Source organism: Denticeps clupeoides, chromosome 16 (genome assembly GCF_900700375.1).
Source record: "Denticeps clupeoides chromosome 16, fDenClu1.1, whole genome shotgun sequence".
NCBI classification, from domain to species: Eukaryota; Metazoa; Chordata; class Actinopteri; order Clupeiformes; family Denticipitidae; genus Denticeps; species Denticeps clupeoides.
This window is the reverse complement of record NC_041722.1, coordinates 13415079-13559257: the sequence shown is the minus strand read 5'-3', so window position 1 is coordinate 13559257 and position 144179 is coordinate 13415079. Positions and strand designations below refer to the sequence as shown.

At 43.0% G+C, this 144179-nt stretch overlaps 4 protein-coding genes across 7 annotated transcripts in view; 1 reads left to right on the top strand and 3 right to left on the bottom strand.

Annotated features, from left to right (window-relative positions):
- The window catches only part of zfand6 (zinc finger, AN1-type domain 6), a 6443-nt gene extending 1776 nt beyond the window's left edge, over window positions 1–4667 (bottom strand). The window contains exons 1-5 of one of the 4 annotated variants that reach the window (XM_028956352.1): window positions 4544–4663; window positions 4205–4455; window positions 2149–2306; window positions 1780–1897; window positions 855–958 (exon numbers count right to left, since the gene is read on the bottom strand). In XM_028956352.1, the coding sequence (XP_028812185.1) occupies window positions 855–958; window positions 1780–1897; window positions 2149–2299 (373 nt within the window). In that variant the 5' untranslated portion in view covers window positions 2300–2306; window positions 4205–4455; window positions 4544–4663. The other 3 variants (XM_028956351.1, XM_028956354.1, XM_028956353.1) reach the window with 3 other exon arrangements.
- Window positions 4668–4769: 102 nt separating this feature from the next.
- Window positions 4770–10075, top strand: mthfs (5,10-methenyltetrahydrofolate synthetase (5-formyltetrahydrofolate cyclo-ligase)). Its single transcript, XM_028956745.1, has 3 exons — window positions 4770–5358; window positions 6542–6806; window positions 9788–10075. The coding sequence occupies exons 1-3, from the start codon at window positions 5248–5250 to the stop codon at window positions 10021–10023; spliced, it is 612 nt and encodes a 203-aa protein (XP_028812578.1). The 5' UTR covers window positions 4770–5247; the 3' UTR covers window positions 10024–10075.
- A 26991-nt stretch (window positions 10076–37066) lies between these two features.
- Window positions 37067–47133, bottom strand: minar1 (membrane integral NOTCH2 associated receptor 1). Its single transcript, XM_028955663.1, has 4 exons — window positions 46883–47133; window positions 44311–46567; window positions 41037–41291; window positions 37067–38260 (listed from the first exon to the last, which is right to left on the bottom strand). Exons 2-4 carry the CDS (start codon window positions 46522–46524, stop codon window positions 38063–38065), a joined length of 2667 nt encoding a protein of 888 aa, XP_028811496.1. The 5' UTR covers window positions 46525–46567; window positions 46883–47133; the 3' UTR covers window positions 37067–38062.
- A 21933-nt stretch (window positions 47134–69066) lies between these two features.
- LOC114766187 (A disintegrin and metalloproteinase with thrombospondin motifs 17-like) lies at window positions 69067–139960 on the bottom strand. The gene is given in 24 exon segments (XM_028956836.1): window positions 69067–71798; window positions 71893–72070; window positions 78820–78972; window positions 82464–82668; window positions 83714–83849; window positions 87254–87413; window positions 88771–88928; window positions 90433–90513; window positions 95325–95445; window positions 99545–99672; window positions 101054–101223; window positions 102056–102201; window positions 102565–102666; window positions 104937–105087; window positions 106240–106380; window positions 110182–110287; window positions 121121–121164; window positions 124258–124415; window positions 125636–125719; window positions 127530–127702; window positions 134551–134716; window positions 138645–138917; window positions 138919–139007; window positions 139827–139960. Coding segments are annotated over 24 exon segments (3351 nt in total). The 5' UTR covers window positions 139900–139960; the 3' UTR covers window positions 69067–71643.
- Window positions 139961–144179: the final 4219 nt, after the last annotated feature.

The window sequence follows — 144179 nt, the reverse complement described above, 5'->3', positions numbered from 1 at the left end:
CGAGTGTGTTACCCACTAGGCTACTGCCACCCACCACAAATTACTGCGTGCATCAAATGGTCATAGCCGTCAGGCAGGTGCAAGTACAACGTAGCATACAGGGATGACTAAGGTCACGTGAAATCTTCATCTTTAGCAAAGCCACACATGAATAACGCAAAATAAGAGCCATACAGCCATCCTTGTTCCTCCTCGAACAGCCACCGCAAACTAGCAAGCGGGGCTGCACGGCTGAACGCTGCTCATCGAAGTAGCCTCACACCAGGTTGGGAGTGTGCACATGGTGTGTGCGGAGTTTCCTCTGACCTTACAAGGGCACGCACAACTTGAAATTGTCCACATAGAGCGTGCGTGTGTGCCCTCGGTGAGTCCCCACCCTGCACACAGTGTCATGGGATGGGCTCCTGAGTAACAGGACCAAACGACAATGGAAAGTGAGTGAAGTGAGTGTCCCTGTACGTGTGTAGGGTGGTAGTAGCCTAGTGGGTAACACACTCGCCTATGAACCAGAAGACCCAGGTTCAAACCCCACTTACTACCATTGTGTCCCTGAGCAAGACACTTATCCCTAAATTTCTCCGGGTGACTGTCCCTGTAACTACTCATTGTAAGCCGCTCTGGATAAGGGCGTCTGATAAATACTGTAAATGTAAAATGTGTGTGTGTGTGCGTGCTACATCTTATTTTCTGCAATTCCTCAATCTCCAACTCTTTATCCCAGAGCCACTGCTTGATATAAAAGTGCCCTGGACTCTTCTCAAAGAACACAAGCCTCTGATAAGAAACCAGCGTGAGATCTGCAGCAGTCATTGAATAACGGGGCAGAACGCGCAGCACACGTGCAGAATACGTACCTTGCGGTTCGTCGGGTTTCGGGACTGCTTTGGCTGCAGCTGACTCCCCCGGTTCACAACGTGCTACCTGTGCTTGTGATAGGAGAGCTGGGCTTGATGCAGCGCTAGAAAAAAAGAAGATCAAAAAGTGTCCCCAAAGGACCAGCGTAGGGTCAGTGCCAAGAACACCACGGAGAGGTGTTCATTACATCCAGAGCGTTACATTCATACGAGTGGAAAGCTATTGTTATCGGGGAAATGAACACCGTAGTCACGTTTCCATTACAGAGTTGCACAAACGAATATTTTACACAACACAGTGGCTAAATTGCTGCATTTCTCTTCGTGCGCTAAGACGTGGATGGTCAGAACCATTCCGGATTTTGTCAGGCTTATTTCTAATGGACGCGAGAGCATGGGTGGGAGATTTCTGGATGCGAGCCGTGGAATCAGAACCTTAGGATGACCCCACTGAACCTCTGAAGGGCTGATGCGAGTCCATGCAACTCGAGAACCGTACATGCACGACATTTCAGATCATCATGCCGTTTTACTTGAACATCACGTGACCTATTGATATGAAAGAAAGTGTTTCCATTGCAGTTATGCAAAATAAATAAAAATAATAATAATAATAATAATAAAACCCCACCTGAGATACCACATTTTCGATCTTGGGTGTATTTTCTATTAGCAATTTCAATTAGAGGGTTAATGGAAAAGTGACTTATGACCCTGACTAAGAACACTGTAGCTGCTATGCGATGGTCCTTTTCGTTTTTGTAGTGATGAAAATAAGACATAAAAGCAGCATGAAGTCTACGCGTCACCGGGGTGACTGCGTGGCAACAGTCATCACAGACACAGTCGCGCACACAACACCCTCTCCATGTCAAAGGCTACGCTAAGGCTTTCATCAAGGCTAGTGGTAGGCTTTGTACAGTACCTGCTTTGTCCCACAGACGTGGCTGACTGGATAAATGCTGACGACACCTCAACAGTATGGTTATCGGAGCAGTGCGTGGGAAGAGACTCTCCAAAACTACTGACTCCAGAGGACGCTACTGCAACGACACCAAAAGAAATCAAAAGAAGTCTTAAAATCAACCCCCCCCCCCCTCCTCCCTCCCTCCCTCCCGCGGCCTCTTTCGGCTCCGCAGACACGGGTTGCGATTGACACAAAGCCTGACAACGCCAAGAGGTCCACTGAGGATGATCCGCCATCAGCTATCAAGACAGTTACGAAACATTTCACAGTGGCGGCGTTCATTTACGATACTGCTCTGTTATGAAAAGGGAAGCGTTGCGCGCTCACCTGGCGGACTCGCCCGTCCACTGCTGTTCTGTCGCTGTAAGAAGTCCTTATAACAGACCGAGCACATCCCGTTCGTCCGCGGGTTCCCATAAAAGCCACAGCCAGTGGCACAAAGCATAGGCACTTGGGTCTGGTTTGTCTCTTGAGCCATGTCCCTCCTGTGAAGAAGCAGGGACGGGGGAGGACGAGGAATAAATCAAATAAAAAATAAATAAAAAAAAGATCAGAAACACAACACCCTCCTTAGTCTTCTCTCGGTTCCCGGCCGCGAGGCTTGTAATGTAACGGCAGCCGCAAGTGACAGTGTTTACCGCTTGCCGACTAGGCCGCGCGGCACATCGTTTGGTGTGGAACCTTGGGGCCGAACGTACCGTAACTTGAAGAATCGCTTGGAAGTAAGAGTGGCTGGGGATTTATGAAGGTGTTACGGAAGAGCGGCCTTATCTTACGCGCGCGGTGACGCTGACGCATGGACCAGCGCCACAATCGCCTGTGAGTGCAGCGGGAGAGACAGAACTACTCGTCTCGTCTTCCACTCCCATCCTCCAGAAAAAGGACCGCCTCCCTCTTTCAGAACAGACAACGCGGGACCCCCGGAAGAAACGAGCCTTCAAGCTGGCAAATCATTAGCATGCATTTGGAGGGGCGATTTTCTGCCCGGGTCTGATCTCAATCAGGACGTAACAGGAGAGGGGGGCATCTGGTGTGGTCGTGTCTTCACGGGGCAGAGGCAGCCTGCGGGCCTCCTGCATCTGGACTGTGAGAACGTTCTCACCGACTGAGCTCGTCGTGAATATCTGGGCCATTTCTATCCCCGCTCGTGTAGAATTGTTACAGCCCTCGGGCATTTACAGTAGCCAAGGTGCCACACCGATGCAGAATGTGGCCCATTGGACCCAATCTGCACAATTTCTCTCGTAATACTTCCACAACTTATGACTAATTCAATGTATTAAAAAAAAAAAAATAGAACTAATCTCAGACTTCAGAGACTTTGCAACCAGCAAAACAGGCCCAGCCAGGGCCAACAGGTAGACGGAGCCGAGTTGGGCCTTTAGAACGTCCATATCGCTGTAACTCCGGTGCCAACGTCCACCTCGCCGTTAATCGGAATGAGACTTACATTTACGACATTTATCAGACGCCCTTATCCAGAGCGACTTACAATTAGTAGTGACAGGGACCGTCCCCCCCTGGAGCAACTTAGGTTTAAGTGTCTTGCTCAGGGACACAATGGTAGTAAGTGGGATTTGAACCTGGGTCTTCTGGTCCATAGGCGAGTGTGTTACCCGCTAGGCTACTACCACCCTACTACTTGACGGTGAGTCACGAGAAAGCTGCTCAGCTGTCACTTCGTCACAGACACGCACGGAGGCCGTGCTGCAGCCACCAACCACGACTCGAGATCGAGACGCTCAGCACTAAGAACGTAGACGAGGCCATGAGCTTCAGCGTCTTCATGCGTCTGAAGGAAGGGCCGTCCCGTTATATCACATGCAGATTAAAAAAAAAAAGTGAAGCTTATGCAGTAACCCGGACGTAATGCGCCTCTCCGGTTTACCTGGATGAGCGGTAATCTGAGAGAAAGATGCCACATGAGCTTCGCTTATTCATCAGACACCAGGCCTGCGTGATAAGAGAAGAACTTTTTTCAAATGGAGACGGAATCGCACGCCTGGCTCGGCGTCGAAAAACGTCTCTTATTCCGTCACAGGAGCAGGAACGAGACAACTTCGTGGGCGGTGCGGATGAAACGAAGTGAAATAAAACAACAGAGTCCCCCTTTGCTCGAATATACATATTGATTTCAGAAAAAATCGATTTCGTGCCTTTGGTAAAACTACGGACTTTGCCAACACTGCTGTCATCTTGCGCGGCGCGTCCCCGGTCGAACGGAACTTCATTCCGAAGAGGATGGGGAATGTTCGGAAGAAAAGTTGCTGCTTTTTTTTTTTTATATGTTTTAATGATCTCAGAGCAAGAACAACATCGATCACGGCCGAAATTAAGAGCGTGTGTTGTGTGTGTGTGTATGTTGGGGGGACGACAAACGAACCTGTTGGTCGGGTCACCGTCAGCAGCTGAAACCACCGACCTAGAGCCGATTTAAACAAAACACGACACATGCGGACACCCGAGACGAATCTGCCCCGTCAAAACGACTGCGCGCCGCCGATTCTCGGGGGTTCTCGTGGGCGACGGTGAGTCGGCGGAGCCCCGAAGCCGTCGCATTTCTCCCCGTTTCCTGTTTGAACAATGTCCTTTTGTTCCCCCGCTTGAAGCGGCGTTGCCCGCTGCCGAGCGTGTCTGGAAACAAGGTTAACAATCATTCCGGCGACGGTGGCGGTCCGCGTCGACCTGCCCAACAACAATCGCAACTTTGTAGGCGACGTACCTCGAGGATCGTCCCGAATTCGCCCCTTCTACACTTCTCTTTCTTCGTTTCTATCCCACCAGATAAAAACCCCGACATAACACGCAAAAAATGCCACCGTCTACTATACAAGGCAGGCCCTGCTCGACCGTCATTGGCTGGCCGCACGTAAGACACGCCCACACGCGGGCCACCGTTGGCCAAAAGGAACGTCAATCACACAAGAATGTTCCTGTTAAAAGGACAAGACAAGACAAACAGGAGCATAAGAACGACGTTTGTTTTTGCGCCGTAGGCGTCTCTGTCGGGTTGCATCTCCTCCGGCTGTCGTTCGCAAGTTGTTCGTTTTTGTCACGCAAACATACCAAGCAAAATTAAACCAACTGACACGGGGAGTTCCTTGTTGAGCTTCTCAAAAACTTAAGGCTCACTTAACACCGCATGAGTTTTTATTCATTTAGTAATCGAGTGAATACCATACAGCAGTAGGCTTTGTTAAAAAGGGGGTTGGAATATGCGATTGGTTCATTTCCCAATGTAAAGTAATTTTATTTTATGAACCTTCGTATTTAGTTTTGCGTCAGAGAACGTCTGTTTACGGAAGGCGGAAGTACATTGTTGGAGGCCACGCCCACCCACCCGCCGATCTCACGTGGGTGCGGGCGAAACGCAGGGATCCCGTTCGATAATTAGTCATCGATCGCTCGCCGCTCCCGTCCGACGGCATGTCCGCGCTGCGCGCCGCTAAACGGGCGCTGAGGAAGGAGATGAAGAGTCGCGTCGCGGCTCTGAGTGAACAGGAGAAGCTTCGCCAGTCCCGGGTTGTTTCTCAGAAGGTAAAAAACGTCCAGCTGTTATAAATGCATATGGAAATCAAAATGTAATATGTGTAATAACACTTCTGGTCCGTTGTCTGTATAACTTGTATACTATAATAATTACTGTTATATACTATAATAATTACCGTTACTGTTAATATGAAGCTTGTTGTAATTGCATCATGAGCAATCGGTTGGCTTATACGTCCTTGTCCTCCTGGCCATTTCAGCATGATAAGAACAGGTCCTGGCAGTCGTAGGGAAAGTTGGTAAAGTGAACTCTGTACTACCACAACCAAGGTCGTGGTTTAATTCTAAAAGTTATAAACTATATGAAGGAACCCACTAAAACCAACAGGACAGATAAAACCATGTAAGAGACCAGTGTGGAGAACAGCAGCATGAATGTGGGTGGTAGTAGCCTAGTGGGTAACACACTCTCGCCTATGAACCAGAAGACCCAGGTTCAAACCCCACTTACTACCCTGAGCATGTCCCTGAACATGACACTTAACCCTAAATTGCTCCAGGGAGACTGTCCCTGTAACTACTGACTGTAAGTCGCTCTGGATAAGGACGTCTGATAAATGCTGTAAATGTAAATGTAGGCAATTGCAGCAGTCGGCAGTCATGTTTCTGTAGATCAAGTAGGGAACATTCCCAAACATCCTCCTGCAAATCCTGCATTCCAATAAAGTGCTATTTCAACATATGGCTTTATGAACATTTCACTAAATTGAAGTAGCCTTATAAAGTTAAATGTCAGCAATAATGTCGCAATGTGATGTAGAGCTGCCGATCCTGGAACTCAGCCCAGCCCAATCCTAAAATGCAGCCACTGTAGCATTATTGATATTCTAATACTTTTATAATAAAGTGTGGCCAGTGTTCGCAGCCTTCAGGTTCATTGCCCCTGGACCAATATCGTTGACTATGTTGCCCTGGAGCATAAAGGTGTTATTTGTTGGGGCAGTGGTGGCCTAGCGGTTAAGGAACCGCCCCCGTAAGGGCGATGGTTAAAAGCATTTCGTGTACACCATGTGCTGTGCTGCAGTTTATCACAATGACAATCAGTTTACTTTCACTTCACTTAGTTGTAAGCGAGAGGCTTCACACACATGAGTTTTTGGGTTGGCTGGTTTTACAGTTTGTTACGCCACATTTTGTTGAGTGGCAGAATCTTCTGATTCTGTTCCATCAGCTCCTCGGCCACCCAAAGTACCTCAGCTGTCAGCGGATCGCCGTCTTCCTGAGCATGAGCGACGAGGTCCGCACTGAGGAGATCATCGAGGACATCTTCATGAGGAACAAGGCGTGCTTCATCCCCAGGTACCAGACCCACAGCAACCACATGGATATGCTGAGACTGACCAGCCCTGGTGACATAAACAGCCTTCCGCTGACCACCTGGAACATCCGACAGCCTGGGGACGGTGACAGCGGGAGAGAAGAGGCCTTGACTACAGGTTGGTTTGGCCGTTGCTCCAGCAGATAACTCATCAGTTCCATCAGAGCTTTTAATGATTTATGCATAGTAATTTTGTGGAACTAATGAACTGTGCATTCTGTGAGGATTTTTCCGTTGTCTGGAGTCTTAATTCTGAAACCTGTGTAAACTGAGCTCATGCAGCACAGAGATTTATCTGAAGAAACGTTCTCATATTATAACATTTAATATATAAACACATTGTTTTTTGAGCAGTTAGATAGCCTGAGATAGCCTGTTTATCTCTGTGGATTGAGGAGGTTCTCCCGTTTGACCACAAGATGGCGAGGGTGCATCAGCGTTGTTCCTAATTGCTCCAGAGCTTCATGGGTTTCCATTCCAAGCCTACCTTAGTAACAGCACGTTACAGTAGTTACAGGTTGGTTTGGCTCATTTCTTGAAACAGAAATGACATTCTCAAAATAACATGGACAAATCTCCAAGCCACTTTACAGACTGGAATTTCTCATTGAATTCATCAAATTGCAAATGTCTTAGTACACGTCTCAAGTGTCTCAGTTCATCTTTGCAAATGGTTATGTACAAGTAGGCTACAGTTAGCACAATGAGCCCGCATTTAGCACATTTTCTAAATAAATAGATCTTGCTGATCTAAACGGATTAGTTAATTCTGCCTAATTGTTGTTCTCTCCAAAGCATACCAGCATGGTTTCATTGTGTAAGTAATCATATGCAAAATAGTCTGTTCAATTGTCAAAATTAGTGAAGAGCATAGTCCCGTGAACACCAGAAATGAATTTCTTGGAACATTTGATAAATCCATGATAAATTCAAAACTTTTGCACAGCACCCAGTGCACAAAGTGAAATGTGTCTTCTGCATTTACTGTAAACCCCTAAGGGTGCAGTGGGCAGCCTTGCAAGGCGCCCGGGGAGCAGTGTGTGGGGACTGCATTCGAACCGCCAACCTTCTGATGACGGGTGCACTTTCTTAGCCGCCCGGCCACCATGACCCTTCTTACTGTAAAATTCTTTGTTTTTTTTCTGTTAGCTAGACTTCTTCCACAGTGACAAAACATCTAGCCATGTTGACTAGCAGTGCTTGCACAGTGCCAAAGGGACACTGCATTTTGGGGTGCTGACTATTTACATGAGAAAGGAATTTAGTTTTGGCACATGGGTAAACAGTTTTGGGGCAGATATGAGTTTTTGCAGGTGATCCGTGGTGTTGTGCTGAACCATCCATGATATTTTGGCAAAAAGCACTGAGTGAATACAAATGAGCCAAAGCAATTGAGAAAGATCTTTGAATTTTGGATGGTACTGTCACTTTAGATGGGAAATGTGTGAACAGTTTTGGGAGAGATATGAACTTTTGCTTGTGAGCTCTAATGTTGCGCAGAACTGTAAGATATTTTGGCCCAATGATCTTAGAGTTTTAAGAATGTAATGTCTGTTTCAAGAAATAAGCCAAAACAAAGGAGAAAAACTGTAATGCTGCGGATTGGGATACAACCATTCTGGCATAAAATGGATGCGCAAAAGAATGGCACGCATTAATTGATGCATTAATTAACAGATTCATTATAATCGGTATTGTAAAATACTCAGAAAAGGTATTGAAGTTACTTTTAAGTGATAATTTAATTCTTAATACATTGATATAATTGTAGGTTAGATAGCTTATTTTAAAAAGTCTACTTTACTAGAACAATTAAAATGGTAGAAAAGTAGTCAAGTCAGAGGGAATAACCCTAAACAACCACAAAAAAACCCAATAACATGCATTGTACTGGTTATTCAACTTTCTAATTCTAAACATTATTACTGTTAAAATGATTGTTTCATGAAAACGATTTGTGACTATTAATGACTTGTTTTATTTAAGACCTCTCCACTGCAGCAGTCTGGTTTGGTAGAGAACGTGGATGGGCCCAAATCTGTATTCCCACAGAGACGCACAAGCCAGTGCCGTATCCTCCTGTTGGGACTGTGAACGCTAAAAGATTAAAGCTCTTGTACAGAAAGAGACTCTGAAACACACAAAAGCTAGTTGTCTTTTTTTTTGGACGGTCACTTCAAAGACTCGGGAAAACATGTATCTGTGTTTCTACCTCCACAGAGTGTCTATATTCCCCATGGGTACCAACAGAACTTTAAATCTGCACAGCGGTTTGAGGAGAAGACTGGAAAATGTTGTTGCTTGAGCTGGCAGAGTAAAAGGTCTGGACTGGAGTGTGTGTTGTGGGAAGATAGATTACTGTGACATCGTTGGGACCATGGATCAATGCAGCACTCTTCACCGGCGGCCCTTATGGGACGTTGAGGTGTTTTTGATGTCGAGCAACATTTGAGCTCACTGTTGCAATTCCCGCCTGAAGATGCCTGGAGTGTAAATGATAAAAACCATTAACTGGCCGTTTGTACATGGGATGACTCCGTATTAAGTTTTATATAAAAATATGAAAACTACTAATGGAGTGGTAGTGGTGGTAGGTGCCAAGTGGGTGACACACTCGCCTCACATATGAACGAGAACACCCAGGTTCAAATCCCACTTACTACCATCTTACTTCCCTGAGCAAGACAGGAGTGTCTTGAATTGTATTGATTTTTTAAAAATTATTTATGATGAGGAGATGCATGCAATGACAAGACAATATGCGAGATTGTTGAAATCTAGAGCATAATTTCTAAAAACCTGTAATATACAACAAATAATAATGTTTTGAAAGTAGTCATTAGTCATTTTGTTTCTGCTTGTAATTTGAAAAGGAAGACTGAAGTGTATGGATCAGATAAAAAACATTTTTCACCACAAGGGGGTGATCTTTGCCATCTTTGTTAGCCATGAGTGCAATAAATGAAGTGTGAAGGTCATCCATGCCAGTGATGTTTGTGGATGTATTATTATTGGAAAAAAAATATTTTTTTTTCTTACTGAGACATTGAACATGTTTTGAACAACATTTGTGTTGTATTCTCTGTTTCTCCTGATTAGGTGGTCTTGACCTCATCCTCATGCCTGGACTTGGCTTCGACAGAAGCGGCAACCGGCTGGGCCGTGGGAAAGGTTTCTATGACGCCTACCTGGAACGCTGCATGAAGGACTCTAAGGAGAAGCCGTACACAATTGCTCTAGCCTTCAAAGAGCAGCTTTGCGGAGAGGTTCCTATGGGCGACACTGACATCCGCATAGATGAGGTTCTCTGTGAAGATGAAGAAACTAATCAGTGAGCTAGGCTTCTAACTTGTTTCCTGGAACCATTAAAGTGCTTTTTAAAATTCATTCAACAAAATAATTTTTTTATTATTATGATAGCTGTAGATAAATATTAACAGTTGAATTGTGGTACATGCACAATCATATATTTTGCACTGTTTTTGCAGTGCATCACTACAGATTTTGTGGGAAAATCAAATAAAGTATTTTGCGTCTCGCCTTCAAAATACAACTAACTACCAAGTGATTGTTTCTTATATGTTCCATATAGTTTCCAAATTTTGTGAACGCCAAGTGTACAAGCCTGAGAACAATGCCCCATGTTTTAAGTCAGTGCTGATATAGCACTTCTTCATATGTATCATTGGTTAATTGAAATATTGTAATCTTTAACAGCCATCTTTTGAATAATGCTCCCTCACTGGTTGTAGTTTATTTTCTGCCACACAAGTGCTCGCCCCAGCAGCAATTCCTCTTACTTTATATCAGCTCTGCTTAGATGGCTGCAGGAAGGTGTGTTAACTTGCCATGTTGTGCGGGTTTCACTAATATGACAGTTCAGCTAACATGCAGCCACAGCATTAATTGTGCTCATCTCATATTCTTTCTGTAGCTGCTCCTAAAGGAGAGATGAAGAGAACAGAGGAAAGGGATTAGGGGAGGGCAAATTTAAGGAAAACAATCCCACAATACATTGGCTTTACACACATAGCAGGTTCAAAATCATGCTGGAGACTAGAATCTTGGTTCTCTAACTGTGGTACTCTAGTTGAGATGATTAGATTATTATTCATATTCACATCTGCTGTGTGTATAAATGCAGTTAGTTGTTATTCTTAATATCCAGCTAAAATTCTTACTTACTGTGTAAATAATGTTCATATTAGGAATAAGTTAAATACTGTAGGCCTTTGTTACCAAATGTTAATAGTCGTTGTTAAAATGTTTTGTGGGGTAGTATTTATTGTGAAAATTTGTAGAGCCACTGGAGTAAGCTGAATAAATACTACTGAATGAGACCAGAAAATGTTAATGGCCAATTTGGTCCCATACAATATGAGGCAACAAGTCCTGTATGTTTTTATTCTCCCTCTATTTTGCTTTTCCAAAGCATTATTTATCAGGCGGATCTATCAAGGGCATTGTGCATGGTGTGTTCGAACCCAGCAGTTGGTACTTATCCAGCAAAGACATGCTGCGAACAGCTGAGCCCTCCGTCAGCCCTATATTATTTTATATAGCTGCCAAGCCCGGGATAAGCCGACAAACCACACTGAATCGGCACTCCATCAATGATGAGCCAACCCTGTACAATACTAACAAACAAATATTTGTGTATTTGTGTATTCATTTCAGACTGGAAGCGCGTCATCCCAGTAAAGCTGCTGTTTTCGTCCTGCTTAATACAAAACAGTGGGACCCTGGAAATAATTAATAAAAAAAAAAGATCTGCTGGGATGCCAGCGCTCAGCAGGAGAGCTCATTATAGTGAATTAATAAGCCGATGCGAGGCTCGTCACCGAGCAGGTTCGCATGTGACAGGCTGGGGCTCTGATGACGCATGCTCCCGAGTTTTCTCTGAGCCCCGTGAACAGGAGATTTGGTTTATTGCTCAAGAATCAAGGCGGCATGAATTAAACCTTAACGTCAGGCTATATTTTAACTGCATAAATAATTTTTTTGGTTAATAAAAAAGTATGACTCCACCCACCAAATTATATATTCTGAATGTCCAATATTATCTTATATTTCATATAAAACATATTTTACAAGATTATCCAAGAAGATGAGTACTTTACTGTTAAAGAGCATAAAACACGTAACACCATAATTTTTCAGATTGATTGATGGGTAGCATGTTGGGAATCGCATGTATTTTTAATGACCCGAGTCCCAATTAACATGTACAGTTTGCCTGAACTAGATATTAAGTTTTCCGTGATTGGCCTACTAAATCAATACACCCCCCCACCCCCCACAATTTCCACAAGTAGCTGAATATAGTTTTTGCTGTGCAGCGCATGCTGAGCCAGAAGAGCTGGAAGTGTCACTGAGAGGAAAATGACTAATAGTCCAATAACCGCGCTTCAGAGTGGCATTGTGCTGGTATGGCTGACTAATGACAGGCGCTGCGCATTGTGCTCCGACAGGCAGAGTACGCCTTCAAAGACAGCGTACAGACAGGTACATTTGTTTTCCCTGTTAACTGATTACAATATTCCATGTTTGGTGGAAATCAAAACAACGGAGCACATTTATATTAGTCAAAAACTAGCAGTGGAACACGCAAGTCGGCCAGAAGCTTGTTGTGTTCACCTAAATCACACATCCACGAGCTGGCTTTCGCAGCACAAAGGCACATCACACCTCACAGGATGGCATCCGGTAGGTGCTCTCTGAGCTGATCACAGCTTGGGATTCATGAGAACGGAGTGGTGAAGATTTACGGGGAGGGGGTCAGATGCTCCTCTTTTGTGAACAAAAAACAACCCATTTGCTTAAAATTTGATGTCATTCTCTGGTCCAACCTCTCCTTCCGAAAACAACAATGGCAGATCATTAGATAGCAATTATCACTATTTATGGGCAACACAGAAAGGGATTCATAGCAAGCTCTTTTGGATTCAAAAGGCGACAAATAAAACCCATTGCTTAAATGAGCGTTATGCTGGTGTCAAATTTTTGTCTTTATTAGTTTAACAATTGCGTTTTATCTTATCAACTGCTGCCTCTTTTCTTTTTTCCTTTCTATTTCCCACCAAATGATGAGTGAAGAGACTTTTGGACTCAGATCTTTTCAAACAACATGCAACACAACACAATGGCCTATTGAAAACAGGAGATCTTAGGCCAGGAAACGGTAATGATGGCAGCCGGGACACCTCAGCACAGACGTCGGCCACGGACAAATTATTTTGGTCTTTTTCTAATCGTTTCCTTCCTCAGTAGAAAAATATGGGCACCTCATCATCCCTAAAAAGTCAAAGCACCATAGCTGTAGCGCGTCTGCTGGTTGAACCAGAGGCAGGGTGGCCTGTTTTATGTCACTTCTCATTACTGTCTGTCTTTAAAAGTTCATGCCAGAAGTTTTGTTTCCCCAGAATTTTTTTAAAACATCATTCTACTATTTTGCCAAATCATTGTTACTGGGAATCATGCATTTCTTGGTGCCAGTCCCAAGCCCGGGTAAATGATAAGATAGGATAAGATAATAATACTTTATTAGTCCCACAAGTGGGAAATTTGCATAGTCGTGACAGAAAGTGGACAGTAGGAAATAAGAGCAGCAAAAATAAATAGAATAAAAAAACTATAATAAACGTACAGTATCAAAATGATAAAAACAATTTGAAAAAAAAAAAAAAAAGATGAGAGAGGTCTGTAATTTTCATCATACGTACACTTCAACTGTGACAGAGAGAATGTAAAAAAAAATCCAATTTTATTCACATTGTGTGATTTCTAAAGAATTAATTTGTGTAAAGGAGCAGACAATAAATATTTGGTCAATGGAAAAAGTTCACCTCAATACTGTGTAATGTGAATTGCTCTGCAATTTCAGAGGTCAAACGTTTGTGCTTGCGATCTTCGAGCACAAATTAATAACCTGTTTAGAAAGCATTTGGACTAAAAGAGCTTTTACGTACACTTTCTACATCTTAAAAAATGGTTGGGTTCTGAGTTGTGGAAACGGTATCTACAGATCGTGTCCTAGTGAACCATTATCCTTCAATAAAGGATATTTAAAGCACGTATGTAAGTCACTCTGTATAAGAACATCTGTGAAATACTGTAAATGTAAACGTTTCCTGTTGGTCTTTATCAAGCATTCACACTGTAGCTGGTATTTTTGGCCATTCTTCCATGCAGATCTTCTCAAGAGCTGTGATGTTTTGGGGCTGTCGCTGGACACAGCATCTCTACTGGTCAGTCCAGTCCAGAACCTTGTAATACTTTTTACGTAGCCGGTCCTTCGTTGCTCGAGCGGTGTGTTTGGGATCATTGTCATGCTGGTGTCATTTCCGCGAATGCCTGCTCAATTCTATAGGCCACTCTCCTCTTCGTCCCGCCTCTCTCCTCCTCATTAACATTTCAAGCTACAGACACCAAAATGACGCGTCCAGGGAAATCACATTGTGTCGCTGTAATTCTGAATTTTGGAAAGAGACTTCAGATACAGTATTAGGGGGCCACTAAGACTAATATAAAAGCAAAAATTCAAGGGACCTTTAAAAAGAATACGATGGGATTTCCTGGATTTTACATTCTGTGTCTCAGAGGACGTGTACTTATGATGAAAACGACAGACCTCTCTCATCTTTTTAAGTGTGACAACGTGCAAAATTGGTGTTTTTTCCCCCCAATGTATGAGTGTATATATGTGAATATTATATTAATAAATAAACAAACAACAAAGTACATATATAGATATATTGCACTTAAGAAAACACAATGGTGTATTGCAAGGACTTTTGTTGTAGGGTCTGACATTCTTTGGAAGGGAAGACCTTCTGAATCTGAATCCCACATTGTGGATGCAAGGTCATCCACTGACGGAGCTGCTCAGTGTCTCTACTGCATGGGGTGGGAGACGTTATGCAAGCTTAGCCACCATTTCCCCGTCAAGACTTTTGCCCAATCTTTGTGTGGACAATCAGACTGGTTGGTCCACTGTGGCGACTCTTAATGGAAGCAGCCCAAAAGAGACAACATTCAACTATTTTGTCAAAAGGTTTGGTATTGATTTGATTGACAACCTAAAATTACTCTTATTGTGCACATTTTTGCTTAGTTTCTGTAGTATGGAAGGCAATTGACTCTTGACATTTATGTTCTGTCAATGCACTGTGCACAGAAGTATCATGTGAAAGCCACCAAAAGGCACAGCAGCCTTCCATCTGAAACTATACATTAGCCTTTTACGATGGTAAAACTGCCCTATTGTGTCATAGGCAAGAGAATAGAATGGAGTGTGAAGAATTTAGCGATGGAAAAAATAAATCTACACTGTTCATTGAGGAATGGACTTTGATCCGACGCCTGCAGTGCTTCTGGGACAGGCAGGCAAGTCATGAGAATGTCTGATGAGATTGAAGGTGTGCAAATTGACTGGGATTTTTCCCTCAGACTGTCTCTGAAGACTTGAATCAGTCCCTTTGGGTTACGGTGGTCTATACTTTTTTAATATAAGAAATGTAATTGCATGCATGCACATCCAGGGACCCCTGAAATGTCCATGTAAAAAAATGGGAACCTTTTCTAAGTACTCATGCCTGATTACTTTACCAAAGTAACAGAAACACTGTTTCTGATTGCAAATCATAAAGCTTTATTTACGGACTTAATCAATGCAATTACATTGAAATACATTTATATTTAATTATATAGAAATGCCAAATGCCACATAACTTTGCATATAAATCCTCACAAACACACGTTCTGAAACACTCCCAATCACAGTGCAGCAGGGATCCATAAAAGTCCCATCACACAGGCAGTTAAGGGCTGGGGGAGGATAGGCTGGTTCTGTGTGGGAGCTGCTCTTGTTGCTGCTGCTCCTGTTGTGCCAGGTGGCTGGGAGGAGAGATTAACACTGCAATCCGGGGTGGCAGTGCACACGCGGCCACATCCTGTCTGAGGATGAACGTGCCCTGACTCTGGATATACGGCGGAAGGCCGTGTAACGAGTGGCCTGGATGAATTGTTTTTTATTTCTGCTGAAAGAGTATCAAATTCCAATCAAACTATTCGCCATGCATGATCTTTCTCTTGACATTCTGATTGTTTTACTTAAGATGTCATTTCCTGTCATTTTCTCCCTTCCCCCCTTGTCATATTACATGTGTAACTTCAATTTTGATTTTGCAAATCTTTGCATGAACAGACAAATTCTCAGAGGGCTGAGGCATTGCTGTCACAGTTTAATTAAAATGTATGCTGCATTAGAAGTGCAGGTTTTATTATAAGAATTGGTAATATCTTCTTCACATTTCCTTCTTGGCATGGAAATAACAATAACAATAAGTCATAATAATAGCATATCTGTTCTTCAGTAACCATGATAACACTCAAAGGACTTGTTGTAATTGCAATATTAGTTTTTATTGTAGGTTCTAAAAACAATGGCGCCAGATATCAGATTACAATTACAAGGAAAGCAGTATAATAATCGTGATGCAGTCATTTATTTATAACAATCTGCCTATGCCTATTAACCTGTAGATTCCTTTGACATAATTCAATTTAACATCTTCTTTAATTCAATGTCTAGTCTCAAGGTTGATTAGAACATTAGTCCCCGCACTGACAGGCGAAAGAATAAATTCTGTTTTCATCTCTGCCTGCTCGACTTCAAACAGCAGCCTAAACAGCCTCAACACAACGGAGTGCAGCCCGCAGCTGGATCACTTACAATTTTTGCAGGAAATTGTGAACCAGAGGCAACACTTTACTTTATTTTGCAGATTATTATTTTTGGCACACTAATTCCCTTGTGTCATTTGTGCACATCAAATGTGGCTATATTGCAACCTTTCACAAATGCATTTTATTACTGTCATTTTAACCACTTTAACCACTTGAGGATACATATATTCTGGAGGATACATAGGCATTTTTGCATGTAACTCTAATTGTCACTCTAATGCACTCCATGCTCATCTTAGCTTTAATGCATTTCTATGCAGATCTATGAGAACAGTTTCTGAATGCTAGTGCGAGTGAGATTTTCTATAAGCTCACCCATGGTTATTGGATACTTATTCATAGTTGTGACCTCATGACCCCATGAGCTATAAAATCAAACTCATATCATGGTTTAATCATCAGCCATTCTCACAGTTCCAAGTGATCAGAAACTTTGTGACAGAAATTTTTCAAAACCCTCCAAACCCTCAGAGTTTAAAGTACCAAGACGCACGAAATTAAACTATTATAGACAAATATTGTCACTTGGCATCATCTTAATGGTCATAGACATTTTGAGCTACCATTTTGCCCCCTTATCTACATGAATGAATGGAGAGTCACTTCAAAGACCACCGGAACTTACAATAATGTATAGTATCATGACTCAATAGTCCAAAATTTGCATAGATTTGGCTCTAAATAAGTCTTGAAAAGCTCCACATACATCTCATTGTAGCCCTATGTGAAACTGAGCTCTTGCATCCGATCAACTGCATAAGAGGCTTAACCACTACTTCATATAGTATAAAGCAGATTATTGTCTTTTGTTAGGGTAGGAGCAAATTTATACATATAGCCAGTACTCTTTTCCCATAGATTTCTCTTCAGGGGTATTTAATTGCTTACATGAATCTGAAATGGGTTTAAAGGGGCTGTCTTCAGTCTCAAAATACCTCTGCCAGGAATTAACAGCACACACTGGTGGAACCTGTCAAAAAAAAACAAAAAAAAAAAAACATAAATGCTGACTCACTCATATTTATAAAGTTAATACCAATGCTTAATCTCATATGCTTTATGCTCACAATCAATCAATATGAAAGTAAAAATTAGCAATTACTCTTCTATTATTATCCCATTAGCATATCCATTAGAATGAATGACACTATTATATCTCATGCATTAACATGTCCATTATCCATTAAATGAACATTCATACTTTCACTCTTTAAATTTGCATTCATGTTGAGCGTTTTACATGCAATTTTTACAAATGTTATTTAAATGTGGAGTGGAGCTGTTGTGACATCAGCAAACCAGAAACATCATTTAGGTCTCCCTCATTACAACTAGGATCTGTACAAAGCATATTAAATCCCATAAATCATGGTGTGGAACATCATGATGCTGATGCTATATCTCTACGTCAGGAAAGAACACACTCTCACTCATAAGTGAATGTACCTGGATGCCACTGACAGCCACGGGCACAAATATGAAGTGACACCCCAGCCAAATTCTGTTAGTCATCCATCAGCATGGGGAAGATAAGAAATGCATAAACCAAATGAGGGAGACGTGTGTGACCTTCATAAATGTAAAAAATTGTTATAAACATGAAAGCGACTTTCCTGAAAGTTTCACAGTGAACAACTACGGAGGCTACAAATATGTCTATGTACACTGAGGGAGATCGTAAGAGAAGCTAAATAGACCCAACAACTACTGTCGGTGGCCTAGTGGTTAAGGAAGCGGCCCCATAATCAGAAGGTTGCCGGTTCCCGAGGTCACTGAGGTGCTACTGAACAAAGCACCGTCCCCACACACTGCTCCCCGGGCGCCTGTCATGGCTGCCCAATGCCCCCTCAGGGGATGGGTTAAATGCAGAGACCACATTTCACTGTGCGCACTGGGTGCTGTGTCACATGTGACAACTAATCATTTTCACTTGGTATTGAGAGAAGCCTCATGCCAATTGTAAGACATGGTGTTCCATTTTCAGATCTACGGCCACACATTCAAGGTTATGAGTTCAAACCTCGGCTCTGACCTTATGTGTGTGGAGCTTGCATGCTCTTCCTGTGTTGTTGCGGTTTTCCTTTTGTAAGTGTGTGTGTGTGTATATTTATTTACCTTGGTTTGTTGAACATCATTCCGGTGTAGTCTATGCCTTATGTTTTTGACTGTGAAATATCCTACGAAACATTATATTTTGAAACTACTTGAGTATACGTTTGATGTTGCAGTCCTCATCCCCACAAGCACTTCACAGCAATATGATGAAAGGATTTGCTTCATCCACTGTGATATTTGATCTTCATGCCTCTAAAAGAAGATTTAGCTGTGACTTGAGTCATAAAAATGTTTAACTTGAAGTGCTTGAATGAAGGTGGCACCAACACACATCCATCTGTAGTTCTTCAGGTCTTATGATTTAGCTCTTCTGCATGAAGTGGTGGTTGTCTAAGATGTCTCATTCATTTCTTACCACATAGGCTGCTCAGGTACAAGGTTACTGCAGTTCACTCTTGTCAGGTCTCCTTCTGACCCAGAATTCAGCAGCACTCCCACACCAGCCCATTGCTGCACTGGCTCCAGTGACGTTTTCCTACAAATTCAAAAATGGACCAGCAGCCTCAAAGCACTTCTGACTGCAATGTGCTGCCTCCAATCCTCCAGCATTGCTCCACTGGTTCCAGCATGTATTAAAGTACAAGAATAAAATGCATCCACACACTTCTGTGCTGCTCTCTTGGCTGCTAGTAGATGGAATGAATGGAGGATTCACAGTTTTCAAATTCCACCACTGAGCACAAGCCTCTGAAAGTGAAGTGATTGTCACATGTGATACACATGTGGATGAGCAGCACGTCCATTTTAAAAATCTTATTAAGAATAATATATTTTACTGATAAAAGAGCTTTTTTTTTACACTTATGTTATTTGTATTCACAGATATAGACTTCATAGTTGAAGACTTTACTCTGGATCAGGGCATCTGCCAAATGTAAATTTCTATGCATTTAGATATCAGCCGCTGTGCTGGCGAGGGCAAATCCTGTGCAGAAGCATAGATAGAAGTAAGGAAAACAGACCTGACTTTTGCTCCAGCATCTTTCAAATGTACTGCAGCAATTCACAGCCCAGACAGCCTTGTTCTGAGCCGCTTCATCCTGCGTATTTTTCACTGGAAATGATTTATGGATTTGACAGCTATTTCTCAAAAAAAAAAAAAGAAACACTGCAACAAATAGCAAAAATAAGGATAATCTTAGGTGATACCTCAATAACAAAGTCATAAGCGATGTGGGGCTGAGGTGAAACCAGAAATCCAATGGCATCATTTGGAGAATGACTTTGTGGATGTGCTGTACCTGAAACAGCAGCGATTCAGGGTTTTTGGTCCCGTTCTATTTTTCAAAAAAATGTACGACCCCTGAGAAGACTGGGTCATTTAATCAATGCTCTCCTTCATTCTCCTGATCATGCATTGCAAAATAAACTACAGATGGTGGCTCTATAAGTGGCTTTGTCACCCCCACCCCCCTCCCTGCCCCCAGGTCACTCTCACACCGGGGAGGTAACTCAATATTGTCACAACCGTGATATTGACTCATGTCCAGTGTGATAGGAAACATGTTACTGAGAGTCTAAATATGTGATAATGTGTGCCAGTGATTCCCAAACTGACAGTAGGGGGTGACTGAGATAATATAAAATAATAAAATGATTCAAAGAGCCTGAATGAAATATGTTGAAAGAAATAATAACTTTTAATTTTTGGGTCATAGAATTGAGTCAAAAATCTCTGACAATGATCTGGTTATTGTCTGAAATTTGTTAATTAGTTCTTTAATTAAGGATGCAAGGAATAAAATATTCAAATAAAATATTCATTTAGATCTTTCTGCTATACATCAAGCACATATGCTTTGTATACCACATGTTTCCTAATCTACTGCGAGCGAAATGAAATTTCTATCTAGGCCACAATAATGAATAATTCACAAGGTCTGCTTTTGAAAATCTGGACTGCAATAGCTTCTAATTCATCCTAGAACGTTATTGATGATAAAAAATATAACATGGCTGGGGAGATTTTCTTGCCCGCTGAAGGGCATATATCTCTAGCACTGCCCAAGTCACTGTGGGAATCCAGCTGGGTCTGAGCCTTTTCAGGGCCACCACTGAAGAAGAGATCTGCATGGATTAAGACAACTGGATGGCAGCTTGTTCTCCGCAGGTGGTGCTCCAGAGAAATTAATGTTTCGGCTTCATTAAATATTCAAACCCTTCAAAATATTCAAACAGTGTCCAGTCTCAGTCGCCAGTTTTGTCCACACGTAACTAATTAATCTTGCTTTGTTTTAGTTGAGAGGGTTATTATATTTTAATAATTAATAATAAAGCTACAATAATCATATGCTGGGACAATGTTTGTAGGTAACAGTGGTAGTGGGGCAGTGGTGGCCTAGTGGTTAAGGAAATGGCCCCGTAATCAGAAGGTTGCTGGTTCGAATCCCGATCTGCCAAGTTACTACTGAGGTGCCACTGAGCAAAGCACCGTCCCCACACACTGCTCCCATGGCTGCCCACTGCTCACTCAGGGTGATGGGTTAAATGCAAATTTCACTGTGTGCACTGTGTGCTGTGCTGCTGTGTATCACGTGTGACAATCACTTCAATTTCAATTTCAAACAATGTATTCTGTTTTTATTAGACATTTACTTGTGACTTTATTTTTTCTATTGTCCGTGGAACACATTTACATTTACAGCATTTATCAGACGCCCTTATCCAGAGCGACTTACAATCAGTAGTAACAGGGACAGTCTCCCTGGAGCAACTTAGGGTTAAGTGTCTTGCTCAGGGACACAATGGTAGTAAGTGGGATTTGAACCTGGGTCTTCTGATTCATTGGCGAGTGTGTTAACCACTAGGCTACTACCCCCCTACATTTTCGGGCCCCTGCGGATAGCCAACTAGAGTCAGGAAAACCTGGAAAAACCTGGAAACAAGGCTGAAAAAACATGTTACATTCATGGCTGCTACACTAAGACCTTGCGAGGCACAGAAACAGTGAAAAGGCCTTGCCACAAATTGGGACCAAAGTTGAAAACAGATTTTGGGGGATTTGCACTGGTTGAGCGCACAGACCAGTCGTAGGGCTTTCCTTTCTGCACGTTTTGAAATATGTCTTGATTCGGTATGTGGATTCATTGATTTCAACCACGTTGAATGAAAAAAATGTCAATTGGGGGGGGGTTATTTTTTTTATAAAACCTTATTTGGCGCTTAACATGGGTCATACCGGAACATGCACACCAGCAAGCTGTATATCAAAACGTTTTACTCTATTGTGTGAGGTATGCTATTACTTTTATAAGTGATCCGAGTAGGCGTGGCTAAGCTATTAACGCTCACACAGGATCTCGTCTCCGGGAGACACCCTTGTTGTGTTGTGTCATTGTGGTAAAGAGCTGTTGTAAAGAGAAAGCAGAGTCTCGAAAAAAGTAGATGAAAATGTAGTCCAGTAGGTCTGCAGTGTAACTGCGACATGGTAGTCCAAAAATTACAGAAATATTAAAAGCGTACATAAAGTGCAGTTGCAATGCTGTAGGCGTTAAGCATCCCTGCTCCTGGGATGGCTGGGCCTGGTCTGCAGGCTTCTAGATTGTCTGAAAGAGGGCAGCAGGTCAATAAGACCATTGAACTTGCATGAACCCTCTTGAACTCCTACATAATCATTACAGACTCGTCCTACAGCACAATCACAAACTGGCCACTTTATTAGGGCCACCTGCTCCTTCGGCCAATTTATTAGGACTGCCTGGTGTTGTGGTCACCATGGACAGGCCACAATTCTTTTGGTTTCTAGTTATTTTTATAAGTATGTTACTTCATTAGACAATAGCATTTAATCTGGTCATTTTAATCAAGCCAACATGGTGAAGATTGTGACCTATGTATTTTTAAGTCTTTTTTTTAAATCAGAAATAGTCTTATTTGAAAGAGTTTTACTTGAAAAAAAGTCCCATAAGACATTAAAACACATACACACAAGGGGCCAGGTGAAGTTTGTCATCCACAAAGTGGATTCTTCAAAAGAAACGACTGAGCCAGTAATTTCCATCACGTTTTTGATCCAGTTTCCTCTAAAAATATGTTTACTGTGGAATATTTTTAAAATCTTTAAAAGGTCAACAACACAATCATTTCCAGAGGAAGGACCTTTGAAACAAGATCACTTAAAAAAAAAAACCTGTATTTTATGCAAATCCATAACTAATTGTAGTGACTCTATAACTTATGCAGAGCAGCCTGGAAGCCTTTTTTTCTCAGCTCAGACATAACAGACACCACCATATTTGCATTCTCTTCACAGGCAGACCAGTCCAGTCCTTACTTTATTTCACTGCTATACAAATTAGAGCAGAGCTTATTGTGGGGAGTTATTCAACTCTGTTCATTTACAATCAGTACCATCAGTAATGCCTGAAACCTGGTGTACTCAGAGGTAACAAAAGAATGCATCAACACATGCATTCACCGTCGCTGTATATCAGGTAGTGATACTGAAATACATTTGAATTTTTTTATGTACTTATTACCAGTAAATAAATACTTTTGAAAAACACATGAGCAGAGAATATTGAAAGACACATTCTGCTCTTGCTTTTCTGCGTCTGAAATAGGATCATGTACAGGCAGACGTAAGTTTCAAAAGACACTGGCAGACAGCCAGGGATGAAGAACCAGACAACTTTGCATATTTCCTACATAAAATCCAGACAAGAACATGATGGACAGGCCGCCCATCATAACAAGGTAGACTTGAGTCTGAGAAGACAGCTTAAGGCAAAGATTTGTGGTCAAGTAATGTGAGTTTCTTACGATCAACAGACCAACCTCGATTCTAAGGAACGATCGAACGTGTAAAGTTACCACAGAGAATAGTCATGATGAAAGGGGCCTTTGCCTGGACGACCAACCAGTCTTGACTGCAGGCAGGTTGGTCCTGGTCCTGGAGGACAAGGGGGCACCAATGATATTTTCTGCTGCCCGTACAGTCTGTTGAACAATACACTGCTCAAATTCTTGAGCCACCACTCTAATCTTTGCTTGGACCACCAGGTATTTAGCCGACTTCACATAATGTTACTAAACCCAGAGCTGATCAACTGAAGCAGCACCTGATCATAAAAATACCTCTGCATGATAGTACAGTAGTGATTCTGAATGAAGGATGCATCACGTCATGCTCTTCCCTTCTTATGCCGATGCACCTATCACTCTGAAAAAAAGTAAACTCATCAGACAACGCGACATTTGAAGTGAAAGTGAAGTGATTGTGTTACTGCACAGCACACGGTGAGACAATGAAATGTGTCCTCTGCTTTTAACCATCACCCTTGGTGAGCAGTGGGCAGCCATGACAGGTGCCAAGGGTGCAGTGTGTGGGGACGGTGCTTCACTCAGTGGCACCTCAGTGGCACCTTGCAACCTTCTAATAATGGGGCTGCTTCCTTAACCACTTGGCCACCACCGCCCCATTTTCCCCTTAGTCCAATCTTTGAGCTTTCCAGGAAATAGTTTTTGTCCCCAGAGAACTTTCTGGGCTGTATTTCAAGGCACTAAACTAGACTGTGCATGGGAAATATTTGCCGATGTCACTTCAAGTATGTCTCCTTGATTTTCAGACATTACAAACACAACCACATCCACAGATCTATAGTCATCATGCCAGTTGCTGCGGGGCAGTGGTTGAGTGGTTAAGGAAGCGGCCCCGGAAATCAGAAGGTTGCCGGTTCGAATCCCGATCTGCCAAGGTGCCACTGAGGTGCCACTGAGCAAAGCACCGTCCCCACACACTGCTCCCCGGGCACCTGTCATGGATGCCCACTGCTCACTCAGGGTGATGGTTTAAAAGCAGAGGACATGTTTCATTGTTTCACCGTGTGCTGTATCACAATCACTTCACTTTCACTTCAAATGTCATGTGTGTATATCTGTGTATCACATGTGACAATCACTTCACTTTCACTTTTTTTTTTTACCAAGACTTATTTCATCTTTTTTTATCTTTTTTGGTTTTTATCTGAGTTCATACTAGCATGCATTTTAATTCTATCTGTTGTCTTTCTGTTTTGGCGGATGTCAAAATGAAAATATAATTGGGAGGCAATTAGAAGGCACATTTATGGAACATTATTAAAGAGATAGGGTATTGGTAATAGTAAAATACTGGCCTGCAGTCTTGCCCACGAGTAGAAATTTCTAAATATCTATAAAAAATATAAACTGTGAAGCTGAGACAATTAAAAGAACAGCTTGCTCTACCTTGCTTAATTCTGCATCAAAAACCTATAAAATAACTAAATGGGCTATTAGGCATGAATAACATGGTCAGGCTGCACAAAACCCGCAAGGGACTTTGTGTGTTAATGAAAGGAATTCATGTCTTTTTTAGGTGGTGGGCAACTTGTTATGTAATTGCAGAATGGTTTAATCCATTTGTGCACACATATGAACAAATAACATGTAATATAGAGCAAATGAATCTAGTCACTATCTGCAAGATCACATTTCAGGCACAGCAAAATGCACTGTGGGGCTTTATAACTGATGCAAGCTTAAGTGAAACTCATAAGTGTAACAACTTTTCTCAGATGACCGGATAGCGATAACTACTACATGCAAACATAACTTCCTCTGTTAGGATGAGCTAAAATAGATGGGGAAATAATGATTTGATCCCCTAATGATGTAGGTTAAGAGGATGTTAATTTATAGTCCTGTCTCTTCAGTTTTATACTATAATGTAAAAAATGAATGTCTAATAAATGAGTATGTGTGTCCAAACCTTTGACTGGTAGTGTATATATACTGTTGAATGTATAGATTTATTTATTTAGATTATGAAATTTCATGTGCAGATCCAAAAAGACCGTGCCTCAGATTCTGTTTAATTTCTACATATTAATGCATCTTCAGTTTTTATTGTTCTGTAAAATTACATTAAGTCAATACTTCTAGGCATAAATTGTCTGTGACTAGTATACAATATGGAACAATAAAATTTACTACAGGACCAAATGACTGTATCAGTATTTTTTAAATATTTTGTTTACTGACTAAGTAGCCCAAAGCCTAGAGAATTCCTAATAAAATGTTATCATATCAAAAAAACATAAGTGCAAAACTGCAAGGTTTATTTGTTTCCTTCTGCTGCAGTCAGCAGCTGCTGCACAGTGCTCCATTTAATGCATGGCTGAATACATTCTCAACGACACTGCAGAGAGCACAAGAGAGGAAGTCAATGCTGTGCCTTGACAGGACTATCCGTCACACGTTCAATAACAAAACACGTGCGAGGGGGCACTTCAGCAGTACAGTAATGTCCAAATTGGCAACACGTCAGAAGCCCCCATAGACCCCGCAAAGGCTTGTTCTCTGTAACATGTTAAAATTCACGGTTAGAAGCATAAAAAAATCATTTTCATCATTTGAACAATACTCCTCAGCGAGGATGATGATGACTGAGGGCAAAGTTCACCATCAAGGTAAGGAGGGCATCGCGCCGTTCAACAGACGCACAGAGCAACCCACGTCTACAATAAAAACGGCAGCATGATTTATTGCTATCGAGTTTCGAGTGATTTTCAATCTGTGCCTTAACAACCATCCAATCTTCAGACTGTTTATTTCACAGGCCCTATACCTTTCCCTTCAATTACAGTCCTCAGCATTTGCTGGATGACTCCGGCGGCGAATGCTTCAAGATTTGCCCCATTTGTTACAATTATTTCATAGTCAGGTTACTCACCGGACCACCATGACCCTGATTAATGAAGATTAATGCATCAATGTTTCAATTAAATGCAAACATTATGCTCACACAAATTATTGTCATATTACACATGTTATGAGTGCAGCAATTACAGTGCAACAGGTAGGAAATTACTTATTGGGCCTGGATTATATTGATTTTCTTGGTGGGCCGAGCACTGGGCACATGCACAGTAACAGAAATTGTGTTTAAATATTTATGAAGGATGAGATGTTGGCTGAGCAATTTTTAGGAAGGCATTTCAGACACACCGAACCTTTGTCATTTGTTTATGACACCGGGAGAGTGAGGAAAGGTTAGTCATCGCTCCACATCAGCATCCATGGCTCCTGTAATATGATGTTATGAAACCCACATGAAGCATGGATATGAAAGGTATGAAACCTTTCATCCATTGTCATATTAAATATGGAACTTTAAAAAGTCTAGACACTCATCATGATCATATAATATTTGAACTTTTTTTTACATCCATTATTGTTTGCCATGTGCCCATTAAATAAGCAAAATATTGACCCAAATATCCTAAAAATTCCTTTGGAAGACAGTACAACCAACCCAAACTGTTTCAAGCAGTGACACAACAAACCTCCGAACTGGGGGATCACAGCCACTCTGTTATAACCATGCACCATGTTTTAGAAATGTTTTTTATCAGAAAAAAAAATCTATTAAATCCTCACAGACAGCCGTGCTGAGGGGTCTCGTGCATAAAGATGGCTGTCCATCTTGCAGCAGCAAGAAAAATACGGGTGCGAGCTGCATTTAAATTGCTTTTTTTCGTACAGGAGCCGCGCCGCGGAGGAGATTACGAGGAGGGGAGAAAGACTGTGAAGAACATAAAAATCACAGGCCGGAACGCACATAGCATGGCAACGGCGGCACTTCAAGAACAGGACCTGCGTGATAAATTGCTTCAGCGCCAGTCAAAACCAAAGATTTTCCACAGGGGAGTGAAAAGACTTATCGCGATGCTAAATAGGCTAAAAACGCAGCTCTATGCAACTCCCTCATCTAGCGCGTGGCAACCACCAATCTTCTAAGTGTGAGGGGACTGTGGACATTAGCATGATAAACTGTCCCGTCATGTTAATTCAGAATAAAAGCACTGATCGAAAACAAGGGCCAACAACAAAGCCTCATCCTAATTTCTAGGAACACTAGCCGCTGAGAATATTAAAAAAACAAGACGTTGGGATTATTTGATAAAAGGAACCGTTTCTCTCAAAGTGGAGGGAGCTACTGGAGATCTCATCTTTTCATTTTTATCAAGCTGGGTGGAACAAGGTCTTAATGTCTTCGTGTTCATCATTGTTATGCAGGGAGGGGCTTGCTACTCCAACAAGGAGCAGCATGAGAAACTACCAGAACGTTTGAGGGTGGACATGAAAAGGCTGCCTTTGGCAGGTCTGATGAGAAAGCCTCAACGCCACAGAAGTAGTTCAGCAGAAGCCCCAGTAGACAGAAAAGAAAGGCATTTGATGATCAAAGCATGAATAGAAATGCTAACCCCCAAAACACACAAATACGGACCCGCTGAGGTGAAGGACAGACAGGTATGATGCTTTTTTTTGTGTGAGATTTCAGGCCAGAAAAGGCTACTTGTTTTCTAACCGGTTATAAGCTCACAGACATTTCAGCAGTTTGCTTGAAATTGTTTTCCTTTTTTTGCTCTTGACATATAATGACATATAACATGAACAAGAGAACTAGTTCTAATTTAGTGTGAGACCATTAAAGTGTGAGACCATTTTTCGAGACCATTAAAAATATATATATGAAATACATTAATCATTGCAGTAATTAAACCGAATCAAGGCTCTTTTAAATCCACATGCGTGACCGGTGGCCTGGATGGAGAACATGCTCCTGTGTGGCTCGTGCTCCTGTATTGGTGTTCAGCACACGTACCCAGTTGAGAGTAATGCGACTCAGGATCGTGAACCCGAGATGGATCTCAGTATTCAGTAGTTGCTTTCCTGCAGCTGCAATGTGGGGGTTGTACCATGCGCTCGGTCATACGAGAGCAATAACGCGGCCCTGCTTCACCGCCGCCGTCTGCTTTGGTCTCGTGTGCAACATGGTGTGGGGGAAATGCAGCAAAATAGACACGCAGTGGGACATCACTCTCCTTAACGAGCTTTTGCCGTAATTGTGTCCCTTGTCATTCAGCGTGGCGCTGAAGAAGTCAAGATGGCTGCCAGAGTGCTGCAATTTTCCAAAAGGGATTCTGGGTTTGCGTTGTAGTCAAGCTTGTTATCCTACACCGGGCACATTATGTCGAGCCATTTATTGACTTTAATTAAATCATTTATGCAGACAATAGAATTTTAGCGCCTGCTGCTTGCAGGCAGGCATCAGGGCAGAATAATTTGATAAATGACTATTTTGTAATGTTCTTAACACACAGACATTGATGAGTATGCAGTTGCAACCACTGAGAGCTTAAACGTCCTCTTGACATCTTTTGCATCCTAATAATGAGTCCAGACCTATGGAGTCCTGCAGTATAAAATTATGGTGAAACCTGTCAACATTGCAATTCCTCTGTATTATTCTGTTTTGTTTTGCAGGATTCAGAAGAGAAAAATGTCGATGCATGCATTTAACTTAATAAAGTGTAAATGATGATAAATACACCTCTATACCTTTGCTTGCCACCAGCTTGCTGACTGCAAGTGGAAATGTAGCACAAATGCTTTAGATTCAATCCACACAGAGCAAAAGGACGTTGTAATGGACGCTGTGTAAAATATCGGTAGGTCTAGTGTGATTTAATAGCTGGGTTAGCTTGGCAATGTCTCACTAAATGTTCACATCTCCTTCACAGTCTCTGAATCACTTTATGATGCATGAAAGGTCATATTTTCATTCAAAAACAAATTGCTTGTTCCCTGAGTGAAACTTGATTAACTTGATGGGACAAAACTGACCAAACAGAAATAATGAGAACAGTTGACTGAGCATCAAATTGCATCTCACCGTTTTTGTCCACTGTCATCTGACAGTGTAAATTGATTAAATAAACAATTGATCCAAAATACATGTATTATACTGTTATTGCAATAAAGCTAAACAGCATGCAGATCATGAAATTGTCTAATAATTTCTATATTTGGCAATTCATAGCACAATATTTTAAAGTGGTGCAATGCACAGCTTTATGTGCTAAATGTGGGGATTCTTAGCATGTGTAAGTTCAAAGGCTTCATGAAAGAACTCATTGTAATTATCTGTAGCCTTTTTCTACATGCAACAGGCATGGGTTTAAATCATCAGTGAGGAAGTAGGGTGCATGGAGCAATCATCTGGCCCCTCCCATTTAAAACATCATTTGTCTTCTGAATGGTCAAGCATGGACACAGTGGTAGTAAGTAAGATTTGAACCTGGGTCTTCTGGTCCATAGGCGAGTGTGTTACCCACTAGGCTACTACCACTCCATATATAGGATATTAAGTTGACTAAGGTATTTCATGAAATGCACATGGAATTGCAGCCAAAGAAGTAGTAATGCAGATAATAATGTAAATATAGAGTTGCAACTTTGTTTTATCAGTGCTTGTATATATAGCATCCAACCAAACATTTAATTTAGCAGCATATCTTTGTGTGGTTTGTGATACTGGTCCATCTCACACAAAAAAACATGTATACACAGTCAGACACACAAATCAGGGATAACACGCAAATCAGCCCAGTTCAAGCACTGTTTATGAACCATATTTATAGGTAGACACTTAGCAATAATTATGGCTTGCAAGTTGGATCTCAATTGAGGTGACGTCTTTTACCCTGATAAATGGGTCCCGATCACTCCCAGCTTCCGCCAGTTCAGTCAGAACCCTTTAAATGGTTGCAGGCAGGAACCATTAGTAGCCGTTCCTGCATTAACGTGGCAACATTTCTTTTCTTTTCCTGACGCTTAGTCACATGCCAGACGGTTGCTATGTGTTCATTTCTGTTGGTTTCTGTTGGTTGGTTTTCTGCTATAATAAATACCCTTTGCCTAAGATGTCGAGCTTCCGCGCCTCCTTTCCCTATACCGGGTAGCATGAAATTAATTTTCTAGCTATGTCAAAAACAGAACCCCTATCAGCCATTACTAGATGCTAAGGGTAGTATCTGGAGGTTGGATGTTTTTTCACCAAGGAGGCCGTGTTTACTGCCTTTATTTCGTGTCATTTGCATCTCCCCGACAACCCCTGTGCCGAATAAGGGCCAGAGAACCAATGTGCGAACGAACGTTCAAACATCACTCCACACTTTCATTTTCCACCTCCTAGCCGGGTGAGCTAATCTCACTAAAAGCCTGGATTCCTGTAACCTCCACTTCATTATTCATCAAAGCAGATTCACAACAAAGACAAATGCACCTTCAGCGGCGCTGGAAGCCAAAATTCTTTTGAAATTTTTTTTCTTGCCGTCACTGCACTGGTGGCTACTCAAGATCGCTAGAATGCTGATTTTCCCCCCCACAAGTCTTTATTTCCCAGCTGCTCGCTAATGACAGAGTGAATTTTTGTGCAATTCAAGCTCTTGTCATGCTTGAGAAATCTTCATTACTTCAGCAGAACTTAGATACTTGAGAATTCATCAAATGTGGTTTTTCTGTGGCCTTCCATTCTAAAACTTCCAAGATTGCAAAGAAAGACTGGGCTGGATTTGGGCTGCACCACATTGTATGTGCACTTTACTGACTACTTTCGAAACAGGCGCTAATCCTGCGAAACAAGCGTGGTTGTTGTTCGCTAGTGTAATAAATGGATAAAAAATAATGATAAAAAACAACGCAAGCTTTAATGATGGTAACTCATGTGACATTTGACTTCCAGAATGAGGACGTAGTTTTCCTGAAGCCTCCTCCCATTTAAACAGTTAGCACACAGTTCAAAAAGCTCTGTTCTTCGATTAGGACCCTTGTTTTGTCAGTGGGACGCAATCGATGCTGTAATTACCAGGCCGAACGCAGTTTTAAGGGACATGTATGAGAAATCAGCCACATGACATCGTTCTGATTAAATTAAGGATACAAATGTCACTCTGTCAGGATTGCCTGCAGCTGGCCTCCACACCTGACTTTAATCCTGACGCCCCATAAATGCCGGAAGTTTCCGCCCGTTCGGGGTCGCTGGCATTTTCGTGAACTCTATGCACGAACTTGACCTTGTTTAGTGTTATGTGTTTTGAGTTCTGGCAATCGCCACACGCCTACGGGTTTGTTTATGTTCTTTATTTAAGTTTAAATCGTTTTCGGCCACCGCGCCAGTCTTTATTTGTATTTCTTTGTTTGTTAATAAAAACCCCTTCCCAGTATGTCAGACCTCTGCGCTTCCTTCCCCCGTAAGTCCGTAGTCGTGACAGAATGCCAGCGACCCACCCAAAAGCGCAGAGGTGGAAAGCAGAGGAGAAGAAACGCCGCGAAGGACGCAGCCCGGCGCGGCGAACGCGGACGCCAGGGGAGAGACGCGCCGCCCGTTCTGGTGGAGCGTTTTCTCCCCGAGAAGCCGTGGTACGCGGCGCCACGTGATGACGTCACCCCCGGGAAACTCCGCGAAACCCGGAAGCGACAACGTCGGCGGGTGAGTGGGCGGAGCGAGGACGTTGGCGTCGGCAGCAGCGAGGAAGTGATGTGGGCAGCGAGCGCAGAAGATGCGACCCCCACGATCTTCGCCATGTCGAGCCAAGAACTCTGCGCTCTGCTGGCAAGGCTCCCCGTGGACTGGGACGACACGGACGACGACGAGAGCACGGGAGACGAGAGTTGGGCTCCGCCCATCGCACCAGTCTGCGATCGTCGCAAGGTCCGTGGGGACCCACGTCACTTCCAGGGGGGTGAGAAGCGGCAACAACAACGGCGGCGTTCCTCCAGCGAGGAGGTGGGCAGCCTCCAGCCCGAATGGCCAGAGTACTGCCCATGGGAGCTTATCGCGCCATGGGTCCAGGATGTCCGCAGGGTGGACGACCCTTGGAGTCACCGGTGGGAGGACACGGATGACGAAAGCGATGATGACGTGGATTTTCGGTGGGCGGTCGGTGCCGGGATGGCTCCGCCCAGCGTGCGCGTCCGAGATCATCGCGGCGTCCGTGATGACCCATGTGACTTCCGGGGGTACGAGGTTGACACGGACGACGACCAGGATGACGCCGTTTGGGCAGTCAGTGCCGGGATGGCTCCGCCCATCGCGCCCATCCAGGAGCGTCACGAGGTCCGTGGAGACCCACGTCCCTCCCAGCAGTGTGAGGAAAGCTGGTGGAAGAGGGCGACAGGAGGTCGCCAGCCAGCAACTGCGCTGCCGGGACTGCCTCGCAGGGAATCCTCCATTCCTGCTCCAGTCGCCGACCCGCCTTCCCTCTGCCCGGACGTTCCCCAGCAAAATGGCAGCGCAGCACCAGCGTCCACACCTGCTGGAGAAGACGTCCACCCCCCTCCACACCACACACCTACCACCATCTCCAGCGACGTGCCCAGCCCCGTGTGGGACCGCCCAATTGTCCCGGGACCCTTCAGTGGGGCAGCAGACACAGACGAGATCACTACCATCCTCACGTGTCTGACTGGATCAGCATGGGGCTGGAGCACAACCCTCTGGCAGCAGGGAGAGACAGACAGGAGTTTTCGGGACTTCCAACAGAGACTGAGGGCGGAGTTTGATCGGCCTGAGCCAGGGATCGAACTCTGCCCCTCCACCACATCCAGTGACAGTCAGGATCCGGGGCAAGAAGACCCAGCACTGGTGGGCGACGAGAAGGTCGCTCCTCCCGAGATCCTGGCTGTGCCCCCTGAGGAGGTCCCGGAGAGCCCAGAGAGGGAGCCAGACGACCCTCTCTTCTGTCTGTCTCTGTCTGTGTGTGTGTGCGTGGTTTATGTGTCCGTATGTCGCCCCCACTTCCCCTCTTTGTGTCCACCAGATGGCGACCCAGCCGCGGAGCCGAACCCCAGGGAGGAGGTTCCTGACCCGAATGTGCTGGTCCAAGGCGAGGTGGACAAGCCCCAAGGTACCCCTAAGTCCAGCCGGGGGGGGTGCTCCCCCAAAGAATTTTTTGGGGGGGTGCAGTTCGGGTTGGGGACTCCTCCTGAGGGGAGGGGAGGTGGGGAAGCGATGGAGCTGGGTCCTCCGGTAGCCAGTGAGGAGGGCGGGGCAGGCATGGGCCTGCGTCTGCCTCCAGAGGGGTGGAGCGCCATAGAGCCCCCGGGTAGGCATGAGGACCCAGCTGGGACAGGCAGGAAGAGGGCCTGCTTGTCCCAACGGACGCAGAAGGGGCTAGCCGGATGGTCTGGCAATGCCCCCCCCTTGGCACCAGGGCCGGGCAGCGAGAGGGGCTGCATAGTCCCAGAAGGCACCAGCCTGGGGTGCCTGGAACAGTCGCCGGAGGCTCTGGGACAATCTCCCTGCGCGGTGCAGGGGGTGACACAAGATGTGTCAGAGGGGACATGTGGAGACAGGGCCCACACGTACCCAGATGGATCGGCCCTGATTATTGTGTGCAGATACGGGAGTCCGGGGCCGTCATGCGGGACCACGCCGGGGAGCCAGGCCGAGGGTCCGGGGCCGCCATGCGGGACCACGCCGGGGAGCCAGGCCGAGGGTCCGGGGCCGCCAAGCGGGACCACGCCGGGGAGCCAGGCCGAGGGTCCGGGGCCGCCAAGCGGGACCACGCCGGGGAGCCAGGCCGAGGGTCCCGGGGCCGCCAAGCGGGACCACGCCGGGGAGCCAGGCCGAGGGTCCGGGGCCGCCAAGCGGGACCACGCCGGGGAGCCAGGCCGAGGGTCCGGGGCCGCCAAGCGGGACCACGCCGGGGAGCCAGCCCGAGGGTCCGGGGCCGCCACGCCTGACCACGCCGGGGAGCCAGCCCGAGGGACCGGGGCCGCCACGCCTGACCCACGCCGGGGAGCCAGCCCGAGGGACCGGGGCCGCCACGCCTGACCACGCCGGGGAGCCAGCCCGAGGGACCGGGGCCGCCACGCCTGACCACGCCGGGGAGCCAGCCCGAGGGACCGGGGCCGCCACGCCTGACCACGCCGGGGAGCCAGCCCGAGGGACCGGGTCCTCCAAGGGGAGGATACAGCAGGGCAGGAGCCCTGTGGTTGCCGCCGTCCACCCCGCCGCCTCCACTGATGGTACTGTTGGGGCTCCGAGGACGTAGCCCTTGGAGGGGGGGCTCTGTCAGGATTGCCTGCAGCTGGCCTCCACACCTGACTTTAATCCTGACGCCCCATAAATGCCGGAAGTTTCCGCCCGTTCGGGGTCGCTGGCATTTTCGTGAACTCTATGCACGAACTTGACCTTGTTTAGTGTTATGTGTTTTGAGTTCTGGCAATCGCCACACGCCTACGGGTTTGTTTATGTTCTTTATTTAAGTTTAAATCGTTTTCGGCCACCGCGCCAGTCTTTATTTGTATTTCTTTGTTTGTTAATAAAAACCCCTTCCCAGTATGTCAGACCTCTGCGCTTCCTTCCCCCGTAAGTCCGTAGTCGTGACACACTCCCCCTCACGAACTTTCTTCGACTAATTTTTATTCCAAGCTTGCTGGCCCACTTCTAGTTGCAGGATGTGAAAAACATCCTCCCTATTTCCATCAGCTCGTGGTCATCTAGGACTCGCTGGCATTCAGGAGTCTCCCACATCACTGGTCCCTGGCCTGTTACCACAGTGTAACTGTGTCAACAGCGCCGGGCTCAAAGCTTATCGTTCTCCTTACTGTATTTATGGCGATTGGGTCTCTGAGGCTTCAAACACTTTTTTAAGGAAATCAAAAAGAAGTCATTTCACATTATGTTAAATCAAGGAGCGTAAGAATGAATGGGAGCTTGTTCGAAATGTCAAAAGCGTGTGAAGAAGGAAGTCCGGTTGCTCAGGAAACAGTCAGAACATTTAGCTTTTATTGTAACACATAATGCACTTTTTATCCTGAATGTATTTACAAAGTCCTACAGTGTGCTACGGCTCACAGTTCCTCTGTTGAAGGCAACATTACCAGAGTGGTCGGCAAAACTGTCCAACTGATCCAAATGACCTTTAATACTCATCGTTTACAATGTAAAAATGCAGTGATACCTCAAAATGTCAAGGCAACATGACAGTATTTGTTCATTAATAATTTTTTTCCTGTTCTTTCAAAAATCTCAAGTGTTTGAACCACTTTGCATGAAAGTTTGAAAAAAAAAATGCCTCACATTTGCTTTTTTCTTTAGTACAAGACCTTGACCACTTGGCAAAATACATATGAATGGAATCCAGATTAAGGACTGTTTTTTAAATCTCAACAAACACAAAAATGCTTAAACAGTAGTGATACAGGAATAGAATTAAAACTGGAGTGTTTTAAGACAGCTGGGTTGGGTCATGCAGGGTACAACAACTTTGGATGTACCTTGGATGCTGTGTTGCTTATTAAGTATGTAATATTAAATAATGGTAAATCTACAATTCTTTGCCCCAAAGTATTTCTCAAAGTTATTAGACAGATGGTTTTGTTTTAACACAGTGGTTTTCTTGCGCTACTCAGTCAGCATATATTGCAGGATGTCAGAAAAGCTTGAACACGTCACATATCAGATAAACCCCCTTTTTTCGTAATTCAAATCTTACTTTTATACAGAAATTTGTTTATTTGAAGATAATGGTGATGTGTTTCATTGCTGTTATAAAATATAAATGAGAGCATTAAATTATTCAAATAAAAACTTAAAAAAAAAATGACATGACACCACTTTTTCATTTAAATTTTGAGAGAAAAAAAATCCACCATTCATGGAAATGGATGCTTTGTTTTGTTGTTCTGCTAAGACGTCTGTTCTTTTGCTTACTGGGTACCTAATGACTGCTGGCTAGCTTCCTATGTATGATGCCTAAAACATTATTGTAACACCATAAAAGAGAAATGTCCATTATGACTGTAATGCCTGGCCCCGTCCACGCTGCACCCCGAGCACCTCACTTACACACATGATCAGTACTTCACCGGAGTACTGATCAGAGGACACGCCCCTTTCTTTCACAACACCTGCACACACACTGATCACCTGTCCATATAGCCAGGTGCCACCTGAAAGGAGGTGTCCGAACTTCATCTGAATAGTTGTTGAAAATGTTACAGCGTTTGAGTTTGGTTTGAATAAATTCTGTGAACGACATCCTGCAATTGGGTCCTTCATTTCCGCTCCTCCCCTGGCTGTCCCTTACTGTTATTTGGTGTGGTGCACAAAAAAGGTAATACAGTAACTGGGTCATAATATACAAATCCTTTTCTCGTTTAAAGCAATAAGCCAATATAAATGAAGCAACACGCTAACTCAACTAAATACTAAAATTTTCATATAAATTAGTATACAGTACAGGCCAAAAGTTTGGACACACCTTCTCATTTAATGTGTTTTCTTTATTTTCATGACCATTTACGTTGGTAGATTCTCACTGAAGGCATCAAAACTATGAATGAACACATGTGGAGTTATGTACTTAACAAAAAAAGATGTTTTATATTCTAGCTTCTTCAAAATAGCCGCCCTTTGCTCTGATTACTGCTTTGCACACTCTTGGCATTCTCTCGATGAGCTTCAAGAGGTCGTCACCTGAAATGGTTTCCAACAGTCTTGAAGGAGTTCCCAGAGGTGTTTAGCACTTGTTGGCCCCTTTGCCTTCACTCTGCGGTCCAGCTCACCCCAAACCATCTCGATTGGGTTCAGGTCCGTTGACTGTGGAGGTCAGGTCTCCAATTTTTGTTAAGTACATAACTCCACATGTGTTCATTCATAGTTTTGATGCCTTCAGTGAGAATCTACCAATATAAATGGTCAGGAAAATAAAGAAAACACATTGAATGAGAAGGTGTGTCCAAACTTTTGGCCTGTACTGTACAATAATTATAATTGTTTTCCAGTTTTTTGAGTCTAGCAGGGTGAATTCATGTTTCTGGAATAATGACTGAAATTCAGTCTTCATTCAGCTGTCTTAAGGCTCCTCACTGTGTGTCTGCAAAACTGGACTGAAAAGTCCCAGATTAGCTATGGCAGAAGGTAAGTAGCTAGGAACATTCCCTATCACAGGAACCAGAACTGCTTAACATGAACGAGGACCTTCAAGTATTTATTAACAGTTCTGATTTAACAAGGCAAATCATGATACCACTGAAAAGAAGCAGCATTGTGCTGTCAGCTAACACGATAAAATCACTGAAAATTACAGCACAAATAAAAAAAGCAAAATGTTACCTAGTATATTAAACATAACAATAAAAAGCGAGGAACGTTTTATCCCTCGTATAATACACAGTGGCTTTCCATACATTCAAGTTATCTTAAGAGTGGCCACTTTTGTAATTCATATAATGTACCTGTTATGAACTACAGCATTTCAGCTACAATACTTCAATTTACAGTATGTATATATAGAAAAGTCATTGCACAAACCCAATAAAACTTTCATTGTTTTTTAAAAAGATAAATCCTTGTCCATCACATTCTGTTGGTTCTTCAAAAAAATAACTCTCATCAAAAATGCTCATGATAATATTAAAATAAAAATATCCTACACGCCCTATAAAGTAATTCATTTGCTGTTGTAATGCAATATCGAGTCAAAAAACATGAAACTAAAAAGTTAAGATCTTATTGTAACCTTGACTATAAAAGAAGTGTTCGTAATCTCTAAACCACCATACATGATGGATTGTCTAAGGTAAATACACGTCAATAAGATACAGTGAGCAGTAAAATAAAAAGAGTATTTATACTCCTGGGCTTCATGTCATAGGTAAGACTGGTTGATATCCTCCTTTAATACTAATACAGCCTCAAGACTTCATAGTGCAAATGGGCACGACAATGACCAGAATAACAGTGCAGGCGGCCGCCGCAATGAGGGCCCCGATCTTACACGCCTTGGCCCTCCTGAACTCGGCCTCTTTGCGTTTCAGCAGCGAATCGTACCCCGGCGTGTAGATGTCCTCCATCCAGTACTCCAGGTTGTTTGGATTTAGGGACTCTTGTGTCTGGGAAGAAGAAGCAAAGTAAGGACCGTAAAAGGCAAAGAGAAAAGATGCATTCTGGTCACTGGTGTGGCCAACTGTGGGACATGAGGGGGCAGGAAGATGAATAGAACTTGTCTGGCTCTCCAAAAAAAAAAAAAGAGAAAAAAGCTAAGGGAAATTACTGAAGCAACACATTCTATGGGGAAGAATTTTTCAGCGAGAGTATATACAGTACTTGACATTCACTTAGGTCTGGAGCGGGGGACAGACACAGGGAGAAATTAACGGAGGGAGAACAAAAGAACTGGAGGGATAATCGGTGAGGTGTAGACACCTACGTTTGGATGGTTCCCATTGCGACTGTCTTTTGTTACTCCCAGAGCAGGAGGTGACCTGGCTCGGGCTGGCATGACGGTCCCTGGACGCTCACGGCCAACACAGCAAGTGCCGATCTGACAACTGTTTTCACGCTGGTGCTATCGTCTAAACCCGCCATCTTGAAAATGCAATCGATCTTTACTGTAAGCCATGTCCTTGTGAACGCCTCTCTGCCACAAGACACTACCAATCATTGGTAGTCACAACGGCGAACCGCTACTCAGCCTAAATTTATTACCTCTGCAGGAATTTTTTTCGGTATCGGTCTAAAATCCACTTCTCATGGGGGAAGGGTCACTCTATTGATCGGCCATGCCAGGGCGTCTTTGAACTGAATTCTGTACGCATTCGCATTTGCCCTTGCGTAAGGGCGGCGAACAGCCCCGAAGCATTTAATTAATACGACTTTAATGTGAAGCCGTCAGAAGCGGCACTAATGGGCTTGGGGCGCGATGTTTAAAAATGCATCATGGATAATGAAGTATTATTATTACGTAGTAGTGCGGATTTGAAAAAAAAGGGGGTTCGAATCAACAGAATAGTGTTTGGGTCGCGGACTTGATTTCAGCTTCTGGTCAATCACGTGTTACCGCAGCGTCTTAATGAATTTTACTTTGCAACAGATACTTTGCATCAGGGGTGATGTTTTCCTGTCATGCCTGAAAGGAGCGTAACAGCCTTTTCATGGCTGGAAACGTGAACTGTGCGGATGTTGGTGAGAAGCTCCCTGCTATGATTAGAGTAATTTACGTGTCTGGCACAGCGGTGGAACAAAGGTCAGTGGTATTCTTCCTCCCTTAGAGGAGAGGGAAAAAAATCCATCGCTCATTGTACGGTAATGAGACATCATTATCTTTGGAGAGTGCGTAAAGTGTGTTTCAGATTGGGTGGGACTGCGTCCACTATTAGGCACACACAAAAATTTCAGCTTCAGCCGTATTTTGTAATGTTGTGTTCCTACCGCGCAGCGCATTGTAATGGATCTGCAGAAAATGATTATTGTACCAGCATACTTTAATAAGCAAGAAAGACAGTCCATCTTCCAAGCAGATTCACAAACTTGTAACAAACCGTCCCAAGAAGCATTTCCATTTTATGGGCTTTATTCAGTGGCCTGGTTCCATCCACTGACCCTTTTCTGCTGGGGATTTTGCAATAGACATCAAAGAACTGTCTGTATATCTGGGTCTTGTCTTCTGAAAGCTGGAGGACCGTTCTGTGTGCTAATTAAAGGCTAATTACGAAAACGGGCACCGTTTCTTGATCTGGTGCTGAGCACAGCACTACAAACTAAGCATGGGGCTTGAGTGTAAGTTTAAGGTCAAAGTAAAGAAAGAAAAATACTTTTTAATGTCTGCGCCTGTGATGTGTTCGAACGAGGAAGTGGTGATTGAGAATCATCCTGCTACTATTTAAATAAGCATAATTAAAAGTCATGTTCTGGGTGACAGCAGTGATTGGGTATATTATTTTTCTTCTTCAAAATACAGATAACTACCAAGCAGTTCTTTCTTGTGGTATTTATTAAAGCATAAATCCTGAAGATACCTAAACCTACACTAGCAAACAAGCCCCATCCCTCGTGTGGTCATCATAAGCATTCAGGAACTATGTGTAATGCATCTCTGCATGTTCTCTGCAGAACATTCGAAATATAAATTTGTATCCGTGCAAGAACAATTTGCCATTTCGGGTCGTGTTCCATTAGCCTCACGCCTGATTAAATGAACACAGCGATCTAATGGACTGAAGAGTTAGGAATGCACCAGTGCCTCCCCGGGTGTGGTGATCCAAAAGCGCAGCTCAAAAGGTACGTGTGCATATGTAACTCGCACTCCCTGCAGAAATCCTGACAGACCTCTGTTCCTTAATGACTGACACATCGTCTCTCGTGGGAGAACCCTGGTAAATAGGGCTGCCATCAACCTACAGCCTTGAGTGAGCCAATGCAGCTGATTCAACCCAGATTTTCTCATCCCCTGTTTACACAGTGACTCAAGGCACAGTCCTCGAATAAAGAAGAAAAAAGAGTAGATGAATGTGATTGAATATGCAAACCCTAACATTCTAAATGAAAAGGAACATTGTTTTTGCTCTGATTAAGTGTTCTTGAGGCAAATAAAGGCTTAAAAGCATTGCTCATTTCAGCAACCGCAGAACAAAGGCGCAGTCAAACTGGAGAAAGGAGTCTCAGACTTCGAAATAAAACAACGTGTTCAGCCATTAATGGGTGATGATGAATAACATCATAAAATATTTAACATTACTACCATTCCACCATGCCAAGCACAGCCTGAGGCACTTTTAATGAGGATGTAGATTTGCAATATTCCGATCAGCAAAAGGTGCAATAACATATAAGAATGGCTCTATAGGTGGTCTTAAAACAGAAAACACAGCGGACTGGGCTGACTTTCACCTGCAGGTCCAGGGTTGCCAGCTTGCCCTTCTCCCCTGAGTTGCGCTTGTACTCCTCGATGGTCCAGGAAGGCTGGACGCGCTTCCCGTCAGAGCGGTCGGTCAGCCTCAGGTCCGTGTACAGCGGGCTGCCCTTCACGTGGGACTTGACGGAGGGTGGGAAGTGGTGGGGGCTGAACACCTGCTCTACCAGGTACGAGTCCTTGGGAGGTTTGGACGAACGGTGGGCTGAAGGGATTTCATACTGCCGATCTGCCTGCAGGGGTCAAAAGTGCATATCATGCCGTTTGATCGAATAACCTATCTGCTCTTTTTTCAAAATAATGTGGTAACAGATCCAGTGCCTGGGCCATTCCTTAATCCATAAACACATCCACGTCATGACAGTTCAATCTACAAATACATATGAATTACAAATTTACTTCAAATAAAATACATTTGAGCTTTTGCCTTTAAACTCACTTCACACAGCATGGTTACCATAAACTTGACTCGTACATAAAACAGAAATACTGCAAGTAGAAAAGTCTTTTCCAAGACTATAAACAGTTTCATGGCTGCATAGCTTTGGAAATATTACAATAATATCCATTTACTTCAATATATTAAAAAGTTAAATTAGATTGTGGCAAATACATTAGTGTTGTGTCTATATCTAATTATACTTTTTTGTTAAAATGTAAATGTGTCCCTGCATTTCTTTCAAATTCGTTCACTGTAAAGCACTTTTATATTACTTGAAGAATGTATCTAAATCTAAGTCATTTCCATTTGAATTCAACTATAGCAGTTCAATTCAGATCTCAGAAAGGATGATCAAGCAAAGAGACATTTGGTCTGGTCAGCGAATCCTTCCATTAATTTAATAATTACAGATGTCTAATTCCGTTCTTGAAAGCTTTAATAATGGCTAATAGAGCATGAATCCATAGAATTGACCCTCTGTGAATTGAATTGTGCATTTCTGATGTCGAAGTATCCATGGAAAGGGGATCAACTGGTAAAAAATTCATTTCTAACAGTGACCCTTACTTGTTTCTACTTTGATTTATTAGTTTTGCTTTTTCTTTTCCTGTGTAAAGAAATACAAAACATAGTTAACTCACAGAGGGTCTAAATTATTCTTTAACAATACTGAGGTCATTGCAATTAAAGAATAATATTAATGAGCATCATTGCAATAGACATGCACATGGAGTACACAACAAACCACCAATGCAACCATGTCAGGTGTTTTACTTAAATAATAAAATGATTATTTTGTTTATGCTTTATAATAGTCGTCTAAGTCACTATGTTCATTAACTCTAGATACACTAATAACATGGAGTATCTTAATAAGCCCGTTGTGGACATTTTAGGACTTGTAATGCAGACCATAAAACTGCAGAAAAGTAGTCCTGGCTGCATGCTGCCCCGCATGGTGAACACGATGAAATTTCCCGCTGGGCAGTCGCAATTCACCCCTCTCTGCTTAAATTTTGTGTAAGGTCACGACTGTGTGTAGTGGCCGAAGGTGAAAATGAAAAAGCAGCATGCCTGCGCGATATGGGTGAAAAGCCAGCGTGCCAAGAGGAGCACAAAGCTCCTCGACCTGCAACTCTAGCCGAGCCATGCCTTTTCCTTCACAAGCCTGAGCTGTCCGTCAGGCATCATTTACTGACTCAATCAGTGGCTTCTGAAATACAGCGTTCTGCGGCGCCCAATTGATTTTATTGATTACTTTGCCGGGGAGACGCTGCCCCCAGTTTGGGAGCTTACCAGACCCTCAGCGGGGGCTTACGCCACTAGAGGCCTTAATGATTTTTTTCTAACCCTTTTGCCAGATTCTTTCAAAAGAAACCTCTGGGTGTAATAAAACGTTGTCCTTGAGTTAAACGCTGGTACAGTGGCGCACAGTCCTTTATCCTTGACTGCATATTTCAGCGAGGAGATGGGGAGCAGAACGGATGCACTTGAATTTGTATAAAGGGATGTTGCACTGGGTATTGCTACTTCATTTTGAAATAAATTTAAAAAAAAGCTGACGCCAGTCAAGCCCATCTCTCCGTTTCTATAGTTACGCAGGCGCTGCAGCCGGCGCAGTCTTGGTTGTTGTTTGAGCGACAGTCGTCGTAACGTTTATCTGGCACGGGCAGAATGCCGCTGGGAGAGCCGAGCATGAGGTGACAGCATCCTAATGTCCTCACACCTCACACAGGTCCGAAACGCCACGGCCCTACTGCCTCGCTCACAGTCTCCAGCAAAATAAAAGAACGTGGGGGCTTTCGCTGGACCTCCACAGCCATCTGCACCGCTCCTCTGACCTTCATCTCCGCGGGCTGTTGGCTGTCTAATACACGACAGAGATGCTGCATCGTGCAGCTTCCAAATTGCCCCTGCATATTGCAGCCACTGTGATGATCCATATGTTTTACCTCCGGCTGGATCAGTAAAGCCCAGCGCGACCGGGCAGGCTATTAATATGTTCCTCCTGTTTAGTATTTCCAGTATAGCGGGGGAAATTAAAATCTATTCTCAGCCTCTTGACATTCAGCGGAACTTCTGGCTGTGTGGATGCCGGGGTGTGATTCAGTTCCCCCAGGTGACTTTAAAGCTCGATCAGGAACCTGGCTGCACCCCTCCGCCTGGACAACCGCCACCACATAAACGGGAACAGGGCTGGGGAACAGGAAAAATGCTTCCCAACAACCGAGCATCCAACTGCCTTCTCCTAACATGTCGCACCGGCGGTGATTGAATTTGATTGTGTAATAGCACAACTGAGGGAGTGGAACCCTTCCCAACAACCGTAGCTATTCTCCTATCAGAGAAAGGAATCTTAAAGAGAGTGTGGCCGGGAGGCAAAAACAGACAAAGAACCAATGCCTTTCGTTCGTAATAGACTGCCCAAGTGCACCGTTAACCGATAAACAGCTTTCACCGGACTGCGAGAGGAACTGGCACCCACAAAATCACAGCATCCAGCCTGCTGCATAGTCCTGGCATTTCCGCCACTTTTTCACATGGGAATTGTGTTTAATAGTGTTGTCGGATGTGGGGAATCTTCCTATCGTGCACCTAATTTAATGACGAGAGTGGAGGGTGAGAGGTCGAGAATAATTGCCAGTGACCCAAAATTCCAAACGAGGACCGACGGATACAAAGGTAACGGCTGAAATCCAATGTTGACCGCATGAAAAGATGTCCTCTTTCAAGTTTTGGAAATATACAGTGTACATTATATGCATTTATTAGGCTGGGACGTATCAGCGTTTCAGCGCTTGATTGCTCACCTCTTTGGGTTTTCTATGCCTGTCTTTGTCCTTTCCATCTTCCCCTGGGTGACTCGAGTAAGAGACAGTCCTCCAGTCTCGGGGGGAATTGGTGATGCTGGCCACTTTGGACTCGGTGGCGCTGTTCTCCTCGTTCAGCGACCGCGATGACCTGCGCGTGAACAGGCTCTTCTTCAGCGCCCTCACTCTCAGACTGTCAGTGCCGTTGGCATCGGAGCAGCACCACTCGTTGCTGCCGTCGAGCTTTGCGTTGTGCCCAGTGGTGTGGCACTGGAAGATGTTTGGTGACAGACTGCCGTCGGTTTGGACTTGGTCTGACGTTCCAGACTCGCTCTGCTTGCCGCATGGGTCCGGCTCTTGGATCTTCTCGTCCAGCCTGTTCAGCTTGGTCAGCACCTGGGAGATTTCTCCACGGACGCCAGACAGCGATTCGAGCTTCTTCTCAATCTCCCCAATCCTGAGCACTAGTTTGCAAACGCTGGCCTTAAGTTCATCGTCCGAGTTCTCCAGCGAATGGAAAAGACGGTCCAGCTTTAGGCCCGCCTTGCTGAGTTTCACCGTGTTGTGTTCAGGCGAGCTGTCACCATCTGACTTTGTCACCTGAGAGAGAGAGCCGTTGCTGTTGTAACACGACGACTGAATGACGCCGAGAGAACCGCACACGCTCATGTCGTCCAAAAAGCGGAAGATGTCACTTATGTCATCGCTGATGATCTCCGAGTCCTCGTCCGAGTGCTTGAACGTGTGCCTGTCACCATACTTAACATGTCCAGAGTAGTCTTTCAGCTTCCTCTTTTCTGACTGGTCGGTTTGAGTCCCCACACTGTCAACGTTTACTGCTGGAAAAGATGCACAGTTCATGCTTTTGTCCTTGAACCTCTTGCCACCATCTCGCTTCTCCAAGCTTGGGCTACAAGCCATGGAGGAGGTGTCTTTTGTTTTAGGTCCATTGGATTTCTTTGGAAATCCTGAAGGGGAGGCTGTAGCCTTCTCTTTGGCACACTGATAATGCTTGTCGTTGCCTGTGCAGCCTACATTGTGGCGGTGATTGTCCTTCGTTGCCTTGCCATTCATGAAAGGTCTGTCAAGTTCCGGGCCCTCCTCTGCATTCAGACTCAAACTCTTCACGGCCCATGGCATCGGTTTTCCTGGCTTCCCAGCAGTCCTTTTGTTGCTCACGCACTCTGTAACCATAGTGGGACCGAAATAGGTGGATGCCTGCAGGTCGTCCAGGCTTTCGTGCTTCACCTTCTTCTTCTCCTGCACTGGAGAGCTGACAGGTTCATAGTAGGGGTTGCTGTATGGCAGCTCGAAGCTGTGGTTGAAAAAAGTAGCCGGTTTGTGCAGCTCCCTCCTGTAGTAATCCCCACGGACTTTGGGGGTGGACTTGGACTCTGTGGTTATCACACGGGGAGAAAACGCCACGAAGTTGTGGAAATCCTCTTTGAAGATGTTCCTCTTTTGGATGCAGGAGTGCACAGTGAACGGCTCAGCGTTGGACAAGAATACTTCCTTCATCCCTGAATTCATATGCAAAGAGTCCTGGTCTGTAGTCGACTCGCTATCTATATCCATGGGAAAGTAAGTGCTCTGCATCTCGCAAGGAGGAGGAGTACTGGCGGAGTACTGCGGAAGGTGCTGGAGCTTATCTAGCGAGGCTGCTCTACATTTCAAGTCCTTGTTGACTCCCAGTAGAAAATTAGGGTCAGAGGTTTGTATGAACTGCTGACAGTTACTGCAGTCGGATTTGGGGCAAGGCGCGTTCCGGGCAATTGGATGGCCCCTGACGTCTAGGAAGTCATATGGCCTGTCGCAGTCAGCATACTTGTACACCTCTGTGTCTGAACGGCACGACTCAAATGACTGGTTTTTGTGGAATTTTGGCCGGTGTCCCATTGGCAGCTTGTCTTTGGCGATTCCGCCGTTCATCTGAATGAGATTGAACATGGTGACAATGTCGGCGGCCACCATCAGTTTTTTGGACTGCTGGTCCTCCACGGAGCACCTCATCTTGTCTTTGAATAAGGTGGCGGGGAAACTGGGGTCCAGGCAGGCTGTGTAGAAGAGCAAACTCCGCAGCTTGGCCAGATGGACCAGGTCGAATCTGGCACACAGAGATTTACAGAGGTCCTGATACGACACCGTGCTATACTTGGTGTCCAGCTCCTCCAAGATCCTCACCAGAAAAAGCGAGTACTCGGGCATTGCATCCATAGCTGATCTGCTCGAGCCCTTATCTCAAAAGAAAAACGATGCCCTGGAGGGAGAAGACGTGGGATTAGAGACTTCAAATATTCAGCCCCCGAGACGCAGTTTGCATGGCTTCGGCATCTCCCAGTGCACAAGAATTAATGCAAGTTTTATTTTTATTGCAAATTACATTTTGGTTAGACCTCTAAAACGATGCTCACTGCACTGAGACCCTGCTGCGATAGAGATGGCAGTGATTAAGAAAATATAGGATGCACAGAGGAAAAAAAAAAACAAGAAAAGGAGAGATACCGTTACACACAATCGGAGTGTCTTAAAAAAAAAAAACTGCATGCACACGACAGAGGACGGAGAGACTAACCCGATGCACGGTCCCATTCGGCATTGCACCGCAAACTACGGGAAGGCAACGCCAAAGTTAACGCACAGGTTCCTCGCCGAAGCGCGTTCGCGACGCATTCCGTCCCTCCTCGGCGATTTATTAATATTATTATTATTATTATAATAATGATTATTATTTGGATGAAGTGCTCCCTGGCGGTGCTCTCCTGACTCACGGCCGCCCCGGATCTCCGCGCTCCGCCGTCTGAAGCGCGTGAGCCGCCGCCGGCTTTGTTTCCGCCCGAGAGTGACGTAACGGCACGTTAACGCCGAGCGCAGGGACGGACGCGGGAGGACGCAGGACGCCGTCCCCACGCGTCTCGCCCTCACCCTGCGTTCAACCCACGGAGAGGGGAGGGGCCACAAGTTTGCAAAAATATGCGCACCCGTTATTTCCTATTCCAAACCAAGTGAACGAGTGTCGAGTTTGTGGGGACAGTTTTAGTCTGTTTATTATAATCCTGCAGCACGTTTACGAACCAAGTGTCATTTTTCCTCCCAAATAGGGTGCGAAGGTTCCACGTCCTTCCACTTTTCATTATGACTTACTGTCTGCTGACTGTGAGATGTTTGTGGAGGAGACGCTAAAAATTCGAAATCCGGATCATCAAAGGACCGGATTTATTTCTCGTGATCCAGAGTTTATTTAAGGGGTCCTTAAATTTTGGGTGGCAAATAAACCAGAAGACCCAGGTTCAAATCCAACTTACTACCATTGTGTCCCTGAGCAAGACACTTAACCCCAAGTGTCTTCAGGGAGGGGACTGTCCCTGTAAGTACTGATTGTAAGGCGCTCTTTTAAACGCATCTGATACATGCGGTAAAATGTGAATGTAAATTTTGGTGCAGGGCTGACAGACACAACACGACTCTAAATAAGATGAAGTTGTGACATTTCAAACAGAACAAAGGAATGGAAATCCTTTAAAATCTAAAAATCTGAACACGAAAACGACTATAGCAGTGGAATACATCATTTTAATTAAATACTCAATCTCTCGATTCACTGTACAATAGAGGATGTTACAGCAATAACTGTGTTATTATAAGAGAGGATCTCTCTTATTAATTAACCGTTAATCCACAGAAAGGAGAACTGAATCAGAAAGACCAATTCTGTGGCGAAAGGGAAGCGGCACCGCACGTGATGATGAGCAGGTAAACGTAAACCCAGTGCCCAGTCCACAACAGCCACACGATCGCTCATGGCTCAGAAAGTCTCGGGTAAATCCAGCGCTTCGCTTGGGTGGAATATAATCACAGGGGCGAGGCGTGGACCGCCCTTGAATTCAGATGAACGCAAACAAAACCGAACCGGCGGCAGCCCTCAGCGCCGGCGGCCCTGCATTTATTCCACATATTTAATGTAGGAGCAGCTGTCTGCGGCGCCGTCTGCGGTCGCGTTAAGGGGCTACAAAGTGAACGCTGTCGTCGGGGTCCGCCCCACCAAAACCGCTGGGCCGAGCCCTTCGTTTTCCAGCTGACTACACAGGCTTTAATTGAGGCCGAACTCGGAGGAAATCATCTCATTCAGGTGGGGCAAAGCCGGTCAAAAACGCCGAGAAGTGTGGGGAGCGACTGGCTGTTAATCACTGCAGCCTCTCTACAGACAGAGACAGAGGACAAAATGGTCCCCACTTGACCGGGGGTAGAGGCTATATTTTATGGATTCCGTTCGAAATGGCAAGCTTTGCAGGTTTGACCCTGTTCATTTCCCGTCAATAACTACCAATGGCAAAATGACACCAGACATGTAATAAACTATCCTGCCGACTATGCGTAACCTTGTGGTTGAGAGTTGAACAATTATAAGGAAGTAGTAGTAGATGGCCACCAAATCACTAAGCTGCTCCAGGGGACTGTCCCTGTAACTACTGATTGTAAGTCACCATAATTATTTTTCAGAGCTATTGTATCACTGATTATTGGAACATAGTCTGAATATGAAGACTTTTAGACAGCAGAGAAGGTGGAAAATTTGGCTTAAAAAATTATCTTGAGCAAGGACAAAACATAATTACAGTTGACCAAAGCAATTTTTTGGACCAGTTGTTTACAAAAACCCAGTGTCACACAGAATCCATAAAGCAACAGTTCCACCATCACAACCATCATCAACTCACCGGTCTGAAGACGTGAACAGATGAGATGTACCGACACACCATTTCATCTATTGCCACAGGTTAAATTGTGAAGGACAAATCATTTGGGGACATTTTAGAAAGTTGTCCTGTAATGCATCATCAGCAACTTCTAATGCCGTGAATTTAAAATCCAATCGTCAGTAGGAAATGGTTAAATGGTTAAATTTCCACATGTGGAATTTCTGCAGTGTCTTGAATAGCCTCCTGATTGCAGATGAAGGTGAGGCAGATCCTTCAATTACAGCAGCTGCTATTAGGAGAGATAAAGGAGGGATGTAACTGGTGGTAAAATGTCTGCATGGTTCACGGTTCAAGTATATGATTAATGGCCGAAAAGTATTTTCTTCAAGCATGAAGCCAAATAAATTGTCTATCGGAATGCACGCACATCATACTTCCGGTCAATTTAAATTCCAGCATTGTTACAGTACTGAGCTGGAAACAGGCAGCATTTTCTTCCTCCTTTTTTTTTAGCTGAAAGGATCCCTGCTTTCATTAGGTGCCGATGGCGGCTTTTAGAGGATATAGCGTGAGAATCAATTAAAAGCCGAGCCCCGCAGGAGTTTTCCACTTATCATATCCCACATCTGCGCACAGCCCCTCACTGAGGTTCGCCGCCTGCCGCATTTTTCGCCGCCAGCGGGCTCGACTCCTGCCCCCACGAGATAACGAACCTGGCTGCCTGGCAGAGATGGTTGCTTCTCAAAGAGTTCAAGAACCAGATGACGGAAACTGATACCACACTCATGCAAATGCATCACTTACGCCATTTGAATGGAGACGTCTCTCTATATGTTCCCTGCTGCTGTGACGTTCGTCAGGCCTAATGGGCACCTTTTCTGTGGCTGTGAATGGGCTGCCTTTTTGATTTTTTTTTTCGTATGGGGTGGATCAGGAAATTACAGACTCGGGGTAAGGACCAGAGAGGAAATAAACATTCTTCTTCTGTAGGACTTTTTTTCCTTCTAATAATCAATATCATGGTCCGATGCCTTTCTGCCATGCCCAAGCTATGACAATCTGATTCAGGGTTTCGTGTGAAAAAGCATGTACAATATGTAAATATGGACCAGATTTCAACACTTTTGCTTTTATACGTTTCCATTAGATGGGTAGGTGGCATATAACATTCGCCTTCTACACAAAGATGAACGACGTTCCTGCTGAAATGACAAAATAAAAAAAAACATTTGTAATGAAGAAATTGTAATGAAGTTGTAATGAAGAAATAAACAGCAGCTGAGCATAAATTCTCGAGCGCAGCTGCTGCCGGCTTGTTATTTTGATCGACGCTGTCTCTGCTAACAGACTCCTGCTGAAATATAATAACAGGCATTAGGGCAGAATTGAAAATGTGCTGCGTTTTGTACCGCTGTCTTCACACACGGCTTCCCAAGAAAGGTCAGCTTGTTCTGGGACTGTTATTCAGCTCAGCCGCAGTGAGGCGGTGCAGTTAAAAGGCCGCGGATTAAACAGCCGTGCTCCACCAGCCATCCAAATTAATACTGGGAACTTCCATTTGATTCATTTATTCATTCATTCATCGATGGAAAAGGTGTCACGTCCATGCGGGCATGACGCGGCGGGCACGGAGAACAGGACGAAGAGTGACGAGGAATGAAGGACGCTATCACCTGACATCACGAAACTGGGGTTTAATGGTGAATCACAGGACAGGGGAGACATCCGAGACGTTGACAGTGGTGAACATGGAACATAACGTCAAAGACCTGACAGCGAACAGAAACGAACAGGGCAGCTTTATACAATTAACACAGGTGAACACGATTAGGGAACATTTGACATGACAACGGATCCCGGACCGGAGTAACCCCATTTCAGACCGGATCGTGACAAAAGGGATTTGGTAGAAATATATGAGTGCATAATACATTAATTAAAGCTTATCAAGACCAGAAACTATGAAATACTAAATATTGTTCATTAAGAGGTGTTTTACAGGATGAGATGTATTTACAGTATGTATATGTATATACCCTGAAGAAGTGAGAGTACATATGGGCTTGTATTTGGTCAGGTCTGTCATAACTGCTTTTCATGCTTCATTAGCTGTTCTGACTGACAAAAAGAATTTGACAGCTGCTGATACAAGTCAAATCGCCCTGAATGACTGACAAACATTGACTGAGAGAGAGAAAGAGAGAGATCCTGGGAGGACGCAGGGTACAACTCAGCACTTTAAGAAGTGCACATATAGTGGAATTTAAAAATCAATATTGCACATGGAAGATGTTGCTTCTACAGAAAAAACTCAAATGCTCAAGCTAAGCTATTGTGTGCAGCATCACATCAGCATATGTGATGCTGCCTCATTCCCGCTCACCCACCATCTGATCACCGACGCCCGCACCAGCTCATCACTGCCACATGCACCTCACGACCAAGACTTGCCAGCGTCGCACCATGTATGCAAGGGTGGTAGTAGCCTAGTGGGAACAAGGTTCAAACCCCACTAACTACGATTGTGTCCCTGAGCAAGACATTTAATCCTGAGTATCTCCAGGGGGACGTCCATTCAGTCACTACTGAATTCGCTCTGGATAATGTATGCCAGTAGAACTGTGTGTCACTTGTGCAGACTTTGTGGTTCTCTTTAGTTTTCATGTTCCCATTCGTGTACGTTTTAGGGTCCCGGCCCCTTTCAACCTTGTTTAGAATCGCACCTCCGCTTCATCTAAGCACGACATGACAATTATGGAAAGTTGATTCTACGTGGGCTTTGTCTAGTTTGCCTACAAACATGTGAAAGAGTGTGGAATAGTTATGGAATAGACTCAAGGTGGAAACCCTGCCAGTGCACAAATCTCTCCCTACTCCCTGGGTGTTTCACACTGCTGCAAGGTTTAACCATTGGACAGTTCAGCACAGTTTTTCAGGTTTAGCCCACTACCTACAGCGATTAAACTATAATCCACAGCGCTGCAGCCGGACAGGCGAGGGAGCTTTGCAGCCTCGCCAGAAGGGTGCGTTCATTAGCAGGATGTGTGCATTACCGTCCTCGTCAGAGTGTCCTCAGCCCGAGCACAGGTAAGAGCTGCAGAGAGCGAGCACAGCAGGACCCACAGGGAGCTCACCGTTCTCTCCATGCAGCATATCTGAGTGGTGCATTTACGGGTCGTATTTTAGCTGAAAGCAAATGGCGTGGACATGGCCTGCGAGTTCAAAGGTGTAACCTGCATGATTAAAATGTTCAAAATGTGCTAATATTATCAACAGCTACCATTACGTTGCAGAGATCTTCACTATCCAGTGTGCAGCGTCTTGTAGTGCCACGGTTTACCTCACGAGGCGATAGCGAGTGACTACGGCGTCACAGCCTTCAGGGGGGAAGAACTGTGCAATTCCATATTTCTTGGAGTAACCCTGGTCTCTCTGGTTATCTGATGAAATTCTGTCTGCTTTTTGAGTTTGAAATTTGCCTGGAGAACAGCCTCACATATTGCACCTTTAGAACGGCGTTGAGTTTCTCGGTAGGGCTATAGCACAGCCGTGGGGCTCTGACAGTTCCAAATAGCTTGAAAGGGTCCCGGTAATATGTGCAACACTCACGCTCGCATACACATATTGAGGTGTGCTCAGTTTTCTAGCAGAGTGCCCCCTGTCTGCCATTAAAATCAGCAGCATCACGACCACGAGAGATGTCAGGAGCACCTGTGTGTCGGTGGTGTGGTTTTTTTTTTTTCCTTCTTCTTCGCTCACGCTGACGGGAATATTAATGATCGCCTACGGTGAACCTGAGACCAAGAGCTGCCCCCACCACCTCCCCCTACCGAGAGCCACTGCACAGACCAGGCAATAATACCCAAAGAGCTCGCGGCCATTCAGGGCCTAATTAATGCCTTGCTGCCATTGTTCAGGCCTGGGCTGATTAAACATCTCCTTTATGTCAACAAAAATGCCACAGTATTTATAACCGAACACCGGTGATGTGAGATGTGCTGTGGGTTTAGGATTAAAAAAGGAGCCTCATAAAGAAGGACAATATTTAATGTTCATTGGCACACCACCGAGCAGCAGGAGGGTGTGATTAATGACTCGGAAGTCTCCTTAGATATTCCAGACAGGTAGGGAGCGGACAGGGCTGGAGCACTGACGTTATTAAGAAGCAATGCTGTCCAAATGGCCGTTACATCCTGCATTAAAGGCAAATTTGCCTCATAAAACTCATGAGATACCAGACCTTTTATTTGCCAAGGGTTTTACAGGGAATGCATAAGGCAGAGATTCCATTTACCTGCTGTCATTGAATCAAGCCTCTGGGTTTCTGGTGCTAGATCTATATATAGTGTTATATATTTTTGCTTGTTTTGCTTTTGACATTGAAACAACAGAACAAACGTTATGGCACAAAATCATACAATTCATTACATACTTCGGTTAAAAAGTAAAGTGATGGATTTGCCAACTGTGTATGCACATTTGGACACAGGGTGGTAGTAGCCTCTGAACCAGAAGACCCAGGATCAAATCCCACTTACTACCATTGTGTCCCTGAGCAAGACACTTAACCCTAAATTGCTCCAGGGGGGGACTGTCCCTGTAACTACTGATTTTAAGTCGCTCTGGATAAGGGTGTCTGATAAATGCTGTAAATGTAAATGACACAGGCTGTGTTCTTGGTAGAACTTAAGAATGCAAATCAAAACTAACGCACAATTCATGATTTAATTATTCAATGCTCACCATGAATTCTTGATGCTCACCATGAACTAATGATGTCACTGTGGCTTTATGTGATTTCTTCATACTGAGAGTACATTTTAGTTCACAGTTAACTTTATTCGTTAATTCCGAGCTATTAGTTATAGCAATGTACCAAGCCACTCGAGCTTGAACCTTCCACAAAACCTCCCACAGCCGAGGTTGTTCAAGTAGAAAAATGCAAATAAGTTCAATATATAATAACCTATTTGCATTCCAAACTATGGTGAATTATGTTCTTGACACTATTAATGCTGAACGTTACCAATATCCAACACAAGTTCCTAGAATTAAAACGTTTCTGATCACTGTACCCTCTGGCTGACATAACATAGAATCCAGGAAATGTTTCTGCTATATCAATCAGTGAAACTGTGAATTTCTGTGAATTAACCACATAAAGCCAATGTGACTTCATAATTAGTTCCCGCTGAACAAAATTCATTCATTTTTAATTAATTCATACATTAAATCCTCATGAACCATGCATTAGTTAAGCACATGATTTAGTAATGTACATGATTTTTACCCTTGTTAAGTCATTACTATGTTTTTTTATCTAACACTGTATGACAGCTCTGCATGCTTTTCCATACTCCATCATTTCTCTTTCTGAATAAAATCTTTACCAGTTCTTATTAATGCTCATGTAAAACCTCTGTAAAAAGCGCACACATGAAGACCATGTGGTGTTGGAGAAGAGAATAGAGTGTGTAGAAAAAACTCTTTCTCCCTCCACACAGAGCACTGTATTTAACCACTCCAACTTGATGTTACCTGGCAGAAAGAGGCATGGCACAACAGAGGTTAAAAATGAACAGTTTCTAATTTATTAACACCGGTAAATAATTATTGTAGTTACATGTGAATATTGAATGTAAAAAGGTACCAAGGTTACAGAGAAAGTAAAAATGAGAAGAAAGAGTAAAGAGGGAGAAGTGAAAAAGAGGAGAGAAAGACTCAGAAACCTTCCGGTTTCCGATGGAAAAAACCTCTGAGCAAGAGAGCCCAGAGTCCCATTTTTCACATGTGCGCAGGCTTTTATACCCCTGGCCTACAGGAAGTTGTCACTGGCCTACAGGAAGTTGTCACTGGCCTACAGGAAGTTGTCACTGGCCAATCAGAACCTGTTGTTTCTGATGTCACGCCCCCGGTGCCTCCCATTTGGTGAAGACAAAGAGGGTGGGCGGTCCTGACGGCTGATACTTCGCACGTTGATGTCGGACAAAAGACATGTAAAAACCGGGGTGTCGAATCTTCACCCACAACCATCGACACAGGAATGTTACACTTCCCCCTGCAGACATCTGTTATGCAAGACAAAGCAGGCTCCCGCGATGTCCATTCTTACAGACGGCCGGTTGATCCCCTGGGGCACTCGAGTATTCAGGGTCCATGGGGATCACAATTGGGTCATGATTGTGTATCTGCTTGCTTCCTGGTCAGTCGGGAATTCAAATGTAGCCGATAGTTGTGGTTCTGTGTCCTTTGTGATCCTCAGGCGTCTGAGGTCACCCTTGTAGGGAAACCTGTCTTCTTGGCATAGATCAAACACAGCAGCATACATAGAATATTCAACTTGATCCAGGGCTCTTCACACTTGGTTGGGTTCTTTGTCTGGAGTGTGATGAGGTTTGCATACAGATTGTGCATGTAGAAAAACAGTGTTCATCGTACATTAAAACCAAACCAGAAAAACAAATGACAACAATGATCAGATACTGCAATGCAAAAAACATGTAAATATAGTGGGAGGCTTAAAATGATATCAGGGAATTCATAACTCCGCAGATTTGCACTGACTAACTGAGTCTAATCAACAACAGTGGCCGGAAAAATAAATACAAATAAATAAATAAAAAAGTCCCGCTTGTTGCCATGTGATTGGAGAATTACACCTTTATTAGGGAATTCATAACTCTGCGAATTTGCATCGGCTTAACGAAGTTCAATCAACAACAGTGGCCGGAAAAATAAACACAAATAAAATCCCGCTTGTTGCCATGTGATTAGAGAATTACACCTTTATCACTAAAAGCTATTATTTGAGATTATGGCATTGTTGAGGTGTTCAGAGAGAGAAACAGTTTCACATAAATTTAAATTCTGATCCTAAACATGTTGATCATACTGAACATGAATTTAAAATAAAAACAATTAAGTTTAACAGTGCAATTTCCAATCCCTGATCAGTTATTATCAAATTGTTCACAGTGGGACATGGTTTATGATGTTCAATGTAATACCAGTAATCTAAAATGTCACAAATCTTGGTTATTACTGGTTACAGTTTGATTTGTGGGTTCATCTATTGTGCCAGCCATATCTACATGCCACATTGTAAGTGATACAGTAATTAGTCTATGTTCATTTTATACCTTGTCGGAGTGGATCTGGATTTAGAAATGCCTCGGTTTCTACGGTCCCGGGCTTTTAGGATATGTAGATCCTTTTTATTTAAATTAAATCACATAGATTCTATTCCTCCCTATGCAGTAAAATTCAGATAAAAGAGACTTACGGTCACAGATCCACATCCGAGCAAAGGTATCACGTCGGGATCACCATTTGTAAAAACGCACACATGAAGACCATGTGGTGTTGGAGAAGAGAATAGAGTGTGTAGAAAAAACTCTTTCTCCCTCCACACAGAGCACTGTATTTAACCACTCCAACTTGATGTTACCTGGCAGAAAGAGGCATGGCACAACAGAGGTTAAAAATGAACAGTTTCTAATTTATTAACACCGGTAAATAATTATTGTAGTTACATGTGAATATTGAATGTAAAAAGGTACCAAGGTTACAGAGAAAGTAAAAATGAGAAGAAAGAGTAAAGAGGGAGAAGTGAAAAAGAGGAGAGAAAGACTCAGAAACCTTCCGGTTTCCGATGGAAAAAACCTCTGAGCAAGAGAGCCCAGAGTCCCATTTTTCACATGTGCGCAGGCTTTTATACCCCTGGCCTACAGGAAGTTGTCACTGGCCTACAGGAAGTTGTCACTGGCCTACAGGAAGTTGTCACTGGCCTACAGGAAGTTGTCACTGGCCAATCAGAACCTGTTGTTTCTGATGTCACGCCCCCGGTGCCTCCCATTTGGTGAAGACAAAGAGGGTGGGCGGTCCTGACGGCTGATACTTCGCACGTTGATGTCGGACAAAAGACATGTAAAAACCGGGGTGTCGAATCTTCACCCACAACCATCGACACAGGAATGTTACACTTCCCCCTGCAGACATCTGTTATGCAAGACAAAGCAGGCTCCCGCGATGTCCATTCTTACACCTCCCTTTTCATCCATCCTGTCAATCTGAAGTGAATAAATAACAGCTCACTCCTGCTGGTGTTCTCTTTCACTCTGTCATGATTATGCTTGTTAGAGAGGCAACTGTCAGTGATGATAGTCTTGTACAGAGCGTGTCTCTCTCAGACGTCAGTCTGTTTGTGTTCTCACTGTCAAGACAGGTTTAGCACAAAGCCCCTCACGTTATGCAATATTAATCAGCACAGATCTGAGATGGAAGACTCGGGCTCTGCATCTCAGACTGGAAAGGCCTGCGAGTTTTAATAAAATCTTGGGCGGAAAGAGAAAGGTGGAACGATAGTGTCCTCTATCTTAATTCCATCACAATAACAGAGTCGCTCACAAAACCATAACCTTGGCATCAGCCGAGTCTGACTCAGTCAGCTCAAGCTTGTCTGCGGTCTGATTAAAGAGCGAAGAAGCTAAATGTGGGGGGATGTGGCCGGAGGGATAAAGCACTAAGGAACGGCCCTGTTGCTTTTGTTGACATAAATCCTCCAGGGCCGGCGGTGGGCCATTTATTCAGGGCAGGTAGCGTCTCCGCCGGGAGAGGATGACAGACCGCCATCGTTTTTGGCCACAGCCCAGTCATCGGCTGATAACTCTGAAATGTTTCCCGTCAGATGTCACCGGAGGCTCCCTGTCTTTCACAGGTCCCCTCGTTCGCTCCAGAACAGAGCCGCATCCGCATCAGGGCAAATAAGACTACACTGGCCATGTTTTTACTCGGTCACCTCCTACTGTAACCACACAACTCACAGAAAACCGTATGTGATGGAGCAGGTGGGCCAGCAAACACAATTAAATATGCATGATTCAATTTATTAATACTCAGTAGAAACAATTCTTCCACCTGCCAATAAAGTACATGAATAGGACACGGTTGCTTAGCAACATATCAGCTGAGGCAGCTCTTGACACTTTAGTATAGGATGCAGGTGTGCAAATATCCAGAACTCCTACAAAGGCGGAAGTTCAGCCAATCAGAACTGGAACTAACTGTTTTACAGAGGAACCTAGGAGAACCCGACGTTGCCAGGTCTGTAGTTGTTTGCTTTTGAACCACTCCTACAGATTGATCTTTGGGATTTAAGGTTTAGCATTTCAATTGCATGTCAACAACTTCAATACTAATAACCAAATCCTATACAGTTTAATGGACTGAAAGAATTCCATCATGGCCACAATTTTTAACTCTCATGTTTAAGCTTGTCCTAATAATTTAGCACAACAGGAGAGGAAATAGTCAAGCTCAGGAACCTTCATTATATACTCACAATGAGGAAGAATCTAAAATTCTACAAGACTCTGTGTTGGGTTTAAGGGTATTTTGGGGTTGTGGGGCTGGCTTTTCTGTGGGGCTTTTGATTGGTTTCGTAATGCAGTCCCAGTGATGATTGTAAGATTCTGACCTTTGGCACTTTAGAAATGTAGACCACACTGGACATAGTGCTGCCATGGCCATTTGGCATGGCCAGGCAGGTGATCTGAAACGATGACAAGACATGACGATGAAAAAGGACGCATAAAAATGTATTAGCACTCAATGAATTTGATTAACTCAGGTTGGACCAAAGTGATTTTGCCCGTTCTTCAGCTGACAAGGTTTGTGGCAGAGCTGTTGTGGTAGTTTCTGTTTAAACATCAAGGATTAGGATCTAATCTCCTGCAGACAGCCAGTGAGAAGTCCCACTACCATACAAACACAAATGCCACTGGTGCCACTTAAACTAATATGTCTCATAAATCAGCCCCAACCACGCCTACCTCCCCAGAAATTGTTGAATTGTTGTTGTACTTTTGGAGACAAACAGATTTAGACACGAGGTACAACGCAGAGCAAAATGACACCAGATCTGTTAATACAACACAGTGACAAATTGTGGCTGTCAAAGTCGAATGGCATTTGGTGAATCTGAAATGATTATGACCGCTGTGGGTGCTGGCTTTTCGCGTTGTTTTTTCGCCGCTATTAATTGGAGCTCATTTCTGTGACGGGGACGATGATGATACATTTCAATTATCCTCAGAATAACCTTCAGTTCAGTTGGCAGTTCCTCAGCCTCCTCCATGCCAATTAGTCTGCAAACAGGTCAGCCGCTCACATCAAATGAAAATAGTCAGATAAGATGCATAAAGTTTAGAACACGCGGAACTGAAGGCTGGGAGGGTTACTGAAAATCATTTTTTGACGGGAACACCCTCAGCGTGTGCACCCCCTGAGCAGAGGTCTTTGCACTGATAAATAAACCATGATTCCCTGGAAGGTCAGTTTGTGGGATAAACAGCTTATTGTTCACGGAGGACAAAGAAAGAAAAAAAAAACTTTTTATCGGCCTGCATCCTCAGAAAATGTAAAATGCTGACAGATCTGCCGCGCGCAGAGAGCAGGGGTGATTTATCTGACCTTCTGTTGAAGTGTTGCCCAATTCTCATTCCCCATGGCATCATTAGGCATATTTCGCGTGACAGTACGCTGCTCCGGGTTCTCCTAGCAAACAAATAGTCCATCCTCCAGTCACCTAAATGGATCTGGTGTTGACAGTAATCTTTCTTGAGTAAATATCTACTTTGATAGTCCATCATAAGGACTGCCTCAAAAAAACTGCTCTGCAGAAACTGAATTATTTAATGCTAATATGAAAAGTGTTTGTATTTCTTTTTCTTGCAGCTGTGAAAAATATGAAAAAATACTGTTACATAAAGCACTGAATAATAGAAAAAAATGTAACAGTTTTTTGATCAATTTAAATAGACATTTCATTTAAACAAATGTGAAATTTCATTCATTTGAATAAAACAAATGAATGAAAGCAAATAACTTGTGTGAATAACATTCTTAGAATAATTGTATCTATTTTTTTGTATTTCGACCCCTAACATTTTATTGAATGTTCCCCAAGACACATGGAATCCACTTGGCCTGTGTAAGGTACGAGCCTCTTGAGATCAGAATAGTTTATCCAGCACATCCCACGGATGCGTTGTTATGGTCCTCAAACCATTCTTGAGGCATTTTTGCAGTGTGGCAGGATGCGGGCACTGGCATGAGGGAATATTATTCCCGTGAAGGATTTTACTTTAACAGTAGTTGCCAGGCAGGTGATACAGGCCAAAGTAACATCTACATGATTTCTGGATCCAAAATAAAAACCATGGACCTGGTCATCCATGTCCCTCAGCATCGTAGTGGGGGTGCAACTGCCTGTTTTGGTGCTGCCCATGAGAATATGTCTGACCTTCCCTGTCCTATGTAAGGTTTGTTTGTCCATTTGAGTCATTCAATAAGCTGAGCCTGGGTCCTAACCTTTTGTGGCATGACAGGACCTCTGTGTGTGTTTCTGTATGTGTCGTTACAGGCACTTTTGACAGTGAACACAGGCTGCAGACCAGGTAACCTCCACAAGAGAAGCTCTGCCCCCTCCATCTAAGCCATTTCAACTGGCTCTTGTCCATTTCTTGAAGGGCAAAACGAGTTGCTGCCCACTGCCAGGTGCCACGGTTACAAGATCATCATTGTTAGTCAGTTCACGTGGCACGTTGTGTAACGGGTGTACACATGTTAGTAAAACATACTAGACTGTCATGCCAAGTAAGATTTAATTCACTAAATCCATTCATCACGGCTGCATTCTGTATAGGGACCTTCTCCTGATCACTGTTGTGAATTACCATCTGGGCAGATATTTTCATGATTGGGCTGAATGGTGTCTAAACAGACCGCTGGGATTTGACAGCTAATTACATCCCACAAATGGCTGTGTAAGCACAAAGACTCCAAATCACATTGCCATCTAATTTACTGTAATACGGAAATCAAACAAACAATTCATTAACCTTGGTCCTTTCATCAGAAATCTTTCAGATGGTGTATATTCTGAGGGAAAGCACCAATTGTCAGGGGAGAGAAGTTTCTTGAGTGCCTGTGTTGTTGGTTTGTTGGAGTAAACAGCCATATTTTATGTGAGGAAAGTGATTGCTGTAATTAAGCTGCCTGCAACCTGCATTTCACCCACGTGCGTTCACCCCACCTTCACCCTAACCGGAGAAAGCCCTTGAGTCATATCAAAATCCCCAAGTCCCCAAACTGTAAGCAAAATCAACCTCCAAATGAATTTCATGTGTTTATTATGGGACACCCAAAACCAGATAGAAGGGATAGTCATAGACATTTTTACATTTTGTTTCAAATTAGCAAGATCTGCACAAACAATGGAACGTAAGGGTGTGTCCACATTAATGCAGCAGCCTTGTGCTGCTGCAGTCTGCTCTCTTTAAACAGGGCCAAAATCATGGACGCCTAATCAGAGGTTGCTGCAGCATTTTGACCTTTGACTAGTTACAGACAAGCATAAAAAACATATAAAATGGAAACTGGAACTGCATTTATAAAACTAGTTACTAGTGAGTAAGACCAGAGAAAACGAATGAAATGCGATGTAAAAGTAAATAAAAGTATTTGCAGCTTTGCACTTTTTCTCCGAGTTAGTCTTTTTATGTGTGTATGTATACCTGCTGGATTCCTCTGACAAATGAGGAGACATTTGTTGCTGCGGTGCATGACTACATAGATACATCACAAAATCGAGCACAAAATAACATTCAGGAATGAAACGCAGCACACCAGAGTGGTGCTGTTATCAGATGGATATCAGACACTCAGGAAAAGGCCAATTCATCAGCCTGAGTGGATTGAGAGGCCATTTGTCATTTGAGTGGCACACAGGGGAACAGATCTCAGGGCACATCATATTAGGGGCAGAATGTTATGACTGTCACGGCTCGGCTGTTTTTCCCATCCTGAGTGCCGAGCGGGATGCTCGCAATTATCAAGTTCTGATTGGTGAAATTAAACTTGCCTGGTGGCAATCTACCAGCCCTGCCATTCCCACATCCTCCTGCTCTCACCCGTCAGATGGCAGTCCATCTCCCACTGGATCTGACTCCAGGGGCTCTCACGCCTTAATTACCGGAGACATTGGGCATGGCTTGATGCTGCAAGACTGTAAAGCAAAAATATAGGTTGGACTCAGGGCTCGCGAGCCTATTGGAGCAAGAGGAGTTGGTGGGGGTGTGAGGGCCAGCTCACCATGAACCCCTAGTCACCCCACATTAACTCCCTGTACTGTACTTCACAAGCCATTAGCTGCAAATGGCACACCCCGATGAGATTTGCTCAAAAAGGTCAAGCTGCAGCGTCACACGTAATGGCATTCATGAGGATGTCATGAAAAAGTCTAATGTAGAGAAACGGGTTAAATTAGCAGACAGCGACAGACGCACAGCCATGGCCTGAAAGACAGATTATGATAAGTTCTCTAATTGTAGAGCAATCCTCAGAACAATAGTGCTTGGAGGAGTGTGTTATCTCCCATGATTAAAAGACATAAATTCTCCCCACAGTAGCGAATTACATCTTCCTGTCCACCCTTTGAGGGGGAATTGGTCTGGCAGTGATGGGAAACTAGAGCTGCCGTTACGTCAGTGACAGTGAAAGTGACCCACGTTTACCACTGTAACATTTGGGTCCCTGTTGACCTCTGAGCCTGTCTTCCTCTCAGAGACGAGTAATAGAGTTGGTGTGGTGATAGCTGGGGATACATTTTAAACAAGCAGGCTGTCACATATATATTCCATATGAAAATATTTTCTATAGCATGTACATCATTTCCGTTTGGCTTCTACGAAAAAATACATGAATCAAAGATTCTTGAAACCGAATTAAAAAAACATGCATGGCTTACATGATTCAAGATTTGTTTATGGATTGTAATGTAAAAATGCAAAAATGTTTCTTGGATAATTTGCAAAGTGTGATGCCCAGGAGAGGCTGGGCGCACACAGCTGCTGTCATGGCACCTGATTATGATGTCCTGATCATTCCAAGCTGCGTTGGTCAGGACTCCATAGGAACAGGCAGTCGGCACCCAGTCGGCGCGGCTGCATTAATGTGGACAAGAATGAACGCCGCTGAGATTGATGTGATGATGACGATGAGTGGTGGGGGTATGGCATGGGGAACGCGCTCACCCCCATGCATACACTGCATCACTATGACCTCTACAGCATTCCCCTCCACTCCATGGTATCGGAGGGTGAGACAGAGAGTGAGGGAGACTGCGAGGATGAGGAAGACAGCAGTGCGACGTGGAAGCCAGTGGAAATGGCTGATATAACGTCGCCATCCAGCAACTGCGCTGCCAAGCCGGGGGGAACCCAACTCTCCAGCCCCGGTCACGGACTCGCAAACCCTCTCTCCGGAAGTTCCCCAGGAGGATGGCAGCACAGCAAAAGCACTCCGGCCCACTTCAGAGAACATCCATCCCTTCCCGGCAGCCACCAATCCCAGCAGCCAACAATCCCAGCTCTCCACACAGCACCCCCATTCATGACCAAAGAGACGTCGGTGGTCGTCACCCACCACCTATGCTCATTCCCCAACTCACCCCGAGACGTGACACAAAGCTGTCAATTTAAATTACAGTTCACAAAAAAAATATTATGCTTTCTTAGTATTATTTTCCAAGAACTAATAAGTAATGTTTAAAATGCCTACAGACTTCCACAACACATGTAGCCACAAGGGCTCAAACTTTTGGTTCTTGAACCAAACATGTCATTCATTCATTTTTCTTCTTGAGAGGGTTATTTCCAAAAATTGCATTAAAGAAGCAGTGATATAGGCAAGGGATGTATATTCTTATTGTACTTAAAGTGTGTTATGTTTTTTCTTTACACTTCAATTACATATGTTTAATGAATTAATTTTTGTGTAATTATATTTTGACAGAGAATATACTTTTTTTTTTAAATAGCTATGAGCTATTTTTTTCTATATGATAAAGGACGGTTGTTGTCTTACATAATGAATGTACATGGCTGTTATCACTGTAGAATTTATCATTTGTAAGGGATGAAATTCAATGAAATTAATAAATTGCACAAATCCCTCTAGCTACATATAATACCTTTTTCTGATGGAGCCAGACTGAGAAGTATCTGACAATTTTAAATGTCGTTAATGACGAGTTAATGATGAATCTCATTACGATTGCAAGAATGTGATGAACATCATGGCACATTAGTCAATGACCTAGTGTGATTTGATAAAGCGCTGCAGTAGTGTGAACTGTTGTGCAGGTCCAAAGAAAACATTGACACCTTAAACTGGGTCTCGTACAGCTTTTAATATGTTTTTCTGTCTTAATCTCACTGTACTGAGACTTTAAACTGGTTCCATATTCATTTAATACAACCTGTTTATACATTTTTTTCCATAAAATTCTCTGTAGCTATTCCATACCAGCCCCTCTTTGAACGATGGCAATGGGCGTGGCAGGAACTGGAAGCAGGACGCATCTGAATGACTTGGCGTAGACAAGGGGATTTAATATAAAACAAAGGCACATCGTACAGGACTACATGCATCAACACAGACAGACAAACAATAACCTGGTGAAAAATAAAGTAAAGTAAAGACTAGACATGATAGGATTACTTAAAATACAAGTAACAACAGGTGAATACAAAGGAAAAGGCAGACACTTGAAAACTTAAAAACCCCAAATTCACCACTGCCTGCCACTGTTTATCCTCTTAAGTGTTCTTGCACTATTATGTCTTATTCTATTACTTATTATATTACTCATATTGCCCTGCCCAATTTTGTATTGCCGTGTCTCATCTGATCTTCTAGTCTTGTCTTCTGTCGTTAAATGTCACACCATTTGCTGCAGAGTCATGCACACTGTGCATGACTCTGTTTATGACTGGGCAGGCAATAAAAAAATCCTGAATCTTAAATCTGAATGTGAAGCTACCCCCTGCTTTGTTTAAGGAGGACATTTGACATCCTTGCAATCCTCAAGAGAGGTCCTCAACAATCCCAAATGTTCCCCGCTTGGTCCTCTGGAGCAGCAAGGCGTTTATCAGTGCTGCCACAGTGGCATTGGGCTGCCATGTAGTGTCTGACAGATACCTCCTCAGCCGCCACATTCAGAGTCAAGGTCAAGGCCTTCAGCCTGCCCTTCCAGCCAAAGATTGCAGCACATCTGCTTGAGGTCTCAGAGGTAGAGCTCTCTCTCTCTCTCGGAATCTGGCCTGTTTCTCTTTCCACAGTCTGTAAAATCATCAACAAACCCACTGTCAGAAACGCCTACACATTTTTACTCTTTTTCTCCCTCTCTCTCTGAGTGCTGCTTGTTATACCAGCCATCCTCTATATCAGCTACACCCTTCCCTCATCGAGCTGAAAGAAGAGCTGTCAAAATGATCATGTGAATTACTGCGATTCAATTACAACAATTTTAACTTTTTAAAGAAATAAATTGCGCCCCGCAGTGGGCTGGGTGAGTCCTCGCTTTGAGCCCATTGACCCCTGTTTGGGGCCTGACCTATGACACTGGCCAATTCAGATAACCTGTGTGTGAACAACACACAGACGGTGGAAATCAGGCACAGACAGAAATACTGCAACATATACAGTCAACATGTTTTAGGGTCTTAAGAAGTAATTGGCATCATGAACTTAATTCACTGCATATTTTTTGTATTTGACAAAAATCACACAGTCTATCAGTATGTATATAGCTTTTACTCAACATGCCAATCTTGTGGGTATATTCTGTCTACATTTGGTGAAGTAAATTACAATGTGCAGAACAGTGGTTAAAGAAGCTATTTAATGCACTAAGTAATGTTTTTATGAAATAACAGAAAATACTCAACCAAGATTAACCTCTAAAGTGGCAACAATTCCATATTGTCTAAATGTCAAGTCTGACGTCTGCATTGCTGCAATCTCGTACGCCCCCCTCTTTCATTAACCAACTACGTCCAAAGGTCCTGATGGAATCCCACATTTCTTTGCACACACAGTGAACTGAAAAGAAAGAAAAAAACTCTTGCTGGATACGTCAGAAAGAAAAGAACGGCCAATGCTGCTATCGCTCCCACTGCGCTTCTGCCTTTTAGCATCACAGCTGCTACAAAGCCACGCTGCACCCAGTGAACCCATGTCTTCCGAGTACATTTAATAGTGCCTCTTGTTTACAATCAAAACCAAAAGGAGCAGAAAATTGCCGTCCCTTCAGCGATAAATTGTAGGAGCAGGGGGCCTATCGGCTCCACACGGCTCCACACCACACACAGACTCAATTTAACTAAACATTTATTCTCCACCTCTGACAATATTGATGCAACAGCTCCTGGGAGTCCCAGCACAGTAGACATGGACTCCACATTTTACCACGCTGTGGAAATGTGGGCTTCACACCTAATTCAGTTCATCTGCTAATTGTCGCACAGGCTTAACTTAATATTTTCTGTTCTTTTATTTGCCAGACCAATATTGGGGAGTTGGGGTGGGGTGGGGTATTTATAATGATTACTGTGTTGAGAGCAAAAGTTCAAAGTTCCTGATTAGTGAAGGAAGCAAATCTTTATGAGCTTCATGGTTGTTTCAAGATGCAAGGCTCTTTTTTTTAGTCACATGCACAGAAATCGGTCAATGAAACTGTGACTTAAATCATTTATAACCAATTAAAAAGAAATAAAAGGACTGAATGCATTGAACGATTGGGTGATGAGAGTATTGAATGAATTGTTTACCGGATTGTTGTCCATGCAGCTAGAGGAAGCCGTGAAGATTGAAACCGGATTAATGCAGGGACAAAGAGAAACCTTAGGGCCCTAAGTCTACTTTGATGGGAAACTTAATTGCGAAGGACAGGACAGTTCCAGGATGCTGAGCACAATAGAGTATCTCTGTCACCTCTGCGTCCCATAGGGAGCATGGCAGCGACCGCTGGGGTCCTTTACTGTCATCTAATTAGTCCTGATCGATTCAGATGTACACAGACAGTCGATCACGACGGACAAACTCTCCTGATTAATCAGAGAATCATTCACGACTCCAGGACACTTGACGCTTTGTTTTCCCTTTTTCTGATTATAGCTGTTCACATTCAATTTGAGGGTCTGCTCTGTATGTTGTCCATTAGCTGGACCATCTAGACCTGCATTCACAGGCGGCTGTGTCCGTACTAAAACACACTTACACTTCAGCCATGCAATCGTATTTTGACCATACTATTCTACAGATGAATGTCAACACATTTCCAGTGTGGACCTTTGTCCATGCAGTCTGACAGATGTTCCACAACTGTTTTTCTTTCTGCAGTCTGTGAAACCATCAACTAGTCCACTGTCAGACACCCCTCTACATTTTTTTGGTTTGTTTTGTTGCACATATCAGCAGTTGATTTTCGCCAGAGAGTAAGCGGATTGCGTTTGCAACAAGAAACGCCGACAGTGATATAAAACCAGCCTGGTGAAAGATCATAAGAACTTCTCTCCATCACACCACAGGACAGGCGAGTGCACCGCCATTACCCCGCCGACAAATGCCCCCCCTCCACAAATATGGTTTCATTTTAAGTAAGAGCCACAAAACATTAACCACCGGATGACCTCATTTGTTAGAAGAAGCCCAGTAATGGAAGAATTACTCGTAAACCTCACAAGCGATCATCTCTCTCTTTACTATCTATCTATAGGTTTTTCTGTTGCTATGTTCAGAGGCAGCTCTAGAGATTTATGGACCGTAGGGCTATGCCTGAGAGGGATGGGACAAATGACACTGGAGGTGAAGGCAAGTTAGAGTTTGAGACAGTACAACATGCACTCTGGTGAAATCAGAATCTGTGCTGTAGCTAAAACGTCGCTCAGTTAAGCCCTTAACTCTCTGGGAATCAGCACCATGGACAGGTTTTCTGCTTATTTAGGTAACTTTGTGTTATTAAAGGCAGCAACTACATAGTCCTGGGAGTTAATAACCAAAAATAAGTCATTTAGTCATCAATTGATGTCATCAGTAAAATGTTTTTAATTAATACAATGGTACCCACACCTTTAATCAAATCCAACATACTATGCATGTTACTGTAGAATGACCAGAAATAAACATAGAAATAAACATGGTCGCTTTTCTCTTTACAGCCTTGTTTGCTCAGGTTCTTGATATTTGGTTTCAGTGTGTGACGTCTTTATTAAAGGATGCTCCATATGGGGGCGTGAGCAGCTCTCTCAACGATACAAGTCGGCAAAGAAACTCGTGGAGTGGAGATCAGCTCACATTGCCTGCACTCTCTTGAGCATCTGCAAAACTGGGCTCCAGGCACTGCGGCACAATTGTGTAAGTAGTAATTGTGTAATCATCTAATTGTGGTTACAGTATATCACACTTCATTACTGATGGTTCTGAAGAAGGGTATGCAATGTGCCGAGGCAATTCTTACACTGCTCTAACATGGTGAAATCACAAGGAGAATGCTGAGGAATATTGAATATTCTGTTAATACAGTAGTGATTTTAGGCACCTCTGTCATATGCTATTAAATAGAAGCATTTTTTCATTATATATCACTAAAAGTAGCCATCGTCAGACAGTTTTCTGCAATTATTAATCTAGTTGGTATTGTTAAGTTAAATGAATGCATTGAGTTACACATGCCAGTTCAATTCAAGAAAAAAGCATCTGTAATGCAGCACCTCTCGTTCTGGACTCTGAAGGAGAGTTGTGACACATGACACTGAATGGAATGACCTTTTTTTTTTTTTTTATACACTGACCTTGGTGTCAGTGCTGTGGCTGGTGGGTGTAGCTTCATATTTTAAGGCAGCTGGCCATATGGCTACTCTGAGCCAGAAAGCTGCTCTACATACCTGCATAATTTCATGTGGAGAGTTTGAGGAGAAGAGCAGGAAGCCTTGACATCTGCCAGAGTGCAGTTCCTCCAAACAGAAAGTCAAAGTGCACAAGCATGCAAAAAGCCAGGTCTCCGCACACAATGGCTTCACAATTTTCATTTTCATGGTAATTTAGCAGTGCACTAAAATCAGCAGTTTGGAAAGCCAGGGGAAATAAATTTGGAATCATTATGGTTCCGTTTATCTTGTAAATCAGGTTTGTTTTATTGTGTTAAAAACAGACTTGGACAAAAAATGGTCGTGATGTATTATCCATTCACTTTTAAAACCAATGAATATGAGTATTTTTGTAATTAATGCTTTGACAGTACATACATGTAGTACCCTTGTATGAAAAGACATTAATTTAACACAAATATTTTACATTTACACTAAAACAATTTCAGCACCATACAATTTATATAAAGGCAGCATCTGTGCAACTAAGGCTGTACAGTACGAATATGTGGACAATGTTGGAACAATAATAAAAAAAAGTAGGTACATTTAAGTATTAAATAGGTCTACTCACAATAACCATATTTCCATCATGATTATTGAAACATTAAGACAGCACATGTTTATTAATAATAATAATAATAATAATAAAAATGACAAAACAGGAGACATAGCTGAATTCCACAGTAGTGAAATATATCTAGCACCAGTCAGTCTCCTCCACCTTCAGAGCGTTCAGGACCAGGGGGCTGCGCATGCATGGAACTCTGGGTAGTTGTATGACTGTGAATCAGCGCAACGAAAGGCCATCTGGACATCAAGGGTCACATTTTACAATGACTTGTGACCGAACGTAAGTGAGGCTATTTCTCAGGAACACACTTGGACCGTGGCTCTGTCAGTGGCACTTTATTACAAGTGGAGCCCATATTAAACAGAAGATCTATTTTCCAACTGTGAAAGGTCAGGTTATTTTCAAAGGGCCTTTTTTAAAAGCCATAACCTTTATTTGCCCCTTTCAGATCAAGTCCTCCACACTAAAGGCCTTATCACAGATCTCTGTGGGAAATGCAACCAGCTCTGTGAGCTCCGGAGCAGAGAGAGATCCCTCTGGGTGTTCCTCAAATGTAGCCAAGAATCTTTTGAGAAAACAATATTAGGCTGGATTGATTATTGTTCATAAGACGTAGAGGGGAGCTGTGAAAAGGCTCTTATTATCTGTGTCTGCATGCTGAACAGAAGTTGTCTTAGCACTCCTGCCACAGTGTTCACCCGGGGCTTTATAAGTGGCCCTAGTGGTAAAGGATGAAGTCGACACCAAACTAACAGCTGTTTCTCAGGTTACCAGGAGCAGGAGAGTGATTCGAGATGGAAAATCCAAATGGTTTCAACCTGGCAAGATTCTGATCACAGTACATACAGCATGAAGTCTTCCAGCATCAAGAACATGTACGTAATGTTCTAGTGGTAAATGTTAAGACATCAGGATGCTAGACTCCAATCCATGGATCAACACTGCTTACAATGCAGCAACGACAGATCCCTGCAGTGCTGAGTCATGTGTTGATGTAAGAACATGAAATTAGCATTCTTCAAATGTTCTAACGTGGCCCATAGCTTTGAATCCCAAAAGTTCTAGAAATGCACTTGACTTAAAGACAAGGGCTCATATTCAGAGTGCAGTTCTGTCTTTAAAGGTCATAACGACTGAAGTGAGGATGTGAGTGAAGATCTGCAGCCCTGAAGTGAGATCCTTCGAGAATATGGCCCTGGGGTCCCACACCACAAAGTAGTTTTAATAAAGTCAAGGGGCTTTACCTATTTAGCTGACCAAAAAAAGAGGATGCTTCAATGCTGAACAAAGAAAAGAGTAATTATTCATAATGACTGTCATAATAATAAAAATCATAAATGCTTGAAAAGTCAAAAGAAGCTTGGTGCAAAAACAGTGGACTACATTAAATGCTACATTACATTTCATCCCATTTCAGGCCATGTTTTTTAGATACTTAATAAGGAATAAGCATAAGAATCTCTCATAAATATATTACCATAATGGCCCCTCTTTTCCTAGACTAATTAATACATATTAATCCCACTTTGTGGTGCGGGCCCCATGTTAAATTGTGTTGCCATTTATCATTTATCAAGTCTACTCTTCAAGAGAAAAAGAACACATTTTGAACTCACAGTAAGAGAGTAACGGTATTCCACAAGTTTAACCGCCTCACTTGGATTATGCACGTGGAATGTTGAAGGCACGTGGCATCTGCTCCGCTTCTCTCCAAGTCTGTTGCAGCATAACATTTCAATTATCCACTTTGATTTCATCCCAAAGCTGCAATAGCTCAACAAAATCCTTCTGATTTAGCACCTCTAAATTTTGGATTTAGCACCTCAAAAAGAGGTCATCATCACAGACAACGACTCACAAATAGTACCAGTACAGGTAACAGATGAGAAGAAGACATACAATTTTAACAAAAACAAAATACTTATCAGGGAACTATAATAAAATGTCCCAGTGCCCACTTGGGGGTTACTGGCCAGCCAGTGGCATTTGGAGAACAGGGCCAGCTGAATATGATGCTAATATAATGTTTTACTGTACAATCGCCATCCTGTGGGCCAAACTTAAATTCACTTCTAACCTATTGAAGTAGTTCGTGTTGGGTTACAGCACAAACAAAAGTGTTTTCAAGCTGTCTGCACAACCTGTCAACCCACCTAAAAAGCACCTTTTAGCGATGTGTCTGCTTATTTGTGTTTTTTTTTTTTTTTTTTCATTTAATATAACTATTTACTCGCAACATATTAACAATAACCTTAAAAAAAACAACGCTATTGTTTTGTTGGCCACACTGCCGTCATTGACTTTTAGGGGGCACTTTGTTGGCGTAAAAGTCTCTGCAGGTCTGGCAGCAGCGTTGGTACCACCTCATGTCCTCACACAGGTTCTTCTCGCGGATCACCTTACAGTAGACCGTCCACCGGTCCCCGGTGCACTTGTACGTCAGGGCAGCTTTGAGGAGAACAGCAAAGAGGTCAGTGCCACATGAATCACATGCACAAGAGAAACAGACTGCGTTTACGGTCGAGGGGAGCTAGGCTCTCACCGAGTCTTGGTGAAGTGATGGTGTTGACATTGATCTTCTCATTGCATGGCCCCAGGTGGCACTGTCTGTACGTGGGGGGCTTCAGGATTGCTGGGCAGTCGCTGCCATGACGACCGGTGACGCGGTGCATGCACTGAACCACCCTGGATTGGAGGGCCCTTCCACAGGAGGCAGAGCACTGAAAGCATCACATAATCCAAAATAAATTCAACTTTAATTCACTGAAATTTAACTAAAAAAGTATGAGTGTACGATTTTACCCTCCTAGTGTCAAAAAAATAAAACCTAGTTCAAGGGCAGTCCTTACATTTTCATCTGTAGTCAATGATCAAGATCTTCTATACTTTAAAACATTAGACATTAAAACATGATGCTCCACAGCATAGCCGTACACTTTACTGGATGCGCCAATAATAATTAGCATAGTTTATGAAAAGATTATGTTGGGAGCTCTATCTGAAAGAAGCTTGACTGCTAATGCTAATGTTACCTTGGCAATTAATTTTACCTTGAGGCCTGGCTTCACACTTAACGAATTATTAAAATGTAATTAGTTGCTCACACTAGTGCCCGTGGAAAGCTTTGTTTCCAGAGCTCTCCACTTGATATGTCTTTGAGTAGATACTCGGCTAATGTGCCACGCTGAAAGGCCCCCGGGATTATCTAATTATGATCATTCGCCGATACTGTGCATCCATGCTCTGCCACATGCCCACCAGTTGTCACCAGGAACCATCGGTCAGATCAGACGTCGCAGATGCTGGATCAGGACGCGACGGCACGTCGCTGGAACATGACGCGTGGAACAGTGTTCTTTGAATAATGCATTTGAGATTACCGCCTGTGAGACAAGCTGGCGGGAAAATGTCAGAGTTGCGGAAAAATTCAGCTGAGATCACAATACTTGTATCTCACATTTGGTGCGTGTTACTGACTGCTAAATTTGTGTAGGAGCATTACTTCGAACTGTTGATAATAAACCTATAGTTTTGAGTTTGGCAAAATGACATGAGTCTGTCAGAAGTAAATACAAAGCAATTTTAAACATGGATAAAGTTTATACAGATATACATGGTTCACAGTGTTTTTGGGAACATTATCTGAATTATTAATTATTTTAAATTAAATGTTGCCTGACTGAATTATTGAAAAAACAAAATAATTTGCTACAAATGTTATTTCATTTAATTTACAATATAAGAAAAACCAGATCATCTCCACGTCATACCCCTTCTAAGCCGCTTTCCCATGTTTGTCTCTGTCATAGTTGTAAACATGTAATGTAGAAATCATTATTAACTCATTGCAAAGTGCATGATTATTTTACATTGCTTGATTGGCAGGCCTAAAATAATAATTGCTAAGTCTAATGTGATCAAGCACACAGACACAATTGTTTAGTGCAAAAGGGCCAACGCATCTTTCATTAAGGCGCCATATATGTAGAATGGACAGAGTGGTAAAAATGGACTCAATATGGCAGCCTGACCATTGTCTCTAAATGTCTAATAAACGCTATGAGCCGTGAAAATCGTGACTTCCAGTAGCGTGTCTGCAGCCCAATGTTCCTTCAAGCTTCAATCTATTATTAATGGAGAATGACAACCTAAACAGGGCCTTTTAGCAATTTCACATATTCTCAAAGAGAATATCCACATCTCGACCGCCACCCCACCCTCGAAGACATCCACCTAATTTGCACTCAGAGGGTAGTGATGGACCAGCATACAGAAGCTGAATGGCATTATAATTGCAACTTGTGCACCAGCAATGCAACCCCATGGAAGAGTGAAGTGGACTGAGGAGCCGACAACAGAGATAAACAGACTCACGATACATGGAGCATCCTGCCAAAAATGGAGTCTATGTTACAGCATAGAAGCGTGGCCACGGCCCCAGTATGACAAAACAATTACACGCCGCTGGACAAGTTTCAAATGCAGCCACTAACTGTGTCATTCTGTTCCAGTACGGCCAAATGTATTTCACATAATTGGACAATGATGACATTCAAATACTGTCTGGATCCAGAGCAAATTAAAAACAATGGAAAAATGATGCTTCACAGGCAGACTATAGGCACTTTGTTTTTTTCAGGCACTATCTTCATTTTGCAGACAGGGTGAACACAACACATCAGCCATTTTCAACTGGCTAAATACCTAATCCCAGTGCAGTAATCTCCTCTAATCCCCAATCAGAACAATCGGGAGGAGATCATTAATGCTGGCTCTGCTATTGCAGAACACAGTCCAGCCCCAATGAGCCGACAGGAAATCAAAACAACAAAAACAGCTCCTATAAAAGAGGTGGATGCGAGTCTGGGCGTTCCCGTCACCTGTTTCCCCACTGCGATGCTCACACTGTGGATATTAACTTCTCAGAGGAAGTGCATGCCCTCCCCAAGATGCTGACAGCTCCGCCTTGATTGTACTCAATGAGAGCGAGAACCGCATGCGGTCCGCATGTGAACAAGAGGCATCTCAGCTTCTAATCAGCATGAATGGCGTCACCGGGTCAGAGCGGGGCATCGAGATGGAAAACCTGATTAGTTTTTCACAAGTTTTTTACAGCTTCACTGAACCACAAACTCAAGTACTGAGCCTGGAAGCAGACTGGTGGCATTTAAACACACACACACACACACACACAACCTTAAGGAGGCCTTCGATGTTGTCCTGCAGATGCAGACGTCAGGCGGCAGCCGAGAGGCCGCCTTTGGGGCAGGGTCACGGGAGGGGTGGGCGAGAACCTCCCGTTTCCAGTTGATTTTGTCTTTGTGATCTCTGCTTGCCATCACTGTGCAGCGACCTTAAGCCTCTGGTTCAGAGCTGGTTCTTCAAAGTCAACTGTAAAAAACTGAGCATCGAGCTGCTGCACATCACACCATTTCCGATGAAAGGGGGAAAAAAAGGATCCCCTTGTATCAACAGCATCAGAGTCAATTTTATGAGCACCGACTGTGCCCATTAATAAAAAAAATGATAAAAATTGTCTTTGACACTGACTATTATTAAATAATAATAATTAAAATAACAATACCACAGATGAGTGCAGCAAGAAAATCTTTATTTTTTCAATCCTGCTTGACTATGAAAGGAGACTTAAGGCCACAGATCAGATGATCTAGCATAAACCTTCAGAATCTGTTTTTTTTTTTTGGTTGTTGTTGTAAGGGGCAGCAAACACTATCAAATATGCTTTGCAAGCGCTATTGTTCCCCCCTCATTGTCAAACAGGGGTCTCAGGAGTCTGCCTTATTTAGCCACTTTAATGAAAAATTGGATTAGCCCACGCTTCTCCGCAGTCGGCAGATTTCACCCGGCAAAGTGGCGCTCATTACTAGAATGTGCTGGAAAGGCACTGTTACCGTGTTTTTCTAGGAGATTACCCAGAGGCCTCTGGGGGCGCAGTGAAGTGGGATGGTGATGGGGTTGTCGTGAGCTTGGCACTCAACTGAGGCAAATGCCTATGCGCAATGGATGTATGGACGGACACCCCACAGCTATCATGTCTCCCGTGAGGCTGTCTGTCCATCTGGGCCAAAGACAGGTGAAACTAGAAGCAATAACAACTCAAAAAATCTAGATGGCTGCTACACTAACTTTATTCCCACGGCAACTACTGTCATAATCATCATGCTACCATAAAAACTGTCTGTACTCGCCTGTATTTTCCCAAGAGTCGTAAAAGTGCAAAAAAAGATCAGACGACCCTTCAACACGCTGTGCATCACGTGAGGTTACAGCTTCGGCTGAGATACGCCTTCAAACGCTGGGTGCCGGCGGGTTGCAGACTCCGCTGAGAAACTAGTTCAGCTTGTCACTGCAACAGACTACTGCAAGTCAGACTACTGTCAAGTCAAAAGCATGCTCAAGCCCGGGATCGTGCCACCATCAGCAAAAGCAGCACAAATCAGTTGGATATAACTAAACAGCTTGGGAGAAATAAGTAGGCATGAGTAAATATATTATTATACCTCCCAGTTGCAACGGATTATCAGTGTTTAGAACATAGAACGGGTGGCAGTAGCCTATGACACACTCGCCTATGAACCAGAAGACCCAGGTTCAAATCCCACTTACTACCATTGTGTCCCTGAGCAAGACACTTGCTCCAGGGGGGACTGTCCCTGTAACTACTGATTGTCGCTCTGGATAATGGCATATGATAAATGCTGTAAGTGTAAATGTAAACATATAAAACAGCACCAGTAGATTCTCTAACTTTATTTAAACAAAGCGACACTTGCTTCCTTGAAAGTGCTATACACTATCTATTATAATTATTAATAGGATTATTTTAGAACTGTCTAGTGAATGGGGTCTCAAGTGATCAAGGTAGATTACAGTATAAGGCCAATTTACACCGCATCACCCCTGTTGCTGTTATTCTAGACTTTTTTCAACAGAATAAACTCACTGAACGGGAAAACATGCACATGGCACACTTAATTTAAGAAACTGATGCGTCACAATTAAATCAATAAAAACATGGAGATCAGTAATTGGTATACTGATACTTTCTGAGATATCGAATAATTAAGCAATAACCCACTCAAGGTCACACTGTAGCTGGATGAGTTGCTGGCACTGGAGACATGAGGAGGAAGGTTGTAAACACAGTTAATCAAAGCTTTACTGAGATTCTGAGAAGCTTCCACATGGGATGACGCTATGAAACAAAGCCGATGTGTGGGCTAATGCAATTATTATTAATTAGATATTGTCATTCTCAGGATTCCTGTCAGCCAATCAAAATGTCAGGTTTGAAATAACTGTGGCGTGATGCCACAGTTATTCTTTCACGTTGAACTTTACTAAATGTACTTTCAGGAAGCGTAGGTGTTGATGCACATATTTTTTAGTAAAGAATCAAAAGAGTCAAAAAAAGACAGAGGGCTTTATTACAGATTTGAGGAAAAAAAATTCTAAATTCCAGCACCCCAGAAAAGCCTCAATATGTCACAGAAATCTCAGAGCAAGAGAAAGAAAGAGCTTTGACATTTTCAGAGAAATAATGATTGGAAAACATATGATTTATCTTGCAAATTATAGACAAGTTAGACTGCCAAGAAAACAAAAATAATTAATGCAAATGTTGAATATATAATGTATACATTCATACCGTCCTTCTCTCATCTGGGATCTGCAGGGGACTGGTTCAAAGACTCTATGGATTCTGGCATCGTATAATCTATAATCTTTTAAATTATCTATTGAGTAAATATAATACCTAATAAAATGTAAATGCTGTGCAATTAATGACAAGATGCTTCGGTCTACAGATGCAGGATCCACATATACTGTATGTAGTCTGAAATATGTGTAGTAGTCTTGCAAGTATTAAAATTAACTACAAAATGCCATGGTCCAGATGGTGCTGATGCTGATTTGCACATTTCCATTTCAACATGCTGTGTGGCAGGTAGCTCACTACTTATTCATTTGTTGTCAACCACAGTGAGTAGCTAGCCAGTGCGGTTGGCTAATTGCAGCCATAACCATCAGTGTCCCCCTAAGCAGCAGTCAGTTGACCAATTTGTTACATAGAATGTGAATATACTAATCATACAGAGTCTCACTGGTGCAGTGTACAAGCAGAAGGAAACGCAGTTTAACAGATATCGCACGTCTTTTAAAACAACAACTCTCCAAAATGGCATCACTGGGAGACTGGGAGAAAAATTCTGGTGCATAACTGTTCACTCCGCCAGCTATTAGCTGAACTTGTGATGGTTCGCCCCTCTCAATTGCCTCAGCTATTGTAACACTGAAGACTACCAGTTCACACCTCTTCAGAGGCAGGTATTTTGGTCAATAAGCAGAGAATGAGCTATAGCCACCGTGCTACTCTCACGTGGTACAGGATGGCTCGTCTTCCACATCTTGTCAAAAGCTGTTTTTTTGAATGCTCCAAAACCAAATTCTTAAAAAAATTCCTTGGAATGTTACATTGTTCTTCATAGTACATGGTTCTGTGTGATTTGACAATTGCATGTTGCTGTTGATCCAAGGTTAACTCAACTCAAATTGCAGCATATTTTCTTCCAGGATAGAAAACATTAGGGAAATCTGTGCATATTGTACATTACATATTCATTTTAATCAAGAGGTTTTGGGAATATTTCTGATTTAATTCAAATGGTGGTAGTAGCCTAGTGGGTAACATCCTCACCTATGTACCAGAAGTCCCAGGTTCAAATCCCACTTGCTAACATTGTTTCCCTGAGCAAGACACTTAATTCTAAGTGTCTCCAGGGGGTAAATGTAAATGTAAATGTTTGATTAATCAATTTACACATATAACCACCGGATGGTTGATTTGGTCTCAAGGCCGCTTAAACCCAAACACACACACAACTACATGGGATCAAAAATGTTTGCTAATATTTCACGAGATTCCAGAGTATTGACAGATGATGACTCTGCTGATTTTCTAAATGGTGACCAGTTTAGAATTTAAAGTGAAGTGATTGTCATTATGAAGTCAGCAAGCATCCATCACCTTTGCTCAGTTGCACCTTGATGGTTCGGCAACTTCCTGATTGGCCCGTTTCCTTACCTGCTAGGTCACCACTGCCCCCATTTCTGAGCAGTGTCAAGCCTGTAACAACCAGCACTGGCTGAAAAAATGTGTATAAAGCTCATTTCATTTAAAAATGGGTTTAGTGTATATAGCCATGTATTTTCCTATGCATTTGTCTCTTTAGTACAAGTATGACACTGTAGGCGGTGACAGTGGCTGCACACTTGTGACAAATTAGGATCAATGACTGTTCAGCTTCAGCGCGTTTACTTTTGTAAGCAACGCAGGCCTTGGGAGAAAATGAATAACTAGGCAATAACTAACCGGCTTAGCGATACGAAGAGCTTGCTTTTATTAATCAAGAGAGCTATTAGGCAATGAGAAGGAGGATGTCTGTACCTTTGACCAGTCTCCAGTCTTCCACTCGTAGCACTGGGAGTGGTCCTCGCAGGGTTCCTCCTCCGCTGGGCGGGACAGAGGGTCACAGCGGCCCTGGGGATTGGTGCAGGTCACAGTGCGACTACGGGAACCCTGACCACAGGCAGACGAGCACTGAAAATGAGAAGGGGGAGAGATGGATGAAGGGGGGAGGACGGAGGGGGAGGGGAGGTTGCTCGTTTATGAGCGCCCCCATGTAGAGTCACATTAGCAGCTCTCTTGCAGTCTCCTTTAATGAAGTGAAAGACTCGAGGGGAGGGAGAGAGAGAGAGAGAGAGAGACAGAGAGAGAGAGGTACTGCCACACTGCCCTCAACAGGATTCTGGAACACACTACCGCAAATTCTGTATTTTAACAACATCTGGGAATTCACTCCGGTATTACAAGAGAATATATTTAGTCTATAATTACATAGGAACAACAACAGGAAAATCAGACCTCAATCCACTGATTCACCAGTTCAATGTTTCAAATCATATACAGTGGATCAAAAAGTATTTGGCAACTTGTTCCCCTTAAAAATATGAGATAGGTGTGTAATTTTCATTATAGGTACACTTCAACTGTGAGAGACAAACAAATCCAGGAAATCAGGAGATTCAGGAGATCTAAGAAGATCTGCATGGAACAATGGGCCAAAATACCAGATATGGTGTGTACAAACTTGATGAAGTCCTACAGAAAACATTTGACTTATGTCATTGCCACCAAGGTTACATTACAAATTATTGAGGTGATCTTTTGCCATTGACCAAATACATATTTCCTGCACCATATGCAAATAAAATATATATTTTTTATTCTGTCTCTCACCGTTTCAAAATGACTGACTTCTCTCATGCTTTTTAAGTAGGACAACTTGCACAGTTGGTCCCTGGCAAAAATGTTTTGCTCCACTGTAGTTTAGCTACCACATGAAACATAAGTGAAAGTGATTGTCATTGTGACACACTGCAGCACAGCACACAGGGCACACAGTGAAATGTGTCCTCTACTTTTAACCATGGTGAGCAGTGGGCAGCCATGACAGGCACCTGGGGAGCAGTGTGTGGGGACTCAAACTGGCAACCTTCTGATTATGAGCCCGTTTCCTTACCCGCTACCCGGGGAGCAGTGTGTGGGGAGAAATGGAGAAATGCTAATCCAGCCAGACAATATTCCTTCTACTCCCCAGATTTTACTTAAGAATTGACTGTCACAAACTCTCAGTACCATAGTATCGTCATCATTGACCATAGACTCCTCCTTTTACCTAATAGCAGTGCAATCCATCGAACTTGGCATTTGGATCCAAGAATATGATGGCCCATCCATCGAAGAAACGGAACAACTTCTCCAAGAAATTACACTACGAACACAGTGACGAAGCAGGCAGGCTGTTGCTTCATCAACTACGGTGTAAAAAAGTTCTATCCCTGAAATCCGAATAGCACCAAATGTAACCTCTACCCATCTGCAAATTATTAATAACCACTTCAGGAATTATTATGCTGATATTTACATGTCAGAGGCCACAGTTGACATCACAGAGATCCAGGCATTTTTAGACAGTCTTGAAATTCCACAAGTTGATTCCAAGGCAAAATGAACTATAGATGCATCTATAACATCTCAGAAAATCATGCATGCTATTAACTCTTTAACTTGCAGTAGGACAGCTGGATCTCGATTGAAATTCTATAAAACATTTTTCCAATAAATTGGCATCCATTCTCTGTTCTCTATTTGAAAAACATACTACATACAGGTAGAATGCATGAAACAACGAACCAGGCTGTCTTGGAGCACGTCTGGGTTCAGACCAGGGCTTATCACCTCTGATCAAACAGGGCGTATGTTAGACAGACAATAGTTTTTTAACATGCGGCACCTTTTCAATATAATTTACTCTGGCCAATCCAGTGACAATGCCGAAAGGCGATCTGTTTCAGGTACTGAAAAAATTTGGCTTTTGCTCCACTTTTATATCCTGATTTGGCTTAATCTATGAAGCCCCACAGGCAGCTATGCGTACTATCTTTATCAATTCAACTTTCTTCGCTCTGCAGCATGGAGTCAGGCAGGGCTGCTGTTTATCACCGTTCCTGTTCAATTTAGCAATTGAACCTCTGGCCTGATGACAGGGTGCCTGGGGCTGTGAGAGGGGGTCTTACTCACAAGGTTTGACTTTATGCTGACGATTTGCTTTTATATCTCTCTGACCCTTCTTCCTCCTTGCCCTATCTTACTGACTTACTGAACAGTGTCAAAAGAATATCGGAATATAAATTACATTTCACTAAACGTGAAATCAGTAATCTAGCACTCAGTCTTAACTATGACTTTACTGTAAATAAGTCCTTTACCTATCTTGGTAAAAAGGTTACACACTCTTACAAGAAGCTATATGAAGTAAATCTTAAAAACGATCTTAAGTGGTGGTCATCCTTCCCTATTTCTCTGACAGGTCACAGTTAAACACAGTTAAAATGCGCCTTTTAGTTGTTGCCTCTTCTTTTTTCCAAGAATTGCACTCCCAATTTCTTCATTTATCTGGAATTGTCACGCTGGCTGGACATTGCAAAGAAGAAGGCTGCATATGCACAACGTCATGACACAGGGGTTTAATATTTGGTAGATAGGTCAAGGGAAACATCACCAAACAATGACCCGGCCACATTTGGACACAGCCGACACCGCCCTGCTGAGATCCAAGGAGCCACGACTCGCCGGGAGGACACAGCCAGGCCCCATGTGGGCTTCATGTTCAGCAGGGTCCCGACACGTCCGATGAGTTTTGCGGATGGTCGAGGACGCCTGCCCCACAGTCCCATATCTGGTGGCATTGAATATGAGAAGCGGCCATTCAGCGGGGTATGCCAGAGACTGACCGGAGTGGCGGGCACCTGCGGACAGCGGACAGGATACCGGTCCACCATAGATGAGCTGTGCTTTGGCCCGGGCCTGAAGCCATCAGTGCAGGACAGCCGCCACCTTTCCTTATGGACTCCAGATGGTATTCACACCTCCTTTTTCTGCCTCAGGCACTGCATAATACAGTTTAACGTTTTACATCGACAACACTTTTCCAGCGACCGGATAGCTGACATTTATCCATTAGATGCCTTAGATGTCATCGGGGTCCAGCCACAGTGAGTCACATGTTCTGGTCTTGTCCATCACTGCCCACGTTTGGGGTTTTGGGTTTTTAAGTTCTTTTGTTTTTCCAGTTTTGCTACTCAGTTGTTACTTATGTTGTTATGCTGGTTTGATGTGTGTAAATTCGACCTTTTACACATGTAATAGGTACACATGTATTGATGATTGTTGGAAAAATATAAAAAAACAGTTACAGGGACAGTCCGCCTGAATCAACTAAGCATTTTACAGCATTTATCAGATGCCCTTATCCAGCACGACTTACAATCAGTAGATACAGGAACAGTCCTCCCTGCAGACACTCAGAGTTAAGTGTCTTGCTCAGGGACACAGTGGTAGTAGGTGGTTTGAACCTGGTACTTTGTGGTGCTAAGCATTTCTAATGTTGCCATGCAGGTCTGAAATCAAAATCCACCAACAGGCCTGTAGTGTACATGTAGAGCTGGTATGACTTTAGAATGACACACCTTGGACCACTCAGAGGCCTCCCACACGGTAAGACAGTCTCTCCCTTCGCAGCCCTGTATGGCCAGGGGTTTGGGGCTCAGGCAGTACAGGTCCCTGGTGCTGATGTAGGAGCCGTTCTGTAGCTGGTAGACACACACCACATCCCGCAACTGCAGACCCTTTCCACAGGTTACTGAGCACCGACCCCAGTCGCTAGCTGCCCACCTGACAGAAAGACAGGGAGAAATACATATCCTGTATCAAACCCCTTCCACACCAGAGAGAAGTGAAACAGGCTAGTAACTAGGAGAGAAACCATCAGATTTGAAATTTGCACATAAAAAATTGATTAAGAAATGATTGAAGGGTGTGGACATCTATGGGTGTGTAGGAGCTGAAAACATCAACAGATTTTGAAAGGAAATTAATAAATATGGGTTACATTGTCTTAATCATCCCCACACATACAAAAACATACATGCCTGTGTCAATCTAAGCACCAAAAAAAAAATCGCCCTGAGCTCTAACTGCCCTGAGCTCTAATCTCAGCATGAACTTTCATAAACCTTGATTCCTGTGACACAAAGCCTGTCTTGAATGCCTTACCTGTCTTTTTAAATAGTCAGTGATCTCCCAAGACTCATTAATTAAAGACCCTCAGACACCAGCTTTGAATTCTATCTCCATATCTGCCGCAAACGTGCAGCACACAAAGAGCCCCAGAGGCTTAAAATGCGAGGAACCCCTTTATGCAATCTGCGGTTGATGGACACGAGGGCCTGTGATGTGGACTAAAATGGGTTTCAGTGAGCCATTAGGTAAGAAACCCGCCCACGCTGTAAAACTTAACACTGCACAGTTAAAGCACATTAAAGCTAAGGGCCCTGGCTGCCAACGCAAGGGCACCCTGGTCATAAAACACCGCAAGACCAATCCGTTGGTTAAACCGCATCAAAGCACAGTTCCAGAAATTTCCACGCACTAATAAGAAACGTGAGGTGAAAGAAGTTTTGATTTGTAGTGGAGGGCTTTCTTCAATTTCGTTCACTACTGCTACTTTTATTGAAGACAAGGCTATAATATTTCAATAACAGGCAAATGTGCCTCTGTGATAACACCAGACCAAACTCACAAAGGAAAAAAGAAAAAAGCATAAAAAAGCAGAAGCCTTCATAACTTTATATTGCATTTGCATGAGCTCTGCACACACTCTTCCCTCATTTCGAGACGTTCGATGCAGATGAGCACCAAACTGGGCTCGGGGTCTTACCGATACTGGCACGGGTGGGAGTTGCAGTGACGTATTTGAGGTGCCGGACGGTTGTCGGGGTGACAGTAGCTTTCATTCACAAGGGTCATAGTCTTGTTGATGAGCCTCGTGCAGGAGACCACAGTTCTTCTTTCACCTAAACAAACGCAGAAATTCAAGCCTTTGTCACACATTAGCCATCTTCAGTTTGAGCTCCTTGGCCATCATTAAGCATAAACATACATGAAGGAGATATGCACTATTCATTAAAAAGACATTTTGAGAAATTTGGTAGATGATCCGTATCACTTTATGCTGTGATCAGAATATCAACGTAAACTAGATACAGGTGGAGTGTAAATGAAAGCTCCCAGTAGATACAGCTTAATGCTGAAAACTGGAGAAATACTACACGGCATACACTGTATTTTACACCCTCTAGCCACAAAATTAAAATCACCTGACTAATATTGGGTAGCTGAACTGGATCGAGTCGTGGACTTCATAAGACCTTCATAAGAAGGTGACAAGTGGTATCTGGCACCAAGAAGTTAGCAGCAGATACTTTAGAAGATGCAATAGCACAATCCACTGATGCTTCATTATATTGTGATCAGGGAAACCTGGAGGCCAAGTCAACGTGTTCGGCCAACTGTTTATGAACACGTTTTGCACGTTCACTACTATTCAGTTCAGGTGGTTTTTATTTTTGTGGCTCATTAATATATTAGAAACACATTAAGCCATTGTCCAGAGCCACCATGTTAAGTATGGAGGGCAGTCATGCAGTAGTAATGCAGCCACCAGCTTTTCTCTGTTATGAAGACACACAAGCTATTAAAGCCGATATATATGTTTATATTTACAGTAAGCTGGCCAACTGGCCAAAATGTAATTGAGCCTTAACTAACCTCTGACTGTACTGTCTAATTGGCCATCAAATACTGAATAAAATTAATTAGAAATAATGACCTTGGTGACGAAAGGGCTATTTTATGATATCAACTGGACCAAATTAGTAATGGGTGACGCGGTGACCCTAGCAGACAATATGAAATGTGCTTGAAATCTGCCTTTAATGAATTCATAGCAACAACAGAAGCACTGTGCCAAGACGGAGGATAAGCTCATTAATTTTCAGTTGAGATAAATGTGCCAAGTCAAACCACATAGTCAAAATAATATCACAAGAGCACGGAGTGATTATGTACACACCAATCTGTACACAGAATGGAAATGATTTTCTTGCAGCATGCATTCAGCATACACATGTTTACATGCACTAATTTGAAAAGTGGTAATCAAGAAACTTTCCTCCCATTGCAAATGGGCTACATAAAAAATGAGCTGATAAGCAGACAATGGAGTATTGTAAGTCCCTAAAAAAATGTGACTAGCATACACAGACACTGTGACATTTGTCGGAACTAAAAGAATGAAGCACATTTGTGACTTTGTGTCTGTGTTTATTTATATACATACAAATACATGGATGGAGATAGACATTAAACATCATTGAGTATTTATCCAATAACGTAAACATCCTTTAAAATCTTCCATCTTAGAGCATTGTAAAATTAAACTGTCTGGATCATAGGTTTCTTTGTAAACTGATGAATGATGAATCTCTTGATAAGTTGAACTGGAATAGAATGATTGATTTAATGTAAGATTCAGCAAGTTTGTGAGCAACACCTTTTTCATTCAAAAATTCTCCATGCTAATCAATATATCATATATCAATATATCCAGAAATAGATAAACAGGCAAAAACAAGCAGAACAAGCTATGAAGGCATATCATAATATACAGCAATATAAGGAAGTACTCTGATTATGAACATGCTAATGATTCAGTCTGAGTCATCACAAAATCCTGTTTATAATTTGTTGAGGCCTCAATGTAAAATATTGATTGTCGATATTAATATTAAAACACTAACTGATACAGAACTTTATCCAACATTCACCACATTTGTTTATGGTGTTTAGTTTGAAAGTCTGACAATGCAGTGGTTTGAGGCAAATAAAATATTGAAAGAACATGAGAGGAGAGGCATTTATCCTTGCTTAAGCATTTATGTGGCGTAAATCAGTTAGTTTAATTACATTTAATTGGCATGCACTTATTTGGCATTTGCTTTTATCTTTGAGAGTCAGAATCAAATCGTCTTAATGCATAAGATGCACTCAAATGAGCTGCAGAAAACTACCGTAGTCGTTCAGCAAAAAGTGCTACAAGGTATTACATCTAATTAACACAATGGCTTACATGTCTCTTCTAAACACTTCAGCATGATCAATAGGCCACTGCTGTGTGGAAATTGAGTTGGAACTGAGTTGGTAGGGGGCAGGGGCACCCGTGCCACTGGCGCCCAACGGGCAGGAAGAAGCGGTGATGGTTCTCTCCCCACGGCCCCTGTCTCAGCCCCGTTTGATGTGCTGCTTCAGAGACTCTGCCCAGACGGCTGCAACTTCCAGATTAATTCAAGCAGCATGGGGGCACATATGCGACGCATTCAAGATTACAGCGCCACATCAGAAGCAGCCGCCTCAGACGCGCATGAGAGAGAGTAAAGCAGGATTGCCACTCTGATTCTCCACGCAGGGAACCAGTGCTTCCCCCCTACCATGTCATAAAATCCTCCAAAAAACTGGACCCTGCAGCATGTCCACTAGTCAAGGTCAAATCCACACATTATACAGCCCAGAAACGCAACTATACTGACAGGTACCGTGCCTAACTAAAACAAGAAGCATCTGTTGAAAAGCATGGTGCCTCAAGAGGAATTCTTTCTACAATACCAATTCCAATTATTGTTTTTTTTTACAAATGTTCACTCATTTTGAATTTGATGCAAAGTTGTAGAGGAAACACCCGTTTCACAGGCTCATTGGAAACAGGGGATTGTCATGATTTTGTATAAAAGGAGCATCCCCAAAAGGCTAAGTCATTCACAAGCAAGGATGGGGCGAGGTTCACCACTCTATGAACAACTGTGTAGGCAGTTTAGGAACATCGTTTCATAGTGTATAATGGCAAGAAATCTAGTGATTTCATCATCTATTGTCCATAATATAATCAAAGATTCTGAGAATCTAGAGAAATCTCTGTACGTAAGCGGCAAGGTCAAAAACCAACATTGAATGTCCATGACCATCGATCCCTCAGGCGGCACTGCATTAAAATCCATCATCATCCGAATTTTTATGAGTGCAAAGTTCAAGGCCAGCTGTTTTGTGATGGTATGGGGGTGTGTTAGTGGAGCCATGACAGGCACCCGGGGAGAAGTGTGTTGGGACGGCACCTTGCTCAGTGGCACCTCACTGGCACCTTGGTAGTTCGGGGTTTGAACTGGCAACCTTCAGATTACGAGGCCACTTCCCTACACGCTAGGCCACCACTGCCCCAATAGTATATTCAGTTGAACATAGATTTACATTTACATTTACAGCATTTATCAGCTATAAAACAGAGGTAAAATGAAAGGTTGTCTGGGTGGTGTTTTAATATGTGGAAGGTGGGACAGAAGTAAAAAGAATGGACATGGCCATGGCTGACCTCCACCACACTGGACGTTGCAGTCCTCCCAGCTGCTGTGGGTCCACAGGTAAAGGTGCTCTGGCTCTCTCTGCACCTCGCTGGTGTTCTCCTGAGACTGGTTCTGGGACACTGTGTACTCATAGTGGATTCCATACATTTGGTCATGGAACAAAAGCACCTTCATTTGGCAAACATGAAAAAGAATACGTATATAAGATATATGCAACACAAGGGCCTTGTTATCAAGTGCAGCCAATGAAAATTATACAGGTGTTTCAAATTCATGTAAACGTCATGCACAACATATAGTTTCCATGATCTATAACTTGATATACCTTCAAATTTTATAATCCTCACAGATGCATATAACTCCTACAAAACTCCTTATAAAACACTAAACCCTCACACGTAATCTGCTGCAAAGGTTCTCAGCATAGAGAAACACTCCAGTGTGCGTAATTGGGTCAATAAGGGTCCGGTTAACAGGAGGTGTTCTTCTGGGTGGTTCACACGCTGTAATTTAGGGTAAAAAGGGGCCAGCCTCTTTCCCCATAATGGCTTGCAGCAAGGAGGGTGAAGAAGACCCCTGTACACGATAGCAGGTGTGCACAATTTGAATCTGATACCAATTTTCGTAACGTGTCACGAGGCATGATCTGAGTAGGACTAAGCTGCGAACGATAACAGATCTCGGGCAATTTGGAAATGTTTTTAATCCAATCTGCCCTCAGAGTCCTTGAGGTTTAACTTGAGCCTGTCGGGCAGAAAAGAAGGCCACCGAAGAGCTGCGCTTCAGCGTCATTTTTCCCTGAGATAGAAATCTGTGCAGGGATGTAAACATTTGAGCCGTTTGAAGTCAAGTTATTGAGATCCAAAGGTTATTTAGCTTTTTTCTTTCCATAAATCCTTGGCTTCGAGTGAAGGCTGCCTCATTCCTCATTGATGTTAATTGTAATCTCTCCCCTCGAGGTTCCTGTAGTTTAATTGACAACTTCAGAAAACGTGGGGAGCAGTTTGACTTAATCTCCCACACTGGACCGAATCAGCTCTATGGAAGATCCTAAATGAAACAAGGTGCTAAAAGGATCCCGTTTCAGTTTCACTCATTTCCTATGCTTTAGCTTACTATGAAGAGGCATGATGTCATGTTGAAACCAAAGAGTCATATATACATTTCATGGGGAAAAGAAGAAATTTGTTCCAGATTTCCCAGGATTTTGAAGGTTCCAGGTCAACCATGGAACTGTCCCAAAACATGTTTAAATTGTGGCCTAAAAATCGCCAGGCTGTGGCGTTCTGGATGCTGTTTGCTTGTTTACCCTGGACCACGAACAGTGTGAGTGTCTTAAGCCCAATGGCAACTCTGTATACGACACATGTTTTCCAGTTGCTGATCGTCGCCACTTGCAGGCAAGTCAACGTGTTCTTTTCCACTGGACGCATGAACAAACAGGCCTGAAAGGTGTGAAGGCAACACCCACTGGATCAAAGATAGACCTGTTGCTGGAGGGACACCGCAACGGTAATAGCTTTACCATGAGGTGGAGTGGCGTCTTAGTAGGTCCCTTGGCAGACATTTTCTCCCACAGCCCCCGCCTCACGTAGCGGACCGTTGTGCCGGCAAGCTCGAACTCCCCGGGCAGCTCAATCTTCCAGTCGCTGTTGATGGATCTCTTGCTGGAGTCCTTCAGTGCTGTGACATTCAAATCATACAGATTAATGACGTGTTAATCCGCGTGCCATCGGAATAACAGTCACCGCTGAGAGGCAATTTGTCAGCGTGACTTTATTTTCAATAAAGTACAACACGTCTTTTTACAATCCAGTGTAGTACACATTAAATTAAAACCACTCTAAAAGGAGCATGAACAGCACTGTCAACTATAAATACATAGTCAAGCACTAAAACTTTCACAGTATCGTAAACCGGAGGCTGCAGAAAACAACTGTCTAATAAATCCCACAATTTGATGCCTTTAGACCTATAATTGCAGCAAATGATTCACATTATTAATGGTCGAAAATAGACGTGAACATGAGGGATAATCAATACCTCCAGGTTGTAAATTTATGAAGCATCTCTAATGGGCCTTCACTTTTAGCACTTGTTCAGAGAGGGTTTTTCACTCAGTTTACAGTTATTACAACTCTCAACTTTCATTTGTTTGTTCATTAAAGAATATCAACATCTATCCTATACACCAGACACCAGTGCAATGAATTCAGTCACAGACCCTCTGCTCAACTGCTAGGTTGAATCAAATTTCAGATGCAGGAATATCAATCACTGACAGATACAAACCCACAAAATGAAAAAAAGGAATGTTGCCAAGGTTTTTGTAATTCTCAGAGCTGTACTTTCACTATGCATTAGAGGCTCCTGGTACAGAGTGGTGAGGCATTAGCTGCTGGATTAAATGGCGTTATTCAATTAAACTGGAATAAGCAATGTCTTGTCTGAAATGCTTAAAAGTCAAAAACAATTTTCTTTCTAATTATCCCTGGCCTGAATTGGACAAAGAAAGAAAGAAAGAAAATCCAAATCACCGCTCCGTCAGTCTGATCCCATCGTAGAGAGATGGCTGCCCGGCATAATCAACGAGCCTTAATAAAGCCATTCAGCTCGGGAGCTCGATTACCAATTCAGCGCTGTTACCAGGATCATTAGAAACCCCATCACTCCCTCCGTTGCTGCAGCGATATAAATTTTCATTACCGAGATGGGGCTGTTTACCATCGCTGGAGAGAAAGGAGGATATGTGTGGACAAATACAGTACAAAGGGAAACTGTGTTTTTGCTCTTTTAGAGGAACAGATGTTCTCATCTCAAAGGGAGTGGCTCCTTTCAAGTTGCTTCCAGCAGTTATGTGTATTAAAAAAAGAAGGGGGGGGCAAAATCTTTTATTATAGAGCTGCACATTCCAGATGAATGTTTATGCGTTTGGTGTGTTAAATCTTTCAGCGGTATACAAGCCCTGAGTCACTGAAGGGTCAAAACACACAAATAAATCCCCCCGATGGAAACACAAACCCACTAAATAAACAGGTGGGTGGAAAGTTTCCTGAAAATTCAATAGCTGTGGAATTTGATTGCGATGCAGAGTTCTGTCAGCATCTTTATTTTGTCTGTTCATTCTCATATCACTGACTTATCAGGCTTCAGAGAGACTTTGTCTTAAGGGGGTGCTTTAAATTACCCAGAAAGCTGTGTGATGGTTTGTCCTCCATGACTTTGATGCGTCTGGCTCCTACTGGAATGACAGCAGCCTCAATGTAACCTGCAGGGACAGAAGTGACAGAAGACAGTGTGTGAAGAGGGTATAGAGATGTCTTTCTCTCTCAGTGGGCTTCACAAGGTTGGCGTATCACAGTGGCCGGGCAACCGGACAGTTTTTGGAAAGAAATCATTACCATTGTCAACATGGCTGGGCCGTTGTTCTGAACACTGCTCTGGCCCAAGTAAAACGACACGTGGGGCCAAATTCATCATCCATCTTTTGGCAGCTGATAAACAGACACTAAGCCCTGAGTGGTGCTTCTGCCAGAGAGCGGCGAAATGAAAGAGCTCGCCCAGTTACAGGGACGCTGCCCCATCAGGACAAATTAATGACAGTTTTTTATGGACCTGTACTGCTGTAGACAGACATTTCATCAGACATTTTCCTTTCCATGCATCTTTGATGAAGGGATTCACTTAGATTCATTTACTTAGAGCTTATGGAGGTGGAGAACAAGAGCCATACATTATTTTTTCTCTTTTTCCATCATGCACACACACACACACACACACACACACACACACACACACTGTTGTCATTGTTATATACATTTCATCAATTATTATAATTTTTTTGCCTGGTCAGCTATGAGGGCGTCACGCAAGTCTTCAAAGTAGATAAATATTATGACTCACACATTTGTGATGTATAAGTCATAAAGTGTGTAAATTTGTGTGTAAATGATTTTTTTGCTACTACTGTAGGCTTAAAGCCAAAATAATTTACCAGCAAAAATAATGTCCTATCATGTTTTTTTCAACAGTGCTTGCAGCAAATATAATAATGACAGAATAAATTGATCCATAAATTCCTCAGAAGTAGAATACCGAAATCGTATGGTTTCGTTAAAAAAAAAAAAAGTGTGTTATTAAAGGTTAATAACACCATGTGATATTTTCTTAAAAACATTGTCACATTTCATTCAGTCTGAGGCAATGTGTTCCCAAACAGCATGTAGAGCTGTTAACTTGAATCAGTTTCTGGGGACATCTGGGTGTTTTTAACTTGTCTGTTGTCATTTGAAATTGGAAAGAAGAATTAAGCGAAGATTCTCAACACGAAGACAGACAGTAGAGACTGCTGGGCACCGAGGAGAAACAGCTGACTGGCTCTTTCGGACCACATGTAATTGCCGGACCCAGGATGCTGTGGCATCAGGAAATAGAGTTCTTCCAGGTTGACCTCTGAGTAATTGGGGTGACGTGGATCAGCAAGTCTTCACAAGTTTTAAAAATAGCAAAACAACAGCGCTGTGAAGAGTATAAAGAACTTCAGATCAGAGAGACACTTCAAATGGTGGAGAAGTACTTTTTTTTCCCCTCTTGAGTGTAGCGCTGAGCCGAACTGTTTTGTTCCTCTTTACTGACCCGCCATTCTCCGCATGGCTCACTTTGTACTTGCCAATGTGTTGTGTGTTTTGGGACTAACCACCACCTTACTGTTACCAATGTCAAGTGTGACAGGCAGCACATCAGAAAAAAAAAAGCAGTTAAAAAGTTCCGATCACCGCAAACCGCTGGGAAAAGAGCCCTCGGTTCGGGCCTGGTTAGTGCAACCACACCAATCCGCTTCCCCAAATAAAAAATAAAAAAACCCCAAAAAATCACATAGAGTGCGTCTGGCAAGAGCTTCCAATCTCAGCTGGACACAACACAGGAAATGCCAACCTTTCCATAACAACACGGAGAAGATTTTAACAGAATGTACAGCCCGTCCCAAAACAGAGTCCATTTTTAGAGAGAGTGTTGTGCAGAGATGCTTGAACTCTGCGAATACTGAACTTGTCACGGTGGCATGGTAAAAGGAAGGACGCATTAGCACGGCTTCACAAATGCATCAGATCAGGACTTACACATTAAGGACGCAACGAGAATGTGGCACGAAAGACGAACATTTATACACGCACAACAACTGCACACAATCAGGATAAAAGTGGAAAAAGTAAGACAAAGTGTCCCCTTCTGCTGTCAGTCCCTCACAAAACTTACAGTTGCATGGTGCGTTACGCATGATGCCTCTGTACCAATCTGCACTTATCCGTTCTGCTATTATGCTATTTGAAACTAAATAGACCAAATAGGGTCCTATTTGCCTGCCTTAGTTTCAAATGGCGTAACTCAAATGTGTGGAGATAGGTGTCATAATTGAATTAAGTTAACCCAACAAATCATTTTTTTGAGTGCACAATGCGTGCTCAAATCAGAGGCAGAATCGAATGGAGTGTTCGTTTTTGGAACTTCGGACATAGGTCCGAATTTTTTTTAAGAGGAACTATGAATGGAACAGGGCGGGAATGCGTTGGTTAGCATTGTCACCTCCTACGTTTTGAGTTTAAATCCAGGCTCCAGTTTTGTGTGCTCCGTTGTATGATCTCTCCTTGTAGTTGACTGGACGCTGTGATCGAATGGATTTCCTGGGATGGCCTGCAGCAGCCATACCCACATCAAGATTAAGCAGTTATGGACAGTGAGAGAGTGAGACAGCTATAGACACAAACTTGTTCACTTTTACTTGTAAGAACTGAATTTTGAAGAACTTCTTTTCAGTGTGAACTGCACAACACTGATTGGGCATTTCTGCGAGGCTCATTAATCTCAGTTGGATACATAGATCCCGCTGAGAAAGACTGTTTCGTTTGTTTAATGAAAGTTGGAACTCGCTGTCATTTGCTTGAGGTCATCTTTGCCTGTTGGATGTTTTTCTCTTGCCGCTCCTGGGAACAGCGTGAAAAGGTTTCAGAGATCACAGCAAGCAGCCACGCCTCTGACCGTTTACAGCGTTTCACGAAACAGCGAGCTCTCACTCCACTCCGAGGACCTGTTCTTTTAAATCGTTACTCTGCTTCGGCTGAACAAGGGGTCCTGGCAGGGCATGAAAAATTCCAAGCTGTTAATCAGGCCACATTGTCAAAATGCCAAATGTCCTAATGGGCTCTTCCGAGACACTGAGAAGTCTTATAAAACCAAAAACTTGCCTTTAAAACTACACCCGCTGAGTATATACTGTGCTTGAGCAAAATACCAGTTTGTCGCTACTTCTTGTATCTGTTCCCAGGAAGACCCACAATAGCAATTTAAAAACAGACAGACAAAAGCAGTATTCTTACATGACAAACACTTGGGAAAAGTCCTGATCTTTGACGTCACACATATCAAAACCTTCTTACAATACCTACGAGCAACTGGGAAATAGAAAACCAGAGCGGTTCTGGGTCAGGTTAATGGGCACCAATGGAATCTATAAATGCTTTTTTCAGATGCACATTACATTACATTACATTACAACAAACATCATCATCATAATAATTTTTTGTTCACTTGTAAAGACTGATAATATTTTTGGTTGAAAATGGCTCTCTTGTATATGCTGGGGATGCTTTTAATTCATTTTCACAAATCAGACAGCGTTCAGACAGGTTCTGACAGTAAAAGATACTACAATCAGATCTCAGAGCCTTTGTTTGCTGGGTGAATGTGTAAAAGAGGCTCATTATGGCTGTGGGAGAAGGCTCTTAAAGCAGAATGAAAGAGTAACACTTGCTGATTAACGCTCGGTGCTCAGAATTTCTGGCAAGCCTGCTTTTGACATATAAATGCTGTCCTGTCTGCTGGCCCAAATCCTAATATATTTTTGTTGTTTTTGTGAGGATGCCAATTCCTGCCAGTTGTTTCCATATGCAAATGAACCCTATTTGGAGCCTATTCAACCTGGAACTGTCCTCGAATAAAGACATGAAATATCAATGAAGGCGTCAGCACCTGCTGAGCTGCAACGTTGCCTCTCATCATGCATGGTAGACCCACCAGAATGCTCTCTATAATCAGAGTCAAAAAGCCAAGACCAGTTTTAATCTTCTTTACTGTGCCAGAAAACTGAGATATTACAGGTGAGATCAAGGCTGCTTGAGTGCTTGTTACATCCAGACTGAGGATTTAACATCACATCATCAAGTGTAATCCTTAGAAATTATTAATATTATGATTAATAGTATTTATTTGGCAGAGTTACATTGAACAGTAACATGTTGAAACATTATATAACGCTTGAGCGTTAATGTTGTTTTAAAGAAGGGAACAAGTTTCTTTTCACATATCAGGGCAGTGGTGGCCTAGCGGTTAAGGAAGCGGCCCTGTAATCAGAAGGTTGCCGGTTCGAATCCCGATCCGCCAAGGTGCCACTGAGGTGCCACTGAGCAAAAGCACCGTCCCCACACACTGCTCCCCGGGCGCTGGTCATGGCTGCCCACTGCTCACTCAGGGTGATGGGTTAAATGCAGAGGACAAATTTCACTGTGTGCACTGTGTGCTGTGCTGCTGTGTATCACGTGTGACAATCACTTCACTTTCACTTTCACTTTACTAATGGAATTGCAGTCAGTTTGCAAATGCATATTATTGTAAAATCGAAAAATATCTCTTTAGTTTTGAGCAACTCTGTCATGGAAACACAGCTTGTGTCTCTGTGTCAGAAAGCAGCTGTGGAGGGATTCAGGGGGAGGATCTGTCAGCTTACATTTGGTATAACTTTCCCATAATGCACATGTTCATTCCGTATTACATTACACGTGCGTAGGCGTTTTTGTGGTGGCTCCACTTGTGCCATAGCGTCAAAGGAGCAGCAGATCATAGGAGCCACAGTAGGGCATTTGCTTCAATTTAGAAGCCCTAATGTAGAGCGTCTGTATATGAAACGCAGCTCAAATGGCAACACACACTCGACAGATGGGCAGAAGTATCGACACGGGTGACGGCAAACCACCAAAAAGGTTGTGGTTTTCCCCTGCAAACTCCATTACCCGCTCTTCAACTCACCCGTTCCCCTGGTGTGATTAAAGTCTCCCTTGACTATTTTGCAGGACTTGCCATCGCCGTTGCAGACACCACAACGGTCCTCTTTCGCCAAGGAGCCAATGATGCCGTCGCAGCCAATTTTCTGCAATGAAAAAAAAAAAGAAGATGAATTATTAGCCGTGGCATGTTGTGAAGACACCAAACTCAAATACATGAAACGATCAGATGTTCCATCTACCGCTGCTTGAGTACAAGTAATTAATGCCATTTGATTTTCCTCTGTGATCAAAATATTTCAATTTAATTAAAAAAAACAAAAAAACAATGCAGCCCTGGCCGTCGCCCATTTCCTCCCTGCATACTGTTCGATGGAGGATGGCAGCTGGATTTACAGCTATCCCCTTACAAACAACAGGAACAATCAGGGTGCACTTCAAGGCTCTATTGTTATCAGCAGCGTTCTACATGTGCAAAGTGTGCTGAGACAATGTTTCAATACAGTACGTGCTGTGCAAAGGTGCCATTTAGAGAGGTGCAAGAACTTTCCAATACAAAAACGATTATGATAACTGCAGAACAATGATTGTATACTATGGCAGTACTATAAAGGTGGAGAATGACAGGGGGATGATATTACACATGATAGATATACTGCATATGTTAGATGTAGAATTTTAGATGTCACTGGAAAAATTATGAATTCCGCTAAAGTGCAGGTGCAAGGGAGTGTGATCACATGAAATCAACGTATTGCACACATTGCTGAAGGAAATAAGGGGAACAGTTTATGCGAGGAACTGGGAGAACAAAAAAAAAAACGTGCCTCAGGTTCAAATCACATTCAACTGAGATTTACAGGTCTTGGAGGTCAGATGAGTTTTGAGCTGTAACGGGGACATTGGTCTGTCTTGTCGGCCCAACAAACTGGAGAAATGCGCTTTTGTTCCAGTAGCTTATCGCTGGGAAGTGTGCGGAGCAGATGGGCTGGACGGCAGAAGGGCCACCCTGCGGACTCCAGAGCCTTAAGTCACACAGCAGCCTGCCCTGATTGGATACAGTCATGAAACTTGACAGGCAAATGGGGGTAATAAAGTCCTCTCGCTGTACAGAGGGACAGCTAAGGCCGGTTTTTGTAATGGGGTGTGGGAGCGTCGAAGGGCGCTAGCGGTATTTGCGTCAGCTTAAGTCCCAGCGATCCAACATTTGTTCTGGTGAGAGCATGCCAACACAGACTGGCACAGACAATTCGGTGCCCAAACCAGCAAAAGCGCCTTCACTGACTTGACCACAGAAATGAGTCAATCAAAAGCCTGTTAAACATGTGTTAATGTGCCAAATACTGAGCTGATGGACTAGGTACTAGGTGATGCTGGTGAAGGTTTTGGGGGGGGGGTCTAATACAGACCAGTCCTACCATGTGGAAGTCATTTTACCAAAACAGAGCTGGTGCACCCTCTACAATTTTCTTTCCAACTCAGAGACACACAGTAACTCACACACATACACACCAACTGGCACACTCTTGTTCACTTTTTTGTGGTCCCACACATAGACCAACACCCCAAACTTTTGTTGCCACCCACCTATTTTCACAAACCAGACAAATGACAAAAGGCCAAATAAAGTTTTCTTCAAAGACACACTGTTCTGCAAAGAGACTTTATTTACTTGACCCAGAAAACCACTGGACCCACTTCCTGATACATACCCTCTCTGTCCAAAACCCTTTTCAACAGCTAATAAAGGGCAAAATAATCCAAGAAACCCACAATTGTCAATCTTTCTTACAGATAGGAACACAGATTTTTAATACCCTTCACACTAGACTTCATTTGAGCCCAGGCAACAGTCTTTACTTGCTCAGGGTGCAGAATAAAGGGCTGGCAGCTTTTCAGAACTCGTAAAAAGCTCCAAGCGCCACTGGAAATGTGGGCCACTTGACTTTATGTGACACTGCATAGCTGTCATGAATGGATATTATGCAACTTGTGCAATTTACATAGCAATGCTGTATAACATTATTATCCAATAAAATGCAACTTATTTTGATTCTCTTTCTCTCTCTCTGTATTAATGGGAACCAAATGTCCTCTTAAACAAAGTGGAGACTTTTTGACAAAAAGAAAACATATTTTTATATAAGAAAACATATTTTGTTGAGAAATGTAGTTAATAAAGAGGTAGTTATACATTTATTACGCCATATCAATGGGTCAGAACAAAATGAGAAGCAGAACCGAGAGCTTCTTCAGACTTGATTTCACCAGAATTGGAAGGTCCATCTCTACAAAATGATCAAATAACATCTAGGCTATACTAATAGTTTCTTATAACTATCCCAACTTTTACTTGGAAGGGACGTCTCTCTTTGAATTTTTCTTGATTTCACAAAGTGTTTTTGTCCATTAAAACAACATCAGATTGATCCAAAATCTTTTAATGCTGTAAATTACTATGATAACTTCAAATGGCTATTAATGAGAGGCCCATTATCAGCAACAACAGAGTTCCAATAGTCTGTCACTTTAAAAATACTAATTAGAAAACTCTTTTGCAATTATCTTGAGTATCTGGTGCATCAGAAAATGTGGGGTCTATCTTTGTCGATGACTATTTCTTATCCACTTACGTAATATTTTATGTTCATTCCATGTTCAAATGACATTAAACTTTTGAATTGTAGTATATGTTGTTGTTGTTATTCTCTCATCAAGAGCTTTAATCTGAAATATTTATCTCTATTACAGCCCCCAGGTCTGCCCACACAAGCCTGTGTCTGTGTGTGTGACCATTGACACAATGTGCTTATTATTGCATGAGCAGCTGAACTTTTCTAAGGACTGCACATGTTCAGTCTGCCTCATCAGTGACCGAGTATCGAATGCTCATATAAAAGCAGGACTCGCTCCAGCTCATCCTACCTCCCGCTTCTTCAGCATTTCCAAGCATTTACATCATCTGAGACACGGTCAGTGTGAGGCAGACAGGTGCTCTCCGCAGGCCGAGTCCACGTTATTAACCTGACTGGGCCGCACGCATCACCAAGACTACCCAATTAAAGCTAAATAAAGGCGTCCCTTGTGCTGATCTCTTCACCTGGGATGACAGATGGGAAGTGGGCTTTGAGGAGTAGGCTATGAGGAGAAGGTTAATGCTATGTTAGGGCAGCTTTACTGAAACATTATGAAAAAAAGTTAGTCTGGTGCAAACGAAATGTAAGAAAAAAAAAACCTCACAAAATAGCTAATAAATGGCAACAGTGAGACAGGAGTGAGTGTGCCTATGTGTAAATGTGTCTGTGAGTGTCCACTGACGGCAGGTAACCAGTGTCATTACCAGCCAGCTGTCTGGAGTCTCCCAATCTGTTCTGCATTCAGATTTTGGCACAGTGCTGGCTGAACCGCTCTATCCAGATGAATGTGCTTCTTAAAACTCTCTACATATTTAGGATCATCAAGTCAAGAACTGCTGACACAGAGGTCCTCCACACACTGGACACGGCTGCCCTACCGGCTCAGGTTCATATTCAGAAGTGTAACCTTCATCCTATCCAGACATCTCATGTGTCCCTAAAGAACAGCACTATAAATAAGGCCACAGTGGGAGGACAGGAAGTGGATTTTCTCTCGCCTGACTCGACCCCAGTCACCTCCTGGGCAATTTGAACCCTCTTATTCCCAGTCCTGCCAAGTCTGGTCCCAGAGTAAATGCACTACAGCAACCATTGTTGTGTCTCATTGTCATGTAAGTAATTATATCCCCCGTATGTGAGAAAATGTACAGGCTATATGAAGAACTAGGATTTTGAGACAGAACAAAGAAGCAAAATACAGTTTTAGTTCTTACTAAAATAAAAATCAGCACTCCCTTTTTTTCTTGAATAGTTATCTATCTAGTCAGTAAAAAGTAATATTTATTTATCTATGTAATTTTAAATAAAGCACTTTTGTTGACTGTATTAATTTAAAATGCTAATTACACATGGATGAGAATTACATTTGGACAAGAATTTAATTTCCCTAAAAGTTAATTTGAACAGATTATGATGATATATTTGATTACTTATGGAAATAGAAGATAATGTTCAATGACATAGTTTGTTATAATTGCTTAATCTAATTTGCCATAAATTGAATACCATCTATTAAACATAAATTAAACAAATTATATAAATTAAACAAATTATTTTTTTAAGTCTACAGTCCATGTCTTGACCAAAGAACTGCGGGTTTAGCCCTTACCTGACACTTCCCATTCACACACAGGTCATTCTCATAAGGTCCACAAGGAGTTCCGTCCAGCACCCGCTCAGCCACCAACACGGTGGTGTCACGCCCCACCGGGGAGCAGAACAGAGCACACGGCTTTTCTGAACACATAAACACAGACAGACACAGACAAGATCTGTCAGCACTTCTTCAGTCAATTTCATAATCAGGAGTCAGTCAATGTTTAGCAGCGCTGTACCGCAGCCTAAATAAACCCAGACAGCCAGGGCCCTTTTGCACAAGATCTGTTCAATACAACCTGACTACTGAGCCTACTGGTATTTGAAAGGTTTGTTAAAAAAAAACACAGCAGGCACTCGCTTTGATTGATGTCCTTGATGGGCTGCACTGATGGTCTGAAAAATCTGGAGAGATTGTGTTTTTATTCTGATCTGTGGAAGATAAAAGTCTCCACATGGAATATAACCAGACAAAATTGATATAAGTGATGTTTGAAGAATCTTGCTTGTTGGAGAGACTGTTTCGAGAGACTGCTTTTACGTGAAGAGCGTGTATGCGTCCGTGTGTGTGTGTGTGTGTGTGTGTGTTTTTGTGTCTTGTGGTCTAAGACCATCTTTGTGCTTGTTTACAGGCAACATGACAAGCCAAAATTCTTTACTTAATCATAGACATTTGCAAAAGAAAACATTTTGCTACATGGCTTAATAGTAAATACTAAGGAACATTTTGTAGAGACAGTTTAGCTACGAACCCCTCAATGAACTGAAAAGAAAAACCTTACTTGTATGCAATTAATTAAGAAATCCAAACACTTTTATGAAGATTCTGAATATGATCATAAACACAAATTATTGCTGCTTGATGAATTTGGGTTTTGCTGACTTCAGCTGAGAGCATGAGGGGGTTGGGTCTCAGCTTATTCACAGTACAGTAATGTTTTTACTAGGGGAGGGAGAGGGTGCGTGGCAATTTAACCACTTTCAGATAAACAGTTCCACGTCCTGTTATGATAGAAAAAAAGAGACATTTGGCAAGCAGCTGTAATAATTTCAGACATTGAGATGACGAATGGGTCCCTGATTAAAGACTCACATATCAAACTCAGAAATACACAGTCCTACCTATATTTTATATAAGGTTGGTGGGAAAATTTTTCCCACATTGTCGAAAAAATCTAGCATGATAATTGACATTATGAGATAAATCCTTTGTTGTTAATGCCATTCTGGCCAATGGCCAATTTTCTGAAAATCCATTCAATATTCCTCATGGAATTTCGACACAGGGAACCGGATGTTCAAAAATGCTAAAAATCCACCTCTATTTTGTTCACTGCATAAGGCTGTCTGGAAGATCAGCTGGTTTTAGCTGGTCTTATCTGGTATGACCACTGTGAAAAGATACCATAAATTCGTCAGACTAGGTAGTTAACCAGCATTGTCATCTCATCCAGCTTCATTTGGTCATGCCAGGTTTTTCAGCAAAGTATATATTTGTGTTAGTTGGAGTTTTCAGCCTCACCATCATTGATGACAGCTGACCACACATTAGTCTTTTTCTTGCTGGCCTGCCGGTCGTGTGACTGGCACTGCTGGTCCCTGAAAGTGGGCAGGCCCTTTGAGCAGGGTGGGCCCTCGCAGACGCGGTGCTCAACGCTGGCCTTCGGGCAGTGCTTTCCTCCAGGCCCAGGGCTGTGGACAGAACAGAAGCCCCATAAATCTGAGCTCCAACACCCACTTCCCTGCTTCTGCCAGACCACACATCACTCTCTGCCTGCAGGCATGGACCTCTGCTGGGACAAGCCCCGTCTCCGGGGCCCAATCATGCTGCTAGGACTGCAGGGAAGCAGTGGTGACCCCTACTAACAGAGGTAGACAGACACCTGTACCCTCTCCTCCCACTCTCTAAACCTCCTTCATCCCTCCCTCAGCAGAGGTTGCTCCTGCAGCCATGGGAAAGATTAAGAGTCGTGGCTGGTGCACAGGACTACCTCTCGCAGTCCTGCTGCTCAGCACAGAACACGACTCACAATTCAATTTTTAATCACACCTTTTGCTTATTCTTATATATTTTTTCTAGCCTTTTGTGTTAAATACTATAATAATAAATTAAAACACATACATAACAAAAATAAACATATCCTAACATACAGACCTTATGACTCTGCTCCTATGCTGGCACAGAGCCCCTTGATGCCTCTCCAAATTCAAATCCCCCCATCCAGCCCCGCTATAACCCCAGGGGAACTGAACGCTTTTGTATTCTGAGTGCTCAGTGCTCACAGATCTGTCACCTTCAGTACAGTGGAGAGAAAACCTGTGTCTTCCAAGCAGTGTTCTCCACGAAGGTGCCAGGGCTGGAGAATAACTTGGATTTGTTCCTCCAGATGCCGCCAGCGAATCTCATTATGCGAGAAAACCAACTGCAGGGTCGAGTGACAACCACAATTCCTAATCTTCATCTGAAAGACCCCTGATGCGATTGGATGCTGGCGCTGGCTGGCATTTGGGTGAGCTGACTTACGGGGGGTTGTCACATTTCCTCTGCCTGAACTGGGCTCCGGTGCCACAGGTGCGGCTGCACATGCTCCACTGGCTCCATGGGCTCCAATCCCCATCCACATGCTGAGGGATAGGAGTCTTACTGACACAATCCCCAGCCCTGCACCACTGTCACAGAAAAACACACATTCATGTCTAGAACAAACACTATGCACGTTATGTATAGCTATGGATAGAAGAAATTGTAATGCATAAGCAGCGTCCTATTCAGCAGGTTCTAGCAACCAACAGAAATATTTAAGTTTATGGTTTTAGGATTTGTTGCTTTTGTAAAATTTGACCTGGTGGGGATTCCCTATTGGGCTACCATTATCAAATCACCAAAATTATTGTGGAATAAAAACAGTTTATAGGATCAAACGTATCCAGGGGAAATAAGTTGGAACATAGTACAAAATGGTCCTTACATAGTGGTAGGTAAGTGGTTCCCATAAAATGCATTAGGCCTAAAGTGTTGGCATTCATGTATACCTTATCAGGGCCACACTCTGTTCCATCCAGTGGAGGGTCCAATTTAGTTTTACATGAAGTGTCACCTTCCACAAGACACCACAAGCCAGCGCACATAAGATGCTGAAAAACAAGATTTGGTGAGTTGCATGTTAGTTAGGACCAGCACAGCAACAATCAACCCCATTACAGCCTCCCCACTAGAGTGAGGAGGATCAAGAAATGATGTTTTGGTCATTTGGCTTGGTCCATGCTTCACTGCGTGCATACTGCTGCACGTTGTTTAAACATTGTACTTACGTTGATTTCAGACATACTGTACACTGGCAGCTGTGGAGAGGTCTGTCTAATATTACACATAAGGGAGGGAATTACTGGCTGATGCTCCGTTTTCATTATCCTACAAAAGCGGGCCCAGCATGGTAGTTCTACACCAACAGAATCATTTTCACAGATGGCTGAAAATGGAGCACCGTCTTCCCCGACCATGTATTCATCCAACATCATAAAGCTGTCATCACAACCAAACAGGAGATTTACATTAGAAAAATAAAGAGGGGAACTGGGGTGGAGAAAGTAGATTCATGAACAGGTATTTGTGTGAAATGAGACATGGGTATAATCAGCAGTTTTCCTTCAGGCGGCAGCAACATGGATATGCCAATAAAACCCAAAGTGGCCAAAAAAGGATGATCAGAAATCCATCCAACCAAAGGATGATCGGAAGTATTTGAATACCAAATCTACCTTCCTGTTTCTGTAGAGTCAAGAATTTTTGTAGAAACACATATTAATATGTTCAATGTTTTTATGCTATATTCATATATAGTTTACAAATACACGTATACACACAAGAGCTCTATTTAAAAAAAAATCTAAGGCATTTTTTTAAAACCCTGCTTTGTGTCTGTCAGCCAAGCCTCTGATGACACATTACTCATTTTTGGATTTTATTGTATGCATTAATATAAAATAAAAAAAACGCAGATACCTGGTTGGTTTAAATATATCTTTTATGCGGACATGCCTAGAACGTTTGTTTGATCCTTCTGATTTGTGTCAGATCATTAAAATAGAGCCCATACCAATCATCTTCACATAATTGTAAGAACCAGATGTCATACACTCTCACATATGTTTTATGCATTAACTTTTACACATCAGATTTTGCCATTTACTATTCCCTATACTTTATTCTTAGATGTTTCTTGTACCTAATCATAAATTTTAACTCAGTGACCCCAAAGGTATGTTTTTGCTCCTTTAGATAATAAACGTTGAAATGCAAAACTATCAGTCAAGTTATTAACTGCAGTAAAAATGAAGAGTTTGGCCTGTGTCTGTAACTGTCTTTGGTCCAGTTCTAGTCTAGCCAGCTCTTTTATACCTGTCTCTTCCCCCAAATTATGTAATTCTATCACTTAAAATCCCTGCACTACCCTGATACTGCATGATAATGCAGCTACTGAAAAGAAAGTACTGTCACATCATGGCTAACAGCGTATTTTAAACAAACATGTTCCCCAACCATCATTCTCATAGACATGAATGTCTTTTTGTGAGACAACAATATCATATTTCTAGAAAACACTCAGCACTTCACCTTGCTAGGAAATGTGTGTGTTGGTAGAGAGCCTCTCTATCTAATTCCAATAACGTTTCTTCTCTGGAGAACCAGGGCAGTCATTAAATTGTCATAACCTGACTGGCTTTATCATGCTCCTCCTTTGTCCATTGTTGCTCAGCAATTTGTCCTTGTCAAGATTTTTTTATGTCAAACCTGCAGCTTCTGCCTGGGCCGAAAACGTGCCGTGCAGACAATGCACAAGCCCTGGCTAGTGCCACCAACCTCTTTTTCCCTTTACAAGACCTGGCAGGGTTGGTACTGAGTGGAAATATTGGTTTGAGGAACGGTGAAAGCCTAGCGCCCTTTCAGCAGAAGGTCTACTGTTTAAAAGCCTGACCTGAACTGTCAGCACATGCAATACGTACTGATAGTTTTGGGGACGGGTCACCATAGCAACCCCAAGTGAGAGTCGAAGAGCCCCAAGGATTCAACGCACTTATGTGCAAACTGAACCACATCGAATGACAGGAACCGTGAAAGATCTTGTGGCATTTTGTTCAAGTTAACATATGGGAAGGCCTACAAGTAAACTCCTCGGGGTAAATATTAAACAAAGTTCCCCTTGATTTAACAAGTTCCTACCGTGACTATATAAGAGCGGCACAGAAAAACTACCCCGTCTCATAAAAGGCTCATATGCACCGTTTCCAAGGTGCTTCGTCCAAACACACGCATCACAGAAAGTGCGGTTAGTTGGTCTAAAATCCAGGACCAATTTCTCGTAATTGTAAGAAGGGAAAAGTTAAAAATGCATCTCATTTCATACCTCCATATCGTTGCAGAAGGTGGCATTGGTGCCAAACAGAATCTGGCACTGCTCATCAACGCTGTAGTGCATTCCCGGGAGCTTCGGGGGGAGTCGGACTGCATAGTGACTGCGTGGGTCTGTGTGTAGCAAACAGCCGCTCGCCTTCGACCTGGCCAAGAGTACGAGCCCAACAAGAAGCCAAATAAACCAAAATGCAGCATCGCAAACATCCACACGTTACTTTCCATGACATTTCCATTCCGTAAATCACAGCGTCCAGAACAGCTTGTTCTAGGAAACAGACTATTACGTAGTTATGATGATGGACTTTCAAATATACAGAGCATAATGTTTTCATATGGCGCCTGGCACAAATTAGACAAATGTCTCATATCAGCAGGCTTACATGTAAAGAAAAGTGCAGAATTTTTACATCAAGGGGAGCGCTGCTATTCTTGCTAAGCTGCTGGCAGCGTTAAGGTTTACGTCACCCTCCCCCCAAAAAAATCCTTAAGCCATCCTGAAGATTTTCAGGTTATTCAGTTGCATTAAGTTATAAAAACATATGATGCATTTGTACTTAAAGTCAGTCATCTGTGCAAAATACAGTGCATGAAAAGGAAAGCACGCTGTTGGCCGAATGGACACAAAAATCCATTAACGTGTAGGCAGTATATAAATATATCTTGTTAAAATCACCATAAACATCAGTGGGTGACAGAGAAATATGAACAGTCAACATGAAGGCAGTGGAGGCTGGTGTTTTTGTCCCAGCTTTTATCCCCGTATGGGTGCGTTTTATTTTCTACATTAATCTTGAAGCATACATCCAGGAGACTTGTCCAAAAGCTAATTCAGAATTCAGTGATTACTCTTGGAAGTGCAAAGCTAGTTACCAATGCTTTAAAGTGAGATGACTTTTGTCAGAAAAAGTCTGAAACAGGAAAAGTGTTCCCTCTGCACAGTGGGATGATGCTTATTTTCCAGCCTTGCAGCATTGTGTTGTGTAGGAAGGCCATTAGAGCAATTTGCCAGAGTACAGACGGGTGGGGTGAATGTTTTGCGCTTTGCTAAGCTTATAAGCTTCTGATTGCTCCTGGGACACGTCTCACTTGGCAGGGTGGAGGGTGACTTAGATCCTGACACCTGACAGCCTCTTGACAGTGATGGAAAGGGATAAAAAAAACCACCATCTGTTCCCAATGGAGCCCTCCCTGTCAATGGGATTGGAACACACATGTCCGTTCTAAAGAGTCCCTGCACTGCCAGCCTCAGACACAACAACTGACGTAGGCATACAGCTTCTTGGAGTGCATTTTACCTGAGGAAGTTCTCCAGGTCATCACGGCTACAGCTAGACCATGAGAGGTCACTCGGGTTCCGTCCTTTCACCCACTCGCCAGACATGATGTGGGAGTGTCCAGTACAGGTGGTATGATCATCATCATGGCTCATTCCCATACTGGAAAAAAACATTAAAAAATGACAAAATAATTAAATAAAATAACTAAACAACATACAGAAAAACCCCACTTTTATAACATGTTCATAGCTTGCGCTCCAATTTGTTTTCATTTTAGCACCATGATTGCATCTCCTGATTCACATATGGTACCAACTAAACATGAATTGTAATTAGCGACTGTTTTGATGATGACCATCTTACTATAAAAACGTTTGCAAAAAGTAATTTGTGATTTACATATGCTATGCACCATTGTGTTATGAGCCAACATTGAAAAATATATGTGTGGTTGCCAAAACGTCACCTTTCACCCCCAAAATCTAATCATTTCATCTATGAGTGAGCGTTTGAAGACTAACAAAGTCTGAAGAAATTCCCTGGAGCATTTCCTGATATGTTATCTGGTTATCTTGACAAGAGTGTGAGTATAACATGTATAAATTTCCACCCAGCAGGCCCAAGCATCAATGAAAACTGAAAATGCTTTAAAAAATAAAAACATGGCAACTATGACGAGTTGTATGACAGGCCATCGCACCACATTTGAGAAGCATATGGGTTTCTGAGCCAGAGCAGCAACTGCTGCAGGGCCGCTGAACTCGTGGTACTGAGGCATGGCGGATTTCATTGTGCTGGGTTAGAGTGCGCTTCCTCTAAAGCCATGACCTACATTTCCAAATTAAAAACAACAACTGAGAAAGAACTTGAAGCAGCAAACACAGGAACTAATAAGAAAAACATGACGGGGACTTCCAGCGTGGACTTTTTGTTCCCACTTTTAATGAAAGCAATAAAAGAGAAGGGAAAAATATATTTATGTATTTTTGCTCTGTTCAGAAATCTGAAAATCTATTTTGTCCATAACATTGAAGGATAGGCAATGAGAGATAATGTTTTTTTGTAAACAACAATGAATTTCATATTCTTAAGGGAAAGCAATATTTTATAAAAGTGAGTCATAAAATAGAGTCAATAAAAGCCCATTTGAGAACATAATCCAGCCTCTAGTTTCTTCAGATGGCATCACCCTTAAAATCAAACCACTCCAAAGTAGTGAACAGAACAATTAACTGCATCCATTAAAGTAAAATGACCTTATTCTGTATCAGCACAAAATTACCAGATAAGCATCACATTATACTACCGCTATCGTAACACTGAGCTGTTTAGCTGCATTGTGACTCCTATTTTTCTGTATATTTCCTCTTCCTTGTATGCATTACCATGACTAAGCCCTGTCTTATTTCCAGGCCTGGAATCCGCTCTGCCGTCTGCTGTTTGTGTCGAAGCATGTTATTGAATCCAGACTTCACTCTTTCGGGCATACGACCATGGGACTCAGTCTGGTTTGTGTGTTGGTTTTCAAGGATGACAGATTTCAACACTGATCTCAATACTTTTTCACCATTTCATAAATAATTGACATCTTTACAGAGGTGTTTGTTTACGAGTTATTGCTGGAAACAGTTGTAGTTTGTGAGAAAGAATATTAGTATTTTTGCGGTCGTTCAAATTCAAACCAGGAATGCCACACCATTAGATCAGATTGTTTAGTCTTACTATAACACCTCACTTTAACCCAACCAAAGACTCCCACATGGATGATGCAATCGCCACATCCTCACTTTGCAGTAATACTCAATGTCCACCACACCTTTGTCTGTTTTCTATTTAGTAAAGTGTTCTTTGCACTAGGGCCCTTCATCTCAATCATTTAACCCTTTACCTTTAGTAAGCAGTGTGCATCCATGAAAGGCTTTTTTTTTCAGTAACGAGTGCACTTCCTTACCTGCTGCGAATCCATTTCCCATGCCACTCCTCACCTAAATGTTCATGACAGAATATCGTTTTGGAGATGAAAGATTGTATTGTATGCAAACCCCTCCATTGTTCATCAGTTACATCAGTTAACAAACCGTTAAAACCGAAAACATGTCAGAGAGTTTTGTAATGTGAACTGTCCAGAGAAAGTTGTGTAGTTGTGTACCATGGAAACACATGAACTTTTAATACAATAGGTGATTAACAATTGTCACTGAATGAGTATGAGTCTGGCAATATCAGCAAACTGTTCCTGGTTATTAAATACTGCCTATCACAATTCCTGTGCACATGACAAATGCTTGTATAATTGCACATTACTTACAGTCAGGCACCAAGCTCTCCAGATCAAAGCTCTTGGCAGGGCTGCAGCTGCTTAAGGAACATTGTTGTTTATAAAGACACAACTGATGCAATGGTTCGTGACACTGATAACAGTGTCCAAAAGAGTTCCAAAAGAGACTGCATCATGATTAAAATTACATCTATCTGTGCATGCCAGTGAATGTGCACTTTCATATAAAATTCACAAAAAGGTGGACCAACAGCGAGCATTCTTTTTTCATAGGTGTTTTACTGAGTTTGTACAATGGAGGCTTTAAGGAGGTTCTGTGGCATCGGGCACATAATCGCACCCCTCATATCGGCACCATTCGGGCGCACCACATGCCAGCTCATTACTTCCCGTCATTAAACCCGCCTCTGGCCTGCGCCGGCTGCATCGTCCGATACTGGGCGAAACGTGCGATAACTCTGCAGAGGCCTGGCACCACCACAAAGCCGCCGCCAAACGCTAATGTTGCCTTGGCCGCGTTTCCAGATAAATTTCATACTGGCTCTTCGTCATTGTTCCATCAAAAGGGGGGCTTTATAAGCACATGAAACACGTCTCCCACCATCACTGTAAGTGCATTTCAGCTCTGGCAAGTCAGCATGTCTTCTGCTTGTACGCTTAACCACACGGCGGTAACTCTATAGTGTGCAGTTTACGCCTTGCCGTGGAAGGATTCGTCATAAGTTATTTGACAGGGACATGTAATAGCTTGGCATCCATATTGACTTCTCGAAATCTAACCTGATGCTGTAATGACCAAGAAAATATGGAGAGGTCACCTGAAGCTAACAGCATGGAAAATGGCTTGTTCACCCTTCACATTGAAACACTGAAACAGTCTTTCATTATTACCGCCCCATCAGTATAGTTCTGTATCGTGGTAACTCCACGTGCAGTACAAACAGAGACTTTTGTACACAGTTGGTTGTGTTTTTGGATATTCGGCTGCATAGAGAAGAAGCCCATGGGATTTCAGAATGGCCAAAAAGCTTGATAGCTTGATCCTATGATGTTTTGCACAAACTGTAGAGTTGTATAAATAAGAAGATATTATGCTGCATTCACTCATATGAGACCTCATCAGAATTTGTGAACACATAATTACAGAGCTTGTTTGTGAATTTCCACTCATTTCCTGTGAGCAGCCGGCTCACACAATATAGACAATACAAAAAAACCCCCCAAAAAACAATGCGTGCTAGTCGGAAATGGCCTTGCTGGTGCAAATGAATGGGATGTCTGGGTAGAAAGCTGTTTATGGGTGGTAGTAGCCTAGTGGGTAACACACTCGCCTATGAACCAGAAGACCCAGGTTCAAATCCCACTTACTACCACTTGTGTCCCTGAGCAAGACACTTAACCCTGAGTTACTCCAGGGGGGACTGTCCCTGTAACTACTGATTGTAAGTCGCTCTGGATAAGGGCGTCTGATAAATGCTGTAAATGTAAATGTATATCTGCTATCCTCCCTGGCAAGCAACCTTTATTCTTGTCTGGTTTGATTCAAGTGCATGACCACAGTATGCGATAAGGCGCTGAAGAATATTGATCACGTTGTCTTTCCTGAATTGGTATGCATAAAATTAAAAATTAAAAAATCTATTATCAATTCAAAATGAAAGAAAAGTGTCACTTTTACTCACTTGTGTCCGAGCTCGTGGGCGATGGTGAAGGCCAGGTTGAGTCCGTTGTCCTCTGCCAGCACACACTTCCTCCTGGCGCTACAGGTGCCACCCAGATAGGCGATCCCTGTGCAAGCATCAGGGCAGGGCAGTGTGAGAACAGGCCACAGCCATTGCTACAGCAGAGCCCCAATCCTTCTCCAGAGTCCAGACCAGTTTTGTAATTTGTTTCAGACCGAAGCCACAACCACAGCGTTATTACACCACCACCCCCTCCCAGTTCCAGATGTTAGTCTTTATGCATGTTTAGTCTTTAAAACTCCATGTACTCTTAAAAAGAAACAGAGTACAGAATGGTGGAGTTTCAAGGTCATCACAGCACTGTTTCATGGTGAAATGCCTGACAGAGTGTCTCTTTTGATATTGAGCATGGGGCTTCCTCCAATCCTGACCCAATTCACCCAGCATAATTACTACTGCAAGATTCACAGATCCTGAATCGCAGAAGTGCTCAACAATAACTGTTCCTGTGTCAGCGGTCGGACAGCCCAACACCCTGTTTTCACAAGAGAGGCTCCTCAGATGAATGCCGCAACACATGCTGCGGACATTCGGACCCTGCACGACTGAGTGAGCAGCTCAGTCCAGCGGAGAGTGATTGCCCAGCTAGATCAGCGCCGGGTCGTTACAGTGCTGGAGTCTTATGGTCAGGCAGGTGGGGGTCCGCACCTGCAGCACAGCACTGTCACAAGACTGAACTTGTTCAGAGACATGACCTGCAGAGCAGGGACGTGCAAAAAATCTAGTCATGGGAAAGAACAGTATATGAGTCGCTAATGAGATTTCGGAGGGAGTTACACAACACAGGAGGGGGGGGGGCTAGCATGACTGTCTGCAGCCTGCATGACTGTCTGCATGAAAAAAACGAGGATGTGCATATCTCTCTCCTGATGAATGTGCAATCAGCTGACTGCTTTATTTGCCACCCATGAAGCCTATGTAAGATGGTAATGATGGAAAAATACATGTATGTGCATGCAAGGTTGCAAGGTTGCAAGGTCAGAAGACCCAGGTTAAAATCACACTTACTAACATTGTGTCCCTGAGCAAGACAATTAACCCTGAGTTGATCCAGGGGGGGACTGTCCCTGTAACTACTGATTGTAAGTCGCTCTGGATAAGGGCGTCTGATAAATGCTGTAAATGTAAATGTAAATGTATGTGACATTATTACGAGTTCCCCTAGCCTGTCTATGGTCCCGCAGTGGTTAGAAATGGCAATAGGTGAAAAGTGTGCTTTGGCCATTCTGCCCAGCTGATCGGCAGCTCAGATGGTCGGATCTGGAATTTGTCCCCTTCTGTCATCATAAGGGGAAAGTTTCTCATGCTTTCCTCCCCTAAACCTTGCTGTTGCTCTGTGATTGGATGTAAAAATGAGCACAAATTTCTTTATAATTTTTTCTGGAAAAACACAGACATGACTTCCTGTCTGCGCCAAAAATCATGGTTGGTGAATAGTGTTGATGATGTAATTTCCGCGAATGTCCACCCACTTCTACAGGTCACACTCCTCCTCGCCCTGCCTCTCTCCTACTCACTAGCATTTAAAGAAACAGACACAGAAACGGCACGTCCTGGGGAATCTCATTGTGTAACTGACTCAAAATGGCTGTAATTCTGCAACATGGCTGAATTTACAGAGACTTCAGATACAGTATTAGGGGACCACTAAAACCTATATAAAAGCAAAAAAAAAAAATTCATAGCAGGGGACCTTTAAAGAGCAGCATTTAGGCATGGTGGCAGTCTTTTTGTCCACCTAATCTCATCTGAGTAATGGGACAATTGTCAAAAAATGTTGTACCCTAATGTTGCAAACCTACTTGTAGCTGCACTATGCCAGTCAAAAAGCTGTAGCTAATGGGTAGGTATCATTAATATAGCAACCTGTCTCCAAATAATAAACAATTATGACAAAATTAACATAAAAATTATTAAACAATATTAGTAACATAACATGAAAACTGAGACTATCAGTGCAGTCCAAACCCGTGCACTTTAATCCATCTTTGTCACTATCAGCGGTGACATCACCACCATCGAATTAACCTTTCAAAATGTCTATTCCGACATCGGCTTTCTGTCCGACCCTGGATGATAATCAGTCACAAGAGAATGAAATTAAACCCAGATGTTGTTTTATTAAAACACCTCTGTGCAGCACTTGTGATTATTACTGTCACAATGAGGGAGATATGGGCTCCCTCCAACAAACAAATGAGCCAGTTTGGCACCCCTTTGTTTGTTGATAAGAACCAGTTGTTATTATGGGACCCCTTACATGGAGCCATTTCAGAAGGGTAAGTTAACCGAATATTGACTCATTGTTGCACCAAATTTTCGATTATCTGCCTAATTTAGTTAGTGATTGGCCACCTCTGTGCACAGGTTTAAGCAACCAGCTTGTTTTGTTTTTGCTCTCATTTCAGCATGGACTGATTCACTTTAACGGGATAGGCCAAGCTGAAAATGAGCTGTAGACAACTCCCCCTGTGTGCTTTGTAACTGTGTTAAATGCATGGAATGGGTGCCATTAAACAAATGTTTGATAAATCAATTTCTTTGTATTGCAACAATGGTTTCACAATTAAAGAGAGCCTAAAATGTGAAAACACTCGGAAACAAACTTGGTTACCTGTTTCTTTCAGAATTGTTTAATTAATTAATAGATTGATAGACTAGCATATGTTCACATAGCAAAAAATTACTGAGGAAGGCAGCCTTCTGCTATATATTGACCAAATCGTGGAACAGTCTTAGGTCCACAAATACATTTTTAAAATGAATTAATTAATAGAGCAAATTAGGGTGATGGATGTTATGGATCCACTAATCTAGTTTTACTTCCAAGATTCGAAAAAGGTCCTACAGATGTCAGTAGTGTTCAGTAGTGATGAAACAAAGCAAAGAATATGGAATGTGACTTTATGCAAACCTTAAACACAGGCTGTAACTCTGTCCACATATGATCAATCTTCAGCATTCTTGTCATTTTTAAAATATGTAAAGACATATATAGTGCTCCGGGTTCCAGTATTGAACCCTGAACCGTCCCAGCCATTAGAGTTTTGAGTGTCTTGAATTCATGGTCTTGGTTGGAGTCGGTGTGCCTCTGAGGTCTTGTATTGGTTGAGTTAATGTCTTGGTTTTAGGTGGTGGGCATTTAGTTCCCTGTGTGAGTATGGGCCTTCCCCTTTGCCAGAGTAGAGCGTTTGTCCAGTTTAAAATAAAAGTATTTGTGGTACTAATAGACGCCTGGGTCCTCCTCCTCCTTTCTGTGTCATGGCAATTTGGCTGGGAGCTACAATAAAAGGTGATGGAGAACATAGTGACATTCATTATATTTAGGATGTAAAAAGAGTTATTTCACTTTGTTGCATGTTTGTATTATAATTATTTATATTGGTTTTGGGATTACATTTAGTCCCTGAATTCTATTTGAATGAGTACTACACTCTTAAATATGTTTTTTTAAGCAGTAAAGTCAATCAAATAAACTTGTTTAATTTAATAAAACCCGTCATTTATTGTTTTATTACTGACTAAATTAAATAAAATAAGAAAATGTCTCTCAATGTCGTCTACTGTTTAAAATGTGATGTAGGGTCAACTGTTAGCTACACCTGTACCTTTGAATGAAAATTTTATGGTCCTTTAATCAGGGGTTAATGTGTCTCAGCTCCTCTCCTTTCCACCTATCAGCTTTTTGCCCACTTTTCAGCATTTTATCAATTAGACGCAGAGCTGGGGGTAAAGTTGCAATTTAGATGTAATAGGCACAGGGCAGCGGGTAAGTGTACAGGTCATATTTCTTTTTATAGCTGTGTACTGACCTTGGCTGGCCTTGCAGGTCAGAGGTCACGGCTCTCATTCCTCTACAACTCATTTCCTCGGACAGCTATTCCTTCTACTGCTGTCCCGCTCCTCGGGAAAGCTCCAGAGACCCAGACTAATGACAGCCAGGGTGCAGCTGTGGGAACTGTTCAGATACAGACCCAGACAAACAGAGATCCTCAGCGTAGCGAGACCAAGTACACAGCAGGGCCAGCTTCAAAACAGCGTCAACAGGCAGCCAGTCCCAAAATAAGCCCCAACTGCCTATCAATGAACTAACAGTAAACACATAAAGCAAACATCAAATCTTTGGGGCTTATAACTAGATAAAACAAGCCGACATGTCCTTGGAGCATTCGGATGTACTGTCCAAATGTTTGGACATGTCAAGACATTGCAAATACAGGTAACTGTGTTTTGCAATCAGGTATTTCCCATAGAAACTGATACCAGCTAAATTAGAAAAGGACAACAGTGAAGCTGGAGCCTAAAGCGTGAGTCTCATCCAAAAACAGATGTTGCCCTAAATTCTTACATGCATTTTACCTCAGCAGGTCCCCATTTTACAACCGCATTTCCAGCCGCGAGCAGCAATTACGTCCATAATATCTATCATCTCACAGATTTACAGTGTAGAACTCTGAATGTACAATTTTTTTTTGTGGATGTCTTTGGGAAACTACAACCATGTCAGAGAGAAAGTTTACTCAGCTCAGTCTGTCATGCTCACTAGGGGACAATGTGGTGCCACTGTTGTGAAACAAGAGGTTCTGACCTTGTCATCTACATCGGAAGCCTATGGGAATGTATGCAAATACTGGGTCAATGCACAATAAGTGGCTGTTTGGCTTTGAAATGGAGAGGAGGTGCAATTATGTGGAACTCACACAATGAAGAACCATTTGGCACAGGACTAACAGCATTATGCCCAAGCCATGTGTTTGTCTCAGTTTTGACTACAACGTTATGATGCAAATGGATGACATTAGCAAGATGACATGCAATAAACCTATAAAACTGCAATTGTCATGTGGTTTATGTTACATGTCTGCTAGCTGCTTCGCATAATACATTAGATCCTCACCAATTACCTCCTTCAGACTCCAACCGCAACCAGCTCGTTAAAGCCAGGCATCCCCAAAGGGGCTAGGCTGCCATTTTTCCCCTCTAGTACAGTGGTTCCCAACCTGGGGGTAGAGATCATGCTAGAGATCACAGGGAGTGCTCACAAATTTATATGCGCTGACAAATCATCATCCCTTTATGAGTAAAACATGTCTGAGAAATGCAAAATGTCATTTTTGAGCTGCTTAAACATTCATTACAACATCCTTCAGGCCTATTTGCACTAGTGGATCGGTTTCCTTTTTCGTTAGCGTACCCCACCTCTCCTCCCCGCACACTAAGGTGTCCACTTTTCTAAACTGGTCACCTTAGGTCGGAGGGAATGGCTTGTCTTGGACACAGACAAGGGGGGGCTTCAAGGAAAAAGATTTGGAAATCACTGCTCTAGTCCATTCTGACCCTTTTTTGTGCCAGCAAACTATACACAGGAAATGGGGTGCCATCAGCAGGATATTACTGGGTTTCAGCGAAGCAGGGAGCAGGCGAAGATAAGGAGCTCCAAAAGAAGATAAACACACGAAAAACACCACAGTCCTCAGTTTAGCAAAACCAGAATGGACTTCTTTCTCCCTCGGACACTACAGTTGAGTTAAAAGTGGGTCAGCCCTCGTCAAAAGAAGCATTAACAGGGAGACGGTCCTTTCTGCCGTGCCATTGTGAGACACTTAACAAGCACTAGAGCCGCGGCGTGTCAAAGAATAGCGGGTTTGCACCGATGCCCTGTTCCGTTCCCCTGTTCCATTACATCAGCGATACGCTACCCTGAGGCAGAACAGATAAAAACAGGCCTAGGCGCCCGCTTTGTTCGCGTTCGGCATCTGCCCCGTGCGACCACCCTCTTTACCTGAGGTCTGTCAGATTAGAAGGGGTCATGGGAAACAAATGCTTCATTCTGGGCCGAGAAGGCTTTGGTTTGCAGCGACAGAGGAACCTTCTTGTGCGTAAGTGAGAGTTTCCCTGCTGGAGCCAGCAGACAGTGTTCTTCCAGCACAATGTTATTCCCATCCTGAGATAAAAATGGGTCTGGGGCATTTTTATGGGGGGGACGCTCCAAGCAATCTTGTCCAAAGCTCTGTTCGCTCTCTTTGGAGAAATTCATTAAGTAGCTGATTCGTTCAGTTCTTCAGAAGAGATTCTGCTTCTCTGCGCAACGAAATTTCATACTGAATCTGTTCCACTGTGCGGAGAAGAGCACATTGGATATAAAAACCACATGAGCTTATAAGCAACAGAGTTGATCAAACCATACTGGCCAGCACACTGTAACTTTCACACATGGCAGTACTTCCATCATCATCAAATAGCGGCAGAAGCATTCACTGCAAACTTTGCCTCCTTTGTGGGAGTTGTCACACGGTGGTGCACACCTCAGCTGGGACCTTGTGTGTGAAGTTTTCATGCTTTTCCCTGCAGGTTTCTCCCAGATTCTCTGGTTTCCTCCTGTCGTCCAAAGACATGCACACTAGGTTAATTAGCAACTCTAAATTGCCTGTAGGTGTGAGTGTGGTAGACAGGCACCACACCCTGGGTCCTAAGTGCCCCAACCTGCATCCAGTGTCCCAGAATGGGCTCTGGCAGCCCCAACCCTGAGTAACAGGACTTGGTTGGAAAGCGAGTGAGTGAATGAGGGAATCAAAGCGAGGTTTTGACCATATTAAGATCATTGGCCATTATTGATCATAACACAGCCTACTCTTGTACAGTAGGGGCTATGCATGAAGGCTACATAACTTTCCTTCTTCTCTTGATGCATCCCAGTATGGAGAACATGAGACCACATGCATTTTTTTCCTTTGCTCCAGAGTCTATTTTTTTTAACTTACACTGTAAAACATAGCTGGGAGTTTAACTGATGGTTTTGTAGTATTTAACATTCAAGATTGTTTTCCAACCACATCATTGAAATGATACACAATCCAGGTTTTAGTTCTTTATCTCCTTAGTGGTTTTATCAGTTGATGCAAGCCAATAATATGAATGGCATCTTTTCCTCTCCCATGGAATGTGTCTTCTCAGTGGTTAAAGAAATGAGAAAGTGAAGTGATTGTCATTTTGAAACACTGCAGCACAGCACTCGGTACACACAATGAAATGTGTCCTCTGCATTTAACCCATCACCTTAGGGAGCAGTGGGAAGCCGTGTGGAGACGGTCCTTTATTATTCACCGCAACAGATAAAATTTAAATAACATGTTGTCAACATAATCACTGCAGCATTTAACCAATCAAATGCTCTTGCCTTTTAAATCCAGGGGGGATTTCTTTTGGCAGTGTTGAAAGGCTGGAGTCATGGTATGATAATCAGTTCCCAGTTATCAGTGTCCGTGTACATGACGGATGTTACAGCAGAGATGTGCTGATGTCACAAAACAGACTTTATCGTGCTGCACTGCACTCACATCAGACAAGGGCTTCCGACATTAGCTGCAAGCAACGAACACACAGCTAAAGAAAGCATGAGCCAACTTCAAAAGGCCGGAAAACCGTCTTCCCAGCACCCAACACTCACTCCCCTGGGGGACTCTTATCAATCCTAAATCAAAGCCACTCTGAGAGATCCTCATAAATTACACAGAAAGTGAATAGGGCCCACTTGAGTTGCAGGCTTTAAGTTCACTCTACCTACAAGAGGGCTGGAGATCTTTCTCTCCAGGCTCATTGAAGAGCTTTTCACTGATGATAGAAAAGATAAAAAGATAGCAAAAATCCCCTCCTGTGCTGACCGAGTTAAAACAGATCCCGTTCACATCCACAGGCGGCCACACACGTACAGGTAATGTTCAGTTTGCTAATTTACAGTTCTGGGTCAGACTTACAGCACAGGAATAATTGTGACTGATCTGTTATAGCCTTGGATTTCCTTTAAATGTATACTTTTCCTATTGAGAATTATGAAATTTAAATTCTACACCAGCATTGAGCAAAGAACATAATTATTTAGTAGCTTTCATGTAATTTGTCAAACTTTGTTACGGACTATCTGATCTTCCTACTTGCAGATGAGTGCATTAGTATGGTAACCATACTATAGAGACAACGATGAACATTATCACTGGAACATATAAACAGTAAAATATACTGTCTTTCCATTCTTTGCTTAACACAACACCATATATTACCTTTTAGCCATACACCTGCACATAGTATGTTCATTTCTTTTTTTTTTTTAAGAATCAGTCACTACATAGCGCACTGTTTATACAAGATGAGAACCAAACCCATTAATGACAGGCCTATCCATTCATTATCTGAACATGCTAATCACAGGGAGACTGGAGTCTCTCCCCATAATCTTCGGGTGCAAGGCAGGAACAAGGAACTTGGAAACACAAGAGGCACTTTATGGCTGCCATTCCCCTAACCTACATGTCTTTGGAATGTGGGGAGGAAACCCGAGTGCCGGAAGGAAACCCATGCAAACATGGGGAATGCTTGCCAGCTGTATATAGAGCACCCAGTCACGAATTCATACCTGGGTATCCTTGCTGTAAGACAGCAGCGCTGTTCATTTTCTGCATTCGACATGCAGTTCTCAGCTTTTACTGGCTGTCGGTATGTTTTGCTGCTCACCTTTTCTCTTTTACCTTTCTCAGTTGCCTCAGATCTCTTACAGTACATTTGGCAGCCTTTGTCATCTCATGGGGGAAAGGAGGAGACACCACCCACTCATATGCAGCTTTCAGTTTCACCCACTCTACTAATGGGTGAGCAAAAAGAAAAAGAAGAAGAATCACACTTGGTGACTACAAACAAGTGAGGTACCAGGCCAGCCATAAAGTGTTTGGTCATATCCAGGGTAAGTATAGCCAGCTAGATCCAGCCTTGTTGTGGTGGCGACACAACTACCATTTAAAAATACTTAAAACAAAAGGACCAGTGAAATAAATCCACCTGGTGCAATATCGAACGGTCTGGCCAAACCTCAAAGATTTTGTTGATGACATTTTAACAGGAATGTTAAGTAAATTCGACATGCCACTTGCATAGAAGACATGCTAATCTAATTCAAAACTATTTATAACTGCTTAAGAGCCCACCTACCAAAATGTACATCAAAGTTGAGGCATTCAACCGTCGTTCTCATTCTTACGCTATCGCATTGGACTAGAGGGCCAAACAGTAGAGGACTGACTTGAGCCCTTTATCCACCAAGGATATGCAGACGTTCTTGGGTTTACCAGTGTATACAAGTGGCTCATTCTGCCTTTCAACACTGTGCCTCATACACAACTTAGCAAATGTTTTAAACGTTTGCAGTGAGATTCCAAAAGAGAAACAGAAACAGCGAGCTGATTCAGCTCTCAGAAGAACCTGAGCCAAGTTTGCTTTCCAAATGCATAAATCAAAATTACAGATGGACGCTTTCCAGTATTACATAATCAGGAATTCCTAGGGACTAACCTCATTCAACAGCAGGTTTAGAATAATATAAATCTGTCTCATGAAGAAGGAAACCAAACAAAAATGAGTAATTTTTCAACCATGTCAAATGCTATTCAAAAAAGGTCCTGCTTTACAAAACTTGCATCCAAAAATAACTCTAAGCTTTAAACGGGCAAGTCCTTGGTAATGTTCAGAGTAGTAGTCAGTGGTCTCAGGCATGCAAATCTTTTGGATGCCAGTTGTATCATGAAAATGGATATAAAAAGGATATAAAACCATACAAAAACAAAAAGGAAGCCATAAATGCATCTATATCAGTCTATACTTGTGGCTGGTCATGGTCAAGGTCTTGCTGTCATTATCAAGACTGCATCTGTTACCCACTTATCTGACTCTATGCATTACCTCAACCCTGAAATTGCAGATGGATCCCTTTCTCAAGATAATTCAGTGGGGAGCTGTGTTATTCCTCAGTAATTATGAAAGAAGTCTGAAGTGCTCTTGAGTTCTATGAGGTCATCACTGTGGTCAGGTTCCATGGTGAGGCCTCTCACATTATCCTGTTTGGCTCCTGGCTGCAGTCGCCGTGATCCTACACCTCCCTTCCAGACGGCACCAGACGGCTATTCTCGGATCATTTTTTCAACATTCAGAGTGCACTCCATATACAGTCGAAGCATTTGGAAATTCAATCACACCTAAATATGCGTCATTGTTTGAAAATAGTGATCGCGATCTCAGGTGTGAGGGACACCAGTTACACAAGAGTGCACTGACAGGAGCATCTCTGACAGGAGCATCACAGGGAAGGGGGGGGGGGGGGGGTCCGTGTCTTTCTTCCCCTCAGGGAAGTGGCCACCCAGAAGCAGAGCACTATGAGCAGGCCCATTATTCTGGGAATGCCATTCTTCAAGGTAATGTGTTATATAACTTCCACCAATATCAGCTGCAACCAGCCAGGTTTTACACATATATTGCTGGAGAAAGCAGATAAGGCATGGAACTCTAGGAATAGCCAGTGTTAAAATTAACACCCCCCTTGATATCCGTCACTTAAACGCCACAGAACAATCGCTCAGCTGTGGTGTCTATTGAGTCAGACACATTTCAACAAGCTCTTAGCCACTTTGTAAGCAGACCCCAGTTATGGAAGTAGGCCTCCCAGCCTGGTGGGGTTAAATGTCACCTGCCTCTCCATTACAGAGCCTGGAATCTCAGAGGGCATAGGTCGCAACCACTCAAGCCTATTTCAAAACACCTCCTGTGGAGGAGCTTAAGAAACTGGTATGTTCTGATGCATTGCCCTTTTGACAGCTCCACACAGGAGATCCAGGCTGCACAAGCCCTAAAAATGACCAGACCCTGCCTCACACTCTATAAAAGCTCAAAATATATCTTGGCTATGTGAAGATTCTTCAAGCCAGCCGAAGCACCCAAGCCCAGCTAGCAAAAGCCCAGCAACAATGCTATCCCCTGAATTGTTTGCAGTATAAAGACACAACAGCTTAATTACAGCTTAATTAATTAACCACTGCTTCCAAGAACAGCATTTACTCACCTACTGTGTCACAGGGCTCATCTTTGTGGACACAGAAATCTGTCCTGAAAAAAGTAAAGAACAAAGGACAAAGTCAGTTTGGTGCGCTGACATTACAGGTATCTTTAACAAAAACAAAAGACCTTTTTTTACTGACAGTTGACAAATGTGTGATGATATTTGGACAATTTGAAGGCCTCCAGTAAAATTCATATTCAAAATGAATGCTCTCTGGCGCAAAGACTTCAGAAATGTACCCTGTATTTGGGAAAACCATAAAAGCATGCTGGCTACAGATGAGCAACATGTGTGTTCTGAAGGTTTGACACATGATGTTCAGAAGAGTTTCAGCACTCCTTGTCATAGATTCAAAACCCTTAGGTTGGGTTGATATCTGGTGACCTCGACATAATTTTCCTAATCACCAGCCATTAAATGGTGCTGGATAAGGTGGATAAAGGTGATGCACAACCCTGTAAAAGGACCAGTGGGCCAGCAAAATGCCCCTTATTACAAACTGGTGCACACTCCAACTGATGAAGTCATCAGTCTTCCCATATCCAGTTTCTATGGGGATCAACAGATCAACGCATGCTAAAATACACAATATCAGAGCCTTTTATGTGATTTCAGACTCCATTCCAGTTGGTTTCCTTTCAAACTAAACTGTGGTTCCTCACTTTCACTCCACCCAATCAGTGCTGTCGTACCAGCATTTCTGTCACAACACTGTGAATTAGCTCCCCTCGCCATGGCGTCTAACTAAGGGAAGTGTGAAATAGCGAGAGTCAAAACACAAGAGGCCATTTCCCGCAGATCCCTCTCCTGAATGTGGAAAGCGTCAACAGCTGCGCGTCAGGATCTGCCCCAGCATCCACGAGATCCATGTGTCACAGGGCACGGCGCCTGGGTAAGAGAATCAGAGAGGGCCCTCGACTGAAGTAGCTGATATCTGTCTATAATCCCGCAACTGGATCCATTTACGCAACTGGGATTTATTTTAAGACCTGTTGCTTATTGTAGTGCGACAATAATTCATGTGATAAACTCCACTCCTCACCACTCACCATCAAAAATGTACACACTCCAACCAGTACATGCTATTATATTACTCATTCATACTACGATTTGCATGTTGACATCCTTTTTGCACATTAGTTCACTCACCTGACACGTGATGTGACAGTAGAAATGATCTGATTTGGAAAAAAAAGCCTGGTGTTCCCAAGACAAACCCTAAAACTTTCTTCTAAAACAATCTTGTTTGCTTTCTCAGTGAGAAAATGGACACGAAAAGTACAGACTGGATGGCCAAGTCTCTTTGAGATCTGGCCCTCCCTTCCCTGCCCTGGTTAGCATAACATTGTTAATGGCCCATCCCAAAGGTCACCCTTGGTTCAAAGAAGAATACGCCTTTGAACCTCCAATTAACGGGTTGGAGCCAGCACACGGAGGCAGGGAAAATTAAAAAGTGCTTCCATTGAAGCTGAAGGGGCCACTGGTGCCTCCGTTGCCACATGCTACACACACACAAAGCTAAATCTGTTTCCTGCATTTCCTCTTGTTAACTCCCTTTGGCAGGGTCTGAAACCTCCGAGGCCATCTCGAATCCTGTAATTTCCCTAAAACCAAATATTATTTTCAGCCTGAACAATGACTAACAGGTGAAGATGGACAAACAGTTATTTACGTTTGTGTATACAATACTAACTAACCCCAAATCACCGCGGCGGAGTCGGAACTGCCTCAGTCGATAAATCGACTTCCCCTTTCTCTTTGTTTATTGAGAAAAGAAGGGTACTCTAATTAAACGGCCTAGTGAAGCGATAACCACAGCTCTACTAAACTCTGCATTGACACACGGCGAGTGAAACTCTGGGAATATGAGCTGTAACAGACCTGACACATAGCTGGGTGACACTGGGAACTTGTGCTCCAAACATGGACTGGCGGGTATGAGATGGGGGCAGGGGGGCGGGGGGGGGTAGGCGCTAGCATGAACGTCCATCCGCAGCAACAACGCAACAGCTAATCCCGGACGTCACAAGATGGCATTCGTCTTGGGCAGTTGGGGGTGACGCTGGTGGCGTGGAGCACAAAAACTAAATGCCCTCCTCCCTCTCGTTCCAGCTATACCATGACAGACAGTTGAGACGTACTGACGGCGCTCCTTCCCCTGAGCCAAAACAGCCCCTTAAAACCACAGCATAATTCTGCGAACCGGGATGAAAGCCATGAGACAGAATTACAAAAGAGCCATCCAGAGAAAATAAGCAAGTCATTTCTCCTCTGGAGAACCGAGCGAATTATCGGTGGCCATTCCAGGTGGCGAAATCTCTTCAAAGAGTTTGCGTGCTCTACAACACAAAGGTGGAAAGTTATTTAGACAAAATGACATGATGCCTAATAAACCTTGAGAAAATGTTTCACGTTTTATGATCAGAGGAAGAAAATCAAAGTCCAGATATTCCATGTCGGACAAATAGGCCTCTTTAATAGAGGTGTTTTAAGGATTATGTTTCTCATTCAAGAAGCACATTGGTCTTCGCTGTACCTGCTGACAGCTCCAACAGGGTTGGAGGTAAACCGAAACGCACCTCGACACGCTTTCATTTGTACGTGGCGCCCTCGCCCCACTTTTGGAGTGATCCATGGCATTAGCATTTCCTCAGACAGATGTTGCTCCTCCACATGGCATCTTCATAGAGGAAGCCTTATGGGCTAAGCGAGATCATGTTCGAGCAATGGGCACGTGAACAAAAAGTCCTCTGTCTCATCCCTGCTCCCCTGCCCACTCCTCAGGCCCAGGAAGATGGATAGCATCTGATGGGCTACATGAGTGTAGGGAAACAAAAGGATTCATTTTACCTGCAAAATTATATCGGGTAATAAAACCTAATCCTGAATTAGGAATGCGCCATGTTATGCCAGCAATAATCCTTCAGAGTGAAGGGGGAAAATTGGGAACAAACCTGCCCTGCTGACAGCAATGTAAATGAAGAGGTCATTAGGCCCCCCGTCATTACTGGAGCATGGAGCGCTGCCCTAATCCTGTATTATACAGCCCTGATGCAGACATCACAGGGCCAACGTAATGAAGAAGAGTGGGGGGTGGATGTAGAGAAGTTAAAGGAGGGGGGTGGGGTCAGCCAGGGCACCTGGTCACCAGAACAGCGACGTCCACAGGAGGCGGGTCGTCCCTCCCGCCGGGAACGTGGTTGCTTCCAAGGTATCGAGCGCCGCCGTACTCCTCCTGCTGCCAGTGACAGAAGCTCTCTAGTGATCTCTCGCCGTGGTGACTCACTTTCAGCTTTTCCTGCAGGTAAAATGGACAGTCTGTTCACATTCTGCAAAGCATTGTGTGCTTAAGACCACTGGGATGGGACATCCAGGGTCTTATTTTCCTGGTTCTATATATGATGTAGTGTGTGGGACATGTCTGCTAGTGTCACATTAATTATAAAAAAAAAAAACAGAATTCTTGAATTAAAGCATCTACATGTTTGTGTTGTTAGTTGATGGCTATAGCAAAGATTGTGTAATGTAAAATATTAGGACCATGGAAAAAAGATGAGACCAGAAGAGGAAGGGAGGAGATGGACTACACCTTGCACTACACAAGTGCATACAACACAGAGTCTGATACATCTGTTAGCTGTGTTAAAATCATAATTGTCCAAATCGAATGCTCCTTACATGAATTCTTGTTGGATAGTTAGAAATTAACCTAGCTTACTTGAGAAGTAAGTAATCAGAGGTGTCAATCAAATCATCATCCTCTTGGTTTCTAAGTAGCAAGCAGTCCTCTCTTTGTATATCTATGATTTTCTAATCCTGAAGACATTACTCATCATAGCCCATGTGCTTAGGTCTTAAATAACAGGAATATTATATCACCTAGTGTTGTTGATGTTGTTTTCCCAAACCAATTAGTAGTTAAATTAGTTCAAACTGATGAGACGACACAAACCACACAGTAAGCATCTCATGTCATACAATACTGGATCAGTTAGTGCTGGTTTTGTCACTGGTGAAATTATGATGATGTATGAAGGACGAATAGTATTTTTTAAGTATAATGCGGAACACAACCATATAATCATACAATAAATGTGCTGTTTATTTTTTCACCTCTACTCCTCTATGTGCTAACACATTTATGCTTGAGCTTTGCTGCTGCTATGTACAAATACTTTTCAGCATCAGGCACTGCAAGAGGTGAAAAATTGACTTGGGCTTTTAGCTAGGATATATTCAGAAATTACTGTTCCTGGGGAACAGGCTCTTCACGGTAATTTAATCTGAATCTCCAGGGCCCAGTGAGAGTTCGGTACACAGGTGCCAAAAAAAGAAAGAAAATAGGTTTTAAAGGTAAAAAAAATGGTTAATTCACACAAAAGGAGGATAGCGTTTTTATGCCCTTGGGAATGGAGAAACACAGCGCAGCAGGGAGGGTCTCAATTTTGAAAAGGTTTGTGGAGCAGAGGCTGAGGGAGGTGCAGCCCAGCAGGAAAGAACTCTGAAGGCGTGACTCACTGGCCGGTTGTGCAGGAGAACAAGCTTTGTGACCTGGATGTTGATCCTGACACCCAGGCTCTGGTGGTGAAACATGTTGTACACCTGCAGAGACCATGAGATGGAATCAGGACAGGAAAGGGCTTTGTTACAGCTTCACTACAATTACAGCAGGCGAGTGGAAAATGTGGGAGGAACTCTGGAACTGATGTGTGAAGAAGAGTGTTTTTTTGGTGCTGGAGAAAGGGATTTGTGTTGGAAAAGGTCCTGCGGTGATTAAATCTGAAACAATAACAGCTGTATTCTGGAGACAGACTTTCACATCCACTTACATAACAGCAGCACCACTGAAAAATCATTTTATGAAACATCTCTTCATAATGAAAAAATACAAAAATATATATATATTTATATATATTATTTTAGTGGTATTTCAGAAGTTTCAGATCAGACCTCCATTCTGCAGTTGGTATATGGTTAAAATGTATCAGTGAAAATGAAAGTTGCTTTTAAAAGTTTTAATCAATGCCTAAATGACTACAGCATACCAGGTCATGTCTATACTTTGGATTTAGCGTCAATACTGAAAGATCATAAAACTATGTCTGAAATTCCTCCAAGTAAATCAAAATGCCTGGTCACAATTAACTGTGTTGTAAATTGTGTTATACGTGTGGTAATAAATACTTTGCCAATGTTTAAAATTGAAAGTCATTATGGCAAAGGCATACTGTATATTCTTAAGGATCAGGAAAAAAGACCTTCAAATGAAAAAAAAAAACTGCAGTAGGTGATGCTGTTGTCTGAAACAAAAAAAAAAGATTCCAATCCTTGCCTGGGGATTACAGGGTGAACATGGTCTATTTTGTGAATAATTTAAAATACAGAAGCATCACAACTGGACGATTAGTGGGCAGAGAGCACCTCAATCAAATGCACTCAGACAGAACAACTCAAACTTTCCTGACTAGCTCATTTTTCACAGCCAGTAATCCCCTGAAACGACCCTATTAATACATCAGCTGCTGTCTGAGGCGCAAAATGAATAAAGACTCACTCACACTGTGAAAGTTCACCAGGGCGGCTTAGACAAAGATATCCACAGGGACATCTAGAATGGCCACTTTATAAAAGATTGTGCCAGAATCTCGGACTGTGAAAATCCAAAGGCCCTTCGGGGCTCTGTGTCTCAGACGTCTGTCAGGCAAATGCTGCCTAAAATTTACCAGTGTGCCGATGTGCCCAGAAGGCACAGCTACAAGAAACCGCTCATGTTTCAAATAAAATCTGAACAGGCCATTGAGTTTAAAAAGTCATACTCTCATGAACTGATACCGGAGTCAATTTCAGCAGAACATTGGGGAAGGAAACTGTCAGGGGTGAGGCCAGAAGGCGCATGAGCAGACATGGTCGCAGGAGGTGGAGCAGCAGCCGTGGTTAAGTCGCTGGAGGGTTTAGGGTGTTTGGGCAGACCTGCTGTGGGGCAGTTTGAAGCAGTTCCTACTGTACTGTGGGTTGCTTTATGTGAAAGGTGGCGGGCAGTGGTCCAATCCGGCGGGCAGCATATACAGTGGGAGCATTCAGAATCATTGTAGGGGCCGAGGCGATTAGATAATAACATTGGGGTCAAACAAAGAGCTGGCAAGGTCAATCCAGGAATTGGGGCCATTTCAGGCATAGTCAATTAAAGAAAATGGGCGATCAGTAGCTTAGGGGAAACTAGTATGTTGAGCGAGCGATATTTATAGACAACGTCGACCTGCGTCTGTTGGCCGTCCACACGTCCCCTCAGGGTGGTGGCCCAGGGACCGTGACAAAAACATACAAATCTCTTCAATATTCTGTCATCTGTATTTTCATAAATAATGCATGCAAGAATGACAAGCGGTGTTAACCAGAAGGGGCGTATTCTTACCATGTTCATTACTGTGAGAAGAAAACGCTGAGAGGCCTCTGCCCCATGGTACTGCACCATGTCCAAGTCGGCCACCACCAGTGTCTCCACAGTGTACTCTTTACTCAAACGGATGGCGTTTCTGCGGCCGCGGATCTCCTCCGCTGGCCTCTGCCGTCGGTCTATCTTTTTACCTGCGCATGGGGCAGACACAGTCCATCAGTTACCGGCAGACAGATGGCTTCAAACACAGCGATGCTGATAAGAACTGCGTGTTTATGTGTACATTTACATTTACAGCATTTATCAGACGCCCTTATCCAGAGCGACTTACAATCAGTAGTTACAGGGACAGTCCCCCGCCCCCTGGAGCAACTTAGGGTTAAGTGTCTTATTCAGGGACACAATGGTAGTAAGTGGGATTTGAACCTGGGTCTTCTGGTTCATAGGCGAGTGTGTTAACCACTAGGCTACTACCACCTCTCATGTATAAAAGGTTTCCAGATTTCTTTTTGTTTCTTTTCCCATCTCATTAAGTGATATCCCTGTACTGCCCCTACTGGTCATGTGCACATTGCATTTTCAGCACAAAAGACGCACAAAGCAGACAGCACAATGTTTCTCTGAACTGGGGTCCTTTCACATGTTGGCAGTGGTGGCCTAGCAGGTAAGGAAGCGGACACATAATCGGAGGTTGCCGGTCCATATCCAGAACCACCAAGGTGCCACTAAGATGCCACTGGACAAAGCACCGTCCCCACACACCGTCCAATGGGATACTCACTAAGGGTGATGGGTTTAATGCAGAGGACACATTTTGTTGTGTGCACCGTTGGATGTGCTGCGGTGAATGACAATCACTTCACTCTCACTTTTTGACTAATTGCCACCGTTGCCACATTTACTCTCTGCCGTCCCTAAGCGCCTTTAACCTTACGCACTGTTTTCGAGGTTCTTTTTCGAGGCTTTTCTCTAAGATCTCTCACAGCCACAAATTTCTCTTCGTTTCATATGAACGATTAAAGAATAATTCCATGCCAGACAGCCAAACCGCCGGTTAAAAAACAAACCTCCATCAACAGCAGTTACTTATTTTCAGGTCCCAAAAGGATGAGATTTACATAAAGCACCTGCCTGCTGCCCACTGAGTGGTGATTAATGCAGTGAGTTCTGCAGTCTCATATTTGTAGCTTTGACTTTTAAAAAAGCTTTGAGATGAGTTTTGATTTCCATGATGAACTCAGTGATCTCCTTGCTCCGCACCCCCAACAGAGATCACCCAATATATCTGCACTGTGTTGCAGTTGGCTTGCTACAATCTGATATTAAAACGTCCCTAATAGCAACCTTGGGTATTTTGACTTCTAAATTTTCCTCTCCATAAACACTTGAGCCGAGCCTTGGTTAGTACCCTCTGGGTTCTGAATTTAGCTTACAGTTATTTTTTTTTTGGCAGATTATTTTGTCTCAAAAGAATCCCAAAGCGTGCAGTGATAATACTAGACAGCTGGTGGCTCTTTGTTAGCCATGCATCCCCCTATATCAACCGAGGCCCTCCCGCCTTGGTGGTATATCGGAGCATGTCCTGCTCACATAGCGAATCATCTGTTCACTGACTTCTGGAACATATGGCGGAGGGCTCAGTGAAAAAAGGACTGTAACACAGAGGACCAGTATGCATGACATAATATATGAAACTGCGGCGTCAGACAGAACCCAATGGAAACCGGGTGCGTGAATGAAGAAGCTCAATGGCCTTCTTCATCAATGTATTGACAGCCTTTTAATATTATTTTTTTCCCAAGGATTTGCAGTAGCATGTAAAGAAGATAGCATATAATTAATTAAACATAAGACATAACATAACATTGCAGTTTAAGCATCAGCTCAAATCAGCGATTAAGGTCGTGCTGTAGGGTCACCTCACTTTCTTGTATGAGTGTCTTAGAAATGCGAAATGCAAATGTAAATGTGTCGCATGAATAAACACCGCAAACTTACAATGGAGTAATTAACCCTGCATGCAGAACCCTGCCTCGCGGCTGCAAGCCTTAGGGTGAGTATGCCGGCACTGTACGGGCACTTATTTGATTTCTTGCTAGTTTTCCCAGCACACTGCCTGACTGGAGATGCTGTGCTTTCGTTATTGGTTCCAACTGGTCTCAGTTGGGGATAATTGTTACCCATTAGAAGCCTGGAGTAATGGTTCTGGGAAGGCTTTTCTACTACAGTTAAGAGTTAAGAGGCAATGAGTGTGTATAGGTATACTCAAATCTTTACCTCAAACAAGCATTAATTTGGTGTGTAGATAACATGCATCTAACTTGTGTTATGTAGCAGATTGAGAGCAGAACATTAGACCACACTTAGTATGTCTTGATCTTTAACTACTGCGTGGCTTTAAACAAGAGTTGCCATCAGACACATGACTACGACTTCACAATACGTCACAAACCTTTTCAGTCTCACAGACCGAGGGGCAACAAATCACAGAGAATCAGAAACAGAAAACGCCATCCCAAGCAATTCAGCGCTGTCCTCAGGATCCTTTTAACCGCACGTCTGATTCTGTAGCCTCAGGTGCACAGCAACTCGTCCTGGAAATGACCGTGCATGTGACAACTTGGGGAAGAAATTTTCATCTCAGCTCTAAAAACAAGCGGGAAACATTTGAACTAGAGTTGATGTCTATATTTTATTTATTGTCCCCATACAGTATTAGCCATACTGTATACATGTACACAGCTGAGTCGACAATAAAGTTTACTTTGACTTCACTTTGATTTTTATATGACCTTAGTATGACGGTGAATCAGGGAATGAGGACAAATGGGGGGACAGTGAAAGGAAAACAGAAGAAAAGAGAAAGAATGGAAGATTCTAACACTGCCCTTTAATATAGATGACAAAACGAGTGGAAACCGCAGCTTGTCAGCCATAACTGAGCATACCGGCCCCTTTTACCAACCAACATATTTCTTCATATTCCTTCCTTCATATGTCATAACATCTTCCACAAGCTCATAAAAATGTAAGTCATGGAGATCCCTAGATTGAATCGGGAAGAAAACCAGCTAACTTTGCTTTCTACACAAGACAGCAAGGACACTGACTGATTATAATAAACTCTTATCTCTCAGCCAGAGTTTTGCTAGAAGGATGCAGAAGTACATCAGCCGCTGAGATCTGCCTGGCTGCACAGACCCCCAAGGTCAGACAGAAACCTCCTGTGTTCCATGGCAAACAATGGTTCACACTACATGCCCGTTCCTCACTAATATGCTCTCATCAGGGCATTAAGAATTTCATTCGGCAAGCAGAGGAAGAAGGATAAACATTATATACATGATAAAATAATAATTTTTAAAAATTACCTCTAGTTCAGTGGTCTGAAAGTCATCTTGGGAGGAGGCCGGACGACAGGCAAGGGACAAATTGTGCCCTATCCTTTAAATGTCAGTTTTGTACCAGATGGGAAATATAAATATGATAAGTCACGTCGGCCGCACCTTGCTCTGCTGCAAGTGAAGCTGATTGGCCAGACTCCGAAATTCCGAAGCATCGGAAAAATGTTCAAAAGCCAGTGGTACACAAGACGTGAAACCAATGAGCTTCTAGGGAATGGAAGTCATTTCTGCAGAGGCTCCGAGGGTTCCAACATTTTTCAGATTCCCCCTTGTTCGGAAGCAGACCGCAGCCCAGTCCGGTTCTAATCAACACGTCTGGTTCAAAATGAACTCCCTATTCCTTTACAAGTGTTCTCTCATTATCGGTGTCAATATGTGAGAGGGACTGAAGGGATGGATCATGCACTTTTTGGGAAACGTCCGAGCACAGACCTGTGTCAATGGCAAATAAACATAGGGTCTCTCTCTTTCTCTCCCCAGCTGTCCCCCTGGAGACCTAGAATGGGGCCCACCTGCCAAAACCAGGTCTGCTGCGCTCGGGTCTGTTGAACCAATTTCACACCCATTTCCTCTGCGCTCTGATCCATTTCAGACTCTGCAACTTTTCCATGGCTTCTAATCCTCAGTGCTATCAGAATACCTGAACCCTCCTACGCCAGTCACACAGGGAATGTAACTCCACCATGAAAAAGATTTGACTTTTCGATTGCCCCTTTTTAAAGGGACAACACTGTAAAAAAAAAAAACAATAGTAATAGTTGCAAATGATATCGGTTGAGTCTACAACCATCTGAAGAGGCTTTGTACGGGGGGTATTTCAGCCTCCTCCGATGGGGCGTGAGCTGCAAGAACAAAACGGAAACACATCTTTCTGGTCCTGATTGCTATAAATTTTCCCACCCAGTCTTTAGGGTAACACAATACAAATTTACACATCCATGCTATGTGGCTTCTCCTGCTCTTTATGTGTGTAAGGGAATGGGAGGGAAAGGTATAACTACTGAGGACACAGAGTTTAATGGATATAAAGCCTGTCTCTGTGAGTATCCATCCACTGGGACAGTGTGGTTTTTTGGGGGGGCATATAGCGTTCTCCCCTTATTGAGGCTTTTCAGTGGGTTGTCAGGGAAAGGAGATCTGGCAGTCTCTGCTGCAGGCTCCAGCAGACATGAGTGCAGGGGAAAGAATTTCCCCAAATCTGGCACCTTGCGCGGTCCCTCCCGCTCAGAAAGACCAGGTGCCGGGGCGTGCTGCTGAATGACTAAAGCACCTGGAGGTCTTTTATCGTCCAAGGCTGGAACACTGAGATCACTGGAGCCACCCAAACACGCCCTCCGAGTCTGCTCATAAAGGATTCTTTCAAGATACACCCCGTGCATTACTGATCTTTTTTTTTTTAATTAGGTCTCAGGTCCCAGTCAATGCATAAGTCTAAGATATGAACATATGGAAAGACTTTATTTATACAGGATGTCAAAAGTGCTGGTGGTCTCCTCGGCACAAAGCTTATGCTATCTTGGTGTGCATTCTCCGGGCCATAGAATTATGCTTAATAATGCTTCACAGGAGAGAAATTATGCAGTTTAAAAAATCTATAATAAATCACATTTAATTTCTCTTAAATGGAAAAGGATCCAGTCAGTGCCTTGTGGATGGACTGCATTTTACTTGGCCCATTCTCTCTCAAACACCCTCTCAAAAAATGTACTCTTAAGTTGTTTGGTGCTTAATATGAGCGTCCAAAGCTCATTATGAAATACACTTCCAATTTACAAAAAAAAAAGAGACAAAATTTATTGGTTCCTAATGTTCAGATATTCATTGTTGTTCAAGCAAGAGAAGCAAAAAACAGGCCTCCACGCACAAAAGAAGGAAGGCCAAACCACATAATGTGAATTCTTCTATTTGTAATCTTGGCAAAAAGACACTAAAGGTCTGGGAAGTAAATGCAACATTATTAACGTAAGAGACGTCTTTTCTCACTGATATTTATACAGCTTGGATAGGAGGATCCAGCAGAGGCTGGGGTTACACAGGTGGCATAACATCAAATAAAGTTTTCAAAGTGCAAACTATGCCGGCCTTACACGATGGTCAAGTTACACACTAACACCGGAATCAAATACAGAGAGTTTTGCCGGCATAATCACTGTTCTCCAGTCATCTCAATCATATACATTTTTTATACAATTAACCACATTTGTAATTTTAGCTCAAACAAGTAACCACAGCAAACAAAGAAGTGTGCAACATCGTACAGTGGCGTCTTTTCTTTTTTAAAGGCTGTGACCTGAGATTAAATGAGACCTGAGATTAAGTGTAGCCTCATCATTAAATGGTTTCCACAGTTTTCTTCCTGCTTGTGAGTTATTGCCTTTCATTTCTCATTTCTAACTAAGGGTGATGGTTAAATGCAGAGGACACATTTCACTGAGTTACCATGTGTTGTGCTTGTTGTGCTTCACAATGACAATCACTCAAATATTTTAGAATTTTGATGTGACAAGAGCAAACATGACATCTTGTTTGGTCTGGTACTTGCTCTGCTAAAACGATACCCTGGATCAGTGATCCCCAAACTTTTCCTTAGGTGAGCAAGAGTCCATCAGTAGCCTTGCAGTAAACAACATTAATTCCAATTAATGATAGTGTTTGCAGTTGTCCTTTTAAATGTATATATTCGTATCAAAATGTGTGCCTAATTGTGAAGTCTAGTGGCTGGCCGCACACAGTAGGCCCACCTGTGCATGATGAATAGGTCCTTATTGCTCCGAACTGAGGCAACGGGTCAATTACAACCTGTTCAAATAGACAGAGCAGCCACCAGAACATGGCTGCTGCATTAATGTGGACACCTGCCTTGCCTAAGTTTGTTGCTTTTGTTCCCCTCAGTTTAACACATGTATGCGGGTTTGTTGTAGTCTTTTCCTGTTTTCTGTTTGTGACCCTCGTGCTTCTTCTCTTGTGTTTTGTAATAAATCACTTTTGCCCATTTATCAGATCTGACAATAATTCTCTGCACTTTTTTCTTTTATTTTTTCATTGTGCGTTAAAAACACATGATAAACAAATCATTTACAATTCATCTTTGACTTTAAACTAAAAATTATTAAAATTTGTTAAAGTGTCATGTAGGCTAAGTTGTCAGTTTTCAAACCAATAAGCATGGCTGATAACCCACTCAGGTCAGAAGTAATACATCACAAAAGGGCGGATAATTTCCAGCCCATGGATCATAATTTAAGGTATTAATGGACAAGGAAACCAAAATATAAGAATTAGGTTGTTTTACATCTATGAATTTTCTAAAGTAATCTTCACTCACTAGGCAGAAACAACCGGAGTCAGTAACTCTTAAATTCCCCATGCAGAAGATCAGAGGTGGAAGTGTCCTGGGGTTTAATGTCACTTAAGACAGGTGGGAGTAACAGATTCGAACCATCACATTCATTTTTACGATGTGTGAAATGGCTTTTTAAGTCATGTAATATGGCAGGACGTGGGCAGACAGAAGGTTGGAAAAGCTGACCCTTCATGACCCCATGACTAGCCACAATGCTCAGCTTACCTAAAACGATCTGGGAAGGTCAACAGGATCTTATTCATCATCGCTGTGACAGGGGTCAGGGGCTCACCTTGCAGAAATCCGCAGAACTCTGTATGACTGTCAGCAGAAGCGTCACGGCCTTTGGTCAATCGTTTGCGCCGTGTGACCTTGTGTTCCACCCCAGAGAAGGAGTCTTCGGCAGCGTGGACCGGTTCAATAAACAAACTGTCATCTCCTGTCTGCACCAGTCCTGTCTGAACAGAGAGACAAGAGACACCCAAACAATGAAATTCAAAGCTTTCATGAACATAAATCAGACGGTGATTCTTTAATGTTTACAGCAAAACAAGCAAGCTCTATCAGACAAAGTAAATTACTCGCTCTGCTCTTTGGTCGTCTCACACAGACAACATAGTGTGAGACGTTTCCCTTTTAAGTCTCCAGAGAAACGTAAATAATATTGTCCATTTTTGTGATACTCTCTTTAACATACTGAGAGGCAAAGCAGACATTGTTTCAAAGGCAGAAAGCAGACATTGGGAATAATTAATAGCAAAACAAATAATTCCCAGGGACCAAAGAATTGCTCAAACAGCATCCAATCAGACTGGGGCTTCAATGTTGCTGCAACCGCAGGCCCTCAGAACCGTCAAATCAAACTAATGACAAAGGCTTGGGTTGGAGGTGGCATCCTTCACAAAAGAGATGGGAAGTAAAAGTGGCCACCTTAGTCCAAGTGCAGACAAAATGTCAGGACAAGACACGTTCCCTTTTGTCCCAACATGCATGGGCAAAATCCATAGATCCACAGGGCCAGTTAAATGGCAGTAGAGTAATTGTGTCTTGCTGAATGGAACATCCAGTTAACTAAAAATGATACACTGGGGATATTTCCCATGTTCTAATTTTATTGTCCCTCGGTGGCCATCCCATTGTGCTCAGCTTCATGGAATTATCATAACCAGGGAAAAGGGTTCTAAAGCTACTTTATCTGCAGTAGCTTTTTTAAAGGGAAGCTATTCTGAAGATAAAAATATTATTTAAGATGAAACTTGAATTGAATATTATTCAGGTGAAACCACCATAATAAAGTAACTCTATCTTAACAATGCAGTATTGATCAGCAGGCACTGTTGAAGGAGAAGATAAGAATGTAACAGCCACAGAAACAAAGCTCCAAGCCAAGCCTGAAGACAAGCATTTGGACCGGAAATCAAATTAAATACATTTACCAACTGCTATTCCAGCACGTTATCAGAGCCAGGCATGCTGACCGCATGCTGCAGACCTCCAGTGCATGTGAGGGGGTCTAGAGAGACCAACGCACCGCCCAGATATCTGTTTCCACCCCATGAATAATCATTAGATAGATGGTGAATGGAGAACACTAGACTCCTGCAGAAACCATTATTCCACTCACGTACTTACGGATCCTGCCCAGTTTTCCTGAAACATTCGTAGGGCTAAGATCATTGTAACCACTTGTCGACAGAAAGGAATCAACCTGATCTAGTCTCTGGTCCTTCTCACAATGATCTTAGTCAGTCCCTCCAGGATTTTGCAGGTCTTTTTGAATGTCTATTTGTAGTAGCAGAACATATTTTCAGTAGAATAGTTGCTTAAGACCTACCTATTTCGGGTGGCATTTGGCACCTAAAGGTGTCATACAAATTTTATTTATTTTATATATTTGTTACAATATTTCTAATTATTTTAGTTTTAAAGTCTCCAACTGTTATTTTTTAACTCTGTGTTTAGCCTTTTGCTTATTCTCGATTGAGAATTGCTATTCTATGACTGGGGAAACTCCTTAGAGATTATGCTTATTGGTCAAATTGGAAAAAAGGCTGCTGGTGATGGAAAAAAAGCAACTTTCAATTGTTGAAATTGAAAAACAATTGGAACTGCTTAGTAAGACCACATGTTCTGTCCCCATGATTGGGATGCATTTAGAATAACAAAGTTAACTGAAAAGTTGCTATGCAGGCTCTATAAAAAATCCAGGTAAGATGTATAGTACTAATTTGAAGACAATGTTTATTGCATCTGGTAGCTATGGTCACTGAAATCGCCTTGGAACAAATGGAGCAACAGTAGGATGATGTCACACCTCAGATTGTCCTGGCTATTAAAGCAGAAGCTATCATGGCTCCCAAAGCCATGCAATTAAGAAGCACTTTGTTGTGTGCTCTCGTAAAAATGTCCACGAACACTGATGCAACCAGACTGGCCTCATTCAGCTTTGTTTGAACTGAACTGTGGCCATGGGCTGCCACTGTATGATGCTGAACATTGGGCGTTCAGCTTAAAAAGTGACCAATTTCCATGTCCGGGCACCCAATTCCACCACAGGTGCCAGGACCTTGACCCAGTGGATATAGCCTTTAGACCGATCATGACCTCATCTACCAGAGGCAAACTGGATGTCCATCTCAGACCTTGGGAGAAAGATGCCTGGCAGAGGTGGAAAAACAGGCAATAATTTCATTTCAAACCGATCTACTGATTCCCTTGGTAAACGCACCAATGGGGAACAAGTATTTAAAAGTTTGTGATGTGGAGACATATACATACACGCGTCAGGAATCCTAACACACAACAGACAGTGAGACAAGGAATGTCTGGCTGTCCTATTGCCTAATCATCCACACTATATTTGGGCAACGGAGGGAGGCAGGGCTGAGGAACCCCTCCCACGGCCCAACAAAAATCAGCTGCTTGCCGACATGTCACAATAGTGCTTCTCATGCCTTTTCAACCGGCTGCCTGTTTGGGAGGAGGCTGCCCCAGACAATGTGCAGGGAGACGGGCCAGCAGACACACAACACTCTCTCTCTCAGAATGGGAGCAGAGGGGACATTCAGCTCCACCACTAGCCCTTACAAAACACCAGTGACATCCTCTGCAAAAGTGGTGCACAATCCTGTGAATAAAAGCAGTTTTATCTTTCTGCATCTTTGCATGGAACAGACCTTGACATTTTTTAAGGAAAGTGCTAACATTTGCTCATGATTGCAGATAGATATATACACTAGATGTCGCATTCAGCCTCTCAGCATATTTGGACGGGGTTCCACACTCATTCAACCACGCTTCTCTGACAGTACAAGCAAAGATGCCAGTCTTTTGCATCTAATACGGCTTGTAATAATGAACGAATGAATAGTCGATGCATGACTATTTGATTTTATTTTTTTTCGTCTTGTATGTAAAATTTTGTCTTCGACAAATTACGTTACTTATGTTAAAGACCAGAGCATCTGTCTTCTCACCTCCACCCCATAGAAAAGGCACAGCTTCTGTTCTGCACCTGTCATTGTCTATAGTTCCTGAGAAATCTGTACAAAATGCCTCTGTTTATGGACCTATTTTTTCCAAATAAGCAGGTAAATGTAAAGACGTTTATTTTTATATTTAATATGAAAGATGAAGGTATTTTCCTTGTTCCTTGCATGTACATTGCATATAGTTCTCTACAAATCTATTCAGTTTCCTGTTGCTTTGGATAAAAGTGTAAATATTAAAGTATTGGAAGCGGAAAAGGCTACAGGGCTTATCATAAAGATTGGCAGTGTTAGTATTAGGTTAACATTGCTGGCCTTTTTTGTGGTCTTTGTATTTGCATTTTTCTGCATGTAGTGAACTTTAAGTTTATACCGAATGAACAAATACCTACATGTAGATTACATTTTGACCATAACATTGTGCTATGTTAACAAAAACTGCTTCTCTTATCATTTTATTCACTGCTCAGGCATAAATACATGGCTGACATTTGAAACGAACCAAGGCAATAGAAATTGCTCCTCAAATTTGCCGGTTTATAGTTCTTTAATTCTGTATTCCACCATGGGCCTGATGGATGCTCGTTCATTTAAAAGGAGTGCTACCCTGTCCCAAGATGGTGGCAGTGTTGACGCATCGCTAACGTAGACAGTCTAGTGCTTATATCTATGATGATAAGAGGTTTGCTTTAGGTTTATGAACAGTTTAGTCTTATTACATAGAATTCCATTCACATCTGAGCAACACACATTTAATTTAATATAGATATTAGGTCCCCGCATAAAACAATGTGTGTGATTCCACATGTGTGCATGTTTAAAAGGTACACAACGCTAGGCACGCAAAAAGAGTTGAACAGAAGTGACAGTGCATATCATGGGACCGAAACAGCATTACCAGACCACCACAGGTGCTCAGTGAGACGAAAGAGTCGGTGTGATTGAGCACTGATCCAGTGTAGAAGCAGCGCTGCCGAGTCTTCAAGGAGTTCGTGAGCAGCGTGCTCGCTTCATCCCCCCTCTGCTCAATGACAAAGCCTTCAGAAATAAACGAGTCGTCTCTTTGAAGCTGTAAGTACAGCTCTTCTCCGAACGCGGGCAGGGAGAGGAATAAGCTGTCCCGCTGACTGGCTGGATTTGGAAGTGGGAGGGAGCGCTGGCTTCGGCGCCTTCCTCTGCCCAAGGGCTTCCTGTAGCAGGTGAACATCCTTGCTGTTTAACTCATAGGGGACCACCAGATCTGTCTCATGCTTGGCATGTGCTGAGAAGACAAAATGAGGAAAAGCAGAATGATGTGAAGACACTATTCCAACATTAATAACAGTGATTCACCAAATAAAAAGAATCATATTATTACATAATGTTACATGAGTCTGATCCCACCAACATGACCATGCTAGTCAAAATCAGCATCTCAATTGTTACAAAGCATGCAGCATGCAAATACAATGATGTTTCTATTTTTGAAAATTCATTCAAAATTCAACTAATAATGATTGATTTTAAGGTGATTGTTGACTTTCAGGAGAATAAATGCAGTGCATGCTCTTCTTTGCAGCTTTTACAGGGACATGTCCCTCTTTAAATGACACTGGTTCCCTTTACTTTAAAGGGAAGCACAGCACATGTTGCACACGGTGAAATTTGTCCTCTGCAATTATCCCATCACCCTGAGTACAGGCGCCCGGGAAACAGTGTGTGGGGACGGTGCTTTGCTCAGTGGCACCTCAGTGACACCTTGGCGGATCAGCATTCGAAACAGCAACCTTCTGATTACGGGGTCGCTTCCTTAACCGCTAGGCCACCACTGTTATTGAAACAGCATGCCACACATTGTGTTGGCTGTCCACTGCCTATGAGAATGACTGGGGAAACTAATTCATAATATGAAATAGATTACCAAAAACGTGCATGGAGGGTTTTATTGGCAAATGATCACGTTCAGCTGTTTTGATATGCATTTATTCATGCATTTGACATGACAATATATATATAACAACGCATGCACTTTTATAGAAGTATTATAGAAATGACAGAGTCCTGTAAAAGATGCAGGTGTTTGGTTGGCATCAGCCCTTACCTGTCAGTGTCCTCAGTCCGTTACTCAGCAGCAGGACAGACACCAGAAGGTGAAGCGCCTGGACGCCGCGCATGATAGTGGCCTGCAGGCTGGACCTGATCGGAGGACGTGTGCGCCGGCAAAGCCAGTATGGACTGTGGGAGAAACTTCGCGAAACTTTGGGAAAGTGCGGGCAAAGTAAACCAGAAGCGGGCGGACACGCCTGCCGGCGCAAGCCCCGCCCATGGGACGAGCCGATTGGACGGGGGCGGATCCTGGAAAAATGTATCTTCCTCAGGATTGGACCTCGGTGCCGCCAATCTTGTCGGTGGGTTGAAACCGTACACGTGGTCCCAATACCGTGAAAAGAATGAGGAATTTTAGAGCAGTGAACGGCTAGCGTTGAGTCTGTGGACGTCCTGCTGAAGAGTTTCAAAAATAAACGTTTTAGTTTTACTTCAGACGACGGAAGAGTAGTAATAGTAATAGTAGTAATTACATGTACACTACATTGATTCAACATCAGTGAATAAATACTCTTGAAAAGGCAGGGCATTTTTTAAAACAGTTCTGCGCAAGCATTTGTGATACTTTATTTGATGCTTTGACAAGCTTTACAAGGTTTATCACTTCCTTCCCTTTGCTCTGGTCTGTGTGTTGCATTGCATTGTCTGCACGCCACACAGCTGGTCCCAGTCTGAACAAGGGAACTGTGAACAACAATTGCATTTTATTACAGCTTTCCCAAACATAACAGTATGCAAAGTGTGAACAGTGCCAGGTGCCTTGACTTTCCAGATCACATCCAGTACTGTGAAATACAAACATGTTGGATTGAGTTTTGGATTATTCATAATTTAAGGCAATAAACATTATATTTATAACTATATAGATGTGCATCTTAGATTCAGTTATTCACTTGCTGTCATTGATTGATTAATGAATTTGTTTATTCATTAATTAAGTCTTTTCTTTGGGTTTATTGGACTTTATATGTGGCCATGTGCTTGTTGCACAACAGCTCTGCACAGGCATAGAGCAGTCATGTGACCAGGCAGATTAGTGGCTGCTGCTTTCTGGGCAAGGTGGGCATTGGGTGTGTGATTAATGTGCAGTCTGAATCAGCTGGTTAAGGGTTAACAGCCGGTCTTTGGGAGGAAGTGACTCGAATGAAATTAAGCTCTCTTTTCTAACAGAAGAACCTGTCCCAGTGTAATCCCCTGCAGAGTCTGCATAGGCTTGAATGGGCCCTCCTCTGCATATTCAGTTCTTTAGAGTGGGTCAAGAAAAGGATTAATCCTATTTTGGTGGCTTTGATTCCACCCTTTTTTTTTACCGGGTTGCTCTAACTTCCTCTACAAGGCAGTAAACCTGTGAGTGTCTAATTATGTGTCTGACCATATGTGGTAGTACACAATGGGGTGTCTACGAAACGGATGTGCGGATCGATCCAAAATATCAGATCAATACCAGCACAATGGTATCAATATTTTCTTCTACTCTTAGTAGCATGTTCCAACTGAAAGTAAACGTGTCGCTTGAAATACTAGTCTACACCTATACATGTGCGTGTTGCTGCGGCGATCAAGGGCAGGGTTGGATAGAGGCTTTGTTAAAAACCGTGAGTTGCTCTGGTGTGGCGTGGAAGGACAGGTTAGTTGCACAGGCTTTGAATCCGTTGGAACTGTCTGATGGTCCTGGGCGCATGGAAGTCAGGATCTCGTGTCTCTGCGAAGGAGAGTAGTCACCACCGAGTTTCTCCATTGCGGTTGCATGGCGCGTGAATTGGTGTGGACGTCCAGCTGGAGTTTTCATTTGTTTTTTCTTTTCTCTCCATTTGTGATTTTCTCAGCTACCCCATTCGTTTTCAGTGGTTCTCTTGTTGTTTTTTTTGTTTTATTGTTTTCTTTGTGTCCCCCTATTTAGAGTTGCTTGATGCCCTTATGTACTAGCGTTTTGCCCTAATTTAGATTTGGCACAGGCCTTAATTTGATTTGCTGTTTTTGGTTTTCCTTTTTACCCAAACCCGGTTTGTTTTGTGTGGAAGATACTGTGTGTGTGAGTGTGTGTGTGTGTGTGTGTTTTTCTTTTGTTTCTTTATTTTTCTCTGGTTTACGATTTTGTGGTGTTTATGATTATCAGTGTTTCAGTGTGTGAATATGTGTATGCACACATCTGGTTGTCGATGGTTCCAAATAGGTAAAGATGATAACGTATGGAAACTTAAGTTTGTGGAGTGTCTATTTTGTGTGTGATTTTTATACCATTTTATGGAGCATGTTTTGTTAAGTTTTTATGTAATTTTTAATTCACATGCATGTGCTTTTCAGGTCTCTGCTTCATATTTGCACAAACTTGTGCATCTTTAGAAGGAGCATGATTAGGTCCCTAGCCCAGGGTGGCCTAGTCAGTTACCGTAATAGAACAGATATCACCACACATAGATTTGCACAAAGAAGCAATGTGTTTTAATCTGTGTTTTAATCAGTTGATGCCTTGATGTAGTGGAACAAATTATCTTTTTATTCAGATGTACTCATACACACCTCATGTCTTTTGTGCATGAGGAATTAATCAAATTTTCAAAAAAATCTTCAAAGAAAAAATGACAGAAGTCAGAAAAAATAACTTCCTGTTACATTTTCACAAGCCTCTGCGCATTGTGTCTCATTTTTTAAACACTAGTCTGATTCAAATGCAATTATTTAAACAACCGGCAATTTGGCTGAAAACAAAAAAAATGATTCCAGATGTATATATGCATATTGGCAACAACATTATGTTCAGCTCATAATTGGAATGCATCTTGAATACCACAGAGAGATTCTGAGCCAGCACTGTTAGGTCCAGCACAGGATGGACACACTGAGAACAAACTGGACAATTGTGTATGCTGGTGAAGTCCTCCCTCTAGTGGCAAGAAGAAGAACAAGACCATAACAAGAGAAATGCCAAATTGTATTAATCCCTATTATTTCATGTGTCAATTGTCTGTGTTGACCCAATTAATATCTAAATGCTTAATTAATATCTAAATTTAAATAGGATATCTGAACTTTCCTAGCTGGTCACTGAGTTATCACTAAAACGAATAGGCCGTAATAATAATAACCAACGTAATTATGATGTGGGATTTCATACTGAAATGCACAAAGCTACAATATCAGTGACCTTGTTTATTTGACTCTAACATTATTAGCCCTGTATTTAACTCATTTGATGTTACCTGTACATTCAGAGGCATGACATGACAGAGCATTTACACCGGTAGATTGCTCTTGTAATTTCACTTTGTGCACCGTGTGCAAGTGACAATCACTTCACTTCAACTTGGTGGCGCGGCAGTAGCTCGCAGCGGCCTCTCCGGTTCCACAATAATGTTTTTTGTATTCTTTTGTTTTTCAGCACACCAAAAAAAGACACATAGGCATTGGGGGAAAACGATGTCCATATCTACAATCGGAAAAACCTTTTCCAGCTTCATTGTCCTGCTGACATACAGGATTATTTATCAAGTTTAACAAGTGCAGAATCCGAAAGTGCGGGAAATGGTCGGGGATCCTGGCTAGGCTAAATGCTAATCCTAGCCGGCCAGCTGTCATGTTGCTTCTTTCATCCAACGTCCGTTCCCTAGACAATAAACTGGATTACATCAAACTTGAGCAGACTACCCAGTGGGAATATAGAGACTGCTGCATCTTTGTTTTCACGTGGCTCAGTGACAGAATTCCGGACGCTGCCCGCTCAGCTGGACGGGCGGCCTGTGTGTTTACATCAACACGGAATGGTGCCAGAACTCTTTGCTAGTCTCTAGCTACTGTTCATTGCTGGTGGAGTTTGTGAGTGTGAGATGCAGACCTTCTTATTTACCGCGGGAATTCACCTCAGTGTACATTCCACCCAGCGCTAATGCGAAGGAAGCGCTCTGCATGCTTTATGGAGCTGTTAGCGACCTGCAGAATGTACATCTCGCTGGAGATTTCAACCATGCAAATCTCAAGTCAGTTTTGCCACGAGAGAGGATAATACACTGGATCTCGTATACACCAACTCGCCAGTGCATACCGGGCGCCCCCCATCTCGGCCAATTAGACTAATTCCAGCATACAGACCGCTCGTCAGACGCACAAAACCGGTTCTAAAGCAGGTGAAAACCTGGCCGGCAGGAGCCATTTCTTCTCTTCAAGACTGTTTTGAGTGCACTGACTGGCAAATGTTTAGGGGGGCTGCAACCAACGGAGACAACACCATCAACTTGGAGGAGTACATGACATCAGTGAACAGCTACATCAGCAAATGCACTGATGACGTCACATTCTCCAAGTCCATCACCACAAGATCTAATCAGAAGCTGTGGATGACTGCAGAGGTACA

Bases quoted from the DNA above. Each gene is read 5' to 3' on its own strand.
- mthfs (XM_028956745.1), top strand. From the start codon at position 5,248: ATGTCCGCGCTGCGCGCCGCTAAACGGGCGCTGAGGAAGGAGATGAAG. The intron at 5,359-6,541 runs GTAAAAAACGTC...CTGTTCCATCAG, and splicing joins CCCGGGTTGTTTCTCAGAAG to CTCCTCGGCCACCCAAAGTA. The intron at 6,807-9,787 runs GTTGGTTTGGCC...TCTCCTGATTAG, and splicing joins AGAAGAGGCCTTGACTACAG to GTGGTCTTGACCTCATCCTC.
- minar1 (XM_028955663.1), bottom strand. From the start codon at position 46,524: ATGGATGCAATGCCCGAGTACTCGCTTTTTCTGGTGAGGATCTTGGAG. The intron at 41,292-44,310 runs GTGAGCAATCAA...TGACCCCTGCAG, and splicing joins GGCATAGAAAACCCAAAGAG to GCAGATCGGCAGTATGAAAT. The intron at 38,261-41,036 runs GTGAAAGTCAGC...TCTTCTTCCCAG, and splicing joins TGGCAACCCTGGACCTGCAG to ACACAAGAGTCCCTAAATCC.